General features: G+C 36.8%; 1 long non-coding RNA gene across 2 annotated transcripts; it reads right to left on the bottom strand.

The window, feature by feature from the left end:
- Nucleotides 1-88,165: 88,165 nt before the first annotated feature.
- On the bottom strand, nucleotides 88,166-129,617 carry LOC108500798. Of its 2 annotated transcripts, XR_001876002.1 has the most exons (4): nucleotides 112,532-112,544; nucleotides 96,535-96,537; nucleotides 91,999-92,046; nucleotides 88,166-88,361 (listed from the first exon to the last, which is right to left on the bottom strand). It is a non-coding gene; the product is annotated as an uncharacterized LOC108500798 (long non-coding RNA). The 2 variants fall into 2 exon arrangements; XR_001876001.1 differs by lacking the exons at nucleotides 96,535-96,537; nucleotides 112,532-112,544 and adding an exon at nucleotides 129,543-129,617.
- Between the last annotated feature and the right edge of the window lie 14,562 nt (nucleotides 129,618-144,179).

The raw sequence follows: 144,179 nt of genomic DNA, 5'->3' as shown, positions 1-144,179 counted from the left end.
TAAGAAGCAACCTTATAGTAAAATAGTACACATTCAAACAGAAAAAGATGTGCTGTTGATAAAAAATGAAGCATTGACAATGCTTCCAGTGAAACACTTGAGCTACAAGACAAGGCATTGGTACTATGGAGACATGCCTACACATAGGTCATATACTGGGGTCAGAATGTCAGTATTCTTTGCTGGAAAACATGTGGGCTTGTTTGCATGCACAGTGACACAAATTATCCTTTATTTGAGTAGAGACAATTTTCCCTGAATATTTTTCCCCTGTGGATGAAAAAAACCCCAAAAAATGCTTTAAAATACATTCAGTAGTTGAATCAGGCAGAGCCTGACAATTCATATCAGGCAGAGCCCATTAACAGGTGAAATCAAGACAGACAAGAAAGGAGAACACATTTCTTTTAACATACATGTTTCCTCTAAACACACAGAATTTTGGATATCATCACATCATATTATTTTATTCTTATTTGAGCACTTTCACTGCTTAAATAGGCAAAATAAATTAAGAGGAGTTAATTTGACTGTATTTTTTAAATGTTACTGAAATAAATCAGGAAAGAGAAAAACTTCTGTCTCATGACTTGTTTAAATTTCCAAAAGGGACAGTTGTTTTATCCTATACGCTATGAAAAATAACCCATGTTCCTACACATTTTAGTTACCTAAAAGTTACTTTCTGTGAAGATGTGGAATTTTATTCCAACCTTATATTCTTCATTGGGTGTTTAGCTGAGATGTCCTCTAAATATTACCATATAAATTTATTTCAAGTCATTTATCTATGTCTGTGCTGGGAAATAGGAAAAGATTAACTTTTAGTCATCTTGTAAAAAAAATAGTGGGCAGATATGTGTCATATTTCATTTATTTTTAAACTTTGAAGCATTATATCATATTTGAAAAACATTGCATCAAAAAAATATTTTAAAATATGTGCTTGGTTACTTGACTCAGCTCATAAATAAATGAGAAGTTTGACATTTCCACAGAAATAATAAGAGGTATAAACGGATGTGATGTTGAGAGTTTATTCATCTCATTCAGTTTGTACAAAGCCAAAGTCAGGTATACTTGTGCATCCAGCAAAGATGTTTTTCCAACCTATTCTTAACAAGTTCTGAAGAGAGAACTTCAAAATAACTCCTTATTACACTGTTGTAGAATTTGGATATCCTTATTATTTGAAAATATTCTGATGTCTTTTTAATCTGCATATTTCCTGTTTTTCTTCCTGAAAATTGAAATGCATGTTTCAGCTGGTGGTCATTCCCACGAAAAGAACTCCTGTAATGGAGCTGTCCTTCTGCTTAAATGTGGACAAGGTATTTTTTCAAGTTTCAAGAAACATTTCACTACCTCTTATAAAAGCATCATGTCAGTTACACTTCTGTGTCATTACAGCAGTGCAAGGTCCTGACTTCCTGTCCTTTAATCATCCATATACCAGAATGCCTTTGTCTTATTTAGAGGCTATGCAAGGGAAATCTTTCAAAACCAGAGTTTAAAATATTCCTAGTGTGATGGTTTAACAGGATAGAGACATTTAATAAAATATCCAAATGGTATATAAAGAATATTCTTGCACTGTTTTATGTTAAAATGCTGAAACTAAAACTAAAACTGACCAATAGATACTTCTGCGAAACAAGGTAATGGCTTTTTGGATGGAAAAAAATTTGTTACTATATGGCATTTTATTAAAAGAAATGGAAATGAAGGCCTCTTTGTGACTATATCCCACTGCAGATTTAAAAACAGATATTTTTGGGTATTCGTAAAAGAGACGTTATGAAGATCTGATCTTGTGTAACATACCACAATAAAAAGCATTGTCTAGTGTTAAAACATAATTGGAACTGGCAGTAATGTGTTTACTTTCTATTGAAGGGCTTACTCCTGCAGAATTTTGCATGAATCTCTTCGTAACCACTAAATCTCAAATGGAATCAGTCAGCCTCTCTGCTGTCCCTGAGACAAGTCTTATCAAATGTATCAAAAGCTGGAGTTGCATAAACGATTGAATAAATGAATGAAATTTGCATTCACACAGCAATTTTCATCTGCGCAGAACAAAAAGTTAGAAAGATAAAAAGAAATTCTTTTCAAATAAAAAATAGTATTTTTCCTAAGCAGTGAGTGGTGACTAATATTGTTCCATGAGGGGAAGATTAGAACTCAGGTGAAAGAATCTGACTCAGAGAACATCCGATCAAAGAGTGGGGTTTATTATTTGTCATTCTGGAATGGAAAACAGCCTCTTAGCTCTGAAGTAGTTGTCTGTACTGCCAGCTAGCTTATATAGCCAATACAAATGAAACATTTCCTCAGGTCACCTTTTGACTTGCTGTGGTTATTAGTCATCTCATTTTAAAATTAATTTATTTTTCTTAAATTATGAAAAGTGAGTCTCAGAAGGCTTAGGAGGAAAAATTACTTCAACCCCCCATAGAAAGTTTTGCAGATTTGGGGTTCAAGTCATCTATCTTATCAGTATGCTAGAGTGCTTTTGATGAGTTAGTCAAGGCTTGTTTGAATATGGCTCCAGAAAGAGCACACATTTGGGAGCAGATTTGAGGCTATTCTCTGGTCTGGGCTCTGTCTAACCTGGGCACATTGCAGAGCTCCTTGAATGAAGAAGAAGGGAAGCTCCAGAGAGGCTGCCAGATCTTCCAAACATGGCTTATTTCTTTGTTAAAGCTTGTTCAAAAACATCCTTGTCCAAATTTTCTCCAAGTATATGAGGGTTTCTCTCTCAGCATCAGAAAATAGTGGATATAGACCACTTTCAAGGGGTATCTTTTCTCAGCAGGGCTCAGATGTCCAGAAACTTAATCCATCCACATGTTCAATGAGATAGAGAAATTGTTTAATAGAAGAATCATATTACAGGTTATTCAGATTAATTTCATTGACTATCATAGATAAGAACTGCTGCTCACTAGTGCATAGTTGTTTGTAACAACTCTTATGCCCTTTCTTTGAATAAAAGCCTCCTGATTCAATTAGAGGCCAAAAAAATGATAAATATAGAAAAAATATTAGTCATGTGTACAACAAAGCAAGAGAAAATTCTTAAGAGGTATCACTGGAAAAATGTACATCCTGAAATAATTTTTTTCTTATATATACCAGGAACACCTGAAATCTTAACCCTTTCACTGAGGTACTAGAAAACATAGACTTCTAAAGAATATATATTTATTTTCTCTGTTGAAAACTCTGTCCTCTCCTGGAAAGCAGAAGGGTTATATACTTATCTGTAAATATGATATTTGGATACTTTTCATCATTAATTATATACCAGCATATCACTAACTGCATGTTATATAAACCAGCAATTATTAAATATTTCTAAATGTACAGTGTCAAAGACATTGTGCATAACAGTACTGTAAGAATTGGAAAAGTTTTCTCTATCATAAGTCTTGATTTTGAAACATATCTATAAATCACAGAGACATGAGAGCTCTGAAAAAAAAAACAGTATCATGCAAATATTGAGAGAAAAATATGCAAATAAGGTACTGTCAGACTATTTGTTCGTATACTGATCCTGTGAAAGATCTGGAAAGGATTTGTATTCAGTAAGACGAGAATTCAAAAATAAGGACAATTAGTGTTATATAATTAGGAGCAAACAGCCTTTATGATTTTGTGAAGTATTTAAAAGTTTGTTGAACAATTCCTGTATTGTCTGGGATCATGAATTTAGCTGATAAAAATGACTGTAGACACAGGGTTCTGAAGCTCACTAATCTTAATAACCTCGAGGTATAGTCAGATAGCTTAAGTTTTTTTAAAATGCTTTGTTCCAGTCTGAAATAAAGCTAAATTTGGAAATTCCTTTTGTGGAATGGAATTGTACATTTCTGCAGAGTTTTAGAATTTCAAACCTTACTGGCAATTAATAAGAAAAAAAGGAAAGTTCTTATTGTGAAAAAATGAACAGAATACTTTATTTCAAAATCTTCAGTTGATACGATTTTTCTGTCACTAGTACTGAAAACTTGCATGAGTACCTTCACCTAAGATTTGTTTAGGGGGAGTTTTGAGTGCATTTTAATTTCTGGATGAATTAGGATTTCTCCAAAGATTAGACTGTATTTCTATATTTGTGCAGTTTCTTGTTTTATGAAATGAAAAATCACACTGAAATGTATAGCTCTATTTCTATAATGAGTTTCTACACAATCAGGGAGGGAAGAATCAAGCCTCGAATGTTGCAGATGAATGGTAATTCCCTATATCTAAAAGTTTAAAAAGTTTGACATTCTCCACTTACTTAGATCATCTAGATATATTGGATTTCGTTATTGTACTATATCAGATTCATTCCCATTGAAGAGGTCCATATTTGCAAGACTGACAGAAAGAAGTCTAGAAAGGAAAAAAAAAATACATTATTTGGATGGTACTCTTCTGCACGGAAAATACCAGGGCATGAAATGAGAAAGTATCACAACCTGCATTTCCTGTAGATCAAAATATAATGATCTAACTGATTGTATTAAAAAGTCTCTATGAGCATTTGTGTTGAATTTCAACTCCTTTGAGTCAGTGAAGTGTAACACTGGATTCCCCCAGCTGAAGTGCAGACAGCTTTAGCCAAAAAATCTCAGCAGAAGCTCTATTGCTTCTGTATCTTACTGCAAAGTGTCAGTGCTATGGATCAGAGACATTTGACTGCAGTAAAGCTTTGTCTCTATTTGAAGGTCATCTGATTTTTCTTCATGGGACAATCTGACATATCCACATACTTTTAAGCACATGATTTCTTTTGTTCTCGCTTTTCTCAGTGCCAGGATGACACTGTCTTTTGAAGAAATGATCAGCTTTGTCACTGTAAAAATCAGTATCTGGGCACTTAAAGCATATTATCCACTGGAAAAAAAATGTTTATTTCCATGTAGATCACAGCATGACACCAAGATGAAATTACTAGTGTACTCTACCAAGTCCTCAGTTCAAGGGTAAGACATCACTAAAAATAGAGTCAAAACCTTACTGTTTCAGGATGAGATGGCTTTGCACAGGTGGTCACTTTTGTACTGCAGAGTTACTGAAGAATAGAGTTGTGGTCCAGCTGTACTATCATGTTCTGGAGTTAATTCCCAGTTAGCAGTCACTGTGGTTCTTCCTTCCTGTCTTTCCCAGGCTTTTTATCTTAATCCTGGCTTATTACATTGGTTTTGTAAACAGAACACTCACTTTTCCCTCGTGCCTTAATAATCTTTTATTTGCTCATGTGGTTGGTTATAGCTCAGTGTGTTGTTAAAGTTATTTCAGGGCTTGATGATGGCTACTTAGCTGTTTCTTTTGTCCTTATGGGAGCTTTTATTGGTTTATTCATTTTTAATTACTTCATGTGACTTGTTAGCAGCAGTGAAACTTGTGTAAGTTAGGAATAGAATGAAGACAGAAAGCAGAGGACAGATAACATGGAAGCACATAATATTTAAAAAGCTTAGCACTTAAACGCAAGTCAAAGGACCCATAAGAAAGCCTTTTTGCTCTGATAATAAGGGCAAGATGTGTATATACGTGATGTCTGAATCTGCAAATTAAAAGAACAGCTGTTGATGCTAAAACAATTGTAGATAAAAATAAATTAAATTAATTCTAGCCTCCAAGTACATGTTTATTGAAGTTACAGTTGGTAATACCCCTATTTGTTTAGTCTTTTACATTTGGTGGTCGTGCTTACCTATATGCATTAGAAAAATCTTAAAAATATCCCCATTTGAAATATTATAATCAGAAATTATTTGGAATCATCTGAAAACCATTATTTCTACTTTTAAAGTAGGCCTTGAATAATGCTACTGCAATTAATACAGTAAGTTTTTCATTTCCATGGGTGTAAACTCCCAGGATGCTAACTGGATTTCCTGTGGCAGCAGGAATTTTTCAATAAAGAGTTAGCTAAACTTCAGAACAGCTACTAAGCCAAACTACAGTTCATTAAAGTTTCTGTAGAAACAATATTGCCGAAAGTATAAAAGAGCTCTCAGAAAAAGTAGAAGAGTAGAAGAGGCTGATGACTTGCACTAATTTTCCCCAGTAGCCATTGCAGCAGTTGAGGCACTCATCCAGATAATTTTAAAGAATATTCACTACAATCTGTATTAAAAAAAAAAAAAAGTTAATGGAGAACATCATACTCAGTGGTGCAATGACAGGTTTGAAGATTTAGGGTTTATGTCTGCTCGAACAACCAAGCCTCCTCTTGAAGTTCAAAAGATGCTGTAAAGATGCTTGCATTCACAACTGTCCCTGGAACTTAGGATTTCTGTCCCAGAATTTGGATTTTTGCCTTTTTGCAAAATCAGGGCAGTGCTTAAAACCTGAGACTCGACGCTCAATATGTGCAGCATAAAAAGACAGAAAAGAATATCCAAGCAGAAGCTTCTGCTCTAGGTCTTGTGTCCATGTGAAAGTAGGTGCTGGAGAGGCCTCTTTTCTTTTGCATGTCAGTGTCTCTATCACATCCGCATTCATCTGTCTTCCCTACATGCAGAAGGATTTCTCTCCTCCAGCCATGGAAGATCTTCACAACTCTGCTGATTCTGTTCAATTGACTCATCCTTAGGGTAGCAACTATGACAATTATTTTCCCTTACTGTACCTACTGTAACTGAAAAAATGTCAGGTTCCAAAATCTCTCTGTTTGTGGACACTTGACATCTTATTTTACCAGCATGCAAAGCTAATGCAGGCCTCCAGGAGAATGTTAGGCTTGCTGCTATCACAAACTACTGGGCATTAGTATACACTTCTTCCTTGTCTTGGACTTCCCTGAGCTTTCAAATCCATTTATACTTTTCACACCCAAACCAGCCTGGGAAAATTAACTCTGCTGTGGGATTATGCACATCATAAAAAATACCTTTTCCCGATCGTTTTTAAATCTCTGACCTTATATTACTGTCTGATTCCCTCAGTTCTTTGAGGTCAATAGTGATTTCTTATTTCCCTTCTTCATCTGAATTACAGTTTTCCATGCTGTTATCTTATGCCCCCTCAACTATTTAATTTCTTAGATGAAGAACCTGTTCAATCTTGTCATGCAGAGAAGTCATTTTACACCTCTGATTATCCTTACTGAGCTTTTCTGTACTTTTCTCTTTCCACTGGTACTTTTTGAAACTGAGATGACCAGAACTTTTGACAATATTCAGCTACAGATTTAATCCTATTTCATGTATTTCACAACAATTATTGTCTCATTTAGCTTGTGTGAACACTTTAAATTGAAAAGTTGGCATTTGATGACTAACTGTTCCATTAGCAATTTACTTGTATCAGCTCTCAGCATGCAGAGGCATTAATATTAACAAGGTAATGCCATGGATAGATGTATTACTAATGGAAATCAAGTGAATTGTGATCTGCTGAAGGATCTGTATTGGTGTTTAGGTTTTATTTCCTTAGAGAACAAATGCATCAAATTCACAGCACTTAGGAGAGCATGTGTGCACAGCCAGCAGCCTGTGGCTTTTGGATGGAACTGATCAAATTCCAAAAATCAATAATTTTTGTGCTAATAGATTTTCAATTGTTTCTCTTAGCTAACCGATAAGCTTCACACAAAGCTATGTTATTGTTGTCCAGGAGGATAACAGTGACTTGTAAGAAGAAATGAAGAATAAAGTAAAAAACCTAAGTCAACAACACAGCAAAAGAGTATACAGGAAAATCAATGCCTAATCTCTTTTCAAATATATTCACGGTGCTTTGGTGCATCAAATATTTAATTTTACTGCAAGTAGCATCTCTCACTGGACCTCTTTGAGAGACAAAATGAGACTTTTTCCTAATGGCTAAGAGGAAGCATAAGTGACATAGAAAACAATATATGTAAGCATAGTGTATAATAACACTGAAATATTTCTGGCTTAAATGTATAGCAGGATTTAAGTAGTTTAGAGAAACGAGTAGATTGTAAGAATATGAGAGTTTAGGTCACTGATGTTGGCCTGTTTTTTCACAGGAACTTGTTTCAGATAAACAGTTATTTGCAGACATAGTTGATCAAAAAAACCTGGAACATAATTTAAGAAGCAAATACTCAAATTTTGAAAAGATGAAAGTATAAATGAAAAAGATGACAAGATCATGGATAAAAAAACTAAAGGTGAGACACTGTGGAAATGGAAAGAGATGGCATCAAGTGAAAACCCCACCTGCTATATATACTCTTACTTCATAATATACATTTTCATGATATCAATGCTCAACAGAAATGCAATGCTGCCTTTTTAATGCTCTTGCCAAATATAAGTCTACAAATCTCTGATGAAATACAGATGTTCACTGCATTTATCTGCCTATTTTTTACTTCATTTTATAATGTGAATTGGATGTTTAGCACTCTTTAAATATAAATTAATTATCTTGACCGAGTAAATGTCGTGTTACAGCATGCAACAGACAACTACTGTACAAGGGAAAATATTTTACAGTATGTTGTGACTATAACTACTCTGTGATAAAGATATTCATATCTCTAATTGAAGGAGGAGAACTTGTGCTTCATTAAAAAAAAAAAACGTTAATGGGAAAAATAACAAAACTGCTCAAACTCACAGGTATAAAACCTAAATGTAAGACTGAATAGACACAAAATAAATATGCAAGGCAATGTTATTGTTTGCTTGCAATGAACAAAAGAGTATATTTCTGAGGGGGGAAAAAAAGCATGTATTACTGCATGACATTCAATTCAGAATGTATATAAATGGGTATTACACTGTCAGAAACAGAGCTGTTCGTAAGTTGCTCAACATTTTCAAAGAGTACTGGAATTCAGAATGTGGCTTATATCTATGCTGGTGTAAGCAGTTTGGTTTGTTTTCTTCTATTTCTGGAGAATGTGTTTACTTCTATGTCAAACTTTAAAAATTATCAACATGAATGAAAACCCACAAAGAGCTTCATATTGATGAATCTCCTTTTTTTTTTTTTTTTACTGACAAGATTGACAAAGAAAAAAAATCCTAACTCCACATATAATTTAGTTTCCTTATAATTTCATTTTTTTTTTCATGCCAGCTCTAAGCTGATGTTTTGGGGAAACTAGGAGCAAAGCACTGTTTTTCAGAATAGAAGTTCTAGAGGTAGAAAAGAAGGAATAAACTGCTTTTATTTATTTTTAATTTTTGCAGCTATTTTACTGTGACACCCTGAGGGCTAAAACTTTGCTGTCAATTTGGTAGATGTTGTTGGTTTCTACTAAACTTTGCTTAATTTACCTTCTGCTAGGGTGATGTACAGTCCCTGACATGATTTCTCCTAACTGTCTAACTCTTCACACTGTCCTAACTCTTCACACTATGAAGGTGAATGTAGGTACTGAACTGGGAGATTTACGTCTCCTGCTATTGTTCTTTCTTTCTACTTTCCAGTTTCTTCTCTGTTGGCCAGACAGAGCACAAAGATCTCAAATTGCAGAGGGACAGTCGGGAAGAAACCAGGAAATCCCTATGATATAATCTCTCGTAGCAACTGATCTCTGGTTTTGAGCCTCAGTATTACTTTGTCATCAGTAAACAGGAGGTAACCTATAGGCAAAAGTTTACTGTATCTTCTGGAAGTGGAGTTTCATAGAAATGTCAGTCTCCTGTTTGCTAGCAGTTATTTTGTTAACTGAGGCCTGATCACAAAATTTTTGATAAATTCTTTGAAAGAAGTAGTTTTTTGTCTTTTGTCTCTTTTGTGAATTTCTACTAAAGTTCAATTTATGTTTATCTGCTCTTTCCTATGTTTTTAGCAGTAGCACATGCAAAGTCAAACTTTCAAGCCTTAGAGAAAGCTAGCATGCCAATTCCCAAGGATGCATGAAGTGAGTGCTTAGACAACTGACCAGTGCTTTAAAGCCAAAAGCAGTTATCTAGTGAACCTCTGCCTCGACAGATGCAGAAAACAAAGAAGTGGTTATCAAGCAGATAGAGGGTTTCAGATTTATCTTAATTTTGACAGCTAAATACTATGCTTCAAACTGTAATCTGTTGGTGATATTGAACAAATAATGTAAATGACACTACTGAATGGTAGTCTTGACAGGTTACTAGTATATTTCTAATTTGCAGAATATGTGAAAGCCTGTAGATACAGTTGATGAGATCTGCAATTACAGCATATAAAATAAAATGCTTCCTGAAAAGCCAGTGCTGCAAGCATCTCAGATTGGTAATTTTAAATTAATGTGTACTTGTGATATTAGTGTCATTTTCTATAGCCCTCTCTTTGGAGAACATGTCATACAAAAATCACATCCCAGAAAGGTTAAATTCATTTTTGAAGAGGAAATGCTGCATGGATGAGCTGCAAAGAAAAGCGAATGAATACATTCATAATTCAGTATTCACAGCAGTATTTAAGTAGCATGCAGCAAACAAGCAGTAGGGAAAACAATGAAAAAGTATTCAAACTACACTGAATGAGCCAGGGTACCTGTACAAAGCAAATATGGCCTCAAAACAATGGTGTTTTGTACAAAGTGGGCAAGTTATGACTGCACAGATAAATGTAGGAAATACAAGCTTGAAGTTGGAGTACATAACCTTTTAGCGTCATAATATTTTTAATTAAATTTTATTACATGTAATTAAATATCTTTTAACAGCAAGATCTAGAAATTGTGGCAGATTGAGGTGGCAGAAGCTGCACTTCCATTGGTAGAGGACGGTAATAAATTATGAAGTCAGAAATTTACCACAAATATCATGTTTAAAATAGTTTAGGGGTCATTTAATAATCAGCACATTCATTTTTAGATCTTTCTGCACTGACTCATGCACAAAGATCCAATACAGTGTAATGTGATATATTAACTTACAACAATATGTAGTTAGTTACACTATGATAAGGAATTTAAAGATTGTGTACAACTTTGGAATGGCCTGGCCTTAGTCGTTCATTAGGAAAAACATTAGGCCAAAGAAGAAAACTCAAGCATAAATTTCAGTTTTTAAGAGGTTTTCTCTTCAGTCTAACAGCTCGAAGTTTTATGTGACTGTGTAAAATTTTGCACCTGAGATTCATTCAGAAATCCTGGTCTTTTTCAGCAACTCTAGGGGAACCTAATTTTTTCGAAGAAACAAGCAAACCAAGGAAACTTCAGTATATCTGTTTAGAACTTAGTCCTTGGCTTGTATATTCAGGTTTCACCACCTGTCTTACAACTTTAAGAACATTAAAATAAAATTGGGAACTTTAGAGTCATAAAAAAATGACATCATAGAAAGCATTGTTCACTGCAATTGTAATTACTGCTCATTTTAATCCTTCAACAATTCCTTTGTCTTGCATTCCTTTCCCCTTTGGAACTTTTGCTGAGTTTGCAAGCAAATAATTTAAATAAATCTTTCTAATAATGTCTGTTGAACTGATATTGCAAGTTTCATTACTCTTGATGAGAAATAGATCCTTTTGTTAAACACATTCCCACTCAGGCTACCAGTGCGCAGGCTCTATATTTCTCTTGTGACAGGTACAAAAGAGTTAGTGATGAACAATTCTTGTTTGATTAGCTGACACAATCAGGTAGGAAGTGAGATTGTCCTTTTTTATAAACACAAACTCTTCTTTTTGCTTTTTCAGATTTGGAAATGAGAAAATATAGAATATGGAAAAGTAGTATAGAATATGAAGTGGAATAAAATAAATCAAATTTTTAAAATATTTTTAGTTTAAAATATATAAAAGAGACTCCTTTCATTGAGCACTCAAAACAATAGGTGGAGGTAATAATTAGTAGGAGATTTGTTGACTATTAGTGACATTACTAGCCAGAAAATATGATTTTCACATAAGTTTATTAAATTTTTCATCCATCTTTCTCAACCTTTCAATTACTTGTTGCACAACCCCAGAAAATTAACCTAATTCTGCTCAGAGAACAGTTACAAGGATATTTCTCATGCACATTGCAACAGTTAAGAAAGGATGGTCCCGCCTGCACTCACAATTTCGTGCATAATCCTGTATGCAGAGATATCATTGGTGCATTTTACTGACTTCCATGGACTTTTGTTACTTTCCTCAAGGTGGTAGGAAAAGAAGTAAAACCAGATAATCTATTGACACCTTGAATGGGATTTAGACTGTTAAAATTAGGTCTTTATGGCTGCTCCTGCTTACTGTAAATGTCCTGAGTTCCTGTGATCGCATCTGCCACTGTGGAATTCTTTCTAGAAGAATAGTATCTTCACAAGGCAGTTGAAAACTTTCTGCTGGAAATATTTGAAGACTGGCACTTCTGATGAGCCTGATAAGAGAGACACAGAGAAGACAATTTTTAATGTTTCTGTTTTACTTAGTATTCTTTCTGTCTGAACTTCTCAGCAAATAAGAAAAACATGCTCACATCTCCCAGCAATGAAACATTAGGGTAGTAAAATTCTTCTAGACCAAGGTAATAGCTACCTGCTCTTAAAAGAATTATTAGTCTGTTAGACTTTATTTGGAATTCACTGGCTTATTTTAAAATAGCGTTCAAGTATTACAGATGAAAAGTTGCTCCAGAAATTTAAACTAAAGAATATGTAAGTCATTCTTTACAGAAGCTATTCTGAAGCAACTCAGCAAAGATTACAGGCAAAGGGTTTTCACATTTGAATCTCTTTGGAAGATCTGTTTTGACAAATTATGTTTTAATGCAAATTGTCAAATTATGCCTCTTCCACACAGAGTATAGATCAATATTTATCTGTATTGGTCAGACATCCAAAAGATTTAGAACTTGTTTAGAGCTAAAGAACTACAACACATAATCTGTCTTTATTCAAAAGGCACATAAAGCTCCACATTTCACCTTTCAGGAGTGTTTACATTGAATATACAATAGCACAATGTAATTTTGGTGCTATAGTCAAAGATGCTAGATTACTTTAATGCATGTATTCTTGATTTGTAACTTTTAATAATCCATCTGAGTTTAAATTCTGCGCTTGATCATTGCAATTCTAATAAGAGTCAAACACTGAGGCTTTAAGAAAATTTTCTTGAAAAAGATGTATTGAAGAAAGATTCATTTTTACATTAAGTTCCTCGCTACTGCAGCTGCCACACAGATGGTGAAATAACCAAGGGACCATATGGAAAAGAGATTGTGTTTTTTAAAATTTTCCTTATTATCAAGAAGGAACAAATTAAATAGCCGAGATGGGAGTCTGCATAGCAAATGTATTCTCTGACAACTGGTAGAGGGAGAATTCCTTTTCTTCTTTTATATCTTGTAGCCATCTAAGAGATGCCTATAGAAATGTCTGCTTTAAAACTAACCAAGATCCTTCTAGCCAATTATAATAATTTCATTCTGTATGGGGAAAAAAAAATTGTCCTAAGAAGTATATTTTCCACATGTGTGCTTGGCTTGCATTAGGAGGCTATATGACCAGTGATTCAGATTTGGAGTCATGTTGCAAAGGCTCCTGAGATAAAAGCTCCAAAAAGGGCAGCCCTCTTTGTTAGTGATAGGCACTATCAGTGATTTGTTGCAGTCATCTGGAGCATAAGACCTCCTACTGCTGAATCCTGGTTTTCTCTGGTTAGATATATTGAGAGCAAGTGGTAGTTTGCATTAAAGAAGGCAGATATTTTATGATGTTGGCCCTTATCCTGCCATGATGTATGTGCACAGAAAAATTGCCATTGAATACATCCAGACTTGTTGCTGGTTAATATTGCCCTCAAGTGGGCCCTGAAGGGGCTTGATATATGTCCAAGAATACTGAATGCTTAGTATCAAAAGAGCAGCAATTTTAGAGCATATTTCAAGATAAAGGATATCCAGAAGCATTGATCATGATTAGGAGTAGTTTTTGCCCCTTCTCATTGTCCGAATTAATGGAGCTTTTCCATGGCTTCACAATGGCTACAAGTGTTGTCAGAATCATTAGTTTCAAAAAAGGACTCTAAAAATAAAGAAATAACTGTACATTAATGTCTTTTGTATAGTTGATGTTGAGACATTTTCCTTGTTAAGTTTCAGGGACCTATTTTTAATTAAAAATCAGAGCAAGTATTACTGTAGTGCATGATCCACTGGGGATGTTTGCCTGCCTTGGACAGACTCTAGTTATTTGCTCTTCTGTTAGAAAGTTTGAAGGACTGCTTTTTTTTTCACTGTCTGAAGATGTGTGAAGGACAAATTATTCCTTCTACAAATGAAGGATATTCTATCCATTAATTTCTTTAGACTTGTTAATTGTAAAGCACAGTCAGAATTTTCTCCAGGGACAATTACTAGAGAATCCTTTGGCTGGGTCATTTCTATTCCCTTCTTTCTTGTCTGCCTCTAGCAAAATTAAGAATAAAAGGAAAATGTAAGCTTTCAGATAAGGAATTTGTTTCTGGAAGCTTTTTTTTTTTCCCCCTCAAATGGTAGAAGTCATAACTCCTTTCAAATGCAGAAGCACTTCTTGTCACCTAAGGAGAGATGGAAACTTCATCAAGATGAGGGAGATAGAAGCCTTCCCTGGAAAGTTTCATCTGCAATCGGTATTCAGTGGATAAAAGGTAAGGTGAAAATGTCATGCCTAGAGGAAACTGAATGCTGTTGTGAAAAATGTATAATTAAGGAATAAGCGAAAATATTTCATCTGGAGCTATGTAGTAGTATATGACCTAAATATGCCTGAGATAGATGGGCCAAATCCAATGGTATGAGGTTCAACCTGACCAATTGCCGGGTCCTGCACTTTGGCCACAGCAACCCATGCAGCACTACAGGTTGGGGACAGAGTGGCTGGACAGAGGCCAGACAGAAGGGGACCTGGGGGTACTGATTGACCGCTGGCTGAACATAAACAGCAGTGCCCAGGTGGCCAAGAAAGCCAATGGCATCCTGGCCTGTATCAGGAACAGTGTGGCCAGCAGGACCAGGCAAGTGATTCTTTCCCTGTACTTGGCACTGGCTTGGTCACACCTTGAGTACTGTGTCCAGTTTTGGGCCCCTCAGTTTAGGAAGGACATTGAGGTGCTGGAGCATGACTGGAGAAGGGCAATGAGACTGATGAAGGGTCTGGAGCTCAAGTTCTATGAGGAGCAGCTGAGGGAGCTGGGGTTAATTAGCCTGGAGAGGAGGAGGCTCTCTATAACTACTTGAAAGGAGATTGTAATCAGATGGGTATCAGTCTCTTCTCCCAGGCAACCGACAATAGGATGAGAGGACAGAGTCTTAAGCTGTGTGTGGGAGGTTTAAGTTGGACATGAGGAAGAAGTTTTTCACAGAAAACTGGGCATTGGAATGGGCTGCCCAGGGAGGTGGTGGAGTCACCATCCCTGGAGGTGTTTAAGAGAAGGCTGGATGTGGCACTTAGTGCCATGGTCTAGTTGACAAGGTGGTGTTGGGTCATAGGTTGGACTCAATAATCTCAGAGGTCTTTTCCAACATAACTGATTCTGTGATTCTGTGAAGTAATGAAGCACTAATGCAGAAAAGGTGTCATTCTAGAACGCAGAAAACACCAAGAGAATATCTAAGGCGTAAACTGTAGTTATTGTCCTCTGTCAGTAATTGTGTGGCCAACAATAAAATTGTCATATATCTTATTTAAGTAAAAGCAAGAACTGCTTTATGTAATTAGAAAGGATAGGCTGACGTGGATTTAATTATCCATGCTGATAGACACTTGTTGGGCAGATCCTCAGAAGGCAGGATGAAATGCAATTAACTTAAAGCAACAGAGATTTAGTTTACATATTAGGGAAAATATTTTAACTATAAAGAAGATTAAGCAGTGACAAAAAACCGTCCAGAAAAGTCTGTGATTCTGGTCACTAGCAGTCTTTATGGGTAAGCTTTGTCACTGCCTGGGGAGGAACTAAGTGTGCTTCATCTCACAAAAAAAAAGGATTCACTAAATTCTTTTCTAGTTATCTTTTCCTTAGCCATTCTTCTATTTCCTTGTATTTATATAAATAATGTATAATAAAATCTCTATTAATTTCTAAATTTATTGGGGGAGCATAGTCCTTCAGGTTATATTCATTATTCTAACCCATATTTTAGAGTTTAATTTTCAAAGGAAGCTGCACCTTCCAGGCCTGTGTAGGTCAAAAGCATATATTTTTATTTCAGCTGTTCTTTGTGTGGATTCACATTACTTCCAGTAGAACATTCTAGCAATATTATGAGTATGAGAGAAGGATTTGGGGAGTCATAAGACAACTCTCTCTTCTGTGACACAGCTTGCTAGGGAAATATAAACTGCACATTTTAAGTGCAAAAAATTCCCTATTTTGTGTTGAATTGACAGATATATTCAACTCAGGCCTCCCTATCCAGTACAGGAGTTTGCTGTTCTCAGAAGAAACCAAATAGCTTCTGTAATTCACATTTTCCTAGAAGTCATGCTTCTAGAAGTCCAATATTACAAGATGAATATGAATTAGGAGAGTGTATCAAAGCCCAGTGTAAATACAGGTCAGTGAAATTATGAAGTAGAGAACAAATAGACACCTTGTTCTTTGGTGAAGATTGTCTCTAGGTGTGACAGCTTCCATGGGAGCTGCTTTCTAGCCAGCAGCACTACACAAAGAGCCTGGTGACTGGCTGTTCCCCTGTCTGGTTGTCCCTTGGAGGACTCAGAACTGAGAATTTGTATCCTGGCTGACTCGCAGCAATCCTACCTTCCCAGGATTCCTAGTCCTTCATGTTTCATATTGTACTGGAGACAATGGATTGCAGACTCTTGCTATGAGTGGCCAATTCTTGAGAGCACAGATACAATAGTACCGTAGGTTTCCTGCATTGCTTCTTTCCTCTGCTGTTGAGAGGTTTGACTTCCCTACCCTTTGTCCCTCATTCCGCCAGTTCATTATCTTATTAAGTGATTTATTTCCAATATCTTATGTGTGTAGTGATACAAGACTAAAGAGATGTACTTAGCTAAAATCATTCTGCTTGATTTATTCTCTAGAAAAGGAAGACTAAGTGTAATGCACGTAGTAAAGCAGGAAAAAGATTCCTCAGCAGGGTGTGAGGATATCAGTGCCAGCTCCTGGTGCCCCTTGTCTCAGTTAAATGTTTTAAGAGCTAAACATCTAATGTCTGGTTACAAAATGTATAGAACTGCAGAGGGAAATTTTACTGTGTCTGTCTGCTCTTGCTGTAGATTGTTAGGCATTAAAATAACTCTTCAAATATTTGTTGCCATATTCTTACCACCTTTGGTAGGTAACAAGATGTTCACCTGAACTACAAAAACTATATTCACATTGGTAGTGATGTTAAATCAAAAACCAAACAAACAAAAAACAAGAACAACTTCCCCCCCACAGCAACATACAACTCTCATAAGAAACTGTCTATCTATTTGAACTGCTCAAAAATATATTTTTAAAATTCAATTTCTATGTGGAAAGCAGCATGTCTTTAATTTGACACTAGGTGTAAAGCAAGTCCTTAGCCTTTTTAGCAGTCCTGAAAGCTGTTGTATCCCATCATCTTTTCTGTCATTTCTAGAGCATCCTGCATCATTTTTCAACATATGCCACATTCGAAAATGAGAACTGTAAGAAGCCAAAGTTGAGACGATGAGTACAAGTATAAAAAGACAAATCCCCCCCTCTCCCAGTTTTATATCACATTACATCATTGCCCATTAGTGCTATTTCCAGTATGGTACCTCTTACATATATCTCAAAGTTTTAGAGTGCCATAATGTCAATCTAATTATTAAAGTCAAATCAAAAACATACATATTCTTAAAACCAAGCACAGACCCTCATCTTTGCATCCTGTCACGTCTTTGTTAACCAGTTTCTGCGCCCCTCACCATATGACACACTCTCCACCATTAACTCTAAAACTAATACATACGGAATTCTGAGTTTTAACCCAAGTTCATAGATGCATAGCCAGCCCTATACAGAAAACAGACTGGTAGTCTCTCTCACCTCTTTTACCCAGTTTCTTCCAACTTTTGATAGCTTGACATTTCTAGCTTAATCAAATGTCACTTTTCTGAAGCCTCTGACCTGAACCCACTGCTGGATGTCTCTCTTCAGAGTCCCATTGGTTTTAATGAGATGGAAACCCAATTCTTACACATAACAAACATGGACAACTCCATCTCAGTGCCAAACTACTCATTATAGTCTCACAGTAGCTTCCATTTGTTACAGACCAAAGAAGAATGCTGTTTTATCTGAGAAACTGAGATCAGAATTAGAATTGATACCGTGAAAAATCTTAGATATATTACAGAGTAACTACATCCAACTCTTATTTTTATGCCATCTGTTTTGAGTCTTAGGGTAAATGTAAAATTTAAGCTGACAGTCACACAGATGAGAGAACACTGCCCCTCACCCTGACCTGGAACCCTCAGAGTGGCTGGTGGGTCAGAGACCCTGCCTGGAGGGGTTGGCCAGAGGGACCAGAGCAGATAAAACCAAGGGCATGTCGCGGCACTGCCACTTGGGCTTGTGAGAGCTGGTCTTCTACAAGGCCTCAGTGGTAGCTATATGATCTGTCTCTCCCTCTTTCTCCTTCTCTCTCCTTGATCCCTCTGCTTCTCTTTCTTTCTTTGCTCCTTTCTTGGTGCTTGGGGTGATTTGGAGCTGGAGGGACTGGATCTTGATTTAAGTGTTGTGGAATTGTTTGGATTTTTCCTTAAGTGTTGTGGATTAATAGTATATGCTGAGTCAGTATTGTGGTGGAACATTTTTATTTAGCTTGGGTGGTGTCCTTTTGAGCTTCGGCCAAGTCCCCTTACTTCCTCCCTAAATTATTAAAGAAATTCCTTGGGAACAAGCCCACGGCTTATTTTCTTGATGCTATCCCGAGGTATTAAAAACCCCCATATCTATATATTAAAGTAAAACTCATAGCCAGTCCCGTGAGCCAGCAGCTTCTGGGGTCAGAGTTTTACACTTATGCAAGACCTGAACTAAAGCTGGTTAAGCCTGGAATTCTGATCAGTAGAAAATGTTAATATTTCACAATGTACTTGTCTATTACATTTAAAATACTCCATCAAACGGGTTTTATGTGAGGTCACAAAAGAGGGAAGTATCAATATGGAGACCTAGCAAGTTTTCATGCCTGAAAGCCGTAGTAACTCTTGAAATCAGAAAGAAATGCAGCAAAACTGCAGCCATAAAAATTCTGGGGTCTCCAGCATTTAGCAAGGACTTTGCCAGTGACATGGATGGTGAGACTGAGTGCACCCTCAGCAAGTTTGCCAATGACACCAAGCTCTGTGGTGCAGTCAACATGCTGGAGGGAAGGGATGGCATCCAGGGGCACCTGGACAGGCTTGAGAAAGGGGCTTGTGTGAACCTCATCAAGTTCAACAAGATGAAGTGCAAGGTCCAGCAGCTGGGGCAGGGCAATATGAATCACAAATACTGTCTGGGTGGGAATGGATTGAGGGCAGCCCTGGAGAGAAGGACCTGGGGGGTGTTTGTTGATTAGAAGCTCAATATGACTCAGCAATGTACACCTGCAGCTCACAGAGCCAGCTGTACCTTGGGCTGCATCAAAAGAAGCAGGTTAGGGAGGTGATTCTGCCCCTTCACTCTGCTCTCATGAGACCCCACCTGGAGTTGGATGGGGCTTTAAGCAGCTTGGTCTAGTGGAAGGTGTTCTATCCCGTGGCAGGTGGGTTGGAACTAGATGATCTTTTAAGGTCCCTTCCAACCCCAATCATTCTATGATTCTATAAAATCAGACTCCTGAGGGTTCCTTGAGACACCTGCCCTTGTTTCAGTGATGTTTAGCTGGACCATATAAAACTCTTAAATGATATTTTCTGATGAAACTCAAGTAAGAGCAAGTGAAGAATGTGCCTTTCATGTATAATATTGAGGCACTCAGAGCAGTGGTGCAAGGTGCTTCTTGGACAGTAGGATCTGGTTTCCAAAATAAATGGTGAAAATCAGGAAGTATTCATCTATTTTACCATTTGAAAAACAACCTCAGTGTTTAGCTGAAAAACATTCTATCCAGTATAAGTTCTACTCCAGATGATAGCACTCAAATGGAGTTAAAACAACTGCTGTAGGAAAGGAGACATATAACCATAGTTGGACGCGGAAAACTGAACAACAGCTAGAGAAAAGAGGAAACTAAATTTCATACTCCAGAAGAATAGGAAGACAAATCGATGATCTGTCAGATTTGTGAAGAAAACAAAACTATTTATTTTATAAAAGTATGTCATATGACCCTAACTAGTATCTGAGGAAAAGCAATAGTAATGCCAAGTCAATAAATCAACTAGACTGGACAGACTTAGCAAAAGGGAACTGAGAGGGTGGGTGTCTGAAACTACTGGTACAGTTGGCTGCCAAAAATGTACTTGGGAAGGAATTCAAGAACACAGAATGACCAGCTGATTGACTTACAGAGAACAAGTGTAAGTTATTAAAGCATCACAAAACAATTACCAAAGGAATGTCTGTGGCAAACAGAAGTTAGGGCTAAATAAAGCTATTTCTAAGGAAACTATACATGCTCCTTGGTACTACAGAAAAAGGCTATGGTGATTCAGAAGTATGAAGCAAGTCCTTTATGAAACAAACCTGTTAAGAATAATCAAACTCCAATAACTGACAAATCCAAAATGCTCAGGAACACTCGATGACAAAATGGTTCCAGTTTTCCACATAGCACTTGTGAAATAATTCTCACAAGTTTGGATAATGCTGTCCAAACCAAAGCAGGGCTCAGGAGGTTTGCTCTGTATTTCAAGGTTTTCAGCAGATTTCTGGTATGATATGACTGAGAAATTTAGTTTGTCTTAGTGTCGTTTAACCTGCTATTCCCATTTCTCTCCTGACTAAATGCTCTTCTGAAGTGCTTAATTTCATGCTGGAAGATAATATTGAGAATTTAACTGCCAGAGATACTTCTAGCCACTTCGTTTGAAAGAGAATCTCAATTATACTACATTTCTACATGTTATAAACTGATGTCTGGTAAGTTACATACATCTTTCTTTACCAAAACTAGAGTTTTCAGGAAAAATGCTGATGTTTCAATTTTTGTAGAAGTCCTTTTGTTCAGGAGAGTGCATGGACTATCTGATGTAATTTATTTAATTAAGATTATTCCAATAATGCTGTGAAATTTTACTTGTTCAAAAATCAGTTAATATGAAATTAATGGTGATGAAACAAAAAACTGAGAAAAATCATAATGTGTCAGTTTTTGGTATTTTATGACATTTACCGTTACCAAACTTTGCAGAGTAAGGACAACAACTCCTTGCTGCAAAATAGTAAATTCAAAACAATGCAGTAAACATGCTAAATTGCATTAGTTCCAGCAGAAGAAAAAAAAAAAGGTCATTTATCTATTTCAGCAAACAATTAAAGTTTACTCAATTGAGACATGAATGGAATATTTAAAAAAATCTCTAACTGAATAGCCATTTTATAGAAAAAGAGGTGGAAACAGCTGAGAGGAAACATTCTCTCTATAATTAAACTTTAAAAATTTTGCATTGATAACAACAGAATAATTTAAGGCAGTAAAGGTATTGTCCCATTTATTTCTTTCAGAATAATCTTTTTTAAAAACAGCAAAATAATATATCGATAGGGTGCTTTTTTCAAAGAGTTCTTTTCTGTGCTCCAGTTTATAAGTTGACAATACTGAACACTTAGAATGGATCATTTTCACAGTACACATTTCTCATTCATTTTGAAGCTTATGTGTTTGCATGTTTGTGTATCCATGACATTCAGATTATAGTATTTTAAATCACAGTTTCATTATTTCATTCAGTTCAGGGGACATCCTTAAAGATGACAAAAAGTACAATACTCTTGTTAGAAAAATGTAACATGAAAAGCCATATTTAATGATTTTAAGTTATGATGCAGGAGTTTCTGGCTGAAAGAAAATTCAGAATTTCAAATAGGGGGGGAAGAATTAGCTGAGATAATTATAGTTTGGATAATTGGTTGAGTAATAGAAGGTTTATTTACCTATTAAGAATCATTTGTGCAAAACTGACATCTTACAAGAAATTGAGTGAGGACTACACACTGTGATAAAGTCACAGCAGAGATTACTAATTAAATTTCGCAAGAACAGCGAAATCACTTCTTCAAAACAGTGTTAAAGGCTTCTAAGGCCCAAAGTGAGATGCACACATGTAGACACTTGCACACACACACACACAAAAGGAAAAGTCCTTCAATGAGGGACACGAATCTTTCACAGAAAAAATATAGAAGCACTGAGTTTTAACTCAGTAATTGGAAATTCCCTCGTAATCTTTTTTTATCATACTTTGTTGAAAACTATGATTCAGAAATACTAAAATAATCAGCAAACAAATCTGTCACTCAAATACATTATGGTTTTTGCGACTGGCTAAGACCTTGGATGTGGGAAGACGTTCCCTAGTCACTCACTTTGTAAACATTAAGCTGTCAGAGTTCCTTGTCCCAGAATAACTACTTTTTGACATTTTCCATTTCAGTGGTAGGCATGGTAGTATTCAGAAAGAGATTTTAAACTTGATGATACTAATTTAAGACACTCAGGAAGTTAATGAGAAATAATCTAGTCAATTTAGCCAGAATACTTAATGCCTAATGATGGCTTATATAAAGAAAAGAGTCCCTTTCTTTATGACAGCAAGTTACAGAAAAGTGCTGCAAGCACTGGAAGAAGATGTGGAAGGCACATGTTTGAAACACGATTGACTGGGACAGTGACTTGGACTCTGTTACAAAGAAATATTCCATTTGGTGTAGAATTTTTGCTTTTAGTACTATGAGTAAAATATGCAACAGAGCTCCAGGTGGACCTTTCATCAGACTGGTAGCTGTGACAGATTGATGAAAGACACATATATATGAAGTGCAGTAGGCACAGGCTTTTCTATTTTCTTGAAGGGCTACTCAAATTTTAAAATGTATAGAACTGAGTAGCTTTAGGTAATTGTCCTTATCACATGACACTTCTCTAAATCCTACCTCTCTCAAGCCCTGGGAATCAAAGACAGATTCCTCTTTCATTTACATCTGCATAAATCTGAGAGACGTGAAATGCAGATGAGTAGACTGCTGTCTTCACTACTCTCTATCATTGTGTTTTATTGTATAGCACTGCAAAACACCTAGCAACAATTTTTTCACTATGTCTACAAACAGAGATAATGCTGCTGTATACAGTGACATGCCGTTTATTAAAATTTAATAGGTTTCGTCTAAGAACTTTTGTTTTCAGACTGCTTACATGCTTTGGATTGTTGAAAACAAAATTATTTCAAAATCTAAGTTACCTAACTAGGTATGATAAAGAATAGAATTTGCTAAAGAAACATTCACACAGATGCTAGGCAAAGGTGGAGGGTTCATGACTGAATTGTGGGTCCCTTTGTCTTCTTTTTTATTTTTATTTTTTGAAACTGTCCTGCATAAAATATTTCAGCTTACACTTTTTATGCTAATATGTCTGACAGGCATAAAGTTTATCATAATGCATCTCAAACAGAGTAGGAATCTTTCACAACTCATTTTTTTCTCAAGCACATGTGATACAGGTATGTTTTTTCGCAATTCTTCAGCATGATTTTTTTAATACTGCGACCACAATTATGTACAATACTTGGGTTTCCACTGAGTTTCCACAGCTCTTGACCCATTGAAGCAACTGGCAAGTCAGCAGCTTCCTTTATCCCTTCTTAATATTTCACATATCTTTTTTCACTTTTGCTCACTAACAACTCCTTTGTATCTGCTTTTCCTCAACAAAATATTGTAGCTTCATAACTCTGTATTTTCCTAATCAAATCCCTTTTCCCTAACAGAACTTCAAATTCTCCTTTCTGTGATGCTTATGCAGGGTGTTAACTCAGTGAGTGCCGGCCTCTACCTCCATTTGGAGCTAGCCAGAAAAAAGACAGCACTTCTCAACCAGCAAATCAAACACTTTATTGTCATTTAAGCACCTAAAAATTAGGGAGTTATTTTTATTCATTTTACTTTAGAGTTTTAGAGTATCCATTACTCAAAGGTTTCTTTGCTTCTATCCTTCATGAAACAAATCTTACAGGGATGCCATAGTTTAATGTAATAAAGTGTTTATTCAGCTCCCAGAAGAGCACTGACTGAGGATGAGACATATTCTGTCCTAGTGAAAAGAATAAGGTAAATTAAACTTCTATGTTTTACAAGCACCAAAGCTGATCGGTGGCAAATTCAGCTTCCTGGTACAAGGATCATGACATTATGGGATAGAAAGTTTCTCTCCTGGACAAACCAGAGAGCAGCAAAGTTTTGTAAAACATAAGATGTGGCACAGGGCTATTTTAGAACATGTGGGAGAGTGAACTGTATCCCTGAGCCATATTTCACGTTTGTGATTGTGGCATCTCAAACCCACCAGTTGGCACTTGTCCTGTTGTGGAGCGGGACCCAACGAAGAATAAAAGTATTACTGGAGAAGGACAAGGGTATATTTTTTTACTGTAATTTTTAAGAAATTACATCCATTTCAGAGAATCAATTTAGATTATAGTCTCATTTAGACTCTTTCCAGAGGGGAAAGATTGGGGGTTTGGATGGGATTTTTTTTTTATTTGTTGTTTGTTTGGTTTGTTTTTTTTTATTGCAGTTGCCTATTACATAGCTTTATCCCAAGTATGGCAACACCTGCATTACTTCTCTTGGAAGGTTGTTTCTGGGAATAATCTACCTTTGTAAAATCATGGTGCAAACAGGAATCTTCTCTTAGTTGCATTGACATGAATAAAGGAGACCTCATTACACTAGCACAGTTAGACTGAGAGAGATTATAATATCAGAGTCATGGCAGGCTGATGAGGATTTGCTTCTCCTATAGACCCTATGGGCCAGGTGCTTGATTAGCATTCATTTGCTTCTGAAATGCCACATTGTTTAATGCAGAAAATACAATATATGCTCAACCTCTCTCTTTTTTTAAAATTTCTTCTCTTTGGAGTATTTTACTCAAAATTTGTCTCAATTATTTGATGCCACGACCTGAGCTAGTGCCTAGTTTCAGATCATTGGTTCACTTACAATTGTACAAGGCTTTCTGTCCTTTTTAAAAATAACTGTGAATAAAAAAAGAAAACCCTGCATTATTTTGATATTCATTATCTTTTAAAAAAAGGATGACTGAGCTTATTCTCTCAAGACTGAAACACAGCCTACTTTTCTGGTAGATGTGAAATACATATGCTTAATCATTTTGTTTATAAAAGAACTTTCTTAGATTATTTTAATCTTTATTCGCAGTTGCTTAATGCTAGGCTGGAGAGTTGCCAACACTGCTGAAAATAATTCAATCATTTGTTTTTTTTTATCCTTAAGAAACATTTTAAAAAGTAGCAAAAATTAAAAAAAAAAAAAAACAACACCCTGCATTAGAAAAAAAAGGGCCCACCTGGAGTGCTGCATCCAGCTCTGGGGTCCTCAGCACAGGAAGGACATCAACCTGTTGGAGAGAATCCGGAGGAGGGCCACCAAGATGGATGGAAGGATGAAGCCTCTCTCCTATGAGGAAAGGCTGAGAGAATTGGGATTGTTCAGCCTGGAGAAGTAAAGGCTTCAAGTTGGTCTAATTGTGGTCTTCCAGTACCTGAAGAGACCCTACAAGAAAGCTGGAGAGGGACTTTTTACAAGAGCAAGTAGTGACAGGACAGGGAGTAATGGCTTCAAACTGAAAGAGATTAGGTTTAGATCAGATATTAGGAAGAAATGATTTACTGTGAGGGTGGTGAGGCACAGGAACAGGTTGTCGAAAGAAGTGGTGGATGCCCCATCCCTGGAAGTGTACTAGGACAGGTTGGGTGGAGGTCTGAGCAACTCCGTCTAGATATTCTGTCATCTAATGGAAGGTGTTCCTGCCTGTGGTAGGAGGGATTGAACAAGATGATCTTTAAGGTCCTTTCCAGCCCAGGCCATTTTGTGATTCTATGATATCATGAAAATAGTTGTATTCATATGAATGACAGAGAAGAGATTAACGTTGTTTGGTCCATTAAAACATTAATAATCTAAGGGGGAAGTCTTAAGAGAAAATATATGGACATTCTATGGAGTTTTAGTGCTCTCTGCACGAAGTTAAAAAATATATGAAAATGAACTGTATGAACTTTTGGTGCATAATGTAATTAAACTTAGATTAAGATCCAGGTTTGTTATTTCAGATTAAGGTCTTTGTATTCTCAGAAACATAAAAGCAGTTTCTGTTGTCATCAGGGATGACTTTTGAAACATTTTCCAGAAATGGACTCCAAATTAAGATCTCAAGAAACTAATAGATAATGATTATTGCTGGGTCCCAGGAAGTTCTCAATGTGCAGCTGGCACACACTACTGGCACCCATGCACAGAAGGCCACACCTGCTCAGGAGACATCGGAAGTCAGTTTTCTCTGACCACACTAACCTTTTTCCTGCGCATAATACTGACAAAGATGAGATTTCTGTACCTTTTAAGAGTACAAAGCTAACCTCTTTCTTTTGATGTGTACCTCTCATAGAGAAAATTGTTACAGGGATTATTTTTGGTTGTTTTTTTCCCCATATTGGTAATTTTCAAGCTTTTTTTTAAATGGTTTTTCTTTTGCTAGGCTATGTTTTATCATGAGACTCAGACCACATATCTTGTTTTGAACATCATGGAAAAAGTTAATTTACTGTATAAAGCGAAGGCTATCTTCTTCTGCTCCTACACAAATATCTGTCCAAAGCCTTACATGAAAGAAGTTAATAAAGTATGCAAATTTTTTTGCTTAAATAATCTAATGTCTTTAAAAGAGCACTGATGATTCCAGCTTCAGAAATATATTCTTTTCAGTCTCTCAGCATATAGCCAGCACTGTGGGAAAGTTAGAATGTGAGCAGGAAGGCTTTCCAGGAACAGGGCAGATGCAGGTCCCCAGAGAGAAGGTCTGTTACTTGCTCTTATAACTCAGACTTCTGCTCTAAAATGTGGATGTTTGAAGCAAGATCCAGGAACTTATGATGAAAACAACCTCAAGTGCTGGATATAGGATAAGCAGGTATTGGAGATTTGTAATTCAAGACTCAGAAATAAAAGTTCCAGTTATGTACCATGACTTTAAAAACATAACCCTTGCAAAGCTGGTCTCTGGTGTTCAAGTCTAATAGACGAGTCAGTTGGCTTACTGCTCAAATGGGTTCTGAGGTTGTTTAGAATGTCAGTGTCAAGGTTTCCAGAAGATAGTTCTATCAAAGGTGATCAGTGTTGCTGTCTTCAACAACACACTTTAGTTGAAAGATGTTTCATACAGATACACAGGTCTGCTTACATGTAATTTATGGAAAAATATTTATTGAATATTTCAAACCATCATGTCCATAAATGGTTAACCAGTATTTTAAAAAGTGCTGTGATTGTTGTGATTGCAGCTAAAACCAATGGTAGCTGAGGAGCTTGAGAAAGTTTTATTCTGTGAGGCGTTTCAAAACAGAGTGGAAAGCTGATATTTCCTGTGGAATAGCTTTTCTGAAAAATCTTCATATTGATCTTTCTGAGTGTGTCACTTTATATGTAAATGCGACATATTTATGTGAACATGTAAAACAAGGAAATTAAAAATAGAAAGTTTTATATTTTTCCTATTAAGTGCCTTGAAAGCATCAATCTCTGTTGTAAGTTTTGATCTTACTATAAAACCTGTCAGCAAAGATTTAGTTTGTCCTATCAGCTGTTTAAGCTTTAGTCATTGTCATGGCAATAAATTAAGAATTAGTTAAAATATTTAAATAGTTCTTTTTTTGTGTATAGGATTTATCACAGCTAACAGGAAAAAAAAAGGCATATGGACAAATATTAATGATTTCCCAGAGGTTTATTTTCCTGTGATTTATGAGTGCTCTCATCCTATGTTTTGTATATCGAGCCTTCTGGTTTTCTGCAGCTGAAGTTGGAATGCACTTTATATGTGAATAATCTTGGCTGTTGTATGAGGTTGGTATTTGGCACTGAGATGAGTGTAATCAACTTAGTATAAATGTTTTATTAATCTGTCACAAAGAATCACTTTTAATTCTAGACAAGAATACACAATACTCCAGAGCATGAACTTTGTTTAAGGGGTCACTTTGGGCTTTGTTTAAAGGGTCAGTGAACTGAGCTCAGTACAGGCTAAATCTCATGTCTTCTGGAAAGCTGGCAGGGACATGGCTGGAAAGGGCCCTGTGTTTTCAGGTAGGGGCAGGAAGGGACTCTGTGCTGAATTGCTCCAAAGCAACTGGAAGTGAATAAACATAGCTGCCAGGTTCATCATTGGGGAAGATCACGTTGTCCCCATCATTTTTTCTAGCATTGGAAACTGCAGTAGCTCCTGTTCACTTCTCAGCAGATCTACCAAGATGTTTGAGCAATTGGAGCAGCTGCTTCTCCAACTAGGAGGGATTCAAGGGAGCTTAAAACTATTTCTTTGGAACTTCAGCTCTGATTGCCTGAGGTGTTTGTGGATGACTAAACCACTGATAATTACTATGGACATTACTACTTGTCTCGGTTTTAGCTGCAGTTGAAAGAGAGCAATTATTTTTCCAGAATGTTTACCCTGGAGGGCCCAAATACATCTAGTTGTTGCATTTTTTTTTCCATCTGACTCAGAGAAACTGAGTTTGTAATAAAGTTATTTCCATATTTCTTAATTACCTTATCATTATTGCATAAACCCACTCCACATTTTATGTAAAAAGACTGAGTGTGCAGATCAGACATCTAATAGTTTTTTCATTATTTCAAATCAAGTAACCCAAGAAACAAAGGATGCTATTTACCTTTATAATCAGGAGGTTAATGAACATTAGAATGATTAATGGACAGTAGAATCTACCTTCCAGTTAACTTCCATAGATCTCCTGAGAGATAAAGACAGACTGCAATTTGGTTGTTCAGGACAAGAAGACAATCCCAGACCTGAGTATACCTTCCCAACACCTTCAGACATAGGATATTCTTCTATATAATGAATTTTGATTGAAGATGATATTCCCAACAGATACATGTTTTTTATCCCTTATTGGTCCCCTGATGTTGGGGAAAAGAGTCCTTTTGACAGCTGGAGAAACAAATTAAAATATCTGCCCCTTAAGAGTGAAAAAACAGAATTTTAAGAGGGGAATGTGCTCAGGAAGTAAGGAGACTGCTTAACATTGGTGCATAACACATATAGGGGAACTAAACCTTTGAAGTAGTAGTGATTAGGCCTTTACTTGAGTGACATAACTGAGGGAACTGCCCACCCACAGGGACTGTGCTGGTGTCCTATGTAAACCCAAGCAGGTGCAGAGTTACAATGTCTTTACACAAAGACATTAATGTGCTCCTAAACATATTTCAGTGAGACATCCCGGGATTGCATTTCTTTCTGATGGCTGTTCAAGACATCCAGATTTTTCTACTTATTTAACTCCAGCAAGCGAGACCAGAACTCGCAATGTTATTAGAACTTATAGCCATGATTTTATACATTGTACGGTTACATTTTGTATCACTTTTTCCCTCTAACTCCAAAGTCAACTAACTCTTAAAATATCAGACTGAAGTCCTGTATGTTGATTATGCCTCATGTTCCCTTCTCTAATCTAAGCTACTCCTATAGGTAGTAGCCTCACTTTGGGGTTGCTGTCATTTATCAAGATGCTCCAGAGTTATGTCATCAGTCTATTTATTTGTTGATAGATTTGAAGATGACTTTTTGCTTTGGACAAGGTCCAGGGGCTTTCCTTCAGCCCTTTGATCATCATTTTCTGGGCTGCAAGTTTACCCCTTCTTCAGTACTTTTATATTCCTCATGGTCACTAATTGCCCACTAGACATTATGGTGGTAAACTCCATAACCTGCTTAGAGGAGATGTTTGTAGATGAAGCCAAATACAGAAGTTTTAAAATGTGTGACCTTAGAAGAAAAGTCAAAAGACGTGGTTAGTCCAGGAAAGGGAGTATAATATTTTTTCAATATCTAAAAGTTTGCTGTAGAGAAAACAGAGGGTAGCTATTTATGTATAACAATGTGAGGACTCTAAAAGGCTTTCCATAAATAAGAGGTTTAGATCTGAGATTAGGAGTGTTTCTAAGTCACTAACTATAATCAATGTTTCAAGGTTACCTCTGGGTGATTATGGTCACCTAGTCCCATGCCCTGTTGGATAGGTGCTATTAAAAATTTCTGATTAATACTCTGAGGTAGAGGTTATATAGTTAACCTAATTTCTAGAGCTCCGTTCTGCTTGTATCTCACATGGAATTACATTAATTTCTTGTTACTCAACTCAACAAGCTAGTCTTCTTTTCTCTATTGCAATTTCTTTATGGAAAACTCAGGAAAAATAAACATTCTTTTAATTAGGATTATAACTCTATGTTCTGTACAGAGGCTTTTGTCCTTCAGAAATTGGTGTGTGGAAAGATAGCTCTACTATGGGCTTAGAGATACTTATGAGGTTATAGTTGGAGAAAGCTGTTCCTAAATCCCAAATAACTCATAAATTTCCATTGCTCACTATTTATGGGATATTAATGGCATTAAAACCATTTTTTGTTGAGCATACAGTCTGGCATCTTCATTTAGCAGTAATGATCCTCAGTGGCAAAATGTGTTACTCTTTCGATGAAGTTTGGAAAGGTAATGTAGCTAAATATCTCAAAGGCAGGTGTCAAGAGATGGTGCCAGTCTCTTTTCAGTGGTGACCAGTGACAGAACAAGGAGCAGTGGCCATAAACTAAAACACAAGAAGTTCAACCTCAACATGAGGAAAAACTTCTTTACACTGAGAGTGGCAGAGCACTGGAACAGGCTGCCCAGGGAGGTCGTGGAGTCTCCCTCTCTGGAGATATTCAAAACCCACCTGGACATGTTCCTGTGTAATCTGTTCTGGGTGACCCTGCCTTGACAGGAGAGTGTGACTAGATGCTCTCCCTGAGGTCCCTTCCAACCTTAAAAACTCTGTGATTCTCTGAAAGATTTATTATTCAACAAGGCTCCTGCTTTGTCTTTGGAGTTAGAATCAGGTTTGATTCTCATTTTGTTCTTGCCTTTCTCACTTAAGCCAGAATTTGATAAAGATTTCAGCTACACTGCCAGTCTTTCCAGGCCTGCTACCTTCTTCCTATTTTCTGTAATTGATTTTCATCCACTTCTGGGGGAAGAAAAAATTAAAAAAGAGGAGATCATGGTTTCTGAAGATAATTTTTATTTCTTGAAATGCCTTTTAATATGTACATTGTCTGTCAATGAATAAGTCATTCATTCTTGCCTGTGGTCTGTCCCTAATTGCTAGTTTGTAGCTTGAAAATATGGTGGAATTGTAAGTAGATTGAGATTTTTAATTTTCTGCCTTTTACAAATGTCAAATTGTAGAAAACTGAAATAAACTGTTTTAAAGTGAAAAAATCCTGTTACTTTCCAGGTTTTTTTCTGTTTAAATAAACTTTTGTGTTTTACTCTAGAGAAATATGTATATGTAAAATGTGTCTCTGTGAATGTATGTATATGACAGAGTGGGTACAGGCAATCTGTTGGAAAATTAAAGTCGTGTTTTGATATACAGAGTCTTTTGACATACAGACAATTACTGTAGCCGATAACAAGGTTCTGGTAACCACATAGTTTTCAAAGCTCAGTTTTCCCCATGGTGTTTCATCTAGCGCTCTTGCTTTTAATCGAGCCCACTTTTTAGACTATAATTACTGCCATACATCTACTGCCTCATTGCTTCAAACAAGTAGGAGGAGCAGTGTCCAAACCAGCCATGCTGAGGACTGGAGATGGTTGCTGTGGATGTTCAGATAGTTGTGACCGAGAGGATGATAAGTATCTTGGTACTAACTTTGAGGGTACTTTATTAGTTGCTTCTGTTTTAGTAATCTCAAAGAATTCATAGTGGATGGTATACATGCTGAGTTCTGTCTCCCTCCCATCTGTGCCATAATCTCAGTCGTTGTATCTATAACACAACTTATTTTATATGCATATCTATTTTATAATCAGAGTCCAACAGCAAGAGAGATCATTTTGCTTAGCAACTTACCTGTAGATACTGTGACCTATTTATTAAGGTAATAAACTTAATAAATATTGTAAATTTAAATGTTCATTAAAATATAAAATAACTGAAGGTAGCATCTGAAGATATGTCGAATGCAACATCCAGTTAAATGCAGGTAAACAAGCTGTGTAAGTGATAACATATTTTCCTATCCACAGCTTGATGTTCCTGGCATTTAATAGAAGTGGAAAACAAAAATAAGCATGCATCCTTTTGAATCTCAATTCAAATTTCTTCAGCAGATTTATCTTTTTAGCAGCAACTACATAATAAGGCTGTAAGTCAACTGAGAGCTTGTTTGAGATGATAAAAGGAACTTGGCATGTTTTCATAGATGAGATGTTGTGAAGTGTAGTTCAGATAACAGATCAAAATATATACTTCATTTACATGAAGAGAAGGACATATTAGCATTAAGGTTAAGTAAACAGGATTAAATGCTGCTATCTTAATGAAGTTAGAGCAACCGAGAGGCTACAGCAGCTTGAGGTTACTGTAAGTGATGCATTTGATATGCTGTATACATGTAGTTAGCAATGAATATGCATATTAGTGAGATGACTTTTCACAGCCATTCCCAAAAATGACATTGTATCAATTCCAGTATTCCTCTTTTTCCCAACTTATTAAAATATGATTTTCTGAGTGCTAACTTTGAGTAATAAATAAATTTAGTGAGTTTGGGACTTGTTTGGTTTATTTCAATATATTTTCCTGTAATAACTATAACTCATTTTTTGTCCTGTTCAGGGAACACTCTTAACTAAAGAAATTACTTAAGCTTAATTAAATTGTTGAATATCGAGTTCTCATAATATGAAGAATAAATCGCAGGCAATAGTCTTCCAAATCTGACAGCAGTCATGCTATCCAATACTAGAAGAGCATCCCACAGGGCAGTTTTCTAAGAAGGATAATGCTCAAAAGAAGACAAATTTCATACATGCCTGTAGACCCTTGTTTTTTTAATGCTTAAAATAGCATGGGAAATTACAGAAGAGACGTCAATTCTGAGGAGGAATATCCACACTAGAACTTTAGAAAAAGCCTGTAAATGTAAACAAGCAAATGAAAGATATACTGAAGTTAAACCTTCAACAACCACAAAAATATACATGACTTTGTTCCTATATGATTTCTTTCTGAAGCTTCTTATAATTAGGAAGAATGTGAGAAAAAAATATGTCTGTCTCAAGGTCTCTAGAAAAGTTCTTGCAGGTACTTAGAGACATGAATTGTCTAAGAAGGAAATGAAATTTCATAAACCAAACCATAATAAACAAGTAGTAACACATATTATAAGCCTGTTGAATCCAAATCTGATTTATGTATCCAAATTTCTCATCAGAATGTACAATTTAAAAAGAACTTCACCAGATTTTTTAGTGTTCCAAGTCTTTCTTCCAACAGATATTTCAAGGTATGTCACTTATGCAACTTCAATGGACAAAAATTTAGGAAAATAAACAGAGACAAAAGAAATAACGCAGCATAGATAAAAATTTGACAGTTTTAAATGCTAAATTATCTTCTTAACATGTTAGGGTTGTTTCATAGGTCTTATTTACATGCACAATACTTCCAAAGTCTGAAAAAACTCCCTCAAAGGGCTATTCTACAAAGACAGTGATAGCATTTAAACGGTGTCTATTAAGTGTAGAAGTCTAATACGTCTAACTAGTAATGTAAGTGTTAGCTCACTGGGGTAAGTAGATACAGTAGTTTTAAAGATTTTTAAACAAGGAATTTACTGGGTAAGTAACTGAACAAGATCATGAAAAATGTCAGAAGCAAGAAGGTGTTTTAAGAGAATCAGATCCATGGCTGTTAGGGCTAGACAATGGACAGACCTTTAAAAGTAAAAGAAGAGGTAAAGTAAAGGAAAATAAACACAGATAAGTACCTAAATAGATATTAATAATATGTGTTGGCTGGCACATACCAAGTTCTATGATTAGATCAGGTTAGTATTTCAGCATTGTGAGGAACCAAAAAGGGACCCTTTTCAATGCTTTGATAAAATATTTGGGTAGATCAGAGATCTTAGATGCTGTCACAGGAGTTAATATGATTTTTATTTCTAATCTTGTCTTTTATTTTAATTTAAGTCATACTAGAAAGAAATAAGACACATAAAATTCATCATGAAAATAAGAAGCAGTATACAGCATAATGATGCTGAACAAGACACCATATATTGAGAAATATATATCATATTTTTTTTCTCTCCTGGAAGTATGTGTTCAAAAATTTAATCTGAATTAAACAGGTCAAAATGGAATGACAGAAGCTTGACTAGATGTTTGAATAGATAATTTTCTGACACTATGAAATATGTTGAATTTGCCATGAGTTCTCAAAAGCAGGCTGTGTCAAAATGTCTCTCTCCAGATCAAAAGAAGCACTTAGGGTAAAGAGCACACCGTGTACTTTCTTTCAATTAGAGCCCTGTGCTGAAAAGCCAGCTTTCGGTCCTTGCTCTCTCTGCTCCAAAGTCCAGGTTGTCACTTCAACCTTTTCTGAGCCAAGGATGGGCAGGAGACTAAAACCATTTTTCACGTGCAGAAGTAGGAGGAACATACTAAGTGAGCAGCTGAGAAAACGTGTTTCACCATACCTAGTGCAGAGAAGCGCTGACACAATGCTTTTTGGGAGAACAGCCCCCACCACTGCCAGCATCACTTTTGCGCTGGCACATTTGGTGTAAGCTGTTAGCTTCTTTTTGGAAGAACATCTCTCCACTGAAGCTCTCCAGTGAGGCTTTAAGGCAAATACAGATTTCCATTATCCTTTCTCCTATGAAGAAAGAAAATAAGTCCTCTGATTCTTTTGCACATCAGGCCACCAGAATTGGTTCATTTTGTATCCACATAAATATCATATAAACAAAAATGCCTGAACTGGTTTTCACCACAGAAGTGTCACTACCTTAAGCCCACAGAGCATCAATGGAGAAAATTGCTGGCCCAGATTGACTGAAAACATTATGATTATATAGGAATATTTTAAATGACTGAAAATGACAATGAGTGGCATCACCTACTCCAGTGGTGTATAGAGATCATGACACTTTCCAGTATCTGGATCCACCAGAGGATCTTGGGGTCAGGTTTATTCTAGTGCTTATTCATGTTGTTTTATTTGGATTATTTGTTACCTGCAAGGGAGAGAGGACTCTAAATAGGTTCTTTTCAAATTACCTTCCCTCCAATACTAGACAGAAAAAACTTTCCATAAAATTATATTCTAGTTTTTAGACTATAAGTATTAATACAGAGTCAGGAAAACTGGAGATACAAACCTAAACTATGCTGAGCACCACCTTTCCTTCTTAATAGTTTTATTAATTATTCCATAGAATCCCCTTTTCTTTCTAAAATTTAGATCAAGCATGCACAGAGTCCTGCTTTCCATATCCACAATGAAAGGTACTTCTCTTAAGTCCAAGCCACCAAGAGGCATCAGCCTGGCATCTTCCTTTCCTTTATTGCAAGCAGTAGTTTCGAGGCCTAGAAATTCAAACAATCTACATCCTGTAATATTTGCTATTATGACTTTTGTCTCTGATCTCAGCTTCCATCAAGAGGTGTTTCACTCTGCAGTCCTCCCCTCTTCTTCCTATTTGTACTTCTCTTATAGCATAAATCATTTTAAGCCTACTTTCCTCTCTTTGCAATTTGCACACTTAAAATCTACCCAGTGGCATTCTTTCTTCCCACCACATAATGCAGAAAATGAGTCCAACTGAACCTGATAGAGCCTGCCATTTTTGGATGTCATCGTTTGCTCTTATCCTCCTTTGCTCTGTTTTCAGTGGGTTAAGCCCTCCTCTGAGGGCAAAACTTATCCATTTTGTCAAGGTAGGTTGTGAAGTAACAAGTTCATCACATGATCTGGCAGATTTTTTTGGTTTTGGTGAAGATTTCTAATATAAACATTCGTTCCATGGAAGTGATGTATGCAGTTTGAAAAATATCAAGATGAGGTGTAGATAAACTGTCTGTGAAGATTAATACACTGGAACCTTCTGAAAGGATTCAGAATCCAGGTGCTGATGATTAGTATTAAGACAGTTTTCTGCTAGGAAAAAAAAAGATCCTTTAAAATCAATTGCATATAATTAAATATTTCTGGCTTCATCAAAGTGTCTGTTTCTAGGTGTAATAGGTATAAGGCAAAACATTTTTCTCAAGGCTAAACTAAAGTAACTCCACCCACATCAGCTTTGCTTAATATATTCCAAATAATATGATTTATGATTTTAAAATCTGTACAAAAATGTTAGTCTAAAATGTGTGTACAGTCGCGCTTTAAGCGCAGAATGGTTATTCTCATGGGCTTGAGATCTACAAATGCAACTGTATGGGTATACCTTTAAAGGATCAGACTTCAACTTTTTAAATGCCCTATACATTCTACAAATGCATGCAAGAGACATGCAAGGCACCAAATACAGCAGTTGAATCTCAGGGTATCATATGGAGCAGTTTTCAAACCCCTAAGTAGCAGATGTATTTCAGATCTTCACTGAGTGTATTATTTACACTGTATAGAAGTAAAATCATTGTGTTCCTGGCAGGACTAATGAGAACTGAACTTTTTTTTTTAATTCTGATAAAAAATGAAATACAGCCTGTAATTCTGGAGCTTGGCTCATTACAGCTCTTTAACTCCTGTTCTTCACAGAGTGAAGTGAAATAGCAGGAAGTGCTGTTGCAAAATGCAAGTCTGCTATGTCATTCAATTATTGTCTTGTAAAGCAATAGTCTAGGGCAACCAATGTCTTTTGTATTCTGCTATCTGGAAAACATCAGATATTTTTCTTGCCAAAGAAGTTTTGCAGTCACAAGGAATGAGATTGACTTTTTACTGTAGTCTTTGCCATATAACCAGCTGGCATCATTAAATCCTGGCCCTTATAATAGCAATCTTCTTACAGTTGAAGACTGTTATGTTGAACAATGAAAATGTCTACATAACCTGTAATATTGTCATGCTATACTCTAAAAATCCTTAGGTTTTTAATGTTTACACTGTTACTGTAATCAAATCAAGAAAGCATTTTAAGAAATTCTTGACTTCTTAGTGCAATGTAATACAGATAATAATTGATTTCTTTACATTATTGACACATTATGAAATAATAATTTTCATTTATGAAATATTGATTATTAGACATGATTAATTTCCCCAGTTCCATTGAAATTACAAGCAGCTTATTAAAGCTTTTGGTGCTACATGTTGACAAGTAAAATTTTTGCAGCTGAAATGATGCTGTGTTAATGAAGACAATTAACAGAACTTTTTATACTCGAAGGGAGCCTTCCAGTAAAAATTATGCTGAAAATAATTAAGATGGTGGAATTTATTTGATGAAAAATTCATCACTTCATCCAGCATACACTGGAAAGCAACTTGAAATAAATTAATTGGGATTTTCAATTTATTCTTATCCTATTTTTGATGAGGAAAGTTAACCAGTGTTAAAACCTGTTGCATTAAACTTTCTCAACAATATCTAATAAAGTATATAATAATTAGTCCTACAGAGCACTCCTTCAGCTCATTTTCCTCCAAGAGAGCCACTATCAGAATCAAGATGCCCCATAGTTCATAATGAACTGTACTTTAGGTGGTTTGCAGGGGTGCTGGTGCAGAAGTGTTATGTGGTTGGGGGGGCTGGTAAATCCCTCCTCCTGCTGAAGCCTGTGCAGCACTGAGTTTCCGTGCTGAGCCCCAGGAGTTAAGTGATGAATTTCGTGACACCAAGGAAAAAAAAGAAATCAAGTAGTGTAAAACCAGCAAAGTTCAGATGTGGGGCTTATTGACCCAGTAAGAAAATCTTGATTTCAAACTCAACACTAAACGGAGTCTTTTACTTGAGTGGACATTAGGTTTCTTCAAGAACAAATTTTGGCTTAGCAGTTATAATTCTGTCTTTGATCTTTCCCTGAATAACCCCCACCTAGAAAAGGCAAGGAACGTGAACTCCTTGAGTCAGTCAGGACCTTTGAAGTATATGAGTTTTCGCTGTTCTCTCCTAAAAGTCCAAAATCCATAAGGCATGCTCTAAACTGGAGAATGAAACTGTTCTTGGCAAAGAGGCTGAATGCAGGGGAAGTTCTGAAGCCTGCCAACATCCATAGTGAACAGATAAACCCCTAAAATCAAAATGGGGATTATCTTTTATCTTGTCATTCCAGTTTGCAGAAGGGAAAGTGTCTTTGTCAGGGGGGTGACTAGTTGTAAAGCACGATACACGCAATACATGGCACTAAAAGATTTCCACACTATTCTATCAGTAAACAACTAATGACGAAGAAATATTGGTAGAAATGGTTAGATGTCAAAAGCCATGACCTTCCCTTTGTCTGAGTGAGAGAACCTCCTCAAAATTAGTATGACAGGAGAGTAAATTTAAAGCTGCTTGAACATGATGGCTTGCCCTGCTAAACTACTTCACTTTGTCCAATTAAAAAAGAACAAACAGATGGCAAAGTGAGGTTGTGGTTCACAGATTGATGGGCTTCATTCAGGCCAGAAAAGCAAACCATGTCAAGAAAAGTCTTCCAGTGCAGGAACTCCATTTCTTGCACAGAAGAATTGCTGAAATAGTCCATGCTATCACTTCAACTTATTTCAACTGGCATTTTTCTGTGGAAATTGAAACTGCATGAGGCCAATCCATAAAGAAGACTGCCTGAAGTTAAGCTGTTTTGAAGGGCTTCTTGGATTAAGTCATAGGGACTCAGTACATACTTCAACCTCAGTGACCAAGAGTGACATTGCTGGGCATGCTCATTAGTATAGATACCTCTAACAGACAATTCCCTGATTATTGCTGCCAAAAGTTTACTTTAGAAATCAGAGAGAGTATTTGAGGCTGCAATTTTAGATATTTGTGAACTCTTTTCTTTCTTTAAAAAGAACAGTAACATTCTTCAGTGTTTGAAACATGAACAGAGAGAACAACATTTTGGAATAACAATTGTAAAATTTCTGCTAGGTAGCCGTCTATTAAAAAATGCAATAGGAATTATATATAAATAGTAGAGTGTGATGATGATCCTTCAGTAATGATACAATGATGCTTTTGGGACCTGCAAAATTAGTTTTTTAGTCTTAGTCACTTTGTTAGTTTTCACATTGAAATTTTGTAGGCTTTTCTAGTGTAATCAGATGACTAAAAGTTTTTCTTCCTCTCATCAGTAACAGTTATCCTGCAGTCCTTTGCCCAGGAACATGTCTTTAGGTAAGGAACATTCTTGTAAATTTGAACCAGAGGCTTTTTTCTGTCATCAGGAATTTAACAGTAAGACTTTCTCATTAAATTCCTGGTTAATTTGCTTTTTTGTATAGTGTGGATGTCTTTCAATTTCAAAGAATATTCTCATTCCTAAAAAATTCATAATTCATTAGTGGTTGAGTGATGACAGATGTTTTTACTGATTATCATATTTCTTTACTTTCAGAAGATCAACTCTTCATAAATACTGAACTGTGCTGTTATTCATAAGAGCTTGTTTTCTTCAAAGAGTTTATTAATTCAGTAGTCACTTTATGATCAAGAAAAATGTCTATAATTACTGAAATAAAAAAAATAATTGCAAGAGGTTACAACTTGCTAACTGCTGTTTTTTAAAAGGTACCTAAGGCAATTTATTCAGGCTGAATCTCCAACTGAGTGCAAAATTTTGGTCATTTAGAGATATTATTGACTATTTTGTTGCAAGCTCCTTCTTCTCTTCATCCCTGGCCACTACTTCAACCATCCTCTGTAAGACCATTGCTGCTGTTGTCTTCAGTGTTGTTTTTACTAGGTTTACATAACAGAAGAGCAGGATAAGGAGTTTGTGGTTTGTGTAAGGATGAAGGGGCGCTGATGAAGAAATCAGGGAAAGCACCAGTCACCACTCAGGCATATGTAGATTATGCACAGAGGCTGCCTTGTACCTAAAAGCCTCAGGCAAATATCAGAGAGACTTGCCTGAGTATTTACCCTGAGATTGGTGAGGTGCACATCTGCCAGCAGTGTACAGAGACTGAAAACCTTCTGCTAGGGGTCCTGCTGTGTAGCAAGACAAATAGGCCTGAGGCAGGTGAAGCACTGAGTGTTGTGCCTGCTGGCTCTGAATTGGAGGAAAACCACTTTGAAAATCTGAATGGGGTGAAAGCCAACACACTCTTGGTGACGTGCTGAAGGCTACTGGAATAGGTGCTACTCATTAATTACTGTATACAAGAAAGAAATGAGGAAGATTAAGGGCAGAAGTATAACCGCATGTGTTTTTGTGTTGCATGGTGATTTTGAGGAAGCTAAGGCTGTGCTTCTTTTTAGAGAGCAAGGTGATGCGAAACCCCCATTTCACTTGCACTCTTTCCTCCCATGCAATGCATATGATGGATATGGGATTTTAAAGAAGAACTTAGATGTATTATATCCCGTAAGCTCATACATAGGCTATCAAAAATGTTCCAGTAATTTACATGGTTGATTTAAGAAAAGACAGCCTGTACAAACTTTATCCGGACTAGCACTTTATTGTGTTCTTTGCAGATCCACTGGACTTGGTTTTATTTTTCCTTAATTTACCACTCCTATTTCTCAGGCTTTCTAAAACAAGAAGGATCTTACACTTTTCCAGGGATGAGAAGCAATTTACGTGATGTAGCTTTTTTTTCTACTGTGTATGAACCACTTATTTTTTTCTTGATAATGTTAAAGAATGTACTAAGAATGAAACTATTCCTGGCATTTTTTTCTGGATTCAAAATTGCATGGCCTTTCTTTAAGGTGAAATATCTTTACTGAGTTTAACAGGCAAATTACTGAGGGGTTTTTATTGGGCTTAAGGAGAAAATAGGCCAAACACAGGACTTCCAAATACTTGAAGGGTTTGTTTCTAATTTATTACATTTGACTTTATAGCATGAGTTATTCTATTGTGTTGCTATGGCAATGTTAACTGGATTGCCTATAAAGTTGTATTCTCTGATAGAGCAGTGGGATGAACTTATCAGAATGGATATACTGAGAAATTTCTATATTCATGCCTATTCTAATAATTTTTGCTCTTAATTTGAATAGCATTTGATTTGCAGTGCTAGAAATTTACATCAAAAGAAAGATATACTCTGTTTATACTACTGGTTTCTGTAATCTTTATGCAGGCACATTTTCCTGTAAAATAATTTTCCTTAGGATAGAATTGAACATAGCATATGTCTACACAGGATTCATCTGAGAGAAAGTTTTGAATGAGGAAAATTAAACATGTTTGGATTCTGCCCTACATTTAATCACTATGCCTTGCAAGGAATATATTCAAGTAATGATATTTTTTTGTTTTAAATCAAGAGCCAGGATAAGAGAATACAGGGAGTGTTGGTGTATAAAAGCCAAATAAGCATACTTTTTGATGTTTCATAAAGGGTTTGATCAAAAGGTCACTACTTTGAAAACATGAACATCTTTGTCCTTATGACAGCTGTGTATATAAATCACATAGGATTTGCCAATTGTTATAATATTAACTGTACAGTAAAGCTAATTTGCTGGGAATGTACAGTGTTTCTAGCAAAACATTTCATCCAAGTATTTTTCCACTGACATGAATCTTAAAATAAATTTCTATTAAGGATTTTCTATTACGAAAACTTTGTGTTCTAAATATTTGTATAACTATTTTAAGTTTCTGTTCTTAAACAAGCAAATATTTAAAATCTCACACTTCACTGTTAGGTGGAAAAAAAAATAAGCCAGAAAATACTGGCAAGTACTGTAAATTATATCTGTTTTCCAGCCAGGGCATCTGGTCTTTTGGCAGACATCCTTGGCAGATCTTTTATATCAGAGGCTTTGAGTTCCTTTCCCTGAGAATTTTGTTTGGTTTATTTTGCAAAGTGGGAAATGGACACTGATGTTCCTACTATGTATGATATTTGGAAATCCAATTTTGCCTGAGACCTTGAAGGGAAGGTTCTGTAAGTATGGCCAATTAAAAGATTACATCATATTGTTTCTTGGGAAATTAGTTTGACTGGAGCATTGCCTGTAGAAAGTATATGCCTTCTAAAGATTTTCCAAATTATACTTAAACAAAATACAAAGCAGAACAAGCCTCACACAGAATTTCTGTTTCGGAGGGATAATTTTTAAAAGAAAAAGCTAAAAAATATCTAGAAGGAAGGCCAACACTATATACTGATTAACCTTATTATAAAAGCTGTTCTATAACTGAATACTGTTGGTTGGGTACATTGCAACCTGGCTGGGAGCAAATAATGTATTTGACCTGTAGATTGCTCAGGTTGTTCTAATCATAGTCTGTTCATCTACTCAAAAAACATGACCACACCGATACTGTGATTTGTATTAGTCATGTCTTACCCCTCAAACTGCCCTTAGGAGGACTTATCATAAAGTCAAATGCAGAACTGTTGACTACAATCCCTCTGACAATTATTTGTTCATAAATTTCCCAGTGAATAGCTTTCACAAATTAATTTAATAGAAATTTATAGAACAAGTTCATGAGTATTTGATATTCAGGATGCATTATTTAGTATTTATAGTGTGTAGTCAGTTCATTAGGTGTGTATTTTGGTGAAGTTATGAGCAGTTCCTGCAAGATAGGCTTTGTTTTAGTCCAAGAAGTGTGAAGTTTTTAGAAGTACATCATAAAACATGGTAATGTTATCTCTTTTTCCCTATCTTACAATAAAACTTAGAAGCATAACTTTTCAGAAGCTGCTGAGTTGAGTACCCAGACTCAAAGGCAAATCTCAGAATTAGGTTCAGCTTCTTCTGGAAACTGAACCCCTTTACAGGCACTGCAAGAGAAGAATCAAAAAGCACAGGAACACGAAAGTCAATAGACCACATGAAGATCCCAACTATTATTTTTCTGTACTTAATATTTACCTAGAATATTACAGCTAAGTATAGCTACATTTCCCTCAGCTAATGGTAATAGAAGAATAGATGGTTGTTTACTCTTGTATTAATTTTTATTAAATAACTGTAATATGTCAACTTCATTTCTGAATATTTTGGGTGGCTTTCTAATTCCTTTCAGTATTTTATAGGGTTTTGAATACAACTGCCTCTATGTTACTTCACAACCCTTTTTCGAAAAGCAAGCACTCATCAGAAGGTTCACAGAACTGTAAATGGAGATGCTAAGGAATTGACAGTCTTGTTCTCTAAGCAACTTCACAGATGAGATTTTCATGATTCACCCAATTCTAGCAATATTTGCCATCAACTATGCTGCTCTCCAGCTGTCAAAGTGGGAAATGCTGAAGGATAGAGAAGTTGTTACCCTGACAGTCTGTCTTTGAGTACGAAGATTATTTTGTCTACAGAAAGGGCTCTAAAAATAACCTGCCCCACAGAAGACTAAATCTTCTTGTCCCATTTTGTGAGTTCATTGTAGAACTAGATATAAATGTCTGCACTGTCTCTGACCACAGGTCTGTCTTGCATGATTTCCTGTCTGGTACTAGCTTGTTTCTAGGAAATGCTGAAGGTTTGAATATATGCAAGGTATGCATGCGCTATTATTTTATCTGTTATCCTTTCCTAGCTTCTGACAATCCATCAACTGGAAGCCAGAATTTGCAGTATTAATAACTCTTTTTCTTTCATTAATTTACAAGCTTCTTTTTAATCCCATCTATTATTTTGACATCCACAATTCCTAATGACCTCTGTTAATGCGTTATACAAAGAAATACTCATCTTGTTTACACTTTTCAAATGCTTTCCCTTAATAGACATTACTGACTTTCAGGACTTCATACAGCAGTACCATATCCCACAATTGTTGCTTTTCCAGAAAGCTCTAGAGACCTCTTCTTTTGTAGAAAACAAGTTATGTTTTGCTCATTTTTTGATGCCTTCTCTGCTTTTACAAAATCTTCTTATAAGAAGAAAGGAAGGAGAGAAAAGCCTGATCAGAAATATATTTCTTTCAGTTGCTTCAGATAGTTTCTCTTATTCTTTGTAAACCTTGTTTTCTTTAAAGTTTTTGGTAAATGATTTTGGTAGTTGAAGTGTCTTGTGTTGGATGAATCATGCTTTCCTACATATCTGTAAGTTCTGCAAAATATTAAAATAGATTTGTGAAAAAAAAAATAAAAATGAGAAAACCCTCTTCCCCTGCTATACTGTCATGCTTTCATTCATTAATTATCTTCTTTCCTATAGTTCAATGTCTACTGGTCTGTAAATCACACTTATTGAAGTGTAGTTTCTTATGGCACCCTTTACTGAAAATGACATTATATTTTCTGGCTATTACTACTCACATGCTGATACACATATATATATATATGACAAAGAGGTTACATAGCACAAATCATAAGACTACTAGTAATTTTGTATGAATTTCTTTGGAACTTTTAGGCAAATATGATTTTTTCTTGGCAGTTTGCTGCTATTCTCTTTGCCAGTGTGTTCTAAAGCCTTCCCTAATGACACTTACATTTGAGATGGTGCCTCTGACTCATCCTGATTAAGAAATGGCTTGGGTCTGGAAAGATCCTTTTGTTCCTCAATAGGGAATACTAATTCAAATAGTTCATTTTGTTTTTCTGCTTTCTGTTTATCACAACTGAATTTGACTCTTTATGTCACAATTAAAATTTTTTCTGTCTCACTTAAGGACAGGCTTCCAGCAACATAGGTATTTAAAAATATGTTATTAGTACTTCTTATGAGTTTAGAAAATTGATAATTGTAATCTCCTTCTGCCTGTTTTACTATAATTATGGAAATAACATGAAAATATTCTTAATCCTCCTCTATTTCCCTTACATGGACACGGTCTGTACTTTCTGAAAAATATCTTTTGTTGTTTTAGTAACTGCCTTTGGCCCATTGTATAGACCTTTTCATATATTGTACATGTTCACTTTGAGTGTCTAGACATTGCCTTTGCTACCTGTAAGCATTTTACTCTTATGCTGCTCATTATTAATTCATTAATCAATTTTTAAAAATATTTCTCATTTTTAAAAATTTAATACTACTTACAGGAATTATGTTACCCATTTCATCTTTTATTCAGTAAAATTATGCTTCTAGTTACGCTCAGTTTATTTTAATATAATTCAAATAAGTAATATGAAAATAACATGCTCGTATTGCTGCCACTGTGAACCAACGGAACAATTTTCATATGGGCATTCAACCACTATGATTTGCATCTTTTCAGTCATCTCAGGTAAGAAAGGTTACCCATAGCTTTTCAAGTACTTTTCAAGCAGGATTTTCAGGGTGACAGAACTCTGCAAAACCTAATGGTTAGTCTCAGCCTCTCTCAAAAACCTGCTTCCATTGAGGTGTAGGACAACTACCTGCTGAGTTTCAACATCATATGTGTGGGTTAGATGAGCTGACAGTGAGGTGGATTGAGAACTGTTTGAATGGCAGAGCTCACAGTGGTGATCAGCACTGCAGAATCCAGTTGGAGGCCTATCATCATTCCACAGGGATCAGTACTGGATTATTCATAAGTGAGCTGGATGAATGTACAGAGTGTACCATAAGTTTGCTGATGATACGAGACTGGGAGGAGTGGCTAATACAACAGAAGGCTCTAGAGCGCTGCCATTTGGTGAGACCTGGACAGGCTGGAGAGGAACCTAATGAAGTTCACCAAAGGCAAGGGTAGGGTCCCACAGCTAGGTGGAATAACCCCTGACACCAGTACAGTTTAGAGGTTTACCTACTGGAAATCAGTCCTGTGGAGAAGGACCTGGTGGTCCTAGTGGACAACAAGCTGTCCATGAATCAGCAGTGTAGCCAAGAAGGCCAATGGGGTGCATTAGGAAGAGCATTGCCAGCAGGTAGAGGGAGATGATTCTCCCCTTTCACTCAGCCCTAGTGAGGCTGCATCTGGAGTGCTGTGGCCGATTCTGGGCTCCTCAGTACAAGAGAGACATGGAGCTCCTGGACTGGGTACAGCAGAGGGGAATGAAGACGATTAGGGATCTGGAGCATCTCTCTTCTTGGGAATGGCTAAGGAAGCTGGGTCTGTTTAGTCTGGAGAAGGGACGACTGAGAATGATCTTAGCAATTCATACAAATATCTTAAGGGCAGGTGTCAAGAGGATAGAATCAGACATTTTGAGTGGTGCCCAGTCACAGGACAAGGGGCAACAGACACAAACAGAAACACAAAAGTTCTGTCTGAATATGAGGCAAAGCTTTTCTACTTTGAGGGTGACAGAGCACTGGAACAGGCTGCCCAGAGACATTGTGGACTCTCCTCTGGAGATATTCAAAACCCATCTTAACCTGTGCAACCTCCTATAGGAGGTTGGGCAGGGAGGTTGGACTAGATGAACTCCAGAGGTGCCTTCCAAACCCAACCATTCTGTGATTCTTCTGCAAGAAAATTACTTTTCTATTGGAAATTACTAAAAACTTAGGCTCACTTAATGGCTAATTGTCTGAAAAAGGTATGCATTGTCTATTTTGGCACAGATGGGGATCATCTCTTCCACTGTGAATAGCCTCTCTGCATGCATCTGTTAACTAGGCAGGAAAGGCACCTGAGATACAGGTAGCTGTGTTTGTGTGGTGTATTTGCTACACCCAGGGGCAGTAACATGAAATTCAGTAGCAGCTAGTGGTCCTGCAGTGAAGACAAGTAGCAGGAAAAATCCTCTGAACTCTACTACCTTTCTCCTCTTTCACCACAGCTTTACTTGTTTAATAGGTGTAATTGTGGGAGGCAAAAATCACTCCTTGCAAGGGAAGCTGCAATTGTGGTTAGGTGCTTGAATTGAGTGGGGTAAGGTGAATAAGGGTCCCAGGGCTGTGGAGGATCTTCTATCAGGAAAGCAACAGAGGTAGGACAGATCCAAAGAAGAGTTGAGCATCAGGAGTAGGGGTTCAAACTATTTCCACCCCTAACCTGTTTGAAGACACCCAGCTTCATCCCACAGCCAGAACCTTATTCCAAAACATGTCTAATTCTTTACAGGCCTTTTAAACTCCAGAAATGATCACTAACCTTCTTCTCCCCTTCCCACAGATCTGCAATTGCTTCTGCTGCAGTTTCAATTTTGTTTTCCTAGTCATCTTGGGTGTAGTAACACTCACCTTTACTCATGCAGGCAGACAGCAATGTGTTGTGGGATCATGCAGTTTAGGAACACATCCCTCTTCTATTATCTTGGTGAGCAGTTCCACAAATGGTGAATTACAACCACTCATGAGTACTTACTGTACATTCAACTGAATGCAGACCTAGCAAATGTTGAACTCACTAAATCATAAATTTAAGGAAAAAAATCCAGGCAGTTAAACAGACTACTTGAATAATTACTCACATTCAATATTCTTAGTTAACATTCTTCACTGTCAGATAAACCCTCTCCTAGTTTTTGATGCTGGTTGCTCAGATTGGAAGAGGTTGTGCCATATAGCAACTGCCAGTAAAACAGGTTTAAGAGGTGCATTTCTATATGTCATTTACATAGTTTCCTCCTTTTGATTTTCCTGTTATCGTCTGCCTTTATAGGAGGGGCATTATTTACCACAGGAACAATTTCAAATTGAATTTGCCTCATTTAAACAGCTTTTTGGTCTGTATTTTCATACTGAGTTTTAGGGATGAAGTAGTCTTCTCCAAAAAAGAAAATGGAGTTATTTGGCCTTACACTGAATCACAATGTGCCAGACAGTTTATATGAGAAACGTAGTGTGGCCATGTCCAGAGACTGAGGAAAAATAGGGTTCAGAAAAACACCCTTGTTTTTAGAACATTTGCAACATGGAAATAACTACAGTAGCAGGATGCATGATCAAACTCTTCTTAAAAGAAAATAAAAAAGATACTTAATCTAGGATAAGCCTGTATGGACAATAGTTTTCTTATGCCTTTGCTAAAATGAGAAATGCCTGGAATTGGAAAGGGATGTCCACTGCAGAGTAGTGTACATGTATTTAACAGCAGCCAATTCAGGTACCAACAATATAGAGGTGCAATAGGGCTTAGAGAATCCTGCAGTCTTCTCTGGGACTGCAGAATTTTCTGAGCAGTGGAATGACTATGGTGGAAAATTTGTTCAGTCTGGTCCATACTACAGTACCAACATGTGACTGGCCCCAATATAGGCGAGCAGTTTCAGATCCATAGGAGTAGCACTGCAGTTAAAGCAGTACTGGGATTTTTCTGTATTTAGGTCAACAGTTTCTTGATTGTTCTTGGTGCTTGGGAAACAATCTCCTTGGTAGGTTGGCAGCATGAATTCTGTTGAGAAAAGCATGACATTGGCATGATAGAAGCTCTATGTAAACTTCCTAGGTAGAAATGGCCTATGAAATCAAAGGGAGCTGATAAGTCAAAGTGTAAGATTATTGCATTGATCCAGGAGTTTACTCCTATTGCCCAGCTGGATCAGCTAATCGGCTGCTGGTTTACAGACAATCTGTTTGTGAAAGAGAAGCTCTTACTTGTCTTGAACTTTGTCAGATATTAATCCCTGTTTAGGATAACTTTATACCCTTTGCAACTCCTTTTCAGGAATTTATGTGATGCATTAGAGCTTGTGTAGCCCATTTCTCTCTCTGTCAATACAAAATCTTGGATTAATTTACTTATCCCCACTAAATATAATTAAAATGATAATATCTTCCCAGAGAATATAACAACTTAATTTACTAGCTATTCACTTGGAAGTAGAGAAATTATTGATCTTATCCAACGACATGCTGGAACTTCCTAAGCAGGTAGCCCTGAGAATTTTTAGAGGAGCTGGAAGATAATAGTGTCTTTACTTCCTCTAAAGGAAGCAAAAGGCTTGCACATCAGGAAAGCACCTGCTGCATTCAACACCATGTGGTCTATGTCCCAGCTGAAGTAACCAATTTGTCAGATAAAACTGAGTTGCATAAAGTGAATTGAAATAGACTGGAGATATGCAGTAGAGAATTGTCTTGCTATTTGGAAACTAGTCTATGGTTTGCAGAGCTGAGATACTAACCATTAATTTGTCAGTGCTGGACACTGTCAGAGGCAAGATCATGAGAGAAGTTCAGAGAAGTCTCTGCTATACCTGAGCTATCACCAGTAGCAGCATTCAGGGTAAAGCCTCACAGACCTAATCTTTGTAATATCAGAGAATCAGAATCAGATTAAATGTCTTAATTTCCTAATTTATGAGAGGTATTTTGTAGCACTTGTCTGGCACGAACACAGCTTGCACACGTTTGTGCTATAGCTGAATTAAGTTTATTACAAAGAACATCAGGTTAAATACAATGTTCAAACTGTAACACGTGATGTTTCAACCAATGACATTAGAGCACGTCAACGCGCATGTGTGAGGGTCCTAGAGAACTACAAGTCCCAGAATGCCTTTCGGGGGAATCTTCCTGTAATAAGAACTGCTACAGTATTTAACGTCTTGAAAATTGAGGTGGTTTAATCCACACTCGTCTTTAAAACATCTGTTTTAACATTTTGGGCAAATGAAGACTAAATATTTCTTTTTCAATGCATTTAATAGAGTTCTAGGCTTTTTATTTGATCCACTTGCTTGGAGGAGTCACTGATTATTCTTGTGATTATTCTGCTTTATTCCTGTTTGAGAAGGACTAAGAATTAAAAAAAGAAAAATAGGAGGAAAACCCTCTGAAATATCTCTTTTCAGAGTTATGACTCCTTACATGTAGCTGCTGATAACAGATCCAGCTATCTCAGCTTAGAGGTAGCTTTTGATATGACAGCTCTAAGAAAATAAAGTGTTTTGCTTAATCATAAATCATATGTTCTTTTGATTCCAAGTATTTTCAAAGGAACAAAGCAAAATGAAATCTGTAAGCAAATTTCAAAATGACAACTCAATTAGCTTTTATTGAAAAACACTCAAAAGCAAATAAATGTTTCTTGTTGTTGTTGTTTTTTTTTTTCTGGCACCCAATCATGCATATTTTTAAGAAAACAAAATGAATTTAGAAAATTCTTGGTTTCTCTCATTCTATATCAGTTCTGTTCTTCCTGTTCAAGTCATGCCCTGAACAGTGAGATACTGAAATTTCACAAAAAAACTGTTACAAAGTTTTCATTTACACTCTGTGATGCAGATAAAATTCTGGGTCTTCTCAGCTTTTCCACCTGATCATATATTAGATATGAGATTTTATTTTAATGTAGAACAAACAGTCTCTTATAAATCTTTCTGTGAAGTTTCAGCCCAGATCCCAAATTAAAAACTATGTCTATGTTCTTTTACTCTGCTTATCACTATGTAACATCAAACTTCAACAGTGTTGGGTGCCTTGAAAAGCATTTCTGAGGTCAATGTACCAAGATGTTCCTTTTTGCTGTTTTTCTATATGTAGAGATTACTAAGTACAGATCTCCACATTGTCGGTAGCTTGCCTTGAAACCCGATCTTAAACATCAGCATTATTACAAATGAGCCAGTTGCTTTGGGCACCACAGTCACAGGACTATGCTCTTAGTATTTTTAAGGTTGCTACATTTTGGAATTTTAGGACATTCTTAAATGAGTCTTTATATCATTTAATGATCCCACAGTTGCTGTTTAATGAGACAAGAATAACTGTATGAAAGAATTTGTGCTTAATTAAGTCTACATACCCTCAAAATAAATCCCTTCCAGATGACTTCAGACACTTGGTAACTTTACGGTAAACCTGTAGCCCTGTTTCAAAATAAGGAGAAAGCATGCTCTTCATGAGCTGCTGATAATGAGATACCAAAACCATTACATTCACTCAGGAACATGTTCGAGAAACAGGATCCTGGTTAAAATGGTAACCACTGCCTATTTCAATTAGCGTTTTCTTCTTAGTGTGGTTATGCTGATCACTGCATTACAAAAGAGGGATCACCAAACCATGCTGGAATTTATCAGAGTACACAATTTACTAATTGTGTACTAATAATTTACTAATAGAATTCAAGCTCTGGAAGGAAGAGTGCACAGCTCTGAAATGAAATTAAATTAGCTTGGATTTGCTATTGTAGCCAGATTGCTTCTGCTGCTCAGGTTTATTTGCCTCTCACTAGTTTAGACATGCCTGTGTTGTGTTTTTGACAGCAGAAATAAAAAACATAAACATGTCTCAGTACTAAAGTAAATTTCATGATTAAACGGGAAGGCTAAGCAGCTACTTGTATTTGGGTAGAAGCCTGAAAGTACATTTTCTTGTCCTCATCTGTATCTCAGAAACAAAAGAATGTGGCTTTAAGATTATTAGTTCACTGTACTCTGTGATGCAATAAGGCTTTATCAGCACTTAACTTCTACAATTTACTCTGGAAAAAATCTGAGTTGTTAAAATTGCTTTCACTGTAGTTAAGTCTCACTGTCTCAGATGAACTGCAATTAGACTCAGATTGTTCAGAAAGCAATACCTTTACTCTGAAACATACCTGAAAAATTAAGTTAAAATTCAGTCCTAAGCAAACCATTTTATTACATTTACTTTTTCCTCTGTTTTTCAACTCTCCACAAAATATCATTCTAGAGGCCAAAGCAGTTTTTCAGATATTTTGAAACCTTGTCACTTGTTTTTTTTCATAACTCCTAAACCTGTGGAATGACCCCGAGATTAGTTCAGTTGTTTGGAGCATGGTGCTAATAACACCGAGGTTGTGGGTTTGATCCCCATGTAGGCCATTCACTTAAGGACTCAATGATCCTTGTGGGTCTTTTCCAACTCAGAATATTCTGTGATTCTGTGAACTGAAGTGGACTAGAACCTTACTGGTAACAAAAAGTCCAAAATTTTCTGTCTTTTAAGAAAATGTGTGACTCAGTCCATCAGCATTCAGTTAATCTTGCACTAGTTCAAAAAATCAGGATGTGATCATTTCACTGAATTTCATGAAATTAATGTAACTAGAAAACTTACTGCACTAATAAAGAAGTACATTTTTACATTTTCCATTTCCCAGAGAAGTATTTTAATTACCTGACAAATCGTGTATTTTTTAAGTAACTTTTCACTTGAATCAAACAAAAAATTATCAAAAGCACAGGATGACAAGAAAAGGGGAGAAACAGCCAAATAAAATTTCAGAACATAAGTTTTTATTAATTTTCTTATTATATATATTGGATATCAAAGCCTAACATTATTATCTGAAATGAAAAAAAAATTCTCATAACATCAGACATTTTTTGTGGATCTGAGATAATTTGTATCTTTTTTTTGCCTTGCTTATATTTTGCCTAATTTCTTTTTGATAGATAAGTGAACTCTAGGTAATTGCATTTTTTATATTCCTACCACAAATGCTATGTCCACCATTTTCTAAACCAGTTGTTTCATGTTCAAAGAGAAAAAAAAAAAAAGAGCACAAACCAAAACAGGGAAAATTTTGATTCAAATGAAAGTGTACTTTATGCCACATTAGAATGATCACAAGTCTAATTTTCTAAATGTGGACCAAAAGAGAGCAGTGAAGATTAAGACTTCCAGAAAAGTGAATCTTATCGGAGGATGCAGTCCTCAGACCTAGACATTTAATACTTATCATAATGTGGAATGAGAGTACCATCTAACTGCTTGGCTATACTAGTTAGTTTGTAATAGGATTAGATTATAGATTTTTAGTGAGATACCAAACCTCTGTGATTCCCCAGTTAAAATTCTGTACTGCTCATGAACCTCACCCAAAGAGTTCTACAAAAATCTATAGGGTTGTTGTTTTTTTGGTTTACATTTTGTTTTGGAATGTTTTTGAGGGGGTTTAGAGGATACATTTTCCTATCTAATGCGTACAAGCTATATTTTGTTTCATTCTTTGCATTCATGCTTTGCATTTTGTTGTTTCACATTAAATTTATATGATTATTAATATTTATCACATATTTATGGACATTTTAGCTGTCTTAGATGTTCCATTGAACCACATAATTTGCAATCTTACTTATCTCTTCTTTCATTTTATTTTACAGCTGTTTTTAGAGAATTTAGATTATAAATCTATGTGAAATCCTGTCAGACATTCAGCAACAGATTACTGCTTCTCCATGTATAATAAACACATTTAATATTTACATCCATTTTACATACTACTCCTATTAGAGTATGAGTTAGTTCTAAGTCAGAGTCTAACAAATGTCTATCAGGTTTATATATTATGTGTATTTTTGCCAGCCCAGTTTATACTATTAACTTTTAAAAGGATTTATTGATCTAAAATGATCTCGGTTGGCAATATGTACTGCTTGCCTCCCACATAATCTTTTTTATTATATGGCATCAGTGTCAGTGTAATAGGATTCTACACATGTGGAATGTGGAAAAGGGATGATCCCACATTTTCACAGCTGAAAGAAAAATAGCTTGGAATTACCTTTAATTTTCTTTATTCTAAACTAGTTTGTCATCAGTGACACTGACAACAATTGAAGTTAAAATAAGCACGGATTTAATAATTCATTAAACATACACAAAACTATGCTTTCTTTGAAAAAGAAGGGGCTACTATTGTAACTTAATACTGAACAACTAAAATACATATCAGCAGTTGAAACCAGTGACTGAGATTTGCAATAGAGTGTATATATGCATTACCAAGGCACTGAATCTCTATTTAGTGATAAAGAGTGACATAGACTCATTCACGCACATTGATTAAATGCTCCTGTGTTTAATTTTCCTCATTATTTAGGAATTTGTTTCTTGATTTCCATGGTAGTTGATATACAAACCCAGGGCGTCTGTGTATTTGCTTGTACACTGTCCTCTGACTTCTTCCTCATATCTTTCCTGCCAGGGATACTAGTCTGTGTTAGGCAATTCAGTGTTGAGATGAGTCAGCCTCAAATAATTTACACAGGTGGATGTTGAAGATGAAAATTTATGGGTCTGCACCTTATTACTGGTAAGTATACCAGTATTGAGGAGCCAGGTTATGTTAAATCCCAGTCAGAGCTCTTTCTAACCAATTTTCCCCAGTACAATCCTGTATAGTGATTACTGAAAAGTATGTGATATTTTTCTTCATGATTCCTAAGGCTTAAGTAATTTCTTACTTCTCACCAACTTTTAGAGTGTTTGCATGGGGAGAAAAGTGCATACAGCTTATTATTATCTATGGCATGAATATCTAGAATAATTCCTAGGCAGAAAAGCAGAGACTGAAGTAAACCCATAGAGCTGTATCAGTGCACAAAAGTGTAAAAAGCCAGAATGATGGCAGCTTCTCTTCATGTTTATAAATTTTAGCAATTCCATCATTTACTAATCTTTCTGAAAGTCTTTTCTTATTTAATAAATGCTTTGATATTTTGTCTCCTAGCAGTCAAATGGATGATATGGAGGATGCAAAGGATTTGTGCAGTTACTTATAATGAGAAAGGCAACATTTCTAAATGGGAATGGTTTCAGCAAAACATTTTTTTTTTCAAGTAGAAATAACATTTTCCAGGAGATAGAATAGTGGAATGTGCCACTGGCAAATCAGGGCATACTAGCACATTTTAAAAAGTGTGAAACCCCTGGTAATTTTGTGTAATGTCAGACTGTGTTTATTCTTTGCCTCTCAAAAACTTGGAAAAGTATTTTGCTTTGTTTCCCATAAGAGCAAAGATTTTATAAAGAAATGAGAAGTGCACAGATTTGGTCCTGTCCTTTCCCAATGGACAGTGAGATAACTGAGAAAAAGAGGGAGGAAAAGGCAGGGAAGACAGAACTCTATAATCTTCTGAATCCTTTGCCTTGGGAGACAGCAAAAGAAAGAGCTTTCTCCACCAGCTTTATGGATGACATGTCTCTTGATGCACAGAGGGCAGTGGTAAGATAGGCCTTTCAGATGTGCTCTCTTCCATATATCTCCAGAGACATACACCAAGAAGAACCCTGCATTAAGCTTTCTGTTAGGTCTCAGAAGATTTCTAGAATATGGGGAGTCATGTTTGGGGACCTAGAAATATTCCTCCACACATTTGAGTTTGCTAGGAGCCTGAGTGTTTGAGAAATGCTGCTGAGGTTGTAAACACAGCTCTGTTCTAACTAGTCCTAAGCAGATTTGATGTGGCATTAAACAATTAGAAGGAATCATATTTAATAAGGAAATGGCTAACCAGTGCATGGAAACATTACCCCAAGTATTTTTTTTTTAAATAAATACTAGAAGGTTTGGGGGTTGTCTGAAATTGTTTTATCTGTTTCTTTGGCAATTCAGAGGGTGACTCTTTTAGGCATGTGGGGGTATATTTCAGGTGTGATGGCAAAAAGGGACCTCACTATCATTTTAGATTAGTCCGAAAATCAAATTTGCATTTTGTAACTTTACCTCCCTGACTTTCAGTTAGACAACTTCTTTTAAGAAAGAAATTTATATAATGAGGGTGGAGAGATGCTGGAGTAAGTTGCCCAGAGAAGCTGGATGCCTGACTCCTGGAAGAGTTCAAGGTCCAGCTATAGGGGCTTTGAGCAGCCTGGTCTAATGAGAGATATCCTTGTCCATGACAAGCGATATGGAACTAGAAGATCATTTAAAGTTGTCTTCTATCACATATGATTCTGTGATGCTATGATAACCTCTATATGTGGGAACAAGCTGAGCCAGCCTGCACTTGCGGATTCAGTTAATTAGAATCAAAAAGGAGTGTTTTGGCCTTGACCATGTTTTGAAAAAGGGAGTGCTGCGTTCTCAGAGTGGAAAACCATTTAATGGTCTGTATGATAGCGTGCATAGTTTATATTGTGATTGAAAACAATCACAGAATGATAGTATGTAAATGTGTGAAATCAAAACATCAGGTCACCGAAGTCTTGGGAATTCTAGTTAACTGAATGGCAACACCAGATGCTGTTTACCTGAAGAGGTTAATAAAAGGGGAATGCAGAGAGAGATCTGTGGAGAATCCCGAAAATGGAACTGTGTGTGTGTGCAGTCCCATTCCTTATTCGCTGATATCTATACTGCAGAGCACCCACCTTGGTAACATCTAAGCATTGATTTATTCACTGTTACCATTACGTGAATCAGAGAGACTGAGGCATGAGTTGGCAAATAAGACAATCCCAACCCAGATATTTGTTTAGGAGTCCCATAATCTCAGTGATGGGCCAGGTTTTTAGCAAATGAATGCAGAAGTTCAGCAAGTCTGCTGGCACTGCAGCCCTTTACTGAGGTACAGTTTATTGCTTCTTGACTTTTAACAGACTGAGAGAAAACTAATAGTCTGAACAATTTAGAGCTGCAGTTTGTTCGCTCTTCAAGGCTGCAGGAGCTCATTGAGAGACAGACAATCTCTGCAAAGCGTGGGCACTTGACAGGGAAAAACAACACTGTGATGACTGCCTGAATAAGTGGAAGGGACTTCTGGAGGTCTTTCATCTCATTACTGTACAATTAATAGCTAGACACAATCTAGACATTAATGAGGGATGCAAATGGAACTTCAAAGAAGTAACATAATTAGTCCCTGAATTTAATAATTTACAAAATTACATGGAAATGCTGTAGTCTCTTATTTTAAATAAGTCTAATTAGTTGATTTTTTCCTAACTCAGCTTTTTTAATAGACTCTAAGTTTTACCATGTGGAAGGTGTACCTTAGAAAATTCCATCCCTGCCTCTCACATGTTCATAGAATCATTAGAATCAAAGAATATCCTGACTTGGAAGTGACCTGCTTGGATCATCAAAGTCCAACTCCTGGCCCTGCACAGAACCATCCCCAGGAGTCACACCATGTTCCTGAGAGTGCTTCCAAACTCTCCTTGACCTCTGTCAGGCTTGGTGCTGGGACCACTGCCCTGGAGAGCCCGTTCCAGTGCCCAACTACCCTCTGGGTGATGAACCTTTTTCTAATACCTGACCTAAACTTCCCCTGACAAAGCTTCAAGCCATTCCCTTGGGTCCTATCACTGGTCAGCAGAGAGAAGAGATCAGTACCTTCCCCTCCTCTTCTCCTCACAAGGAAGTTGTAGACTGCAATGAGGTCTTCCCTCAGTCTCCTCTTCTCCAGGATGAACAGACCAAGTGACCTCAGCCACTCCTGAGGTCTTCCAGGTGTCCATTAGATTTAACAGTCACTCTGTACTGTAATATGATTTCTTAAAACCTGTTGCTTCCTTTCATTATAGATTTCTCTGGACTTTAAGTTCTATATGATGAAATTGCTGAAGATGGATGGTACCTTTAAAAAACATGGCACCTCAGATTGTGTACCAAAATTTCATCTGTTAACATTTTGTTAATACCAATTAGTTAGTTGGTTTATAAATGTCTACTTATAACTGTGTGATTAAAAATTTTGTCTGAAAATATTTCAGTAACTTTTATCCTCACAAAATGGTATTATTTTACCTCTATAATGCACAGTTTACCACGCTATCAAAATAAAATAATGAGGCTCTTTCTATTCAGAGTAAGCACGCAAAGACTAATGACTACAAAATCTTTATCATCTGAAACGGGCAAACAAAAGTCGATGATCCATTCTACTCCTCATGTATTGTATTTCCCATTTTCTTGTGCAGCAGTAATTATTTTTATGTGTGCAAATAAATTGTATTTAGTGTAATTCACTTGTTTGGGTGTCTCAAAATTCCAATTTCATAATTATTTCAATTATGAAATAATTGTCATAATAATTAAATGTTCTTTTCACTAGAAGCATCAGCTTATGACAGAGATCCCTATTAAAGAAACCAGTACAATTGTGGTATATGAGATGGGCAATATCTCTTTAAGCCAGTCCCTTTCAGAGAGGCAGACTGATGGGCTTATAACAACCTCAATGCAGCAAACCTTTAGACTTGAGGACATGAATGGATGGCAACCAACCTTACTTTCTAACCAACAAATCTAAAATAACCTGAAGGAAAAATAAGTCTGAAAACTTAAAAATAACTAAATGTCTGAAAATGTTTACAAGATAGTGTGATTTAACAAGAAGATATGTCTTTATCTTAAATAGAACACCTTCAGCTCAAACAGGCTCTTACTTTGTTAATTCTGTTATGCATGCAGTTACTCATCCTGAAAATAAAAAAGTTGTTGATAGTGTCTCTAATTTTCTTACAAAGATTTAATGGATTTTCAGGTATAAAAGCTAAAGCAATGAAGCAAAGCTGAAGCCTTCTAACCTGGAAATATTTGTTTCTTGAAAAGCAATTTTTTTCCTTAATGTGCTTCTCATGTACATTCTCTGTTAAAATAGTTGATTAAAAATGAATTTTGAAAATGAATCATTCTGTAATATCTGATAGTTGTTTTAATAGCAGAATATCATATATCATTAAAATAATACTAATTATGTCAAGACTTTGAAGACAGAAATAATACCAGATTGTAATTTTTAAGCTTGTACTAGAGCATTTATTCCTGTCTGAAAGAAAATGGCTTATTTTTACCATACTAAACAAGTAGAAAAATAAAACTGAAGTGTTGAAAATAAAAGCTGAGAAGGAACTTTTCAAACTCATTGTTTTCATTTTGAAAAACTTCTCTGCAGTTTTTAATTTATCTTAATTTTAAAAGAACTTTAGCATTATGCTAAACAAGTAATTAAAATGGAGATTTTAACAAAAGTATTCAGAAACTAGTAGAAAGATTTTAAAACTTGTCTGAATGAAATATTTTGATTTACCTTATCTAAATGTTTATCATTATGATGGGGAGGGGGATATTAATTAATTTAAACAAAAAAGAAGCACTTTTTGCAAATTTCATAACAAGTCTCAACCTCTATTCTAAGAAGGTTATTTGGAATTATATGGAATTTTATTGTTATTGCTGCAAGGCTATTAAAATTTGAACTAGTCAATTACACTTTTTGGACTTCATGGTGAATCCTGGTCCCAGAGGGATGCAAGGGAACTAAAGCCTTTATTGATTTCCTTCATTTCAAAAGTAAGAGGAATGAAGCCTGCTACCACAATTCTTCCAAATCATTAGAGTCCAGAGTGCACAAAGGGAGACTTAAAGGAAGATTTAAACAGATATGACATCTCTCATATTTTAAGCACATGCTCCCAGTAGTTGATCAAGCTTAGTATGTGCAGGTTGCAGGTATAGACCAGGACGTACAATGAGACAGGAAGCCACTGTTCTGCCAGATGGATTCCAGTTAATTCATCTCAGCAATGTGTTTGCTCAGAGACAATAAAATTCAAATCAGTTTGAATTTACTTACCACACTGGCAACTTTGCTACCAGCTCCCAGTATATTAAGAAGCCAGATGGCCTGAAATTAGCCTAATAATACATGGAGTTAATGGTGAAATGGATTCCTGGTGATTTGTGATTTAGGAGTGATAATCAGCACAGTGTGGGTTGATAGGCGCTCAGTCTGAGGATAGGATAGATAGGAAAAAAACATAGCATTAACAGGGACAGGCAGGCACTGCTTCTGTCCCTAGGCTGCTGAAACCAAGCTCAGCAGCAGCAGAAGGTGGCACGTTGGCAGAGGTCCCACTAACACCACCTTGGACACAGCTGGCTGGAGTGTGAGTTTGGAAGGAAGAGTGTGGAGTGGTAGCCACAGGTTTTCTGATGCTCTGACCTACTGCTTTCCCTTCAGGAGTGTCCAGCAGCATGACTGAGTCCAGAGTGGTGGCTGGACAGAGCTGAGAAGTGGTTCAGGTGGTTTCACAGGAAAATGGTCTATGAAATAAGAGGCTTGTAAAGGACACCTCTGCCCCAGCTGCTTTTGTGTTACATTTTGGAAGGTTCACAAGAGCTGGGCTGAGAATTTGCCTGTGTGGAGATTGAATGGTTTGATCCCACCAATGAAGATGTCAAAAATTAGCAGATAAGAGAATGCAAGTCCTGTGTTTCTGAATACTGTGGAAGTACAGCTCTTTACCTGTGAGTTATTATAAATTAATGCCACTGTTTTGTTTCTTTACAAAGCTGTGATTTTACAGAACAGAAGTATGGACAATCCTGCACTGGGGAATAAAATGCACAGAATAGTTCATCTAAAAATCCGCAGAATAACGGATGAGCTTTCTTCTATAAAAAATACTGCTTTAAATACTACATATAGTAGAAAGGAAGATCCTATTTGCCATGAAAGGATTTTCGAGACTGCATGACAGTCCTAAAAGTTGGTGAAATGGGTACCTTGACTGGAGCATATATTTTTACTATTGCTTTTAAAAATTACTTGAATATTTGAAGAAAAAAACCTGCATTCTTTAATGCACAAACTGATAGGCACAAAAATTCTGTGAGCAGTGCTGGAGAGAAATTCTCCTTTTATTAACTATACAGTTGGGGACAGGGGATAGAAAAAATACCACACGAATTTTGTCACTGTAGTTAAGGAAAACACTTAAGATACTTTTAGCACATTGAGTTACAACCCTTCCTTTTACAGTCATAGCAGTACAACAATAGAATTACTCTATCCTGCAGCATGGATTGGCTAATATTTCACAGTATTTCAGAGTTTCTTGCTGCTAATAATTTGCTTTCTTCAGGCTGTACACATAAATACTGATGATGTTTATACAGATATATCACTGGATGACTGAGATCAATACCTTGGAATTATCAACCGTTGTGAATTTTTGTTCGGCCTTCGTGTTTATTAAATCTTAAACCCACTCAGAGAGCCCAAAATATGCTTCTGTGAATAATCCGTTTTTCATCCCTTTCTAACTCACGCATAAATCTCTGTCAGGTGTCCAGAATTCAGGTGGAGAATTTTCTGGATGCATCTTCCTGCTGAATGCAACTTCATTGGTAGTTTATTCTTTGCCTTTGATGATTCTAGGGTTTAGAGGGGGCAAGTAGGGTGGAAATGGAAGATATTTTCCCACAGTTAATTTATTGCCCATGAGAAAAAACTGACAGTAGCTATTGGACTGTCTGATTTTCACATGAATAAAGACAATCAAGAGATACTACTAGTTATGTCTTGAACACTACCTGTATTTTACTTTCACATGACTCTTAGGGGGCTCTGGTGTTAGGTTCTGACCTACAATTTCCTGAGCAGAACTCGTAACTTAGGTTATGCGACTTTTACCTCTGAACAAAAGGTGATTTGAGGCACCTATTTAGAGTTCCAGAATTGGCTGAACTGTTTGGTAGAAAGAGCTACATCTTTCTATTTATTTTTAGTCTGAGTCAGCTCTGTGTACTATACAAATTATCCATTCATATTCTGGTAATATTTTCCAAGAAGTTATTTGGTAGTTCCATTTTTAGGAACTTCTATTCCATTTTTCAGAAACAAATCAATTGTTACCTATCCTAGGAAATATTCACCCTCCCACATACCAACTTCCTAAAATAAAAGTTTCTCATTCTAACCATGTGCTTTAGGCAAACCTCTTTTACTTTTTTGTGTTTTGAAAACTTTTCAATGACATTACTTAGAGCTTATTTGTTTTCAAAAAAAGATACAGCTCTTCAAGTATATATGATGAAGGATAAAAACATTATTTTCTTTATTATAGCACCGGGAATACCTTCCAGAATATAAAATACTTCTTTTTAACAGAAGAAAATACTGGAATAAATTTGGTACTCTTATAGGTTGAATAGAATACTTTGGACGTCTGGGGGCAATTTGATCACACGGAGGACTAATTGCAAGGTTAAGGTAATTTTCAAGGTGTGAAAGAATGTCTACTTGAGTTTCCGTTGTTGAAAGTTTTGTCCAGTGCCTCTCGTACTTTTGCTGGTCATGTCCAAAAGGTTTTTCTGAAACTTGTCTGTAGCCCAACAAGTAATATAAAATAGTAAGAAGATCCTCTCTTAGACTTCTCTTAAAATTGAAAATACACCTTGCTATTTTGTCCCCCGTTTCAAAGCTGCTCTGACTTACAGAACAAGTTTTCTCTGCTTGCTTGCTGCAAGAACTCCAATTGGCTTCTCTTCTGCAGAAAAAGAAAAATAGAGGACCACATCTTTAAAGAGACATAGAAGGCAAGGAACAGAAATTCTGGAAAACAGCAGATGAACCCAGGCAACCTTGTAACTTATAATAAATTAACAAGATGTGCCTACGTCTGTAGACTGAGCAATTAAGACTTAGAGATTTTTGCTACATACCAGGTCTCATGCTGAAAGTTTGAATTTTTCTTCTCTTTTTTCTTTTTTCTTTTTTTTTTTTTTTTTGCATTCTACATGCTTTAGAATTGGATGTTATTTTATTAAGTGCTCTGATTGCTGGAATATAGGACTTGATGCAAAGATTACATCTTAGGAACATTGATATTGCTTTTTTTTGGTCTGATCTCCCTGAAACCTGAAGTCTTGCTGTCAATGCTGTAGTTGTAGGAGAGACAGGGGTTTGTTGCTACTCCCCAGTAATTGTTTGCTTCCTGTAACCAGAAAGAATATAATAGAGGAAATATTCCCTTTACTGCTTCAGTTATTTGCATTCAGGAACACAGGCAGGTCAGAGGAAATCATATCTGAATCTATGACTCCATGATTAGAACTACTGTGTCTGAATCACTCTTATCAGGAGAGTAGAACAGTTAAAAATCAGAGTTCAACAGGTCCAACAGTGTGAAAAGACAGCATCTGTTAATATTTTATATTCTTCTTACAGCATTCTGAAGAGGCATTGCTAAACCTTACTCTGAGAGGCATCTCAGGATGCTTGCTGACATCTGATACCATCATTCAGGACCCCAGTTTTCATGGCCGATGGGAAAATGTATGCCTTAGATTTGGAGGAATACATAGTTCATGTGTTTGCTAAGGAAGCACACTGAGCAAATGTCACTCCCCCAAGCATGAATTCATCTGAGTTTGTCAAGTAATTCAGAGGCATTATCACTAGGCAAGATTTTAAAATAAGAGAAGACATCTATTTTATTCCATATATGTATTGGAAGCCAATCCACCAAAACATTGCCAAAAGATGTGGTTCCTTTGTGCCAAAATGTGACGCTCGAGTCTAAAGGTGGGTGTTTCCCTGTCAAATAGCAGAACTGAAGGGAGCCATGTCTTCTGCTTTCTCAGTTTGGTCTTTCATAAAATACAAATAGAATATAAAGGGGAAAGTTTCAGCCCACTTCCTATGCCATTCTACAGTTATTTTGTTATATCTGTAAACTAGTAGATTCTTTTTTTGGTTCAAATACTTGATTCAGTTGCTGATCTAAAAGTTATATTTCTTCAGAACCAGGGTCTGTTTTCAATTTTAAAATCTATCAGCACTGAACACAAAGTAGTGAGATGTCTGGAAAAAAAGGAATTGTCTCACAGTAAGCCGAAGACTTAAAAAGAATAAAAAGAGAAAGGCAAAGGAAGAATTTTTCAAGGAAATTGGCTCCCCAATTGCTTCAGTACCTTTTTACCTTTTACTCCATTACATGTGGTTCATTTTGCGTGGTGAGCCAGCAGAAAAGGTACATGTGTCTGGAAATAGTGTAGCAGTTGCAGTTGTGTGAGTGTAATCAGAACTATCACGCTAACAATGAGCCATGCCAAATGCCTCTGCAATAAGATTTAACAGCTGTGTATCTAGATGGCTGACCACACTGATGACTAGAACAAATGTATCATTGGGTTGTTTTATGAAGCGGAGGGATATATTCTTTCAGTGAACTCCTGAACAATCAAGTACTTTTTACTACTCTCTCATCCCCAAGTCTTTCCTTTAGTTGCTTCAACAGTACTGTCCTACTTTTAATCTCCCTTTTGGTAATAACTACAGTTGTAAGAAGCTCAGTTAAAATCGAATGCAGGAACTTCAATCCAAACCCCCACCGTATTTACCAGGATGAGCACTGTCTTGATCTTGTTTTCATTAAACATTGTTCTTTCTCTGGTCTTTCAGCAACTGTTTTTTCCTGTGATTCACAATTCCCCACTGTAGAGGAGTTAAGAGTGGAAATAAGGACATGAGAAAAAAATGAAGATTAACCTAGAAGACATAAAGAGTGCCATGAAAGTGTTGTGTTCTTGGATTATAAAGAATAATTATACTAGCAGGATAAAGAGAAGAATTTATAAGAAATTCCTGCAGAAATGTCACTATTGACAATGTGACATGAAATTACCAGAACACGAATAGTGATTATGATGAGTCAGTTACACAGATCATTTTACATAAAAATGTGCCCACTTGAAAGCTGTAACTGCTTTAGTTCCACAAAATGGAAAGTTATGCATTTAGGAACAAGAAATATAAATCATAACGATGAAAGAAAAGAAAAGAAAGAAAAGAAAAACCGGAAAACAGTGATTTTGATAAGGACTCTGGGTTCACAGAAGACAAGCCACTTAAGCTTCAGATGAAAAAGAAAAATGTGATTTTTCTCTGTACAAAAAGGAAAGTTTTGATCAAAAGCATGCATGGCTTGCGTTTATTGTGTTGATGAGATTAATTCTGCAATGGTGCATTCAGCATGGGTGTCCACATTCTTAAAAAGAAATTGAAAAGAAGAAGAAAAGAAATAAATTAAAAAATTGTTACATAAAATATTAATGAGTTTTGTATAATTTAGATTATCAAAGAGAAGACTAATGAGACACAATTATGGCTTACTCCTTTCTTCACAGGGAGAAATTATAAAGTCCTCAAAGTCAGTTAATTCTGGCAGGGACCAATAGTTGGAATTTGAAGCCAAATGAATTTGAATAGAAATAAAAGTTTATGTTTCAAAAGATGGATTCTCCATCTTCATGGATAGCTGTCTGTGAAGCAAAACATTTCTGTAATATGCCCTTTCTATTTTATTATCCATTTCAACCTCTTTTTACAGAGCAATAGATAGTACTCCTAGCACAGCATCAACATACTTTTTTCTTTTAATGTATTTGTGTATTTTTAAAGGAGGAATTCTTAGCCTTAAGATTTATGATGTCCAGAATGCAGCAATTGGATGGTTACTGAATGGAAATATGTACACTGTACTTTAAATATTTCGGGAAACACTGGAGGGTGAAAGGTTGTATGAGTTTACTGGGTGAACAATTGTGTGAGTATATTGATCCTTTTCATTTCTATTTTCTAAAGGAGCCTGGAACAGGGTTTTAAATCATGTTTGGAAGATGGCTTTAGATTGGACCTCGACTGTGCCTTTTCCCATGATGAACTTTCCCATTCCAAATTGATTAGTCACTGACTGTCAGGAATGGAGTTGAAAGGACTTACAGGGCAATAAACAGGTTCTTGCACAAACTTTTCCAGTTTGACCCAATAGGAGTTAAACAAAGGTAACTAACCCATGACAAATAGTCTTGTTCATTTTATTCAACATCTGAAAGACTTTCTTACACTGCTGGCTCCCTCATTGTTGAGACGAAGTGGTCCCACCAATCTGACATCATGTCACTGAACAGGATCTCTAGCTGACCAAGGCTGAAAGTCACATAACAAGGACTTGAAGACAATCCTTGACTATACTAACTTTCTCAGACAGAAGTATATCCAGAAGGGCTGTATTCAGTTCACCAGAGACATGTCATCCTACAGTTGTTGATGTAGAGATAGAATGAAGTCCACAATTTCTTTATGCCCTTGTTAGTCAAGAGGATTTCCAGGCAGCCGGCTACATGGCTCCCATAGAAATAAGCAAGATTGGAAACAGTGTGTATATGTGAAGCCCTAAATGAAGGTTGTGTCTATGTCAGTGACACACCCTAGTCATGTGTGAAAGCAAAGAGCTTCTCTGAAATGTTCATATATTTGCACATGGATATACATAGTATGTATGAACTGTGGCACAGAACCCTAATTTTTTAGAATTAGAGATAAATGATAAATCAAATTTTCTTTGTGTTCCTGAGTGATAGTGCCAGATTCCAGTGGCACACTAGTAAGTGGTTTTCTACTTAGAGAGAACACAACGCTCTCTTTGGCAAAACATTGGTCAAGGCCGACACTCCTTTTTGGTCCTTATTAACTAAACCGCAGGTGTGGCTGGCTCAGCTTGTTCCCACATCAGCTTCCCTGATAACGGTGTAAGACTAAGCCACCCTCATTGCTAGGCCTTCCATGTCAGGAAAATCATAGAATCATTTGGGTTGGAAGAGATTTTAATTATCATCTGGTTCCAACCCCCTTGCCATAGCCAGGGAACCTTCCACCATGCCAGGTTGCTCAAAGCCCCATCCAGCCTCACCTTGCAAATCACCAGGGATGGGGCATCTACATCTTCTCAGAGTAACCTGTTTCAGTGCTTCAGCATCCCTACCATAAATAATTCCTTCTGCACATCTAATTAAAATCTACCTTTTTTCAGTGTAAAGCCATTTCTCTTTGTCATATCACTACATACCCTTGTAAAAAGATCTGTAAAAAGTTCCTCTCCAGCTTTTTTGGAGGCCCCTTTAGGTACTGGAAGGTTACTATAAGATCTCACCGGAGCCTTCTCTTTTCTAGAGTGAACAAGCCGAACCCTCTCAGCTTGTCTTCATAGAAGATATGCTCCAGCCCTCTGATCGTGTTTGTGGCCTCCTCTGGGCTCACTCCATCAGGCACAAATGTACAAGCTCATAAGTTTAGTGCTGCCACAGTGATCCTGCATTTGGTAACTGAGGCATCCTTGTCATATTGCAATGGCATAAGGTTTACTGGAAAAAGTAATATCTTCCGTTTGGTGAAGTAAAATAAATTGAAAAAAAAGATAAGCTTTTGGGAACCTAAGACTGTATCTCTTCAGGATTTGTCTGCTTTTGATTTTATTTAGTCAATAAACTGTAGCAGACTGATATCCTTGACTCATTGGTAGTGCAATGCTCTGCACTGTAAATTGTCTGGAAACACAGGCCTGAGGTAACTGAATCCAGTTCTTCTATTGTTCTCTAAGTAGAATTAAAATGGGAAACCACATTCCCCAAACATTTACTTCTAATTTCTGCTGTGAAACTGAAATGAAATATAAAGAGCACTTGGGTGAATTTGTGCTATGACTTGATTTTTTTCTTAGTCTAGTGGGTGGATAAGTAATTTTCTTCATTATTAATTTTTAATTCTAAAATGCTGTGGCTGAACATGCTATCTTCAAAAGGAAAACATGTTTTAATGCTTATTTTGAAACTAATAATTTGTTTTATAGAAGACTATCATTCTGTAGATACCATCTTGTAATACCAAACTTGGGGCTATCATCTGTGGCTGTACTAGCTTAAGGACTGTATCTTAAAATGATTGGAAATATTGAAATATTATTTCTACTTTAATGTTTAGACCTGTATCAGAATGGATTTGAATTCTACCTGTTTCTGAGAACCCTTATGTTGCTGTGAGCATTTAGTAACAGTGCTAAAACTGCTTTTAGGTAGTAGGAAGCATGATCAGTTCTAGAGGTTGCTAAAATGGACAGCTTCCAAGGGAATCTCATTACTGTATTACAGCAAATAGCTACCAACCTCTGTGTACTTCACCTATAGCAGAACCAGCAAGTCTCTTTGGCTACCACACTGGGAAGAGGAGCTGTTCGTGAGAAGTGCAGTGGTTGTTCAGGGAGGGTTATCTCTGTCTGGCATCTCAAGTCTGCCTGTGGTGGTAGAGAAAACCCACCACTCCATACATCTGAGCTCCACTGCTTTCCATGCTCTACTGTCACTCTGGGATCAACCCTGTGGCCATGACCCAACCCTGCCCATGCAGCCTTAGGGCAGGGGTTTGCCTGCACAGTTAAGAAACTCTGAGCTAGACTTACTGGGAGAGTAGCCACTTTGGGTGCCAACTGGGATATCAGAGCTCATAAATTATAAAAGTAGTTACTGAAGTTAAAGGAAGAGAGAAAGCTAAATATAGATATTACCTGATAAAAGTAATAGCTGAAGAATACAACTGCAGAAGAGAATATGCAAGAACATCTGATTTCCTGGGTACAAAACCAAAAGGTGTAAATGTTCTTTAGAAACAGCCGGGAGGGAAACACAACACTAGACATATAATGTTTGTGTCTAGAAACACTATTCTGACAAACACGAACTTTTAAGAGGAAAATATTTTTTTCCTGCACTTCCTTTTGCAAAATGCATAAGGCGGCATTAATGTCAAATTACTCAATTATATTCATAATAGCAACTATATTTACTATTTTTTCTATAAAGTTATAGCTGAAGACAACAAAAACCTTGAGGATTTTTTGTCTTTGATTTCAGTTTAATTTTTTCTCCTCTTGCTAGCATGTCCACTGATCACTGTACCTGGAAGAATACTGGGCAACTGCAAAGACATTCAGGTACAATCCTTTTTTCCCCTGTAGCTACACATCTTTTCTGTGTTGATGCTATTTTGAGGATTCAGAATGATTAATTCTACCTGTTCTGCATAGAAATGAAACATTCCCAGAAAACTATAGTTTCAAATTGCATGTCTTTTTTTAATGGAAATATATTTTATGCTCATCCAAAAAAATAAAACCAACTATACCACCTGATATACAACTTTCACTGAAATCAAACTTTTTTTGAAGTTCAAACATGTGCAGTAAACTCCTGACATGTCTGTAGAAATAGGACTATGGACTAAACTTGACTCAATAGTAAATGAAGAGATTTGAATTAACATTTTCTGAGCACTCAGCTGAATTCAACATTTTCTGAGGACTAAACTGATTTCTATGTCTATGGATAGGTTTGGCTCTCAAACATTTAATACTTCTCTTTAAAATGTATTAAAATTCAGATGTAATCAGTGAAATAACTTTCATCTGTGCCTCACAGCAAGAGAATGTATACTCCACTTTCCTTGAATGGCTTCTTAGAAAAATAACTGCCATCATTAATTGAACTTTCAACATTTTTTCAGCAGTGTCCTAGTTTTTAAGAGGCATTTTATATTCCTTCCTCTCTTTTGATCCTGCCTTTGACAGATATGGTCCAAATATTCATAGTAAAATGCTGTTTTACATGAAATAAAAGCTTACTAGTAGTTTCTGTGCTGTCAGAGAAAGTGAAAATTAAAATAACAGGTTTTTGAATATTTAAGTGAATAAGGAGAGGATTGATTAAGCAAGAGCAGATTCAGATAAAAAAGATACAGATATAGCTTATTGATTTATGTTCATTTAAAAATTTTTGCTCTTTCCAGCATGTATGATATTATGGGAACTACAGTTATAAGAAACTATACAAAAATAGAAAATTATGAAGAAATCAAAACGCCAACTATTTCTCATTCCTTACCTTGAAAGAGTTCTTCCACCTGCATAAATGTATGTCAATTACACCTAATAACTTCCTGGAAAATGCTGACTCCCAGGGAGAGAATCTTGTAAAGGTAGCCTGATTTTCCAGAAGTTGCATGGATCCTCAAACTGAATTGTGAATAGTTCTGCTTTCCTGAATGGGCTGTTCTGTTCACTCCAAAGAAAGGGCATATATGCCTCTTTCTTAGTTCTTCAGTCTTTGTTTCATACAATCCAGTTGTAATCACTTAAATAAAGCATTAAAGAGAGACAAATAGCTCATGAAAGGTGTGGGTTGCCCTTCCTGGTGACCCTGCTCTCAAATGTTTCTCTACTGTCTTATAGAACTCATGTTAGTGCCTTAAGCTGGTAGGCAAGCATCCAGATTTTACCCCTTTTTATTCCCTAGTTGTTTTGGTTTTTCCCTCAGTAAATCATTTTCAATGCTAAGTATATATGTAAGATTAGGAGTGTAAAATGTAACCTTTTATGTAGTTAAAACTTTGAAGAGTAGTAGTATTGGCCTGTAAAGTGTTATTTTATATAAATTCTAAACTGATTGTGTTTTCAATAATATATTATATTTGAATGGCAACTATGAAAGTAGTGTATTGATCTTGTATATTGTCAAGGAAATATGATTTTTCCCCCCAAGGTTTTTCTTTAAATTAAAGTTTAAACCAGTTTATTATTCTTGAAAGGTAGTTTGGAGAATAAACTCCCATTTTAATTAGAACACTAATGAAAAACAAAACTGTCTGTCTTTTAGGAGAAAAAATCAATAATACTGTAGTTTAAACAGAAAGTGATAGTTTGAGGCCTCCTGAACTTTAAAAAAATATTTACATCCTTTTGACAATATGTCCAAATGCTATTTTAAACTACTGCATCTTGAAATTTAACCAGGATTCAATCATTACCATTTATGATAAAGAAATTCATCTACTGAAAACAATTTAGAATGATCATGTACTGAGCAAAATATATTTCCTTCTGATGGTAAGAGAACTGAATCTTAATATTTCAAGGAATCATTAAGTAATATTATATTCCATTCCATTTTACTACACTTATCCATAATAAATTTTATTAGCTACATTAACGTAATGGGTAATACATTATATCAACTACAGCAAAACTGATAATGTACCTGTCCAATGTAATTTTTTAAACACTAAAGTATCTCACCTGTTTCTCAGATGGCTCTAGACATCTGCTTGGGTGGCTGATTTGTTATTCAAATATCATCTTTCCTAGATGGACATGTTTTAATGAGACTTGGAAATGTCAATGAACTGTCAATGAAATGTCAATGAAATGTCAAAGTACTGATACTCAGATCCTCACACACACTGTTTTCAAATGTCCTTAAACACAGTAATTGTCTGAATCTCAACCTAGGATTTGAAGACAGGCATTTTAGTTTAGAAACATGTACACCCAACCTCATAATTCCATTATTTCAAGCCAAAATAATGCGATGATTCTTCATTTCCTGACATAGACACACCTTTCATAATGATGATCACTGCAGTGACTTGATATGGTTCTAAAAAAATCCCAAGTCCTACTCTTTGAAGATCCTGCACATGCAGCAATGCTATACACTAAACAAGGTGAGGAATGGAACTTCACTAGTCAAATACCCCTATAATATTTCTTCCTTGTGTTAGGATACTGTAAGGGTGTCCTTGCTCTTGCTCATGCAACTAAAGAAAGGTAAGAAAGAGAGTCAAGAAAAAAGTGTGGTATAAGCTTTATGAAAACCAGAGTGATACTCTCCTTCCTCTACAGAAATAGAAGAAATTAGAACTTAAGAGCATGCCTGAAATAGTTTTGAGCTATAAAAGAATAGCTTCAAAATGCTCATTTTTTTAAGATCTAAAAGAAGAAAAGAAACCTTCTTGCAGGCAACCAGTTTTCTTATTCAATCACTATTTCTCAAGGCAATTAGGATACAATTGTTACAAAATCACAAGAATTCCTGCTGTTTTCTTGGGTTTTTTTCTTGGTTCCTTATGTTTTCCTAATATAAATAAAATTGTGAATGGATTTCCTCTTAAAATCATTTCATGTTCTCTGAACATCTCCTGTGAACAGGTTTTTAGCACTGCTGTCCTTCTTTGTGAAGGAGAAAAATTCATGTCTGTTAGGTCTGCCAGAATGAACTGTCAGGGCACTGTCAAGGCCAGTGGCTCCCCAGGGGGAGTCCCGAGGGGAAGGGCAGGGACAATCAAGGCTGTTGGTGCCCCTATGGTCTTAACACCTGTCCTTGTCATAGTGGTCATTCAAATGCCTTTTAAGAAGAACATTGATTTTCAAAGACTTATACTTTTAGACATTAAAAAAAGAAAAAAAGAAAACCAAAAAAAACCAACCTGCAGGAGCATCTTTTGTCAATAAAGCTGTCTTTGCTTTCTTCATTTTCTGCCATACACAATAACAGCCTACCTTGACAGGTGAAAAAGTCTGTTATTTGCAATTCTGTTCACGAGAAAATTAATTCAGTCTGAATAAGTAATAAAGTCTGACAGGTTATTTCAATTTATTCTGGGACTGAATATGCTTGTCTAAGGACCTGTAAGACTTAATGTGCTGAAAAAGATTTAGGGATGCCTGTACATAAAATATTAGGCTAGTCAGAGTTAACATTACTTTTATGTTTGAACTACAAAGGACAAATAAGTTACTATCAGCTTAATTCTTTGTAGTTTCTCTTCAGAGGAATTGAATCTCGCACTGAAGGCTCTTGCTATGCAGACGGCTTACCTGAGCTGTAAATTCTATACATCAATTTTGAAGAAGAGCACTGGTTCCTTTTAAATCAATCTGTGTTGGTCTTGCATCGCCCTCTTAGCTGTAGCATCCTATTGCCTTTCTGTGTCACATTAAATGAAGTAATCAGCACCTTTAACATCACATATACTTCACTGCAATGGAAGAGATTTTTCTTCTCCATATTCACATAGAAAGTTCCTGACTCTTCCCAGTTCCCAGCAATCTTGGACTGAATATGTTTAACTTATGACAAGGAGAGTCCTAAGTAATATTTATGGATATTATATTAAATTGTTGTTGGAATATTGTAATCCCAAGGGCCTAAACACTTGTAGGCAAATTTTTGTTCTGTTAACCAAAACCTTTGGATGCTTTTGCAGCTTGATGTTGTTTATAAAATGTTGCCTAAATCAGTCCAACCACCTAGTTGCACTGCTTTCTTGCCATATTTCCATTTTTTCCCTAAAAATTTTCCATGTTCTTTCTTTCACTGTAGTGGTTTAAGCCCAGCTGCCAGGCTAAGCACCATGCAGCTGCTCATTCACCTCCCCAGCCCCAGATGGAATGGGGAGGAGAATAAAAAGTCAAACTTGTCAATTGAGGTAAGAACAGTTTAATAACTGAAACAAATTAAAATACCATAATCATAGTAAACAATAAAAGTTATAATAATATTAAAGAACCCCAAGGAAAATAACAATCGATGCACAATACAATTGCTCACCGCCCACTATCTGATGGCAGACCCTGTCCCCAGGCCCTAATTGGCCCCTCTTGTGGGTAACTCCCCCATTTTATATGTTGGACATGACGTTCTTTGGTGTGGAATATTCCTCTGGCCAGTTCAGATCATCTGTCTTGGCTATGCCCCCTCCCATCTTTTTCGTGCACCTCCTCACTGGCAGAGCATAAGGCGAAAAGGTCCTTGATTGAAGATAAACACTGTTTAGCAACAACCAAAACATCAGTGTGTTATCAACATTATTTTTGTAGTGAATCTAAAACACAACAATGTACCACCTACTCAGAAGAAATTATCTCAGCTGAAACCAGGACGCACATTTATTGCATTTTTGCCTTGATATCTTTTCTTGCCAAATCTTGAGCATATGGAAATTCAGCTTCACTCAGATTGTTCATCCTAGCATGTGTATACAGGATCCTTTCCACTGTCAACGCAGGCACTTTTGACGTAGAGTCTTCTTTCCCTGGATTAAAATAAAGAAATGTCCACTTATAGAGAAATTTATTGGTTGTACACTGATTGAGTGTTAAATCTATGCACTATTTATCAACACAACTTTTCTGCTGAGTGATAAAAATGGATGCGAAAATAAGTGGAGCTACACTGCATAAAGCAGGCAACACTGTCATGAAAAGGGCATACTTTCTTTTGCAAGTTGTTGTGCAGTTTGCAAGTGTGTTTGCAAATGTGTGTCTGCAGTCATCAATCCACACAGCCACAGAAAAAAGGAAAAGCAAAAATATGTCTGTAGTAATCAGAAAGAGGTGCTTCAGACTACTTCCACAGCAGTGTTGATTACGTTTCACTTTCCTAAATGTGCCTATCAAAGGGTTTGAAGTACTTTCAGCTGATTGCTTAGGCTGGATTCTATAGAGTAAGACTCAAAATAATTTTATAACACCCACCCCATTTCCATTGCAGTGTAATTCTGATTATGGAAGAAAAGAAAAAGTTTTGTCACCATTTCAGATATAAGATATACTGCTTCTCAATCTCTTCTTACAATGATTAGCATGCATATTAACATGTATCATTCACATTATATTGGTCTAAACATATGTTCCAGGTAAGGCAGTTATCATCTATAAATTTCAATAAATTTTTTAGAGAACTTCTTTTTAAGAGTTTAGGTAATAATTTCCTGCAATTGACATGATGTTGTTGACTGTTTCATTGTTATTCTTTAATTCCTTAGTAACTGGCTAAATATTCCATAGCACTGAAAATAAATATTATGCTGCTGCTTTTAGCAGTAGCAGTAGCATAAAATATAAAAACATTATGGTATTTATCCAGTATTGACAAACTAAACCGCATGTATAATATTGCTGAGAAATGCCCTCACAGCTTTTCTTTTATCAGAAGAAGCAAATCAGCAAGCAGATTTGTTTTTATAAAACAGATGTTTCCTTAAGGAACATAAAAAATTATGCAACAGATACATAAATGTTTTGCTTACATCCTAACAGGTTTTCAATTAGTACAGAGAACTCAGTCAAAGTGACTAAGGCCTTTACAAACAGATAAACGGTGATATTTTCAGATATATTTATTTGAGGAGGGTAGAATAGCAGCCCTGAGTTTACCATTGGACAGGTATCCTCAGTTGAGACGGGGAAGAAGAGGAAATGGAATACCAATGACACCACTTTCCCTAAATACAAAATGAATTGTAACCCTTCCCTCAGATCTGAACACATTTACGTGTGAGTTTCTCATGTATCTGCTATTCATACCCCGCCTTTTTGCAGTACATTCTGTGAGACTACATTGCAGAGGAATCCTCTGAATGCTTTTTGTTGTACATGGACTGTTCCTATAACATAGATAAAGTAAACATGTCTTCAGATCTCCACTGAAGAGCTTTCCCGAGATATTTCAAAAAATCACCTCTCCTGCTCTCTCAGGTTTTTTTACATTAGTTTCTGATCTCAGCTAGGCTGATGGCTGTTCCATGCTAGACCACTTATCATTCTGTTAGTCACCTCTGCCTCTGATATGTCAGTGTACTTCAGATACCATAATGACAAACAGCGTAGAAAAAGCTGATCTGCAAGAACATGTGGAAATTAATTACTTTCACCTTTCTCTTTGCTGTCACTGTAGTTCACAGTTAATTCACAAGTATTCACACACACAGCTCTGAAAATCATCTTGTTCATAATCCTGCAAGATTTCTCATTATGCAAAATAGCTTTTTACCTGGCCTTCTCAAACCGCCTTTCAGTGCGCTGTTAATGCCAAAATCTGTCACTTGAAATAATGAACCCATCAGGGAAAAACATATGATAACATATGATAATGTCAAAGAACTTAAATAGATTGAGCCTATTTCTTACCACAAATCACAAATGTGAAGTGATGACATGTTGCTTCGGAAATACTTTTTTCCATCAGCTAGTTGCAGCTATAATCAAACTTTTATAAATCATGTCAACAAGGTACAAATCCAGTATTCAGATTTACATATGGGCATGTAGATAAATCTCTGTTTTAGCATGAAACAACATAGGTCTATCTGTAAGTATTACAAAGCAAGTGAAGAAACCACTCTTGCTAGCCACAGTTCCACCCACATATCATTCTAATTCTGATTCACTCTTTCATCCATAATGGCAGCAGACAATTTCTTCAGAAATATTCTAATACTACACACAGTATCTTGTTTTATACAAGTAAATGCTGCTTAGTTGTTCAGTGTTCCCCTCTGCTTCAAATTCTCTGTATCTCAAGCTATATGCCTATATGAGCTATGTCTCAAAATCTGACTCCAAGATTTATCACAAAATATGAGACTGCTTCAAGTTGGAAGGAATCTCTGGGAATCACAAAATCCAATCCCCAAGTCAAGGCAGGGCCAGCTTAAAAATTAGAATTAATTCCAAAAGTTTGATCAGATTGCTCAGGTTCACATGAAGTTGAGTTGACCGTCTCCAATGTAGGTGACTCCACAATCTCTCTGAGAAAAAAGTTTCAATGTGTGAAACTAATGCCTAACCTGAACTTGTCATGCTGCAATTTGTGTTCATAGCCTCTTGGCTTTTGATCATTCATTCAATTCCAAGAAAAGTCTTCTCTCCATTATTTCAAGTGACAATCCATTATTGGGCAGCTTTATACGGCAATAGCATCTCTCCTCAGTCTTTTGTGCTTTGGGCTGACAAGGACCAGAGAGCAACCTTCCAATAACATTGACGAGCTTTAGCTTAGATGCATTAGGTTCCATGCCCATTACTGCAGTGTTCTCTAATTGATCCTCCTTCATTATGGGTAGTTAGTATTCACTGTGGGTAGTTCAGCATGTAAAGTTCTCCATACACACTCTTCTTTGTCCAGACCTGAGTGTTCACATGCTTCAGCAGAGATATCTTTGTGTCAGATATCAAAGCTCTGCTTCAAGACAGAAAAAATGCATAAAAATTTTCCTTTTCTCACCGTATACACAATTTTCTAACACTCTTCCAAAATCATTTGCCCTACATGATGAAATTCATAGAATCTTATATTAGTTGTGGGATGATGAATAGAGTTAAACCTAGACAGGACTCAGAATTTTAGGGTAAAAAGCAGCTGCAACTCCCTGGATGGACTGAGGTCGACATGCTCCCCAATACAATGATAAACATCTGCTCAGAGAAGCAGAATGGAGTGTGGAATGAAGTAGAGACTATGTGTCCCCCTCTCCATTCTAATCCCAGCAGAATGGGAGAACGTTGTGGTACTGAGACCGTACATTACCCATCTGACAAGGGAGAATCAAGATGTTCTGCTGCTGAAGCCAACAAGCCTGTTGAATCCCCTCCTCAGGTGCCAAGCTATGACCACCACCACCCTCCCATTAGGTACACCAATCAGAATTGAAAGGTATTTATGACTAGAGCCACTCAAACTCCACCCAAACATAAAGAAAAGAGAATAAAAGTAAGTTGGGGACAGAGGGAAACTGGGAGAAGATCTCCACTGAAACTGCTGGAATCAGTCAACAGGCTGTGCATATCTTCTCCCTTCCCCCAGAAGGATGTCTTGGGTGAGAAATATGCTCTACACGCGTTAAATGTGGTTTTAGAACTAGAGCTTTTGATTGTGCTTACCCTATAGCATATTAGTAGATTGCTTCATATGAGAGCTTGTGCTTGCTTAATATATGTATCAGTAGATTGCTTTAATCATATTTTTGCTGTAGACACTATCACCCACAACCTTTGAACCTTATTAATCTCTCACAATTTGTATTAATAAAAAGTGTTATTCCGTAAACTGTTAAAGTGAGTCCTTGCAGTTGCTGGCAGCAGATAACACCTTGGCAGGATCTGTTGAGTCCCCCCTAACAAGGGTGGTTGAGGTACCCTCTGACCTTGTGAATCTGTTGGTGAAGGGTCTCATTACGAGACACTGGCAGACTGTTGGACACCAGGGTTTCAACTTTTCTGGAGGTACCGTCAAGCAGAACCCTAAACTCCCACATTTCACATGACAGTAGTTATGGCCAGTATACTATTTTGAAAACAGAAGAACCAAGACCAGATTTGTAATTGATAACATTTTCTAATTTGGAGTTAAATGTAAAGTTGCTAAATGAGTTGAAGACAATTTGCACTGTTTTGCACAATTTGTAGTGATTATCAGAGACGCTCTCTCTAAGTTAATACCTTACAGATTTAAGAATCTGACATTTAAATGATGCATATTTGAAAACTTTGATCACAAGCTAATTCCCAACTGAAGATGTTCACAGCACTGGGTTGAACTCAGTAGCCACTTTTATTGGTATACAAGAGGTAGCTTACAGCAACAAACAATAGCTTGTTGCTACTGATATTCCAGGTGGGGTTTTTTGTGCTTCCATGTCTTTAATCAGAATTAATTTCATTTATCATATGTAGAGCTATAATGTTCATTATGTGTAGGATTATATTAGAATCTGTAAGATGATTCTGTTAATTTGTGATGTGTGCTTTAACTTTATCCTCAAATAGAATAAATTCTTTTTTATCTGTGGAATAAAGATTTGAGGTGGAAATATTAAAAATACATTTCCCTAGAGCAAAACCAAACTTATGATTTCCTTCTTGAAATGGATTTAATTGCACAATAGAAAGAGGTGCTTCATGATTATTTTGAATTTGTTTTATAGTACAGAAAAGTTCTATGAAAGTTTTCTCTTTCTTCCTCAATTCCTTAAAGGGCAGAAAGAGTTCAGAGAAGCTATAAAGAAATAAGTTCTGAACATTTGCGCTTTTGTCCATTGCTATTTTATTGAGACCTCAAAGGCAACATCAAGGGAGTAGACAAAATGCTTTAGTTTTTAGTTGTATATAGATTTCCTATTTAATCATAATGTGCAATTAGTGTAATTTTATATTTCGAGTTATTTCTACTGTAACAGCAAAACATAAACTTTATAAATATCACACGTTTTCTTACATATTCTACAGTTTAGATGGGCTGTTTCTTATTTTTTGTGCAAGAGAGTGAAATAGATACCTAAGTTCATACTGAAAGTCTGCAGTTTTACTGAAAAGATAAAGCATAAGTAATTGTCTACACAGAGAAATAAGCTGTAGAAGTAATTTTGTCCCTATGGCACAGCAAAATTCCTGAATAAGTGACTTCAGAAACAGAGTAACTAAGTTGAAACAAAGAATCGACACAGAAAATTATGATTTTATAGTTGCATCATTTATTTTTAGAACCTACAAGCCAGTTTCTCTGTGCAATGAATGCCTTTATTTTTGAACCCCCTATTAAAAATGTGTTTCAAAGAAAAATGTGACTGCATAGAACACAACATCTATCCTGAGATCTGTTGCACTGAACAAAATAGTATGCACTGCAATTTCCTGCTGTGTTTGGAGAATAAAGGGATCAGAGAATCTATATTTTAAACGTAATTCAAAAGTCAGGTTTGCAAGTGTACGTTTTTCAATCCTCACTTTTTCCATGTAATTACACTTAATTACTGTTTGCAAGAGTAAGCAAAAGAATACAAGTGAGAGGCTTATCGAATTCTGGCTCCTAAATGCACAGCTTGTCAGTAATGGGTTGAATCAAAGTCTTAGCCTGCAAAATTCAAATCTAGAGTTTAAAGATGAGTTTCACCGATGTAGCTTCACCATGTAGATTTGTGAGTTTCCATCAAAATATTTCTTTCTCTTTTTACCAGGAGTAAAGAAAGACACAACACACAGGAAAAAAAGTCATATACAATGTATGGATATATGATGTGGATAATCATACAGATAGCTGTTATGACCTAAGACTATGGGTGTGCAGAGAGTGCCACACTGGGCTCATAGGATTTCTTAATACACAAAGACATGGAAGCTTTTATCCTCTTAATTTCTCTACTTTATTGCAGATTATCACAAATCCACAGAAATCACCACTAGAAAGTATACCTTAGATCAATAAAGCAAATATATATAAATATATCAAGCTATTACAAATTACTATCAGCAATCAATGATTAATCAATGTCAATCAATAACATGACAGTGATCAACTACAGCAACAAGCAATCCTATGGCAACAACGAATAATATATAATATAATAACAGCAACCAAGTAGGTACATTACAGGTTATAATTAACTTATTAGTGAAGAAACTTATCAACAATATTAAAGCACATATGCTTATGATAGGTTACTTTTATGGATATATATAGAAGGGGTATCAAGTGAAGTATATTTCAGAAAGGGTGAAACCATCCCAAGGGGAGGATAAATCAGTCCCAAAGTTGGATCCAACCATCCCAAAGGTGTGAGGACAAACGAAACTGACCCCAAGGTGGGACCAAAGTGGACACAATGAGAGACAGAGTCACTTCAAAGAGGGTCCATGTTGCAGAGTCTGGAGTCATCTGGGCACTCTTAGTGAGCGTCCAAAATCTTGTAGAAAAAGTTCATGTGAAATTCAACCTTTTCAGGAAAGGAAAATTAATTATAGAATGAGAAGTTCTCAGAGAAAGAAACTCCATTTTAGATAAAAATGAAGCTCTTTTTGTAGCCTAAAGATATAAGAGGGAGTAGGGCTACACCACTTCAAGCAGTCAATAATGTTGTTAATTTTGATTTTTCCTCTGTAACAGCCAATAATTAAATAATTAAATTATGCTTTCAGTTCTTCAAGACTAATTTTATTTTCCCTGGGTATTTCTACTTTTTCAGATGATAAATTGTCATTAGAGCTTCTTGGTTTTGTTCTTACTGATGGTATCTCAGGATGTCTAGAGATTCTTGATACCCCAGCTGTCCTCCAAAGTTACCAAATGCATTTTTTAAGGACATTTCTGGTTCACAGGCCTAGTTCTGAGACTTCCAGCTCCCGCTTTGTCAGGCAATTTCTCTCTCAATATTTTCCAGGAACCATTTTCTTCTGTTCAGTAATTTTCTCTTTTTAACCAGGTGTGGTGGGTTGACCTTGGCTGGACACCAGATGCCCACCCAGCTGCTCTATCACTCCCCTTCCCAGCCAGACAGGAGAGAGAGCAAGGTGGAAAAACAACTTGTGGGTTAGGATAAGGCAGTTTATTTAAAGCGAAAGCAAAGTGGAAGCTTGCATGCGCAAAAGCGAAGCAAAGTGAAAGATTGCATGGTTTATTCCCATCAGCAGTGATGGTCGGCCACTCCCGAGAAGCAGGGCTTCAGCACGTGTAATGGTTTCTCAGCAGGCAGCCATTGGAGACAATGAATGCCCACCTTCCTGCTCCTTGCCTTAGCTTTTATATCTGAGCTGACACGATATGGTCTGAAATATTCCCTTGGTCAGTTTGGGTCAGCTGGCCTACTTGGGTCCCCTCCCAAGATCTTGCCCTCAATTGAGGAAGGAATGTTACAGTGCTGATGCTGTGCTCAGCAGTAGCCAAAACACCAGTGTGTTATCAATACCCTTCTAGCTACCAAGGCAAAGCACAGCACTGTGAGGGCTACTATGGAGAAAGGAACTCCAGCTCAGCCAGACCCAACACACCAGACCACCTTTATGACTGCTCACATTAATACTGTAGTGAAAAACACTTACCATCATGTAAGTTGTTGGGCAAATATTATCAAAAATACAATACAAGTTTGCTGGTGCCTAGTTTCTGAAAAGTTATACTGGTGGAAATGAGGCAGAACAGTTACATTAGACACAGTCTAAGTTGGATGCAGGGGACAAAGTGCTCCCTGCCTTCAGAAGAATGCTGTTAAGTCAGCAGAGAACATTTCTGTCAACAACTTGTGATGGGCACGGAAATAATGTGTGTGTGTTAAACACCCCAGAAAATCTGAGGATAAGCACTTGAAGTGTTATTATGCTGCATTAGTAATGCTTGATATTATCAGCTCTGCCCTTGTGCCCCTCCGTCTGATTTAGAAAAAGGTTGGTTCAGAATAGTTAATATTACAGTGTTTGTTGGTAAGCTGATTCAGCATCTACCAAGGTAATTGCAATTTATTTGTTGTTCAAATACCCATGATTAAACTGGGAGATTTTCACCTGAATTGTTTTGTTTGCCTTAAGAACTTTCTGAACCATAATTTAAATGGGTGTAGGCTGAAGGTACTGATTAAAAGTTGTTTCTTGTTTGGTTTTATTTTAAGTAGAAAGAAAATTTTCTGATAGTATAACAATCCCAGCATAATTTTGAAGAAGAATGTCTCTCTGTCATGTATAGAACAGATGCAGGATTGTTCTTCTTTTCCATCTCTTGCTCCCCTGTTCCTCCTACTACTTAAATAAAGTTTTAACTAAAGTACTTTCTGTTCTCTTCTTCCATATTGTGTTCGGCTTAAGATCACCTCTCTCCCCGGTTTCAGTCCCAAGTCCTGTCAAGCTGCAACTGCAAATACATTCAAGCCCTGTAAAATGAGCCCAAGTAAATACTGGTATAGGTGAGAACAGTCTCACACTGCTCCTTTGTACTTAACCTTTCTCTATTTCTACACTAAATCCTACTGTACCATGCAGAGTTTGAGGAATCTATATAGTCTTTTATTGAGAATTAGACCAGATAAGCCAAAGTTAAAAAACTCACCCAGATTGCTTTCTTGAGCCACCTACATAGATAAATAAATGACACAGCATCTATTTCTTTTCAAGAATGCAGAAAGGAAGCAGCACCTGCCTGTTCCATGCAGACAGTGTAATTTTTTTTCTGTCTGTGAAGGTAGTATCCAGCTAATTTTTGTTCACTAATTTTTGTTCACTTGTATCTTTGGGCTGATGGCAAAATTTGATTAGATAAAGCAGAGTAAAGAATGTGACTACAGGAGATCAGGGTAAATTTCTAATACAAGACTGGTTTTTCACTAACATCATGTTCTGACCTTAGCAGGTTAAAAATTATGAGCTTTCTCTGTATCTTCTTCTTCTGCATTTCCTGAAATTTTGACAGCTTCTTTGGCACACTTTTTTCTGGTTATATACCATTGGTTATATGGTATGGAGAGGTGAACCTCGATCTGGTCAGCAAATCTCAAAAACATTTTGTATTATAGTGTACTGAGCTTGAATAGCCCAAGCTTACTGCTCCTGAAAGTAGCACATCCTCTTATTTAGGGGCATCCTTCAACTCTGGACAACCCCATGACCTCTTATCTCTGCCTTCCTAATATAACTTAGCCGGAATTCAGGTGAGCTTTGTACTATGCAAAGCCTGACAAAGAGAGATAAATAGAAAAACAAGAACTTAGGAAACAAAGGTTGTTTTCTTTTCCACTTAAGCAATTTATTTTGTTGCCTCTTTTCTATTTCTGCAGACTTGTCTGTGGATTTCTTTCATTAAGCCTGTCTAAATGACAAAAACATTGTTTTCCAGGAAAATGAGAAAATAGAAGAGCTAATGGGAAAAAAGAGATGCAGTTTGAAGCAGTAAAAAAAGATCAAGAGTTAATCTAAATCTTACTTATTGGGTTTTTTACATCCCTTTTATTCTAACTTTTCTCCCTTTTGATAGGTGGTTTATACTTGAACAAAGCTAGCTGCTTTTAAGCAATGATTCTCTTCAACTTGGTCAACACCAAGACTGGCCAGAGGGATGCCCATAAGGCAATGTTTTATCCTCTGGTGCCTGGAATCAGAGCATTTCCACAGAATTTGCAGTTCAGAAAATCACAGAGTAGCTGAGATGAGAAGGCCTTTCAGGAGATCCCCTAATCTAACCCCTCTGCATAAAGTAGAGTCACCTACATAAGTTTGCACAAAATCTGCATCCAGTCAGATTTTTAGTATCTCCAAGGTCTGAGACTCCACAACCTCTCTTGGTAACCCGTGATTGTGTTTCACTACCCATATAGTAGGAAAGTGATTTCTTACATTTAACTGAAAGCATTTAATGAAATACATGCTCAGAGGAAATTTGCTTTGTCAAGGCAGGTTGAAGTTCACTAGACTAATAAACTAAAAATTGTATTCTTACATGAAGTTAGTTACCTGACATGGAAGAACTTACATCAAGTTAGTTACCTTGACATTTTTTTATACCAATGTTCATTTTAGCTCAGAAAACCTAACAAGTACAACTTCTTATGCCTCAGGAAACTTTGACTCATCTTTTTCTCCTGGAATTTCTCAGTAAAACAGAACACCNCATATTAGATTGATGAAAAGAGATAGCTGAAAAACCAAAGCGGTGGGTTTTTTCAGTTTCTTTACAGGCTTTTAAAGAAACCAAAGTTCATCCTGAGAGGGACAATTAAAATTAATAAAGGGGCTCTCAAGTGGACTTAGCATAAACACAGCACACAGTAAACCAGTAATATTTATGCTGACTATATAATCTTGTACTCAAGACAAGAAAACAGTTTCCCCAGAAGAGAAAACACATATGAAATTAATGAATGTGAAAAGGGCAAAAACGCAACAGGGTGCAAGAAGAAAATAGTGTCTGTTGAATTGTTAGGCTCTGTGGTCAGGGAAACAGCAGACAGAGAATAGTGGTTACCATAGTATTTCAGTGCTAATTTAGTGCATATAAATTTTTGGTAGCATAGTTGGTATATCGGTCACAGACTGAAATGACATTAGTAAATGAAAGGCAACTATGGCACATGGTGTAATTTGCTTTGTAAAGATCCAGTGTTTAAAGATTCAGATGTGGATACTTCTGTTATTATAGGGGCATGCTAAAGTTTTTTCTCTGGTAAATATACCAGGATTAGTCTAGCAGCTGAAGAGAGAGGGATGTGAATTAGAAGAGCAGCCACACTGATCTGTCCATTATCGGACACAAAAGGTTGATGTCGTGTCCCTGGACCTTCAAGCTTTCAAGGTATCTGTTAACTGTTTCCCCAGTTAATGAGTTTCCACTTTGAAATACATTTTTTCTCTCTTCATCAGTTCAAGTATTTGGTTGAAGTGAAAGAATAGATTAGAATGGTTCAATTTTAGTGTATCCTATAGGGCCAAGGAGAGCTGGTGAGTCTATAATAATTCTCAGTAGGGCATTTACAATGACAAGACCAACAAGAGATACAGGATCTTTTACTTTATTCAGCTTCATTCCACTACTTTTTTCCTTTTTTTTTTTTTTTTAATAAAAGCAAACCTCGTTCAAACAATACTGGTTATTGATTATATGAGCTTTTGGACAAAGTTCAAGTTCAGAATGATAATATAAAACTGAAGAGAATGTCATTATTTAGATCTTGAACAGGTTAGTCTACAGGACTTAGGACAAGAGAGTCATATATGAAGAAAGAACACACTGAAAGGACTGAATATGAAAGCAGGAAACAAGACTGAAAAGGTAGCATCATCTTTCATCTTCTTGATTGCAGTGGGTTGATTTTCTAAATTATCATACCAATATGTTCCACAACCATAAAATGGCACCTCAACAGTCACAAAACAATTGTGAACGTGTGATGGTGGCCTAAATGATGCTCTCAGACTGCAAGTTGGCAGGCAAAAGATTTTATTATAAACAAACTTGTTCTTTTTATCTGCTTTTCCTCTGTCCATGCGCTAATATAATATATGTCATTGGTTAAGTAGTGTTGTTCACGCGTCTGTATCTCATGGCTAATTGGTCTCTACCTTCTGTGCACGTGCCCCATCCTGTCTCCTGACAGGTCATCGGGATGTCTTCTCATGTCCAAACACATTCCTCTATCTGCAGTTGTTTTTCTTCTCTTTCTCACACTTTCTTCCTTAATGATGTTTCACTTGTTCCTTTGCCAGGCCACAGCTGTAGCTCAAGGTCAAAGCTGCCTTACTACAAACATGTGACTGCACTGGTGTATATTAAAGCACACAAATCAAAATTTACAATGGTTTTATATGTCAGTAGAAAGACATATGAAACCTGATCTGATGCAGATTCCTTGCTGTGGACAGATGTTACCCAACATTTTAAAAAGCCTGATCTTATGAACTGATCTGCTGGCGCTTGAGTGACTGAACCAGCACCAGCTGTTGTGATTGTAACATATTTGATACGACAGAAAGAGTCCCACGGACTGCTTTGTTGCACTGCCAAACTGTGTCATTTTTACTGAATGTCAAATGAGCAAATATTCTATAGTTTTATCAGTTAGAACTGCTTGAAACCATGTCTTAACACCACTTCAGCACAATATATAACCTGCACTCATTTTTGCACATTGGTTCTGAATCATTCTATGAACATTTTAGTTTAGACATAGTTTTATTTTGGCTGGTTAACCATTCCTCCTCATGCAGACAGATTTACTATGAATTCAATTATATTGCATTTGGAACAGAGAAGGGGGACCAAACAAAAGCGCTTAAAAGTTAGTGATATGAGTCTGTGCAATTTGGTGTTCTAATAATGAAAGACTATAGGTTCTCTGGTTTTTTTGATTGAACTCTTTTTCGATGCATCAGTATTAAAATACTGCAAAGAGGTCAATCTTCTTCATGCTATATACTATCTCCTATAATTTGAAGATTTAAAAAATTCCTTAGACAATAGTCAGAACCATATATTAAACACAAAGGGAAAGATATTAAGATAGCTGAAGGATAGCTGAATTGCTATCCTTCTGAGATCTCCATTCAAGTCCAACTTAGAAACTCTAAAGTCATAGAAATCTTAAATGACAGCAAGATAATGGTCTTTGATATTTGTTACTTATTAATCTTAAATTCAATGATAGCAAAATAATGCTATTTGAGATTTATATGCTTAATTATATAAGCAGTTCTTCAAAGTCCTAAACCCATATTTTTCATTCTTTGAGTTTAGTGGTGGTGTGTAATATATAAGAACTCCATCATTTTCCTAAAATACTTTTGGATTATCTTACCAGTCTTTTATTTTCCCCTAAAAAGCATTTTCATTATACATATGGACAGCTGCCATTGTAGCTTCCACTTTCCAAGTAAGGCTAATTCTACTTTTGGCAGTGGCTGTTCACAGTAAATAGTCTGGAAGGTAATAAAGGAGAGAAAGTGTATTTCCAGACACAGGTCTTTCCTAGACAATACAGTATAACATAGGAATAGAAAGGCATGGAGTCTGTAAACTTTTTCAGTTCTGATCTTCTTGAGTATCATACTTGCTTAATTTTTCTTCTGAGTATTCACCTGAATCAATAACATAAAAGTTATTGATTATGAGGTAAATCCATTTAATAAATATTTTGAAAATCTAACATAACTTTGATCTCAAGGGCTTTAATTAAAATTTTTTAGGAGTTGTCTTCCCCAGCCTGACTTACCTCTGATCTGCATTTTCTAATCACTTGCCTTTATTATTCCATTGGTGCATTTTGTAGCTTCTACCTTCCTTTGGCATTTTCTATAAGAAGGAATGTAGGCTTCTTGTCATCAGTTCTGCAGTATGCCAACCAGAAAATGTCCTCTAACCTACTCCAAATCCTTTGGCAGATACTTAATTCTGGGACTGAGAACCCAAAGACCAAGGAAATTATATCTTCTGTTTCATTTCTGATTTACTACAGCCTGCTCTATCTAATGGTTGTAGCTCCTACAGCATTAAAACAGGATGAACAGTCAATGTTTAAATAACATATCACTCACCTCTTAATCACAGGACATGCTCAGACCATCACAAGGCCCTAACTTACCATACAGTCATCCCTGCCTTGGATCATGATGACTGAAGAATTACTGCACATCCTTAGTATGCTACAAAATCCAGATATTATGTACTCATATGAAATGACTACAGAAAACCCTTTAGTTCAGCAGATGTCCTCTGAACGTCCAGATAGGATTAGTTGTTGTCTAATCAAAGTCTTATAATCATGAAGATGATGTGATGATGTTTATTCTGTGTGAATAATATAACAGTAAATTGTTCTGAGACATTTTCAGATTTTGTTTTAGGAAAGGAAAATTTACTTAGTTGAACTTGCCAGTGAATGATTTCTTTACCACTAAAATGAGACTAATTGAATTCCAAGTAAATGAAAGATAAGGATGGGAGTAGACAACAAAGATGGACAGTGCATAAGTTAATTACTGATAAGGTAATAGCAATTGTTTTGACATTCAGAGGGTGACAGTGCAGTATGTACAGCAAAAACTATTTGGGCTAAATTTATTTTTTAGTCTTTTCTGGAGCTTATCTGTACAGCACAGCTTACAGCATAGTCACAGAAAATATTAGCCCATGTCTGTTAGATTAATTTTATCTGTTTTAAATAGGGAATAAACCCCAAGCAATTCAGCTGCATTACCAAAAGTAAACCATCCTAACGTTTGTGATGTTTCAGGCTATTTGAAGGTGTTTGACGGATCCCCAGTGAGATTCTTTGGTTTTTCAGCACTAATTCAGCAGAAAACCTTTATGAAGGTCTGTAATAGATTTTCTCTTTAAAAAAATTCAGTGTCACCTTGAAAGTAAATAGCAACAAAGAAAGCAAACACAGGAAGGTTTTAAGAAATGTTTGTTAAATTAAACCAAGAAAGCAGTAACACTACTTTTAAATTAAAGAGGAAATCCAGTCAAAGAGTACTAACTTTGACCAAAATTATTAAAATTAGTCATTCTTGGAGGTTATGAGATGTTGAGTAAACTGCTGTGCTTCTTCAAATTCATTGCAGTAACAAAGGATACAAAAACTAACCAACATATCTCTATTTGCACATGATATAAGCATGCCACCTATTAACTGATCTTTTAGGAGACAGGAACACTTGACCGTTTACTTATATAATACAGAATTTTAGAATTAGTAAAGTTGTAGTAGTATTAATAGAATAATTCAACAGTTTTTCACACCAGTTAAATGAGAAAACATATAAAAAAATGATCCTTTATCATGTTGGTACAATCATCACTAATATTATTATCACTACTCCCATTAATATTATTATGTAGTTTTCCTTCACTATTCCTTTTTTAATTTTGATTGTTTCTTGACTGATTTTCTGAAAAATCAAATTCAATTGATGCCTAAAATATTGCTAAGAAAAAACTCCAAAGCTTTTAATTGAGGGTGAGATAAGGAAAGGGTTTAATTTGTGCCTAGGCATAGATGTTACAGGATGCACGCGTAGGCTGTGCTTGAGATGTTACATTTTATAATACTGCCCAACCAATCCAAGTTTTGTCCATCCCGTAGCTTTTGCCCTGGTCCACCCCCAGCCCACCCCCTGGGAATTGGGTCTGGGGGCTTTTGGAACCACCTCTTCATCATCTTCATCATCTTCAGAGTACAGAGGGTACACGGTCACCCAGTTCTTGACTGTGTTCTGTTGTTCAGGCCAGGATATGAGTGTTCTCTAAACAGCCTAGGCCTTGCCTTGACAAAAGACTAAACATTTTCTACTGAATTCAGGGGTAGAATTGGTATGGGGAGCATGGAATGGGGTAAGAGGGTTGAGGAATGTGTAAATTAAAGGGTGCTAAAGGGTGAGGAATAAGGACTGCTGCTTCTAAAATCTACTTCTACTTCTTATAAAACTTAGAAAATTGGGAAAATAAGAAAAAACCAGGTGGACCTTATGGCATCAAATGATAGAGCAGACTAATTATCCACCTACTGTAATACCAAAATAATTTTAAATTGAAGTAGTAAACCCCGGAATTATATTTGCTGTTGATACAAAATATAATTCTGAATCTTTCTGTATTCTCTAGTCTCAAGGTCTTTTTCACTGTTTAAGTAGAATAATTAATTCTGAGATTCATGTCTCTAATGAATAGATGAAAATGCTGTTATTAGAACATGTTATGTACTGTATGCTGAAAAGACTCTAATTTGTCTTGGTATGAATTATGCCTTTCATAATTTATGTCTTAAAGATCAGATATTGCTTTGAACTGACCTACATAGCATTAAGTAAATGTCAGTGCTGGGCAAAAGCCTTCCAGTGTTGGTGACCTGAACAGAGATGTTGTGCCAACAGTACATCAGGTTTAACAAAGAGATATTCAGTGATTGCATGCAGATAATTTTGTATTAGCATTATTTTTCATCAACATTAATTGCTCTCAGTTTGCTTTATAATATCCTGCAAAAACTATGTGGAATATCCTATGGAAAACACCATGTGCTCGATATACAGCACCTGCTTTAAACAAAAGAAATTCTTCTCATGATAAATTCTGTTTTTAATGACACCTATGAAGGGTGATTGAATTGTTATTCCTCTCTGTTGAAGATATGGTTGCAGGAACACAGAAGTAATTTTCATCAGGAGGAGAAAGTTCCTTAAATATAGGATGTAAATCCATATGTATGGCATGGTTTATAAGAAGACAAAATAAAGAGTTTTAGTCAATAATAAGAAAAAGTATTTATTACATTAATAGGAGATTCACAGTAAGCCAGTGAAAGATGATATGCTATATTGAGGAAGAGCATGCCACGTGGTAAAAACCAGGAGAAAGCTGTTGCCAGTGTAACCAATGGCCATAAATCCATTCTGACTGTAGGTGCCTGGGGTTCCCTATGTAGGTCAGCACAATTTAGACCTTCAGCACTTTATTTTTCTTTCTTAACAGACTCTGGTATAATAATTGAGTAACTCATTAAATACCACAGACTAAGCAAGATCAAGTTGCACTTATGCTCACAGAGAAGTCCTTAATGAAAAATTCTTAATGATATTATATGTTGTTGTAATAATTCAGCAACAGAGGCAATTTCCTGTGCTGTAGTTTTTAGAATTTGAATCATTATCTACTGCACACTTGCACTGTATCTACTCTTTCATTATTAGCCTTGATTTTTTCTTCTTCCAAACTCTTGCACACCTCTGGATGCTGAGGAGCAGTTTGGCGTGTCGGCCCCCGAGTACCTCCACAACCACCCTGTAAGGCAGGGCATAGGAGCACATCTGGGGAGCCTGTTCTCCCTGCCCAGCCTCCGGCACAGTGAGGCTGCAGTGGGGCTGCTGAGACAGGAACCAGGCCTAAAAGAGTTAACTGAGATATCTTGACCTGCTAAGAAACCCCAATACCTGTTTTGCTAGAAGAACATTTTAGGAGCACTGGTTAATATCATGTTCTGTTCTGCTCAGTGGACCAAAGGCCTTATTATAGAAAGGAGTAGTACAGACACAGTAATAAATTTGGTAAACTAGACGTTTGAATAAGACCTAGAAGGCCCAGAGCCAGGATTTTGCAAGCTTGAAGAATTCAGGTCACCTAATTGAAGAGGTCAAATTGAGGAAGACCTCCATGGCAACCACCAAAGGGATGAAGGCTTGAGGAGAAGACCTCCACAATAGAAGATTGCGCATGTCTGGAAAGACTCCGCCCAGAGACTAGCCTGCTTATTAATATGTATGTTAAATGATGTAACCATGTATCTAAAGTGTATCAAATAGCTTGCTTTTGCACTTTCAAGTCGAGCAAGTTTGTCCAGCATGAGCTGGCTTGCTCCCAACGTTAAATAAACCTTGCTGTTCAAAGATCCAAAAGTCTATGAGCAGTTCTTTATACCGGATTTTTTTTGGATTCACTACTAAAGGAACAGTTGCTTCTCTCTCTGACGTGTCTCTCTGAAAAACTTTTAGTGACTGGATTTTGACCATAATGACCGCTTTATCCTCAGGAAATTTCTTTAAAGGAAAATAGCAATCTTTGGCTCTGGACATGTGCCACCTTACATTTGTGAAGTGATGTCCATGTGGAGAGTTTGTATGATGCTCTACAAAGACCAATGTAGGTACATTTTTTACCAGTTACAAAAGATTGTTTAAGTCATGACTTTTTAGACTCCTTAAGAAAAATATGAACATACTTTTCTGTAGAGTCAATTCTTTCAAATACTTCAAAGGACAAACCCTCCTGAAGGTGACCAATAGAAAGGAGAAAGAAACATACAGCCTCTATTTCAGTACTTGTTAAATTGTATACAGCACTTCCATATTTGCAATATTTCTGCCAAAGCGTGAGCATCCTGGCATAGAATTGTTTCTTTCTCTTTCAATATGACCTTTTAATAGCCTGAAACTATGAATGACAAGTAGAACCATGTTTTCCTGTCACCTATTTTGTTTGTGTATACCAAAATGCAACTCCCTGTTTCACAAAAAGTGGCACAAGGTGTTCATTTTCCAGTGGTCAGAAGTAGAAAAAGAATTACTTCATTTCTTTTACTTTTCCAAGTTCTTTCTTCTGTACTTTTTTTTTTTTAAATATTATTCTTAAAATACAGTCCGTCAATTTCTGTCTGGTTCCAGAGATGGTAAATTTTGTCTCTTTGCACTCATTTCTGAAAGTACTTGTTTCCTATAGGTGCTGTTTTTTCACTTTGTTTCATTCTCATATTGGAGTTAATTACATTTAAACAAAGAGTAGTGCTCAGGTTGCCATTGGTAATCTTAAAAAAAATTAGCAATTACAATAGTATACTATATAATGATTGCTCATTGTTATTAAGATTACCAATGATTAAGGATTTTCCTATGGGGAAATTGGGTTGGCTTTGGTGTGACAGTAAGCCTACCTTCTGTGAAAACAGCATTGATTAAGTGGCTCTTGTGATTCCTCATATTCTACCAAGAGGACATTCTGTGTACTTCACAGTTACATTATGTTACTTCACGTCTTTCCTGAAAAGCTAATACTTTTAAATGTAATATTACAGGGGAAATAATCCTTGGTATCATACTTTTAAACTGAGAAGAAAGTCTGGATATTTGCTGTGCAGAACCTGTAGGAAGTCCGGGACAAAATCAATACTTCGATCACTACTTCACTTCTTGATCTGGGTCATTTTTACACCTATAGCTAATGACCTTTTGAAAAAAACTGTACAGTACCTAGTCTAGGTATAAATAAGAAACTTTATTCTCCAGAGTTGTTAGTCTGATACTTCTTAATAACACATAAGTTCACTATGCATTAACTATGTAGGATGTTTGACATTTGTAATTCTAGACTAGAAGACAGGCACTGGAGAGCTGAAGCACCAGCTCTGTCCTTACCTTACCCTGTGGCCTTAGGAAGCCTCTTCAACTTTTCAGTTTCTCCATCTGAAAAATAGAGATAACATTTTCCTATCTAGGTAGCAGGAGTCCTTTGAACTAATTCATGTCTTATCAATTTTATGCAAAAGCAATAGGAGTCAGTCAGTTCTACAAAAATGATTTAGTAAAATGGGTTTTAGTCTGTTGAGAGACCATTTAAAGACCATTGGGAATTAGTATTTTCAAGTCATGATCAGTTTAACACACTTTGGAGGAATCTTCACCAGTCATGGAAGAATAAGCACCTTAGGTCTTTTGGTTTACAAAGGAAAACCTTGAAGAGATATATGATAACAGATTTACAGACCCATGAAAGTATTGTATAAGATGACAGTGGTACTGTTACTCACCATTTCTCACAGTTCTGGAACTTGGGGACAACTGGTAAAACTGATAGATAGTAATTCCAAAAGACATATAAGTATGGTTTTATACGGCAGGTCATGAATATCTGAAGCTTCCTGCCACAGGAGTTTATGGAAAGAGGAAGTATTTTGAGGTTCAAAAAAGAGCTGAGCAGATTTATGGAATTTAAGCAAAGAATCTAGTAGTTTAATAACTTGCTCTTCTGATCTTCTTTTCTTTTTGTTTTAATGAAGATGTGAACTGATATTTATGGAGAACTGTTGGACTTTTTGCTAAGAAAAATGAAAGGAAAATGTTTGAGAAGGTCTTGAGTTGAAAGCTTTAAAAACACTTGCCATGAAGAAATCTTGCTATCTTAATCATTACAGACGTATACAAGTTTCTTCATGCTTCCCATTTTTTTGGGAAATAAACTGGTAAAAATGTTTAAAAAGTTATATTATAGGCTTTTGACAGATTTTTTGTCTAACAGTTTTATAAATTCTGACTTAATACATTTATTTGAATAAAATAACCCTACCAAACTGAATCAAGCAGCTTTTAACTTATTCTCTGTATTAACCATATTTAATTCAAAGGTTTTAAACTTCAGCAACTGTCAGTGCTTAGAGTTAAAATCTCTGCCTGCAAAGTTCAAAAAAAAGAAAGATATTTCCCCTCTCTCTGAAAGAAGAATTCTTCAATGAAGCAGAAAGGACTGTGAATCTCTGAAAAAATAAAAATTCCCTTTTTTTGTAAGATGAACCTGAACTAAATTGTAGAGAATAAAATGTTAAAACATCTTTATATCTACAATCAAAATATGAAGTTGTTGAGCTTATATTTATACAAAGAATGTTTATGCAGTGCAAAACCCATGAAATTATCATTAGACAGTTAAAATACTTATTTCTGTTCTGTAATTTTTGAATGACTAAGGGGGATGGAGGTTTTATGAAGTGTTGATTTACTATTTGAGAAATGTCACTTTTTGTAACAAAAGAAAGGCTGATTTTCTATTCATACCAACTATTTACATTTACTCAAGTAAAAGTACTTGAGGATTCATGACAGGTTTTTTTTTCCTTTTCTATACAAAGATTTTTTCAAAATAAAATGAAAGGCAATTTATACTTCCTCATCTCTATCAGTTCCTTCTTTCCAAAATAAATGTCATCTGTTAGTGCATTACTTTTAAAATATTTTTCTCCAAATCTCTTTATCAATTTGTGCTCCTCCTAGTTTTCAGACCACAGAAGTTCTTATGACCTTTTAGTGATATTTAATATTTTTCTCTAGCTAATCACGAAGGAGTTTCAATGTTGTCAAAAAAACCCAAAAAACAAACAAACCAAAACCCTATTTGCTTTTAATCTTTTTATTTTTCAGAGAAGATAAATGTCAAGCTTTGTTCTTTGAATACAGCTACTCCCTTATTACAGCTTAGAGTAGTGCAGATACATAACTGTCTGTCTCCAGACACCTTCACAAAAAGAGTTGTTAATCACAGAGCATTCTGCCATGCACGGATTTTCTTGAGTTGTGGTGAATATGGTAGTAACCTTCTCACAGGTAGGATATTCTGCATTTTTATTAACTAGGACATTGTCTTGTCAGGAAAACACTTCATCATGTGCTTACTGATAGACTTCTTTCAACTTTATTTTAGCAGCACATTGAAAATATTGATCCTCCTATATCTCTGGCCTATTTAAATCCATTCCATTTGCTGTTCATCTTCTGCTCTCTGTTTTCTTCTATTTTCTACCTTATAATGCTGAATCTGCCTTGCCCATTCTCCCACTCCCCAGTATTTTTTGTTTTTCTATTTATTTTTTTCTTATAAACCCTGCTTGCCACACCTGACAAGGCAGGAATTACCTGGTGGTTCAGGCGCTGACCAGCTTCCCATGCCTCACCATAGATCATATAGATAATTTGCACACTAAATGAGAATGACTGTGCAAATATCCACATAAGAAAATTATTTTCTGTTCAATTTATTCCAAAAACCTAATTGTCAGATCATAGATGGAGAGAGACATTATTCAAGATTATTTTGACTAACAAAGCGAATTTTATTTTTTTGCAATTTTTCTTCTGAGCTTTTTAGTTGTTTATTTAATATCTAGTGCAGAGCAGAATGGCCAATGGTGACTGCAATTTCAGTTGCTCTGAGAACTATTATTGCATATAGCAGTATTTTTTACGTACATAATCCTTAAATCAAGGTAAAGAGTACAGATCATGGGATGCTCGACTGCATGATATTCAGAGGTCCATTCAAAAACTATAATGACCTCTAAAAATTTATAAAGTTTTGAGTGCTCCAACTAAAGAAACATACCTTAAATTGATAAAGTCCATCATTTTAACTGCAGGCTGGAAATCCAGAGTGATTGAAGTGGGAGGAGACCTCTGAAGATCATCTGATACAACATCCTGCACAAACCAGGGTCATCACCTACAGCAGGTTGCTCGCAGCTATGTCCCACTGGATTTTGAATATAACCACATGTGAAGACCCAACAATATCTTTGGATAACCTTTGCTAGTGTTTGATCACCCTCAAAGTAAAAAGTATTTTCTTATACTTAATTGGAAATTTTTTCTATGTTTCAGCTTGTGCCCATTACCTCTTGTCCTGTCACCGGCCATCACTGAGAAGAATCATGTACGTTTAATCAAATGTACATTAAGTAATTTTTCTGACAATACTAAACTGGGAGGAGCTGTGGACTCCCTTGAAGGTAGAGAGACCTTATGGAGATATCTGAATAAACTAGGAAGCTGGGCAGTCACCAAGCGTACGAAATGTGACAAGATCAAATTCTGGATTCTCCCCCTGGAATGGGGCAATTCTGGTTATAGGTACAAATTGGTGGACAAGAGGCTGAAGAGCAGCCCCGAGGAAAGAGAAATGCAGGTCCAGTTCAATGTCACATTGAACATGAGTCAACACTATGCCTTGATATTCAAAAGGGCCAATCATGTCTTGAGGTGCATCAGACACAGCATTACCATCTGGTTGAGGAAGGTGATTGTTTCACCTTGCTCTGCACTGTGCTGGTGCAGCCGTACCTCGAGTGCTGGGTGCAGTTTTGGGCACCTCAATACAAGAGGGATATCAAAATATTAGAACATGTCCAAAAGAGAAGGACTGAGATGGTTAAAGGTCTCAAGGACAAGAATTATGAGGAATGACTGAGGTCACTTGGTTTGTTTAGCTTGGAGAAAAGAAGGCTGAGGTGTAACATCATCGCGGTCTACAACTTTCTCAAGAGGGACAGCAGAGGAAGAGGGTGCTGATCTCCTCTCTCTGATGACCATCAATAGGATACAAGGAAATGGAATAAAGCTACTTCAGGGGAAAAGGAAAAAGTTTTTCACTGAGGGCGCGGTTGGCTGCTGGAACAGGATCTCCAGAGAAGTGGTCATAGTACCAAGCCTGTCAGAGTTCAAGGAGCATCTGGATAATGCTCATAGTCCTATGGTTTAGTTTTAGGTAGTCATTGCAATAAGTGGGTAATTGGACTCAATTATCCTTATAGTCCCTTCCAACTTGAGATGTTCAATGATTCTGTTTCTCTCCTCTTTACTCCCCCCGATCAAATATTTATACACATTAATAAGATCACTCGTCTCCAGGCTGAACAGTTCCAGCTTGTTCAGTCTCTCCTCTTAAGGCATATACTCCAGTTGCTTATTTATCTTTGTAGCTTTTCACTGGACTCACTCCAACACATCCACTGCTGCCTTGAAATGAGGATCTCAGTGAGCTCAGCACTCTTCTGAAAAAATGAAAATTTTTTCAGGAACCCATTTCACTGATGTGTATCAGTGGAGCTGGGTGAAGGGAAGGATTATCTCCCTTGACCTGTTGGCAGCACTTCTCCTGTTGCAGCCCAGTAGGTTGTTGTCATTTTTAGTCATGAGAGCACATTGCTGGCTTTGATTCTGCTTGGTGCCCACCAGCACCACCATAAACTTCTCTGCCGAACTGCTCTACAACCAGTCTCGGCCTGTACTGATAACTGGAGTTATTTGTCCCTAAGGCTAGAACTCAGCATTTCTACTTGCTGAAATTCATGAGACTTCTGTCAGTCCATTTCTTCATCTTTTCAAGGTCGTTCCCAATAGCTGCACAACAGTCTGGTTTAACAACTACTCCTCCTACTTTTGCAACATCACTTGTATGATTCAGGTCAAACAGCGAACAATGTTAATAATTGTTATATATTTCTTATCTTATAAAAGACAAAAAACCCCAAAAATTGTTCTTGCATTTATCAGCAAGTGTTCATATATATAGATCAATTAGTTCTTGTATATGCCCAGGTTAACAAATGTAGCTAATCTAAGAAACAAAATGCCCATTAACATTTAGTATGCAGACAAAATATAAATTCAATGCCTGAAGATTGCATATTTTTGAATGCTACAATAAATTGTAATAAACAGAATAAGATTATATGTATTTTTATTTTTGCCTGAAAATGCACTCTCTAAATCATACTTTTTGTAATGTAAAATTGTATTTGTAAATGTGTAATACAACATGATTTATCTTCAGGCAAGACAGCTTACTTTGGAAGTCTTGATGTTTTCACTGGCAAAAGACGTTTTAGAGAATGCAGGTGTTTTATATTAAAAGTACAGCAGCTGAAACCGGTATTTATTGATTAATAGCAATCAAATTTTGATATGCAGGCAAGCTATCAAAATATAATTATCAGAGTTTTAGTACCAGTTTGACAATACTAATATAGTACATACATATGCAAAGTATTTGTTTCATCCCTGAACTTGGCAGAGAAATGCAGTGAGGAAGGTTTTGTTTTCACACCCCCTGTGATGGTGTGTATCCCCCCTGCCCCTTTTCTGCTTAGGCAGTAGACACCAGTGATGGTCCTGATTGCTCCATCTGGCTTCAACTGGTCTCTGGGAAGACAGATAACACACAATGGCTAAGGGTGATAAATCTTGCTGAGTTCTAGTTGAGCATGCGCCAACCAAAATACGGCTGGTATGCAAATGTGACTAGAAGTCAATCACATTAGTCCATAAATTATGGACACCCTAGGGTCCATTGAGTTATCCTTCACAGCAGCATGCTGCATGCCAGAATCTCTCAATTGTATTAAATATTGTATGAACAATATTTACAATATGAAGAACAGCTATGTTATCTTTAGGAGTTTAAGGAAATTAAAAAGCTCTAGATTTCTAGAAATTATTTAATGCTGGTTTTGACTGTCTATAAAAATTCTTCCAAGTGTTTGTCACGTTTAACTATATAGAATTGCTTAATTAACTGAATAGAAAATAATGAAAGTTAGACTTTCCCATTTACCACTGTTTTATTTGCAGAATGAATCATACAAATATTTACACAACTGGAAAATCTTCTTGCAGTGATTTGGATTTAGCTTATTACCAAAGTACTAAAAAGCAATTAAAAGTTTTGGAGAGTAATTTGTCAGCGTCTCTTTTCAAATACAGATTGTCACAATAATTGCTTATGTCATATGTCACTTTCAGTAGAGATGCCAGGAGTGGCTGAAAAAAACTTTTTTGTATGCTTCATGGAAGTGAATTTAATTTGATGCCAAAACTGAGCATGAAACTCCCCTTTCCCAATAACATGGGTCTTTTAAGCTAGTCGTGTGTAGACTGTTTAGTCTTCATTTCAGTAACTGCACATAGTGGTTTCTTTCCACACCAGAGCTTTTTTTCCTCACAATCAGACAAAATATCTTTTAAACTGAAATTATGTGCTGCCATTGGGGCTAATGAACAAAACTGAACTCCTTGCACTGAAATCTTGACAGTTCAAGGAGGTCTGAATGTTTGCAATTTAGGTACCATGTCCTCAGCTGATCAACTTTTCAGTAAGTATACCTCTTTCATAACTGTGAAATCACCAATGTTCTCCATTAATGTGAGACTTGCCAAAAGCTTAGCTAAATACACTGACTAAATCTCATTTTGTGTATGTGAAAATAGTTTTCTTCAATCAGTTACTTTGTTTTCACATTAAAGCTTGAAGACTTTGTTTCAGCTAACCTAATGATCCTTTCTCAACCTGTCATAATGGGATTTCTACATTGCTTCAACTTGCTATTCTTATTTTTATACAGCAATATTAAGTATTTCTTTTTTATGGAAATTGAACTGGCCAGAGTTACTCGTGTGAGGCCAGAGTTATTCATGTGATCTAAGTCTTTTAATCCCAGATGTTTTGTACATCCTCTACATGTTCAGGACCATTGCATCACACATCAGACTAATTAGTTCTGCATCTGCCTGTGTTTACAAGATTTTTCAAAAGTAATTTCCTAAAATTCGCCGAAAGGTATTTTAACGGATGTGTGGGATGGAAAGAAAATTCACTCTTCCTCAATTCTTTGGTTTTTTTGTTTTTTGTTTTTGTGTTTTTAAATTAAAAATAAACACAAAATAATTCCCCTTAAGGTTTCACAATCAAATTTAATTTAATTATTCTATGCTGATATAATGATTTAATCATCTAAACGTAGTAATTTAATTAAAAATATGAGATTAACATGAACTTTCCACTGATCATTTTTTTTTGGTTCTTAATATGATGCAGTACATTTTCTCAGTGTATTTGTTTTTCTTCTTGTCTCATTACTTTCTTAAATTGACTAAGATGGTTGACAGGCTTATTCTGTCAGATTAAAAAATTTGACATTAACTGAAATAAAAAAGAAAAAAACGACAGCATAAGCTAAGAAGTTTTCAAGCCACTAGTGGTTCTTTTTGTTTAATAGGCAAACTCTGCATGTATTTCATTAGTTGAGGATTGGGTAAAAATAAATTAATAGGAAAATATATAGAGAGAAACTGCTATACTGAATCTTCAACATTTTAGTAGAGTTTTACTGAGCTTGTATATCTGGGAAATATACATGTATTAACCTCTATGGGCTGTGCTGTACTGCAGAACAGAATAATTGCAGATTTAAGTTTCTATATTAAAGAATCTGGGACCAGATCTGACACCAAAGCTGTATATACATTTTTAGAATCTCCATACTGTTCTACTGGCTTCCCTTTTCTCCTTTCGTATAGATACTAAACTCTATCTTTGACTTTAATTTGTTGTGAACACTTCTGTCTTGCATTTGTCTTCTCTTTTATCTAGTAGTGATTTATTTGCAAGAATCTATTTTGTAAGTGGTAAACACCATATGATGATATATATTCTAAAGACAGTGCATACCCTCATGTGGCTCAGATGAGCTAATATCAATTGTTTTCTTCATATATTTTCCTGGATGGGCAGCAGATGCACGTGCTTCTGAGTATCTTGTGGATTAAGAGCCTACACTTCTAATGGGTGCCTTTCTGTTTTGTTTTGGAATTACAAGAAACCCGTTTAAAGATAGATTATTAAGGATTGAATGTAATTTTGAAATTGACTTTGCATATGTGTGTATGTAATAACAGAAAGTATGATTAATTGCTTATCTATGCATTTGATATTTGAGCATAACTTGGCTAGAAGAAACTGAAAACATTTCATTGGATGTAACAGTTACTCTGAAGTGAAAAAGATATTTCTATGAGAAACTAAACCCATTGGCAAGACAGTGCAATAGTTTTCAAGGCAGGACAGAAGCATTTTATGGAATTTAACGGGTCTCTGTAGTTCAAGGATTAGGGTCTACAGCTCAATGCGAAATTGCTCCAAAGTAGAATTTGTGTGATGCTTATAAGTGAAGTCATCTAAATGATAGTAGGAAAATTATAGAAGAGTATAACTTTGCTTCATCACTGTCTCAACATATTATACTGTTGAAGGTGCTCTAAATTAAATAACTCATTTGACTGGATGGTGATAAATAGTACGCTGGTTGCTGTCACAGCTACATTTTGCTAAATGATCCTTTTCCTACTCCCAGGTGCTCTGTTGTCGCTAAAACATCAATTGTTTGTCACAGGAGAACATCTGCCATCTATATTAACATTTAAAAAAACCAGAAAACCAAAAACCACAGAAGTCAAATGACCAAAAACAACAAAAAAAGAAACACGCAAAAATCCCTGGACTTTATAGGGCTCTTCACATTCCAAGAAAGCCAGATCTGTGGGCTTCACATTTGAGATTGATGCAAAAGACATTAAATGAGGAGTAAACACTGCACGTGCACCAACATGTAAAACCTACGGTAGTACAACCAGAAGTAACTGCACTAGTTTCCAAGCATAATGGAAAAATATTACTATCTCTAGGTAATGAATAATATGCCTCTGCTATATTAATTTCGTAATCTTAATATCAGCAGTGGTAACTTTCGATGTCTGCTACAAAACAACTATACTGTCAGCTTCAAGTTTTGCAATAATATACTTTCTGAGATGAAAAATATTTGCTAAGGGATCACCTCTGAAATGTCCATAAGGTGATGCTGATGACTATTATATTACTGGCAGCAATTTAGTGCTGACAATTAAAAAGGAACCGTTATCATGTGGTTAGACTAAACTTAATTCCATATTTTAGATCTGAATAGAAGACAGAGTTTTTTAATTATACATCTTCCCAAGTGCCACAAGAGCTGTCTGTCTTTACTGCAGGTGTTCAGGACACTTCTTTACAGAGGAATTACACTGAAATAATCTGATCTAGCCTAGTCTAGACTGGTCTTCTAGACAGTGTTTGTGACAGCCCCATCATCTAATTATACATCTCCCTGATGGACTCTGCATATAGTTTTTATTATATTTAATGGAATAAGGATTATCTCCTCTTCTAGCTCTTTTCTTCAAAGGAGTTTCTAAAAACAGTTTTTTCCTCATCTTTCTCTCAAATTCAGAATCCAAGAACTGTTTTGTATCACAGTAAGACACTTCAATGATGTGCTGAATGTGCCCTGACACATGAAAAAAAAACAGAAAAAGTAATAGGAAATAGGTACTTAAGTGAATGATTGTTTGTTTATTTTTCTTGTCTGCTTTAAAAGTAGCTGGAAGAATAGTGCATTTCTGTGACTTCAAAGATATTAGGAAGCAAGTCTGAAATGGTTTCACGCCTTTTCGAGTTTAGTTGATTATATCTTAGAAAACTAACATTTTTCACTTTCTCATAATATTGACTCTAATGCAGCAACAACAGAAATGACAATATTTAATAAACTATGAATTATCAGAATTATGAATTAGTCTTCACTTTGCTCCAGTTTGCATATTAGGGACTTCAGACTGTGAGTGATTAAATGGCTTTACACTGTTCTGCTTTATACTTGGTCATTAGCTTATGTTCCTATGCCTTATTTACTACAGCAATTTCAAACTCTCTTCTTGTTCATATTTTCTTTCTCTTTCCATCTATATTTTTGCAATATATAAAACCACTCCACTGCAAACATCTAAGTATGAAATATCAAATTCTTAGAGAATCACAGACATGGATTTAAGATGAATTGCTAAAAACTATTCTGGTCCCAAAATCTGCAATTGTGCAATGGTTATACAGCTATACAAGCTATATAATCTAGGGCAGTACTGAATTATTTCATCCCGAGATCACTCTTCATCTTCCTAAAAAAATTCTTTCCTTTGCTAAATAATTCTCCGCTATCACTATCATTGTAGGTGAGGATGTCACAGCAACAGCTTTCCCGCAGATAAGGCAGCTCATCTGCAGGTGTGCTCTGCCACATGCCTGTGGGAAGTCAGCTTATCAACCTGTTGGTACTGAACTGCTTATCTGAGATGTGTACAAAGGCTTAAACTACACATTTTACAGGCATCACTTGTCATTTGACATCTTACATTTCACAATCTTAATTCTCTTTCAAACAGCTACTTGTTTGAAATTTAGTGTAATATTTTAATGTGATACAACATATTTGATACAACAACATTTGGTTATTCAGTATAAAGGTCAGCTTAATGACATTATACTCCTTTCTGCAAAGTCAGTTAACCAAAGCACCATTATTTTTATTAAGTCCCCAACTATAATTAATGCTCAAATTTGACAAGAAATATATATAGGTGGGTTGTTGTTTTTTTCTTTTTTTTTTTTTTTTTTTTTTACAACTCAGGTACTGGTGAAATCGCCTGAATCTATTTTATTACCGGATGTACTATGATCTTATTCCTCTAAGTAGAAACAATCTCTGTTAGATCAATGTTACACCACAGCAAATCTCTGCATTTAAAGATTTGAAATGTATATAAGGAAATAATTCATATTCCTTGTATTTTACAGTTCTGAAAGCAAACCTTTCTCCAGAAGAGTGCTGCACTTATAGTGGTCCTATCCCTTGTACATCATTTGGATTGAGTCTTTTTATGCTCCAGACAACCTTCAGTTTTCAAAACGCAAGACAAAGGAAAAGGTCTTTCTCAAGTTTCCAGTCGAGAATCTTATTTGGTAGTACAAATAAGTACTTTTGGCCTAGTAAATTGGAAAGCTTATCTATGAGGCTTCATTCAGCATTTGTTAGAAAGAATTTCTTGACTGAAGTGTCATGATAAAGTGCTAGGGCCTGAGATAGGCCAGAATTGACTTACAGGTGAATCCTGTACTGTCCCTGCTTGATATAGGAAAATGGGCAAACCTCATATATAACTTAGTTAGATTGCTTGTACTAATTATGAACCTTATACATAGATTAGCTGAACTGCTTAGCATTATTATGTCAAATCATATATTTGAGACATCTTTTTCTAAATCTTGTCTGTTACACTGGATGCTTAAGAAATTTTGGTATACTCGCGTGACTGTCTGCAAGATATTTTAGGGACCTTAGGAATCTCACCCAGGAACCTCCCCCAACCTAGACCTGGGCTCTGGCCAAGCCCTGGTCTCAGGTGGTCGAGAAGACTGTCACCAGATGTTTTGGCATGACAAAATATGCAAGTCGTTCTGACTTACCAATTTGGCCCTATAAAAGCTGGACCCCCTCACAGGAAAGATGGAGACCTCACCTGTGAGTGGACGCACTGCGTGGGATTTCCCAGTTACCGAGATTGGTTCTCCAACCCTTCTCTGTGACCTGGGCTCCCCAGCGAATGAAGCAGTCTGGGTGATGATAATGTATTAGCAGGGTAACTGGGGATGTATCTTTCTTAATCACTATTTTTGCTTGTATAGTAATGATTAGATACACTACCTTGCTTAGTTTGTTTGTTGCCAAAACAGTGCATGTGCTAAGCTTATTGCCATATTCAATGCATTCTTTTGGTTTTGTGTTGCCTTAATCTTGCTAGTAAAGTGAGACCATTCCCTCTATTGGTGTCTGTGTCCTCTCTGTCACCCGTCAATTGGGTGAGCACACTGCAGTTGCTACTAACCTTCATGGTCTTGTGTTTTAAACAAATATTTCTAAAAATTAGTGTAGCAGATCAACTGCACTTCCTCAACAAGCACACCAAGTATAGGCAAAGACCATGATATAGTGAGTATGCATAAAGATTTTAAAAGCTTAAGATAGTAAACCTGTTTTCTGAAAGCAAAGAAACTGACAAAGGATTTACAAAAATTTTCAGTTTTAGAAGCAGATGATGATACAGTGGGCAGCAAAACCCACTCTGCACCTTCCCTACCCAGCAGCATAGTCAGGCCAAAGCTATAGTCAGAGCCATATCTGCAACACCATGGGGAAGATTTCAAAAAGAAAGTTTAGTGAAAACGAAGACACAACTTTTTATGTGCCCCTCTTTATTAGGTTGCCTTGGCACTGAGAGTGGGAACAAAACTGAGAAGCATCTTCTGTCTTACAGTGATTCACCTGTTCTTATGACAACTCCAGCTATAATTGGCATTTTCTAGGGCTTTTGTAGAAGACCACAGATACATTGCCTGACATCCCTGAGCACAGTGGTAAAAAGAAGCTTTGCGAATAGGGTTATTTATCCAAATTGAGTTATTGATTGCTCCTGCTTAAATGATGACTTTCTGTGGGTTAAGCTTTGCTGCAGGACATCTAGAGCTTCAGCAAAAGTATCTTTTTAACTTCAAATCAATGGCCTCCTTACCTGAAGGAAAAGGCAAACTGTTAAAACCTGCTAGTAATTTATGTAGCATAACTTAGATGGATCATTCTCTTCAATTTGGCTTCAAAAATAAACATAGAAAATAGGACTACTCTGGATAGATTGATAGAACCTAAATGATCAAATAAATACATTGATTTTTCTCAGAACATCTAGTGTAAAATGGGTGTCTCAGTTTCAAAAATACACTGTAATTGTTGTATAGACAGACTCTACTTGGGCTTCACAGTGGAATTATTTTACTATTTTCAAGAAGTAATAAGTAAAAGGAAAGCTTTTTTTAACTAAGCAAAATCCTTAGAGCAACATTTTGAATGTAGTAGTAGTTTTTGTATGGAGGTAAGTCTAGACTATATTGGAATGACTTTACTCAGCACTGGTGAGGCCACACTTGGACTGCCGTGTCCAGTTCTTGTGTCCACAGCTGTACTGGGTTTGTGTGGAGAGAAGCTACATGAGTGACTTCTGTGAGAAGCTGCCAGAAGCTTCCCCTATGTCTGATGGAGTCAATGTCAGATGGCTCCAAGATGGACCCACCACTGGGTCTGAACTCATCAGCGATGGTGGTAGTGTCTCTGGGATATTATATTTAAGCAAGGAGAAACTTACCGTGCAGGAGCAATTGCAGAAGAAGAAGAGAGGAGTGAGAATATGTGAGAGAACCAACTCTGCAGACACCCAGGACAGTGAAGGAGGGGGAGGAAGTGCCACAGGTGCCAGAGCAGAGATTCTCCTGCAGCCCATGGTGAAGACTATGGTGAGACAGTGCAAAGGCTATTAGGTTCCCAATGGTTCCTCTTAATTTCTAATAGTTTTGATATAAACTTAGCACTGTAGGTGGCTGATTGATTACTGGTATGTCTCACTGTGTTTAACAGTGCACTTTTCAGGATAAATAATTTCAAAAATGGCTTTCAATTGGCACTAAAATCCACCTGGCACATTTTGAACAACAGACTGGCAAAAGGCTGACAAAAGAAATGAATGTCGTCAGTGAGATGAATAGTAGGAAGAACATACATCTCCGGTTGGGGTTTTCAAAAATTATGTAATCTTCCATTATTATAGATATTGGCACAAATATTGCTCAAAGGAGAGGGGTAAAAATAGAACACCATTTTCTGAAAAACATATTTAAGAGAAAAAAAGGTAAAACACTGCATTTTTTTTATATCTGGCCTCCATCAAGTTCTTCTGAACACTCATTAGTTCCGATGGCAATAGCCTTGAAACACACAAAGCATGCCTTCTGCCTGGGTGCCTAAAAAACTTTTGACAACAGATAAACAGTGTTCTCTGCACACCAAACTGCGTGAGCAATAATTTAACTGCCTCAGTTATTCATCTGCTGTTGTATGTCTCGTGACTGGACTACAAACTTTCTGGAGCGGGGCTAATTTATATGTTGTACCTCAATTTAATGCTAACAATTTCTGTTGCTGGCCTAGACCTAATGTCTCTAGTTTACTGCACTAATATAAATAATGACTGTCTAATTAATAATTACCTAGAGGAAAATCTTCCTTTTTCTTTTGCCAGTAGGAGAAATGCATCTCAATAAAAGTTAAAAACAGAATAAGTCAGGAGCAGAGTCACAGAGAAGTAGCAACTCAAACATGCAGTGTTAAAAAAGCAATAAAACCCAAAATTGAAAGGACAAGCCTGTTTTTAAATACCAAGTATTTCAAACTCAAGTACATAATGAAGTTACTGAATATACCTCTTCCTTTCCCTCCCTCAGTCACTCTGTGCCCATTCCCGATAAAAGGGAAAAAGCAAAGGAAGTAATCATGTAATTAACATTAAATCCGTATCTTTAATTTCTATCTTTAATTAACATTAAATCCCTAAATTTCCATCTCCAGAAAAATGTGCATTTTAAAGTCAGAACTTTAAATAAACAAGCTCACGTTTTGTTCAGAATTATTCTTTAACCTCACTTTGGGGAGGTATTCTGCCTGCATCCAAAAACACGAGAACTGAGTCATCCTGTTTCCTTTTTTCATCTGTTAAGTCCAAATAGAGCAGGGTAGATTTCATTGCCCTCAGCATGCCCTCACAACACTTTGGCTTTGCATCAAGACTGTGATTATAATCAGATCTCATTCTTCAGGGCTTCAGCTGATCAGCTGTAAGAGTCTGGGCCATAATTTGACTTGTAAATTCTCCTCTTCCTTTACACATGCATCTTTTCTTCTGAAGGGCTTGCAATTGACTGCAGGTGGCTGCTGAGTGAGGGGTACCCATACTTAGGGTGGTACAGTGTCTGAAGGTGCTTAACTTATGTGTCTGATTAGGCACTCAAAGTCATTCTGATAACACATTTTAGGATCAGGAAGGAACTATTAAAAAAAAATCAAAGCCAACACAAAATGTTCATGGGGTTATTTATTTGAATAGATCTTTTTTGGCAGATTAAACTTTTACTAGATGCATGCTTACACAACTGATACAATGCCATAGCATTTGTGGAAAACATTGATTTGGAGTTTTCTGGTTTATCTTTGCTCTTCTCATGAAATGTTTGGTTTTTTATGTTAAGTAACATTGAAATAGGCAGCATCTGAACTGTATACTTTGGTACCCAGGTTTCCCTCACACTGTGTGATTAGATTACCTATTGTGGTTCATGAAATGTGCTCATACTTCAGACTGATGAGGTACTCTGCTATGCTTCTCTGTTGGTGTTCTGAAATGCTGAAACTATTCTGGGGCTGGTGTTAAGGTGTCTCTTTTTAACAATAGATATATTTCTGAGTCAGGGACACAATGATCACATAAATGAAGTATTTTTTAGTAATCTAATATATGATGCTGAGTGAGCAGTAATGGATATTTAGCATGGTTTGTCACACGTTTTCAATGCTGTGATTTCAGAAACAAGTATGCAGCAACTCTTCCAAGTTTTCTGAGAATGAAGCTGATAATAACGGCTCCTCCACCCTAGTTGCTCTATTTAGCTGCACTATTATCTTTGGTGAAGAAATCTTTTTCATTTCTATGTCCAACTAGAATTCCCAAGGAGGTGTTCCTGTTCTGAAAGCACCAAACATCATTCCTTCCTATTTGCTTCCATTAACACTCTACCAAAGTGCACCAGAAAACCTACACAACTGGTTGCTTCTTTCAGTGAAAGAAAGAAAAAAAATGGGGGAAAAATAAGAATTTACTATATTTGTTAGGTTTCCACTAGTGTAGATATCTAGAAAAGAAATGTTAAAAAGATATTCCAAAACCACAAACTTTTGCTGTGAGTTTTTGCCTGTTTATTTACTTAGATTACTAGTCCAAATCTTTATCTGTGTGATTGAAAACTAAGAGGAAGAGAAGGCAGTTTTCCTTAATGGAGGAACTGGATTTGAAAAAGAAAAAAGCTTCTGGGCTTGCTAAAGGTAAATTGAGAACTTACCGGAAGGGCAGTGAGTGTTTTGGACCCTGTTGGTAATTAGAAAGTCACAAATAGATGCTCAAACTGGAGCAGCATTTGAAGCTAAAATGAAGTCAGGTCATAGGAAAGGACAGGTTCTACTGAAATTCCTGGAGACAGCATATAAAGAGGTACCATGGATCTCCACAAATAGCTGAAATGAAGATAGGACTGGAATGGAGATAGGACTGGTCAATGAACTGCTATTCTGTCTAGAATGATCCCGTATATTTTAATCTTGGTAAGGTGTCTAGATCTCTTTGAAGACATGGTTGTCTGTCAGCCTTATCTCATAGATGACATACAAAAGGAAAAGGTATTCTCAACTAAATTAGAGCAAAACAAAATAAAAATCCTTCATCAAATATGACACTTGAGAGAGCATGCTTTTCTTGCCACCAAATAAAAACTCTATTGGAATCCACTAAGGCAAATACCTAAAGGATTTCCCAGATAAGAAAACATAGAAACATAGAAAATTACTCCAAATAATTAGGTTAAAAGAGCATTGTTGTTGATTCATGAGAATATCAGTAGAAATCAAACTAAATAAGTCTTTTCACCTTAAGAAAGCCCCTCTACTGAGTAGAATATTCAGGTAAGTTTATAATAATATTGGCAGTTAATTAAATATAAAAACACTGGGAATTTTAAATGGGATAAATAAAACTTAACATGATTTCTAACAAAAGGGGCTTATTAGGGCTCTTAACCAATTTATGGGGGGGGATTTATGTTATTTTTATTTACTGATGCAAACAGTGTTCTCAGAGCAGTTTTATTATAACAACTATATCTGATGTAAATTTCATAATTTTAAAATAGCTTTTCTATTCTATTCTTCTATTACAATGTGTCTTCTAATCTATAGTTATGCTCTTTTATAGAAACAATTGCACCTGTTTAGCTACCTAAAAGCTGTCACATTGATTTTTTAATTTTTTTTTCTTACCTTTAATATCTGATTCCTAAATTTTCAGTTTAGGTGAACCCCAAGTCTCAAAACTGCTCACACACATGGCAGGAAATTCCCTTGAGACTCTCCACTGAGAACTCTGCAGTGCCTGCACCCATCAGCTGAGATCTCAAGACCCACTGCCTATGTCCCGTTGTACTGATTTAATAAGATTGCAGAATGATTCCAAAGCTTTGCAAGCTTGTCCTTCATATTGGTTACCTATGTGGGGTATATGTTACATTTGCTTTTATAAATTCCTGTCAGATTCTGATTCTTCTGCTGTAATGTGTAAACTGGGGACAACGTCTTAAAATTTTCTGCGGTAAAGGTTAAATTAACAAAATATCCCATGTTTGGCACTGGCTTTCCCAAGTGAAGTCTGTGAAGAGTGGTATTTAGGAAAGCTTCTTTGAATTCACTGCATGGTGCACTATTTTCACAAATAGATAACCTGCAGTGAAGAATGTGTATGAGTTTTGAGGTATGAACCAGACCTTTATGTCCACACTCCAGAGAACTGCAGACTGTTCACCTGTTGTTTTTTCCAAGCTTCTTTTTATCTTAAAACAGCAGACTTGTTCCTTGTCATCACAGAATCCATTACAGTTTATAAAGTGAGATGACTTTCCTTATGGGTTCTCTTACTAATTTGGCAAAGAATATATTCAGGTGAATTAATGAAATTCTGGGTTTTCAGTTTTTCCTCTTGTATACTCCCTATCAGTGCTCAGTGGGTGAGTGCATCTGTCTGCTGGAGCTATGAATGTTTCCATCTCTATGATTCTACTCTCGCTACAGCTTTTACCTTTCTACTGCTCTTTTGCAACCCAGGTTATGTGTCAGACCTGGGCATCAGATCCATCCTTGGAGAGGAGGGGAGAAATTTATAACAGGAGTTTATAACAGGAGTTAAAGACAAAGAGTGTTAAAGGTTGGAGAGCAGCTGAGATACGCCAGGGCACTCACAGGGTACAAGATACATTGCAGGGGCAATTGATTGAAATGAAGAGTGTTCCTCTATAAAGCTAAAATACTTTCAGAATATCTGGGAAAAATGAAGCAAGTCTTCAGCTGTTCTCCTCAAGCATAAAATCCTTCTCTTTCTTTCTCCATTAAAAAAAAAAACAAAACCAACAACCAAAAAACCCTCTCACCAAATACATGTATTTCTAATAAATTTCTATGTAATTTGTAGCAGATGTTAACTTTTTTTTCTGACACTACACATCTTAGATGAACTAGTCAGTTTTTTTCCAAGGTTATTAACTAAATTCCCATGATTCACTAAATTTCCTGTTTATCTCTTTTTTCCTAATTCAAAAAGTAGTAGAAAAATAGAATCAACCAGGTTGAAAAAGACCTCTGAGATCATAAAGTCCAACTCTTGATCCAACACTACCGTGTTTACTAGACCATGGCACTAAGTGCCACATCCACTCTCATCTTAAAAACCTCCAGGAACAGTAAATCCACCACCTCCCTGGGCAGCCCATTCCAAGGTCAGATTACTCTCTCTGTAAAAAATTTCTTCCTAATACCCAACCTAAACCTCCCTTGGCACAGCTCAAGACCATGCCCTCTTGTCTTACTGCTGGTTGCCTGGAAGGAGAGACAGGAACCCACTTGACTACAACCTCCATTCAGGTAGTTGTAGAGAGTGATGAGTTCTCCCCTGAGCCTCCTGTTCTCCAGGCTGAACAACCCCAGCCCCCTCATTCTCTCCTCATAGGACTTGTGCTCAAGTCCCTTCACCAGCCTTATTGCCCTTCTCTGGACCTGCTCCAGCACCTCAATATCCTTCCTGAACAGAGGGGCCCAGAACTGGACCCAGTACTCCAGGTGTGGCCTCACCAGCACTGAGTACAGGGGAAGAATCACTTCCCTGGACCAGTTGGCCACACTGTTCCTGATCCAGACCAGGATGACATTGGCCTTCTTGGCCACCTGGGCACACTGCTGGCTCATGTTCAGCTTCCTTTCAATCCAAACTCCCAGGTCCCTTTCTTCCTGGCTGCTCTCCAGCCACTCTCTCCCCAAACTGCAGGGGGTTGTTGTGGCCAAAGTGCAGGGCCCGGCACTTGGCCTTTTTGAACCTCATCCCGTTGGAATCAGACCATCTCTTCAGCTTGTCCAGGTCCCTCTGCAGAGCCCTCCTGCCTTCCAGCAGATCAAGGCTCACCCCCAACTTGGTGTCATCTGCAAATTTACTAATAGTACACTCAATCCCTTCCCCCAGATCATCAATAAAGATATTAAACAGGACTGGGCCCAACACTGATCCCTGGGGGACACAACCAGTGACCGGCCGCCAGCTGGATGCAGCACCGTTCATCACCACTCTCTGGGCCCGGCCATCAGCCAGTTCCTAACCCAGCAGAGAGTGCCCCTGTCCAAGCCGTGGGCTGCCAGCTTTTTCAGGAGAATGCTATGGGAGATGGTGTCAAAAGCTTTGCTGAATCCAGGTAGATCGCATCAACAGCCTTCCCCTCATCCACCAGGTGGGTCACCTGATCATAAAAGGAGATCAGGTTGGTCAGACAGGACCTGCCCTTCCTAAACCCACGCTGATTGAATCTGATCTCCTGTCCATCCTGTAGGTGCTGTGTGATTCCACTTAGGATGATCTGCTCCATAACCTTGCCAGGCACTGAGGTCAGTCTGACAGGCCTGCAGTTTCCCAGGTCCTCCTTGCAGCCCTTTTTGTGGATGGGCGTGACATTCGCCAACTTCCAATCATCTGGGACCTCCGCAGTGAGCCAGGACTGTTGGTAGGTGATGGAGAGTGGCTTGGTGAGCTCTTCTGCCAACTCCCTCTAGTTTAATATCTAGTTGCTGAGGGGACCAAAGAGATCTTGTCATTGCATTTCACAAGTCCTGTCAAAACTGATTATCAGAATGATGAGTGGTGTTTATACCACAAGCTACTAACAGAATTTGCAAGCTATCTCAAAGAATTTTTATTCCTGAAGTCAGTTTTATTTATGTTTATTTTTCTGAAGAAGTGTGAATAATAGCTATTGTGTTTAGCATGCATATCCATGAAATGCCATTTCCTTTGGACTAATACCTGAGTAACCAATTGCAGGCACAAATAGTCTCAATCTCATAATGCACTCAGGAGCACATTGCCCTGAAGGTACTGGAAATCCCTACATCTCCTCTGCGTGGAAAGAATGTAAGTGGTACTACTGTCTTTATTGGTGCTTACAAAATACTATTATAGGTAGCCAGAAAAAATGTATCTGATAACACACACATAATTATTATATTTTGTTACTACAAGGTTGATGTCCTTATTACCATTAAAATCCAGCTAGTTTAAGTGACCTTTATATCATGTTCTGTATAAAATGCTTAGCGGTAATGATAAGCCAAATATAAGCCTTTTGAATAAATATAACCCATATGGTATTGCTCAGGAAGTCGATAGCAGTTGAATATTTCCATTTGTTCAGCAGATGTGCTACTGCATCGCCTAATGGTCACAAACAAGAGTAAACAACAGTGAGAAGTGCAAATTTTGCTATACATCTTACTCATCTTCAGCTGGTAAATGGCCAAATGGAAACTTCCATATATTTTCCCATTGGCTAAACATCTGGTTATGCTAATTCTGACCTCAATACTTCAGATACAGCCTAGGAACTATTAGTTTTAAATATTATTTTTATAATCCCATGGACTCTGTAAAAATATCCTTAAAATTAGTGTAAGCTTATCTGAATGACTCCAGCTGCAGTGGTTTCCCAAGAATTGCCTGAGACACTGGATTACCTGATCAATCCCAGGATCCCACATTGCCTACATGCTCTTCTCATCTTGGCTTTTCTGAAATGCCACAGTTGCCTTGGCCACCAATGACATTTAAATACGGGACATGGCCTGCATCGAATTCAAACTCTCTTCTTATAAGCAGCATAGATGCCATGGCACTGGACCAGCTCAGGATGACTTGAACCCAATCCTCAAAAATGTTTCAGGAGCTGTGAGAGCCCCTAAGCCCACTCCCTTGCTCTTTCCTGCATTCCCATCTCCAGCAGTGAGCAGCCTCAGTCACTGCCTGTGCCAGCTTTGACATCAGCAAAAAAAAAGCCTCCTGCATCAGTGGGATCTCAGCAGGCACTATGCCTGCTCAGAAGGGGCTCCACAAGATATCTTTTTCTCATCTAAACTCTTTGAACAATCCTTTTTTTTGTGAGAAGCTCCTTTGGACATCTCTAAGATGCACAGCACCCCTCACACTGGCGACTTGGGCCAGGGGAGACTTCTCTAGCCAGACTCAAGAAGGAAGGGGTCTTCCTGACCAAAAAAGAAAAAAACCTTTTACAATCTGCTGAACCCTTTCCCTCTCATCCATTGGACTACCACAGCTTCATGGATTTTTCCTATTGCCCAGGAGCAGGCTTGTTACTAATACTGGACAGCATATAGAAACAGGACAACACATCTTGGAAGATGGCCCTTCCTCACAGCTCACAAGCATGTAGCAAGTCCTGCCTGACCTCAGCCTGTGAGGTATATACCTGTACTGTTTTTATGGCAATCTGACTCCCGACAGTCAAGAAATTTGCTGTACAGAAAAAGCAGCTGAGCCCTAATTTTGCATTCACTACTGAAAAGTGTTGGGACATGTGCTTCTTCATAACATTTTGGGGCAAAAATCATGCACAGATGTTTCATAGATAGCAAGATATCGATTTGCATGAAAAGTCATAACAATAGCTAGCTTCCCAAATGTATGTCATATGAATTCCTCTTTAAATTATGCTGAAATCCTTACATTATGCAATATTTCTGATAACTACACCAAACTGAGATTAGACAGGCTTGTCCCCACCATCTGCCACTAGGTCTTCATCTCCTTTGTGCTCTGAAGTAAGTTATGATATTTTAACCAGCATGAATGCTGATCTTGTGGAAGTAAGCATTATTTCAGCCACAATTGTGTAGAACTGCCATTGAAGAAAAAAACATGAGGAATCTTGGACTCAGTCAATTGCTGCTTCACAGAAAAACCAAGACAGCACCACTGGGACATGGTTGTATAAAATGACAGAGACAAAGAAACCAATAAGTATGCCCAGGGAGGGGTGCAGGAAGTTAATAATTTGCATTTCCCTGTAAAACACTGAATAATTCAAATTAGCAAATAACTTCCACTCCTCTGGTCCTGAGCTGGGGAGAAACTGATCACATTTAGCTATAGGAACTGAGGAGTGCAAGAGAAGTCTTTTATAAAACCTCAGGGTTTTATAATTAGCAGGTCTTCTAAGTTCTTTAAATTCTTTACCACTGCTCTTAGGATGATAAAAAGCTGTTTTCCTAATTTTTTTAAATCATTTTTCTGCTCTAGATTGGACTCAGAGTTAGCAAAACAGGCCTGGTAGCATAACAGACTAGGGAAATCAATTGTCCACTATTACCCCTCATGCCATTTGCCTTCTGATAGCAACTCAGTATGTGGAAATAAGTACTAAAAAAAATGCTGTCAAAGTGTTCATGTTTTGGAAGTAAGTTTTTTTTTTCTCAATTTCTTAATCTTTACATTTCAAATCTTACTTTTTATAGTAAAAATAACAAATCATACATTTTTTTACAAAGATCATGGTATAATTACAACTGCTCCTACAAAGGATCTGTTGGAAGGAAGGTGTTATCTGTCATGCCAAAAGTCCAATAGTAGGCAGTAAACCTGAACACATATGGAATTACTTCAAATTAAAGCAGTAGAGCAATTTCTGTCCTTGATCTTTCTTCCTAACTCCAACATTTTCCTCAAAAGAGTACCTACAGTAAAGCTATTTCAACCCACATTCTTTCTTAACCCCTTTTTGTTGGAGGAAGCCACTTCAACATGGTCTGAGAAACATTACAACATAACATTGCAATACAGCAACAGAATATCAAGATTATGTAATTTACCTCAGTAAAGGGAATCCATTTTTCTAGACTTCTTTAAGTTGTAATAGTCTTGATCATATTATTGGCAGAGCTGCTAGCACTGCCTAGTCTCATTACTCACTCATTACTTGAAAAAGATCCTGTTTTCAATGGAATGGGTCTTTTTTAAAATTGAACCATTTGTGCTGAAATATTCTATGCCAGAAGACTGCCTCAGCATGAATTGGCAATTATCATAAAGTAGTGCTGATGACAGTAATTTCAACCAATATTCTTTAGAAGATGGAAAGAGTGTATCTCCTTTTTAAAACCTCTACTGATTTCTTTGTTTCTTTCTTTGTTTCCTTCCTTTCTTTCTTTCCTTTCTTTCTTTCTTTTCTTTTCTTTCTTTCTTTTCTTTCTTTCTTTATTTCCTTCCTTTTTTTCTTTCTTTCCTTTCTTTCTTTTTTTTCTTTCTTTTTCTTGCTTTCTTTTTTTTCCTTTCTTTCTTTTTTTTTCTTTCTTTCTTTTTCATTCTTTTTTCTTTCTTTCTTTTTTTCTTTCTTTCTTTCTCTCTTTCTTTCTTTCTTTCTTTCTATTGAAAAACCCTATCTTTGAAGCAGAAACTTAAATTAGAGAGAAAGACTCTGCAATTATATGACTTGTGCAGACTTAATAGAAATTAACCTATATTTGGGCAAACCTAAGCCCCCTAATGAACTGCAGTTTTTATTGGTAGCAATGAACTTTCTGTGTTGCTATACTGAATGAAAAAGCAAAAGCTTTCCAAATTAGGACTTCTGGCTATGTATAAATGAAGAACTCAGGAGTGCAGGAGTGCTTCTGGCACTGGATACACTAGCTGTACTCCAGGGCAAGAACTCTGCTCACATTGGTACACCAGGCATCTCTTCCAGGTGTGCAGTGGAAAAACGCAACACTGAAGATCATGATGTCCTCATGAAAAGCCATCAAAGTCATATAAATACCCTTTGAAAACAGAGCCACACATTCATTAGAGAAAAAAAATACCTATTGGATCAGTGATCTCATGGTGTGGCCTGCAGGAGGTATGGCTATCTGTTTACCAAGCTTAAATTTATCTTTCTTTGTTATGTGGTGACATTTAGAAGTTATGTTGTAGGGTTTTTTTATTTTGGTTGGGTTTTGCATTGTGTTTTTTATTTTTGTTAGTTGTTGCTTGGTTTTGATTTTAGTTTGATTTTTAGGGGTTTTTGAGGTTTTTTTGGGGGGGTTATTTGGTTGATGGGTTGGTTTGTTTGGGGTTTTGTTTTGTTTTTGTTTTGTTTTTAATAAAAATAACCTCAGTCCTCCACCTGCTTATTTCTCATAGCAATATTTAGGTATCTGTCTGCTACCAGCTGTGGAAATATATCTGCTCTATCTGTTCTGTTGCTCTTTTTCTCTATCGGTTTGCTCAACATTGACTTATGTCAAAAAATTTTGCAATTTTCCTGAAGACTTTAAAACTCATTTATGGACGTTCAGTGTTTGAAATTCATAAAGGTTTTTTCGTAATTTCAAAACAAACTTTGCAAAGAAAGATAATTAGTTTAACCAGAAAATACTGTCTTGTGTGTGTTTTCTACTTAAACGTAAAAGTGCAAAAAAACCCTCCCAATTGGCCAAGCCTGTAAGTGAATATTTCAAAAGTTATTTTGATTTATTTTGCCTCTTTTTTACAAATGTAAGCCATGAAGTACACATAAAAGAACTGTGCTATGATATAATTGCTCTCAAAAAAACTAACACTGCTATAGATAGATATAAGAAGCACATCTCATGTCTTTCACGCAATGGAGTTTAAAAAAACCTAGTGTGCTTTTAAAAGGAAAGAACATGTGGGAGGAAATTCAAACTGGAGAAAAATACATCTACCTATGCACTTCTTTTTGATTTGAAACATCAGTTGAGAGCTTTCATAGGATTTGAGGAACTATTATCCCAAAAATTACTGTCACAAATTTATACTTAAATTCATTTATCATTTGCCATCTGTGGAACTCAGTCTTTTTAAGACAGTAGTGAAGCACACCTTCCATGCAAAACTTTATTTGTAATAATTGTTACATCTATGTTTCAGATGATGAAATGGAGGATAGATATACCCAAAGTGATATGTATATTGCATTGGACATTTGAGGCTCTTTCCTTCTAGCAAATCCTTTCACGGTCAAAGTCAAACAAAATAGACTGAAGAGGAGACATCATGGAGCAGTGGAAGGGAGCATTTGCCTTGTGTGCTTGTTTGGGAGATGACCACAATAACTACTTAGAATCATAAATCATAGAATGGTTTGACTTTAAGGACTGGGACAACCTTAAAGATCCTCTAGTTCCAACCTCACTGCATTGGGCAGGGACTCCTTCCACTAGGCCAGGTTTATCAGAGCCTCATCCATCCTTGTTTGGAGCACTTCCAGGAATGGGGCACCCTCTGCTTCTCTGGACAATCTGTTCCAGTACCTCACCACCCTCACAGTAAAGGATTTCTTCCTAGTATCTATTTTAAACCTGCATTCTTTCAGCAAAAGACCATCCCCCCTTGTCCTATCACTACATGCCCTTGTAAAAAGTCCATCTCCATCTTTCCTGTAGGCCCTTCTCCTAGTTAAAACAGCTGGGACCGATTCATCACTGGATGGGTGTAGCCCAAAACTCTGTATTCTATGGCCCTCCATGCCATTTCCCAGAAACTGTTGTCGGGAGAGGCCTGCGAGGTGGGGGGGGATGTTTCTGAGCACCCTCATACCCTTTTATGGAATTCCCTGCTCTGAGCATCCTCATACCCTTTTATGGAATTCCCCACTCTGAGGGGAGGACTGAACATTCCTGCCTGAACTGGAGAATATATAAACCTGGAGTTTCGGAACCTTTCCACCACTCGTGGGATCCAGAGGAAGACTGCAGCTCACCGCTCTCAACCAGCCTGCAGCTCACCACTCTCAACCAGACTGAGACCACCACCCTCAACTGGACTGCAATCACCATTTTGAACGGACTGCAACAGCTCTCCCACCAGCAGGTTTTTTCCGCTCTCCCTTTACTTTGGACTCAGGGGGGCCCGGGGAACACCACTTGTTCATATCCCAGGGTGCTGGGTTGTACATTTGAGTTTTTGTGGTTTGAAGCCAGTTGTTTGTCCATATAATCATACTTGTTGTGTTGTTTTAATAAATTGTTATTCTGACTTGTGGTCTCTCTTTTGAGTTGAGTTCATTTCCCCTGCTGGTTTACCCTTAAACCAGCACAGCCCTCTTCAGGTATTGGAAGGGCTGCTATAAGGTCTTCCTATAACCTTCTCTTTTCCAGGCTGAACAACCCTAAGTCTCTCAGCTTGTCACCACGGGAGAGGTGCTTCAGCCTTCTGATCAACTTAGTGGCCTTACTCTCCCCTCACTCCAACAGGTTCATGTCTTTCTTGTGTTGGGACCCCAGAGCTGGATGCAGTACTCCACGTGGGGTCTCACAGGAGCAGATTATAGGGGCAGAATCACCTCCCTTCACCTGCTGGCCATGCTGCTTTTAATGCAGACCAGAATACAGTTGGCCTTCTGGTCTGCAAGTGCACATTGCTGAATCATATTAAGCTTTTTGTTCACAAACAGCCCCAAATCTTTGTCCCAGGGCTAGTCTTGATCCATTCTCTGACCAGCCTGTACTTGTGCTTGGGATTGCCCCAACTCAGGTGCAATCAGGTGCATTTGGCCTTGTTGAACTTCATGAGGTTTGCACGGCCCCACCTCTCAAGTCTGTCAAAGACCCTCTGGATGATATTACTTCCCTCCAGTGTGTTGACTGCACTGCACAGCTGGGTGTCCTTGGTAAACTGAGAGTGCACTTGATGCAACCATCCATGTTGCCAACAAAGGTGTTAAAAGGTGCTGGTCCCAATAATGATCCCTGAGGAATGCCGCTTGTCACTGGTCTTTACTTGGACATCAAGCTGTTGACCACAACACTTCGAGTGCAAACATTCATCCAATTCTTCATCCATTCAGTAGCCCATTCATGAAATCGAATGCAAAAACATTTCCATGGAAAACTTTTCTCAGGTCTGAAAATATCCATTAGGCAATTCTACACATTGTTGACTGCTGGAACTGCAGGGTAAAAATGTTGAAAACAGATGTCAAGATCATTTGCAATGGAATATTTTATGTCTGTGGCTGTCCCAAAATAAACAGACAATACATCTACCCTTCAGAAGGTCTAATCAATGAACAGTGGAGCTTTTTCCTGTTATTATGTTTCAACTGATATTTTTATCGTACTTTGGTAGAGAAAAAAAGCTTGACCTGAAAAATTAGCTCAAGTTTTAATTTTCAATTCAGAACCTCAAGTCAAACTTTTCCCGTTTTTTTCTCATTATATGTGCATTTTAACAATGACAGACTCTACTAGGCTTCATACTAGTTGGCCTGTTTTATCTTAAGACATACTGTGCTTTAGCTCACTTTGGTTCTACCACTGCCTGACAGTGTCACCTGATGAGTCAAGGGGAATGTCATGCCACTTCAGACAGACATACACAGCTTGCAGTATTTCAATGTCATGACAGCTAGACTGTTGTGTGTGTTTCAATGCCTCTCTTCTTCAGCTCCCTTGAGGGGTATGGGTAAGAGCATTTCAGTACTCTCTCAAACTGTTTTATTTCTGCAAGGTGACTGAAAACTAAGTTAGAGAATGGAAGGCTGAGCTGTCCCCAGAGTATCAGAGAAACTGGAAGATGCTGTCACTTTATTTCTGATCTACATCTTTTCCTATCAGTAGGATTTATGCTAAACCAACAGTTCATGTCCAAAGAAGCACTTGAGGGTGAGGAAGTCAAAACGAAAGGTTTAATTTTCCCCCAGAAATTAGTTTAAGCACTATGTCATCAACAAGACATATGTAAAAACTTTTAAGCTGACAGGAAATATCATTGCCTTCTAAACTCAGAGCATGCTGTGATATTGTGGGTATATTTTGACTTACCCCCTGAAGGGGCTTCAGTTTCCCATGTCATGCCTTCTTGGTGTTTCGCTATTAGAAATAGGAAGGCAACATCTTCTAAGATCTTCTGATGGCTGTGTAGCTAATTGTGACAGCACTTATCACACTCTGAAGTGTCTCTGTGTCATGGGTGAACACTTTTCACTGCTGCATTGCTGCTGCCTTGTGCTACACATTCTGCTGTATAAAAAAGAGATGATACACTTGTACCTGCCTAGTTCTGATACACTAGCATGCTCTGAAAAGATATACCAGTGAATATTAGATTTTGTCAAACAAACCTCACAAATGATAGTCCTTCACTGGGCTTGATTTCTTCTTTTCCTTCAACAGTTAGATGAACTCTACTGCAGAATATTCTGGCTGAATAACAGATCATTCAGAGCTCAGGTATGTTCCTGACTCAGGAGAGTTCCAGGAAAGTAAACCACCAGGTTTTTCTGTTGTATTCAAATGCACAGACACATAGATCACTTTATAGATTTTTGCATTTTGAGTTATAGCTTTATCTGTGGCCTCCATATGGTTTTCATTTTTTTCTTTGTAAGTTTGCATTTCTATGAAAAAAACAACATATAGCCTTGTCCTAAAGGTTCTATCAATTTACACAAATTGAGGGCACAGATGTGGAAATTATGGCAACATTGTAGAAAAGTGTCACAGGGACCCACTCCCCACATCCTTCAGTCACATAATCCCACTGACTTCAGCAAATATTGGCTTAAGTTAAGCAACAATGCCTCGATTATGTTCTTCCACTCAGAGCAAGAAAATGACTCACAGCAATTAGCTTGACAAACAAAACCATGTTTTCCAGTCACGAATGATTAATGATTAAGCTTTGATGACACATTTGTTTATCATCTGTGATTGAAGGTATGGTTTGTGCCTGCAGATCTTAGCTTGGGATTTGTTCCTGTGGTACCTCTCACATATATCACTTTGTAAATGTGTACATAGTAATTTGCTATTTATGCTACATGCTACTTAATTTATGTTGTGTTATTTCTGCTCTCTGTTGTAATACTCATTTTATTTGGAAAGGATTAAGTCTAGAAACACAAATACCAATGCAAACTGAGGGTGGGTGAAATATTTCTAACATTTTCTCTTACAATAGATAGTCTTCTGATCAAAAATCATGATTTATATTGTGTGAATAAATTTAGTCATAAAGAACACTAGAAAAAAGCTTGTTTTGCTTGAACAGATGTTCACAAGCGGTGTCTTCCTATTCTCTCTCAACTGATTCGTAGCTAAAAAACTACTCTGTGAAAGTGAAAACATTTGATTTTTTACAGAGCATGTGACTTGTGCTTCAAGACAATTTCAAGCGCTAAATGTAAATGTTCTTCTTTTTAATAATTTTCTTCATAGAGTCCAATCTCTTCCACTTCTTACTCATCACTATTTTCGGGATATGCAATTGAAATTTGAATATTTATGTATTGTCACTTGAAATTAGCTCTTCTCAGCTATTACTTCGCAGTCATAATGAGGTGATAATGTGTCTTTGTATAACTCAAGAGCCAGCTGGATGATTCTTGTCCTTCCTGCAGTAGCCCGATGTTAATTCAGCCAAAGTGTTTGAGGAGAGCTGTATTTGATGTTTGCTAATTTATTCTATGTGACTTGTCTATTATGCCATAGTGAGTTTGGATGACTGCTACTTCAAAATGAATGTAGTGCACTCTCATATCACTTGCTCCATCTAAATTAAGTCTTACTGAATCCGGTTTAAGTGATCATAGTGATTTCTCTTCCATTAGACATATATATTTGTATATATTAACTGTGTGTTTTCTCTCAAACTATTAAAGACAGAACCTGAGAAGGTATTCAAACAAGGTTTTTAAAAACTGTAGCTGTGATTAAAGGAAATAATGAAGTGTACCATTGATAGAAGATTTAAAATACAATGGGAAAGGAGAAAAATAATGCTTCCTGACATCAGGGTAATTAAGCATATAGTAGCCTAAAGAGATGAAGACTGGAGGTAGTAACATACCGTGGCTGTTCCTTCAGCTTTATGTTTTTTCTAACAGCCTCATTTTACTTTCTTGCCTCATAGTCAGTGAAGTTTTAATATGCTGATAATTCAATGTATTACTGATGATGTCTCTGAAATGAAGTTTTCAAAAAGACAAAAGGTCTTCTCTTATTCTTGTCTGATTTATGTGCTTGATTTGGGTTTAGAGATGGGATTTCTGAAATCTTTGCTCTGTTACTGAGTAGGCTTTTCTTTCAGCCTGTGGTCTGAATGATGCTGTGAATTGGTCAAAAGAAGGAAATAAAAGGACATGTCTCATAGAATCATAGAATCATAGAATAGATTGGGTTGGAAAAGATCTTCAAGATCATCAAGTCCAACCCCTGATCCAACTCCAATTACTATATCATGGAACTAAGGGCCACGTCCAATCTCTTTTTAAAAACCTCCAGGGATGGTGAATCCATCACCTCTCTGGGTAGGCCGTTCCAATGCCTGAATGTCTCCCATGGGTTCTACATGTCATCCATCTAGGTCCCATTTACTGTCAGCTTTTTGAGGACATTTTTGTCAATTCAGAGTTTCTGAGGTGACATGAGTAGCTTGTAATGGTTTCTAACATAAACCTGGAAGCATATTTTTCATGCCTTGGTTTTTGGCATGTAGATGATTCTGGGTATAAGTGGGCATAAATTGTGATGTTGGATGAGTGTGGAAAGAGTGACTTGGGGTTATGTCTTGGTAGTAGTGGATGCCTATATAGAGTATTTGCTCTGGCTCAAGCCCAGGCACCAAGATATAGATAATTACATGGTCCAAAACTGTGTAGAGAGTTTGGATAATCAGCAGGCAGTGCTTGAGGGTGCTTGAGTCTGCTGTCTGTCCCTTTTTATTCAGCAGCAGTTTGCATAGCCTGTAAGATGGTCTAAGATCTTCCTCCCAAGATCTATGTGAAGGTACTGGGGTAAAAGTTTGACATGACTCGTAGCACAAAACATGGTGCTAAATGCCTTACTGATCTACAGGACAGCCCCGGGAGGATGTTTTTCACTTAAAAATCCACTTTCACATCTTCTGGGCCTGCTCAGCTTTCATCACTACATATGGCTGTACCTAAAACTACAGATGGCTTGGAGGGAATGCTATGTATCAGACACTGAGCTCTCAGGTACCGTGTTTCATTTGCAGGGACTGTTCACTGGGCACTGGCTATACATGGAATTTGAAGCTTTGCTCATTTGATACTGAACACTTTCTGAATTACTTTAAGTAAAGAGCTGTGGACTCATTAATGGAAAATAAACATTTTTTTTCTTGTAGTTTAAATTAGTTTTAATATCTTTTGATAATTTCCTTTCAAATTTAAAACAACTAAAAATTTTTTTATTTGCTTTACATTCTTTTGGTGTTTATTACAAGCATATTTCAGCTCTACCCAATGTGTTTTTTACCTAGCAGATTATGTTTTTCCCCAAATTACCACCAGCATGTGCCTCGGAGATCCATTTTTTTCATTAAAAGGGTTTTATTCCCTTAGCATAGCAATTACATTGATTATTTCTAAGTGTAGACAGATACAGTCATGCTAATAGAGGTAATTACTTCTGTTGCATTACAGTGGTTTGGAGGGATTTGCCTAGGCACTAGCCATGCCATTTGTGCAGCTGTCTGTGGATTGGGAAGTGCTGGACAGTCTGATTAGGATGACAATTAATGTCTAGAGGAACTCTGTCAGGTACACAAAATCCTTTGTATCTTGAGATATTTAGAGAGAATTACATGTTCTGACGTACTTGTCTTTTAGAAAGCAATTGTCTCTGCTATATCTTGAAAATCCAGGTGCACACTCAGCAGGGGATCTCCCAGTCTGTTTGTGAGAAGCTTAGAGTGGCCAAGCATATAAAGAAACTGCAGAATGTGCTAGACTAAATAATTCTTTGACCCACTTATTTACCCATTTAGGTAAATAAGACATCTAGAGAAAAATTGAGAAGTTCTATAAAAACAATAGAGATAAACACAAAGATTATTTTGGGGACTGATGATCTTGATGGCAGCAAGACTGATATGGTAACATAAAACTGAATGATAATGGAGGCTGAGAATCTGTTGGAAAGAGGTTATTGGAAATTCTACTACTTGTGGCTTTTGTTGTTTGAGTTCCTGATAATGTTTGGTTGGAATTTATAGCTGTTCTTTTCTGAGGTAAATCTTTCCAGGAGGAGGCAGTTCCAAATCCAGAGTAACCCATTGTAAAACCCTAGAGGGAACCTGCTCTAAACTATCCTTGGGAAAAAAATGTTGAGAAAGCTGATAGAAACCATCTCAAATGGTTGAAGACACCAAAAAATTAAAACTGGCTTAAAATAGTTCAGAAAAAAACCCTTCTTTTTTAAGTTAACACCACCATTATTCAAATAAGAATTCAGGCAGATAATATGAAAGAGAATATTTGGGACAAATAATTGATTTAGTGGAGAAAAAAACTGGGAGAAAAAAAGGCATCTTTGAAGGTGGCTTATTTATATTTGTGAAGTTTGCAATTTTCAAGAGAGAGTTCACACACAAGGGTACACATAGTATACCGAAAAGGACATTATTTGAAAACTTGTCTCGGGTGGCTCACGAAATATCAAAATATCAGTCTTATGTCTTCCTTGCAACATTTAAATATATTAGAGTTGACTAATTCCATTTCTGAGCACTGACATCAAAACCAAAAAACCAAAAAAACCAGAAAATCCAGTTATTATGGATGTCAGGTAGAACCACAATGGTCTAGGAGAATGCCACAAATAAGCTGACAATCTAGGAACAGAACAAGAGGTACAGCATAAGAATGACAAACTACAGCAGTCACTAGACTAGAAATGCGTCCCGTAGTGAGATGCTATGGCTTTCTTCTTCATGTCCTCTGTTTATCAGAGAAGGAAGTTTAACGTTTCTACTCGAGATGATTAACTGCCAAAAGAAGCACATCAGCACCAGCGACATGCACCTGAACTTATTGAAAGCTGCCACCAGACCATAGAAATTCTTATTCGCTCCAGCAACAGCACTATTGTTTAAATCACTGTCATATAGGAATATGAAGGAATATAACATGAGTAGTTTTAAAGCCAAGAGAATAGATGAAAAGGACTTTTCAGGCTGAAGAAAGGCCTTTAAAGCCATTCAAGATTCTCCAACAAAATGAGGCAGAGATAAAAAGGGACTTTTACCACATGCGCATTGGGCTACATTTCCAAAGAGAAGTTGCAGAGATAAGAACTTTAATGTGTTGGCCTCTACCTTCTCTATACTACCCAGAGAACTGGAAGGAAAATGCATGTGGTTTATCAGAAGACAAGTTGTTCAGCACAAAAAAATCAAAACTCCCTTTATCCATTTCCATTTGGAACAAACTAATTGCCGTTATCTTAACTGTTTTCCCTTTAAGCACTTTATAATTTCAATTGCTGTAAATAAAATTATAGCAGCCTAATGTAACGTTGTCTTCTGATTTCTATTAGGATATTTCTTAAATTATGTATTACAATTATTTCCTTTGGCTTTTTGGCAATTCCTTAAATTACTCTTAGGAAAAAATCTTGTAACTCACCAAAAAAATAAAATTTCAGGGAAAAAAAAAAATCCTTATTTAAACATGAATAACCATGGCACTATCTATCCCTGCAGTCTAGATCCAGTCACACAAAACAAACAAGCAAAAAAACCCAAACCAAAACAATAATAACAAAAAGGATCTTTTACAATAATTTTCACCAAAAGGTATCCTCTATTTTATGTAAAATTTTCAAAATTAGAAATATTTTGAATATCTATTTCTAAATTCTCCAAAGTACTTTAATTTTATAGTGTAGGATAAAAATCAAACAATGCTACTGCTCATTCTGTGCATCTGTTAGCATCAAACTATTCACCAACAGCAGGGAATCTTACTTAGGGCATCTGATTATGACCACGTGATGTTTTGTAAAGTGAAATATTTTTCATCATAAAAGCAAATAGAGGTGATAGCTGGACTCATGAAGTGAATATTGGCACATGCTGACAATATTATGAAGCTTTATTTCTTTATCGCTTCATAATTTTTCTGTCAAATTTTCAATTATCTTATTTTTTCTGTCAAGACTTTCAGCTATAGTTCACATTGGTTTTTATTTTTCAGTCTTTGAATCATAGAAACTACTTGAAACATGGTGATCATGAAGAGACCATTCCGTTTACCTCTGAAGAGAAATTAACGTGCTCTTAAGAAAATTCTTTGCTTTAAGAGTAGGCTCAAAATTTTGTGACTAATAGCAAGTTAATACCATCACATGAAATTTGTAAAGGCCTGGCCACTCTGTTTTTGTTACTTGCTAGATATTTTGCTGAGAAATAAGAAAAAGTTCTGTGTCTGCTTTAGCAACAATTAATGTTTGAGAAAGTTGCATATTACCCTAGCAATTTGATGGCCTCAATATACAAGAAGAACAAGGCTTGTATGAGAAGCAACATGATTTATTAAACCAGATTATTTATCTAGTCAAAACAGACAAGTTTTCAGGAAGTTTTCTTTCTCAGAGGTTATTATTTGTATATTATCCTTAATTTTATCCTATAAGCAACAGGTAAATTTTTATGTGATCCTGAAAAATATAACTTTGAAAAATATACAGTCTTTGCAAGAGAATGGTTCTTGTGAAATTCTTTCTAGTGAATAGTATATAATGCATAGTATGTAAAAATCTGGTGATAAATAAGACATTGCTAACATACCCAGTATTAAAATTTACTTAGAGAAAGCTATATTTTATTTTTAGAGAGTGGAACACATATGAAAATTCCTATAAAAACTTTATTTCCATGAAACTTAACATACTACTAATTATAAATGCCTCCTAATATGAGAGAGATCAAAAGCTTTCCTTTCTCTTTCAATGAATTGTAGTGGAATTTTTGCAGAATTACTGCAGTCCTAGAAAAAACTGTGAATTTTTTTTCAGTGCTGTTACTAGAAGCAATTAAGCTGCCTATAATTAGACCTCATAGATTTTTTTCCAGGTTTATGAACATACGTTTCCATTGGTTTGAATGAGAGTCCTGCGCAACAGAAGTCTTTGAGATTGTTGATTTATCTCTAATATTATTTTAAATTTAGCAGACTTTTTGAATTGAATTGAATGACATGATATGATATTACATGATGTCACAGACAGCAAAACAATAAAAGTAAAGAGATGGTAAATCACTGAAAATCAGATTCATTGTGTATTCACTCTCTATGAGTAATGACACTTCTGTACTGGGGCAAAGCCTCTTCTCTATTCCATCGCTGAGAATAAAAGAAGCCTTTAAAAACAGCTTAGCTTAGATATCCATTAGTTAGCTAACACTAGAGTAGATTAATTCCACTGCAGCCTTTCTGTGCCTACACTTCCCTAAGAGAAGAGAAAATATCATTTTTTACTGCTTCAATATTTGTACAGATGAGAAGTGGACAGGTCTTATCTAAATATGGCACATTGCTCTTCTGGAAGCAAGGATGCATTTCAGGGAGCTTCAGGGAGCTAAGGTTTCTCACTCCATTCCCTCGAGGTGGTAATTAGTATCTGCTGGAATCCTGCATCTTTTCTTACTTCTCTGAGCTTCTACTCAAGGAGAAAAGACACAGATTCACCTTTCGTATATTTCTTTCTACAAACTCTTCTGCTCTCAAAACCCAACACTTCAGATCCTGAAACATAATCTGCTGCTTTATCGAAACTAAATACAATGTTGCTTAAAAGAATTTCCACAGAATTTTTTCCCCATTATCTTTATCTTTCTGGTTTTGTGGGGTTTGGTGTTCTATAACCATTTCCTTCTCTAAAAACTTGGTAAGATACACCTTCTTTATAGCAGGGAGGGTAGTCAGCTCTGTAGTTATTTCGTTTGCCTCCACGCTCACAATTTCTGTCCAGCATGTCTGCATTAGTTCTGCCTTAAATACTCTTCACAAAGATGTAGGTGATGACACAGTGTGCCCAGCAGAGGAAATTAGTACTGGGAATATTAAGCAGTGTAAGCAGGACTGGAGAGTGAGAACAGAGTCAGAAAGAGAAGCAAGGAAAAGGATATCCTGTTTTTCTGCTCTAACTATCAGAAGTATCTCTATCCTTTTATTTTGAATTGGTGCAACTGAAGCGTACTACTAGACAGAGTCAGACTGAAGTGCGATGATTTCAGTATAATGCAGACAGTCTTGTTGGCTATTTAAATTATTTTTTAATAATGAAAGGCAATAAAACCTGAAGTCTTCATATATTTTCTTTGTTGAAGACCAGTATAAATTATATGCCTTGGTCTGGATTATACTAACTTAAACAGAACCTTATGAGTTGTATTGTCAGAAGCCTGTACATGACACCTTTAATAACAGCATTCAGTGAGTGTAGCAAGCTTGGAATGTGGCTTTAATTCAGTACATTTGATAATTGACAAAGACACTGATATTGTACAGATTATATTGGCATGTGAAATTACCAGGAAAGGTAAACACATTCATAACTGAAAGCAAGCTATATAGAGTGATCTTTTTAAGAGAAAGAATAATCAATATTAAAAGTAATACTGCTCTGTCTCAATTGACAGATTTGAGTTATCAAAATTAATTACATAATACTGATTTCCTTCATTAGTCATAAAGTTGACAAGAAAATCAGAGCAACACTACACAGCTCTAACTTCACTAGCACAAATTTCAAAATAAATTTGCTCTGAAACTAAAGTTGGAAATTTCATAAATGTATGATAGTTCTTATGGTTTCACTGGTATCCTTTTTGCTTTTCAAAAGATTTAGTGAATGTTTCCTTCTCCTATTGATGAGGGAAAAATGGTTCCAACAACATTTCTTATCCCATTATCTTTCTCTTTTTAGGACTACTTAATATCAATATTTCAATATTCTAAAATACCATTAATAAACTACAATTGACTGCTTTTCTTTTACATGATTAATGATTTTTAATGTCAAAAGAGTAATATATTATTTCCTCATATTGTTCACCCCAAGTATGTTGGAGTTGTATGCAATTTAAAGTAAAATTTTTTAGAGGACTTGAGAAAAGTCCTTGGTTCTGGTCACAGTAATTCAGAATGATTCAGAAGATACAGTTGTTCACAATTTTGACTACTTTCTAGTCTACTATTTTAGTCTTAGGAATCAGAGTGGTAAGAGTCGATCTGACAATATGCAGTTGCTAAATTTTATTTCACTTGGTAAGTATATTTTTAGTCAATACTCTGCAGGAAAAACTCTGAGTGATACTTCTACAGATACAGTAGAATAAAAACTGTGTCTTTCTTGATTACAAAGCTCAATGAAATGTCAGACATTATGCTTGATCCTCCACAACCTTGTATATTTTTTGGTTTTCTGCATTATTCTGATTCACTAACATTTTTCAGTTTAAATAACCCTACTGGGCTGTTCAAAATCAGGATCTTTTTATGCATGGAGTGCTGAAAAGCCATTTGTGAGGAATCTCTGCAGTGAGCTCAAAATCAGTTCAACTTTCTAATTTCAGAGGAATGACAGTAAATGTTGTTAAATTTAAGTAGGCATGGAAATATAGGCAGAAAAATTCTCATTATGGAACAATGCACACACAGATATGTGCATTTTAGGAAACCAGTAGCAAACAAACAAAAATACTAAAGAGAGCAAAATTGCATAGAAGTAGCCTTGCACATATGTCTATTATACATTGTTTTCTGAGTATGCTACTCACGTCTTAATAAAGTTATTTTACTTTTGTGATCAACGTTACTTTAAGTCACTGTTGTTTGCCTCTAGGGGATATTACCAGGAGGAGACAGAACTCACAGTTCTAGCAGCAGTGCTGATATTTGATAAGCATTCTCAGGAGACGACATACAGTGCCAACTCTTCTGCATTCAATCCCTGTGACACAGGCACAATTACACCAACTTCAAGATGAGCAACACCTCACACATTATGTTAGCTAATATATTAATTTCTTTATTCTTAGACTGGATTAAGTCTTGTAGCTGCTGTAACTTTCAAATTGTACATTAAAAAATGTACCTTGGTTTCAGGTATCCTGTTTCAGTTATAAACCATGAGTCAACCAGAAAAGTCTTTAATCTTTAGGCCTTTTTGTTCCTATTTATGTATTCTCATTTTATGGGTATTAAACATATTAAATGTATAACTACATTTATAAAGTAACTGGTATGGTCATGTCCCCTGAAAAAATTAGATTAATTCTAGATTGTTTTCACTTCCTTTCTATTTTTATTCTGCCTCCTGCTTCTTGGCTTTTCCTCTGCATCTTGTTCCAGAGAGTTTGAAATTATTTGTCGTATTCACAGTACAGAAGACCTCTTCTGTGTTGCAATATTGTTTTCTCCTTTCTCCATTTAAAAGTATCAAAGATTACCACACAGAGTTGAAGGATGTCCCACTGAGACATTCACAACAGAAGAAATTCCCTAGAATCCAATAAATGAAAGATATTTTAAGTGTAGGTCAGTGAGACGTGACCACTGATGGTTATAGAAGTAGACATGAGTGGTAAGAGTTTTACCAAGCCAGACTCAGTGGGTGTATGGATAACTGGGCACATGTAAGTCTCTGAGTACTGTATGATTCAGCCTGCTCTTCCTGTCACCTACTTCATCTCACTATTTTGTTCTCCCCCCAGTGCTTAGTGTTTCTATTCAAAAAGGCTTCTTTCACCTTAGTGCTCCAGCAATGCCTTTTTAGTGCTCCAGCAATGCCTGTTTTCAGAATGGAGCACAAAAGCATTGACGGCTAAATTGCTTGCAGCTTTCAGAGCAGAGCTGAAGAGCTTCCTTAAGTCACAGTGCCTCCTTTCTTAACACCATCTCTCAGTATTTATTAGCATTTGGGGCACCTGAGCCATGTGCCCCTCTCCTAGCAGCAGCCCCTCTATTGCTAGTCCCTCTGCAGACATGCTGTCAGCAGCATCAGAGAGCATGCTGCTGATCAGATGGTCCTGTTGGTGTATAGATCCCACATTTGGTGTAGGGATTTCTCTCACCAGCTTTTACCTTTTTGAAAGTTTATTCTGACTTCTCTCCAAATCACAGGATCCTCTTTATTAAGTCTTTAAAACTTTTACTTTTTTTTTCTCAGTTTTTTTTTCTTTCAAAATTATAAAAAATAACTCCTGTAAAATGTGTCCTCACATGCAACCCAGTCCCTCCGTCTGAATTCACATGACTTCTCTGTCACTATTTGCAGACCTCTACAAACATCTCCTTATGTTTTTCAGCTGGTTTAAGGTTTCAAAATTTGATATAAAGTGAGGAAAATATATCCACTGTTTAAAAATCTTCAGTTTCAGTACAATGAAGATCTGTAAAATCTATTCTTTCATGTCACTAGTTAAGTTTGTCTTCCTCTCTTTACTGTAGCAGTTTCAATTCTTTTGTAGAAACATAAATCTCTCACATTTAAAAAATTGTTGTCTCTATTTATGCTTTCTCTATTTTTTCTTTCCTTTGGTCCCTTTCTGACTTTTTACTTCCCTTCTTTTTCCCATTTCAGTTCTCTCCCACTTTCTGGTTTATATCCTTTTAAAGGTTAAATTCTACCACAGAAGGATTCTTTCCTATTCTCCGCACCACAATGTGCAAAGTCTGTTCCTTTTTTATTGTTTGGTTGGAAACCTAGACTAAATGCAAGAAAATATACTGTTCTTCATTCCAGCACTAGAGAACCATTAACCTGAAAGGAGTGTACAGGCAAAAGAAACGAGACCACTTTGAAATAGCCAGTTCTGTCAGCATTTCATCTTGTTTTCTTCTTATACCTACATAATTCCTCCTTTTTAAAATACAGTTTATACCCATGCTTTGCTACACAGCACAATTATCACAGCACAATTTCCCATTTTCAAATTTTTGTTAAAAGAAGCTTTCATTTTGTATTATTCCTTTTTAATGAAAATTCATTTATGCTTATTGAATATCAGAGCAGATTCAGTAAAAAGAAAAAGGAAAAAGAAATTAATACAAAATGCATTAACATATGCTCAAAAGTCATGTTAAGACTCTGTCATCTATACTGAAGCCTTTATTATAGGCTTTTATCTCTTTTTACTTATTCAGAAATCCACAGCCTTGAAAAAGAGTTATTTAACTTTCTCAGTGGGTAGCTGATTTGAGAAGTGGGATATGTCAGCATTTTCTTTTGTTGTTTTCTCTCACCTAACAGAATATTTACTGGAAGTAGATGTTTGGTTTATGATAATCACATGGGATATAACTGCAGGTTGGCCAGGAGACCTCCTTGAAAAGTTATATCACAAAGGAATTTCATTTGCGCTTCTAACATACCTTGACCAAACATTATTGAAAATGTCATTTTTTTCTAGCCTTGCTAAAGCAAGAGACAGATGACATCATCATGTCATGTAGTCTGACCTTCTTTATACCACAGGTCAATAAGGTTCACACAAATATTTTGTAATATCTAAAGATTTATTTAAGCCAGATGTCTCATTCTCAGATTGCTGTAGGTAGAGATAACAACAGACCTAAGCACAACCAGTGGCTTTAGGCTTCTTCATGGCTGGAAAACTGTTGTGGTGAGATGATCCCAGCAGGCAAATCATATCGGATGCAACAATTATTCCTCCTTTGGTTCTTCATAAAATGCCTACCAAGCCTGTGAGAAAATGTTTATTTATACAAAATCGGCAGCCAGTGTTGGTCTGGGTAAGTGAACTCTGCATTGCGGAGATTCTCTGTGTTGCTGAGTTGACGTACAGTACTCATTATTTGCCTTGATTTTATATATAAACAAGAATTCCAGCAATTGCTTATTTGGTTTTTGTGCACTACTTTGACAGGTCAATTTAAAAAGTACTGACTGGACTGGAAGCACTGAGATTGGAGACAGAGATTGTCCTGGAGGCTGCTCAGGAGAGGAGGGAGCTGAAAGGTGTGATGGGCAGATCCATCAGCACCTGTATGGTAATAATAATAATAATGGCCAGTCTTCGCGAGCGAAGATTTGGGAAAGGTCATTAACCCTTCGAGCCTGCGCAATGGATTTTTTAGGTGAGACACAGCGTGCGTTGAACTGAGCCCACCCTTTAATCCTGAGGTTCATCTGCTGGGGCCAAGCAAGCTTGGACAGTGGCAGTGAGGTCCCCAGGACCTTAGCTACCTGTATGGTAGCTAAGGCTAAGACGCTCTGCAGAGACATTACGATCTCTGGAGAGACTAAGCCTATGTTGATGTTTGCCATACCATTCTCTAGTATCTCTCACACTGCATTCAACTGGCATGGAATAGCCCCTGTCTGCATTATGAGACTCTCTGACCCTCTGAAACAGGGTGACTGAGTCCTGTGCATCTTTCGGGAATGATCTTCATCCATGTTGGCTCTGGAAGCACACCCAGGGTTTTTCAGGGACGGCCTTGCTCAACACCTAGCACAGTCAGTGTCTGATCTAGAAGTTTGTCTGTGTAAATCACTGACTCACAGCGTTCAGGAGTGTTCCCTAGAGCTGTTTGATGTGTCTATGTAGGCTCAATCCCAGGGACCGGAAAGGGTGACAGAGTGAAAGAAATTCCCTAGATAGCAGTTTGCTGCCATGTGGGAGCTGCTGTGTGACTACCTAGAAGCAAGGACATGCACTGTGGTCTGGGATGGAGATGTTCAATAACATCTTCCAAGACATGAAGTTTAATAACTTTAATTTCCATTTTACCTTCCTTATTTTGAGCTTTTGTTATATAAAAAAGGTTCTGTTGCTCAGGTAAAAGAATTTAGCTTTTTATATTTAAAGGCCTTTAGACTTTCTCTAGAAACCACTGTAGGAGAGACACATCAAAGCCCAACTAGTCCCACAATCTCTATCACTTGAGAAAGACATGGAGAAAAAAATCAAGAGAAGTGCACAGGCCACATGTACATAGAAGGAAATAAGTTTCTTCCCAGTTCCAGAGAGAACCTAGTTGCATCCCAAAGGGGAAGATTTAAAAGTGTTTGCCTAACAATGCAGTTTCTTTTTCTTTTCCAGCAAAATAGATTAATTTTAGAAACAAAGTGCTGTAGGAAGATTTTTCCACTTGTGCGGGTAATCTGAGATTTCATTTCTACACCCTTCCTTGTTTGGAAAAAAGTTAGGAGAAATTTAGGGAGGATTTACCATCAAACAGAATGATTTGTGGCATATAGAGCAATCCCAATCCCATGTTCCATTCCTTGCACTAAAAGTAGTGCTTTACAAATGGCCGAATCATTTCCATTTGAGGGGCAGCACTTTGAAGCTTCTTTTTGAAAGGTTTGAAAAATAATGGGTTGTGCACTTCTGAATTGCTGTGCCCCACAGCTTCAAGTGACTCTGAAAAGAGAAACCCATATTATGATTTAAAAATTGTTTTGTATATCGTTGGTTGGAGTCCTAAAGCCTAGCTGTGAAATGTAGGGAATCAATAAGACTCCTTTTCCTGACAGGACAGACTTTAATTAGGCTGTTTTATAGCCAATTTGAAAGGTACAGGAAAATAAGTCTTAAAATGCCTTAAAACACTTTTCCTTGCATTTCAGGTAGGCTTTTCCCCCCTAATGTAAGCATCTAGGAAGAGAAAAGTTTTCTGAAGATAGAGTAAAATTTAAAGACCAGACCTTAAGAGGCCTGTCAAACTCACAGATCTGAACAAAAGTGTACCACATGATCTCATTTCATCTTTACTAAACAGACAATGTAGGCTGGCGTACGAGGTGTCTCAATAATCCTTCTTCTCTCAAAGCAAATGGTCAAATTCCCACAACAAAGAGCAAAAACATCACATTACATTTACTCTCCTTAGATTTTGAGTACTAGAAAGGCAGTGCTTTCCTTAGTTTATGAGAAATGCTGAGAGGGTTTTTGTTTCATACCATTGCTCACAGAACAGCTACTTTTCATTCTCTCTTTCAAAAATTAATATCAGCATTCTTCCACAAAACAAAGTACGGTCTCGCTTCTGGCCAAAGTTATTTGTTTTTCTGACAGAAGTAGGCACTGTGTACTCTAAGCCCAAACTGTGCTGTTGTGTAACAGTTCAGAGACTGCCTGTCTGCTGTGCTGAGCCCTTCTGTGTCCTCAGTCTTCCAGGGCTTTCTATTTCCATCATCCTAGCCACTTGGTCCCATCTGTCAGTGCAGAGAGAACTTCAAGAGAAAAAAAAAAAGGAAATGCTCAGGTTGTTGTCTAAAATTACCTCAACCCTTTTCTTGATGAGGTTCAAAATACTTTTCTGACAAAACCACAGCAACCAGGGAGCCTAGTACGATCCTAGGGTATTGCTGTAATTCTAAGATTTTAAGCAATGTCTGAGAGATGCAGTGCAACCACGTACCCCAGTGTCATGGTTTAGGAATAGTATCTCCAGTATAGTGTTCTTATTGATACTATGTGCTGCTCAATCGCTTCCCCCTTGCCCTACCCCTGTGACAGGCTGGAGAGGAGAACTGGAGGCACAAAAGGTAAAGATCACGGGTTTAGGTAAGAACAATTTACTGGAAATAGGAATAAGAAAATTAATAGTAACAGCTACAATATCAATAACAAAGTGTACAAGACAGGCAAACAATTCACTGCTGATTGCTCAAAACTGGCAACTGGAGTTACCCTGCTATTCCCTCCACCACATTTACCTGCTCCATCTTGGGCCTCCCATGGGGTCACATCTTCCTTTGGATATCTGTCTACTCTAGCATGAGCTTCCCCTGGGCTGCAGGTGGGTCTCTGCACCCCGATGGTCCTCCATGGGCTGCAGGGGCACAGCTGCTTCACCATGGTCTGTACCACGGGCTGCAGGGGCCTCAGCTCTGGCACCTGGAGAACCTCCTCCCCTCCTTCTGCTCTGATCTTGGTGCATACATTGTTGTTCCCATGTTCTCACTCCACTCTTCCCTGGCTGGAATTTTCATCTGCACAACAACCTTCTGTTCTTAAATATGTTATCATGGAGGTGTTACTATCATTCCTAATTGGCTCTACCCATCCTGGAGCTAGCTGGCATTGGCTCCACCAGACAGGGGAAGCTTCTAGCAGCTTCTAACAGAAGCCATCCCCTGCACCCCGCTGCCAAAATCTAGCCACAGAAACCCACTACAGTCTGTTGCATCCTACAGAGATATTACAGTTCCCAAAGAGCCTGACAGACTTCAAGAAACATTTGGATGATACATGATTGTGACTCTTGGGGATGGTCCTGTCAAGGGCTAAGGGTTGGACTCGATGGTTCCTGTGGGTCCTTTCCAACTCACATGTTCTATGATTCTGTGATTTAATTTGTATGTAAAACCTCTTTTCTGTGCAGTTGTTTCCATAACTAATTAAACCATGAAATAAACACCATAACAAATTCCAGTGCCCACTAAAGTTGCACATAAATAAATCTCACTCTGTTTAGACCCCATTTTTTGTGAAGTGGGTTGTATCTCAGCCTTATGAAACCATGCAGCTCTATAAGATATTGCCATTACTTGTAACAGGCCACAAGCTTTGTAGTGAATTTTTAAGGTCTCAGGACTGAGGCTTGAGAGGTATGCTTAATCCAAACTTTTCTTGACCCGTTGCAGCTTTGTCATACTTGTTTTAGGTGTGACAATAATTTCTATAACTGGCTTGATGTTTATGTCTAATTTATTTTATTTTTATCATCTTTTTGTGGCACAATCATAGTTTTAGATATGTAGGAGCAAGTAGCAATTCTTGTGAGTAGACTGAGATATTTGTGACTCTGACACGATGTAGTGTAAAGAACTACAGGTCTGGTTCAACAGCAGCTTTGTTGAGTAGTGAAGTCACAGGATGTGGCACAGACTTGGGCAGTCATGGGGTAACAAAAAATGGGGCATGTGCTTGGTACTGCAGATCCCATAGCTATAAATATATCACCAAATAGTCTGTTAAAAAAATGTCACAAAGAGAACAAAGAAATAGTATCTAGCATGTATAAAAGACATCATATATAGATCATTCAGGCATAACGTAGAGATATAGATCAAACGAGAAAGAAAAAAGTGTGGTAATAAGCACATAAAAATTAATCTGGGAATATCCTATACCGAGGAAAAAACCTATCACAATTAACACTACATTCCTCTCAGAAAAGGACTCCAGGCGCTGGCAACTTACCATGAGTGTGCATAAAAATTCTAATTGTACTGTTATTTTTTCTCTAATATTCAGATCTGGACTAATAATTACTAGACTCTAAAGATTTCCACCATAGTAGTGTTACTATAGTAACAGTAAATTATGGTCACATATGTGTATTTCTGCTTTGCCCATAAACAAGACTTTGACTGCAATACATGCTCACATGAGCAACAAAAGCACTGATTTCAGTGGGGTTCAGGACTTCATACAGTAGACCAATTTTATTCTACCTCAGCCTCCAAATCCTATTAAGTTATGCATCAATGCACTTCATCCCAAGCTTTCTCAGTGTTGTCTAAAACCTGGAAGGCCTTCTCTCCTGTGGCAGCACTTCTGTGGCAGCTTTTAGCTGCTTCTGCCCCTAAGGCCAGTCCCTATTCTCTTGGGAACCAATGGCATTTGCTTGCTAACATGGAACACCTCAAAGCATGTGTGCAGCACACTGAGCTCAAACCTTGGCAACTTGGCAGAAGTCCTGTGTGTTTCTGGAATGGCACAGATGCTCCCAGATGCCCAGTAGAAAACTGTGGACTGATGCCTTGTGCACAAATAAAACTGAATCTTTGTTGGTATTTGGCATGGACAGTGAGTTTCATAGGATGTTAAGAACTGCTTCTCAAAATTAGTTTTTTTACATGGTAAATATCAGTTTGTACTTCTGTAGTTTATTTTATTTCAACTTTACCACTTTCTATAATATATTTTTTGTTTATGTTAAGATTTCAGAGAGTGGCTAATTTAACATTGCCGTTAACCTGAACTTTACTGAGAAGACAGAAGAAGCCTAATCTTTGAGCTACATTTCAAATCTGATTGTTTACAAATTTCTGTTTGATTAAAATTGGAGGCTCAGAGAATGACAACACAAAATCTAATATTTCTTTTCTCTCTTATTTCCCTAGTGAAAGGAATATGTTTTTTCCGCTGCAATTAGTTTTCAGTTTCCCTTCTGCAATCAAGATATTTCATGCTGGCCAAAGTATTAGTGACAACTGAATGACATATGAAGAGTTGTATCTAAAATGCCATTTAACAAACTGATTGAGTCCCATACAGAGAAGTCTGACTTTAATGTACAGTTCTACTTCCTTTCTGGTCTTATGGGAAATTCCACTATTTTTTAAACCACTGTTGACAGGATATTTTAAAGTCTATTTTTTTCTGGCTTCTGAACACCTTCCATAGCTGATTGTTCCATTGCCTATTATCATACTTCCTCTAACATACAGTAAGTCAGTAAAAGTTTCAGTTCTCATCAGCCAGCCCTGAGCAGTTTCCTAGTTAGTGAGCCCACATCTCTGGGTCACATTGCAATAGAAATGTTTACTCTATTTTAGGTATAAACTCTCTGGGTCGCTATCGTGACCGTTCTTGCAAGAGTTTGTCCAGAGTACATGACAACTCAATGCTAAGATAAGAACAATACAGGTCAGATAATGGAGCTGCAATCTCAAATAATTTCTTAAATATTAACTTATGTGCTAATTGATGGAGAGTGAGCTTTACATTCCTATTTGTGAGACTTTTTAGCTAGAAAAACTTATTGGTTAAGATGAATCCTATAATAACAGGGAATCACAGAATCATTTAGTTTGGAAAAGACCTCTGAGATCATCAAGTCTAACTATTGACTAAACACCACCATGTCAACTACACCATAGCACTAAGTACCACATCCTGTCATTTCTTGAACACTTCCAGGGATGGTGACTCTACCACCTCCCTGGGCAGTCTGTTCCAATGTTTAACAAAACTTTTCTCGAAGAAATTCCTCCTCGTGTCCAGGCTGAATCTCCCCTGGTGCAGCTTGAGGCCATTTCCTCTTGTCTTGTCACTAGTTCTCTGGTGGAAGAGTCTGACCCCCATCTTGCTACAACCTCCTTTCAGGTAGTTGTAGAGACTGATAAGGTCTCTCCTGAGCCTCCTTTTTTCCAGGTTAAACAACCCCAGCTCCCTCAGCCACTTCCCATAAGACTGACTCTCTAGACCCTTCCCCAGCTCTTCTCTGGACACACTCCAGCACCTCAATGTCCTTCTTGTAGTGAGGGGCCCAGAACTGGATGCAGGAATTGAGGTGCAGCTTCACCAGTGCAGAGTACAGGGGAAGAATCAGTTCCCTGATCCTTCTGACCACAGTGTTTTTGCTGCAGGCCAGGGTGCCATTGGCCTTCTTGGCCACCTAGGCACACTGTTAGCTCATGTTCAGCCACTGTCGACCAGCACCCCCGGGTCCTTTTCTGCTTGGCTTCTTTCCAGTCATTCTGCCCCAGCCTGTAATGCTGCGTGGGGGTGTCGTGGCTGAAGTGTAAGACCTGGCACTTGGTCTTGTTGAACCTCATATTGTTGCTCTTGACCCACCTCTCTAGCCTGTCCAGATCCCTCTATAGACCCTTCCTACCCTCCAAAGGATCAACACTCCCACCTAACTTGATGTCGTCTGGAAATTTACCAAGGGTACACTCGAACCCCTCATGCAGATCGATAAATATATTGAAGAGGACTGGGACACACAGCTCAGCTTTGTTGGACAGAGGAACATAACATTAAGTTATAATGAAATAAAGGCAATCGTTCAACAGAAATATATTCATTCAGTAATTCAGGCCACACATTTTCATGTGGCAGTATGAAGTATTTGCAGTGAAGATAAAGAAAGCTTTTATTGAAATCAGTTTTTGCAGTGTGAAATACTATTTCATATCCTGTTCTTGCTGGCACTACTGGGCAGCTATATCAGTCTGTGATGTGTCCTTTCACACCTAATAAGTGTCTGTGCCCTTGCTAATCTACAGAGCAGCAAAGCAATAGTAAGCTATTATACATTTAAAACATGATTGGAATTTTTGCTGCCTTTTATGATAGTATGCAGAATTAGGAAATTCCCCATAAGAAGTCAGTCATAGACTGTATTTTCTCATTTGCAACAGCAAAGTGGATGCCTGTAGAAAGTATAAGATTGAAGACCAGTAGGAAGAAAAACTTTCTGCTGTGAAAACTGTATCCAGATCACTGCATGGAAATACAGACATCCTCCATGAAATGGCCTAATTATTCTTTGGAAGTCTTTATACATTGGTCTACCAAAACATCCTAAAGTAAAAGGTATGTCAAGAGCTATGTAAGCTATGTGTAACAGTATTTCCTGCCATTCCCTGTAAGCGTCTCACTTCTAGCATTTTGAGACTGTGCAGAAGAATTCCTGTCACCTCTTCAGTGTCCTCTTCTTCCTTTAAGGATTCCTGTCATTTCTAGCTTGAGATGTAGGGTCTTTTACCAGTCTGAAGAGTTCTTAATAAAGGTAGTATCCTCATAAGTTTAGAAGTTATTTGCTTGCTGGCCTACTGTGTGGCTTATCTACTTTGCCACAGCCTCATTTAGAGAAAGAAAATGAAGTATATTCAGTTGAATCACAGACATTCCCAGGTGCACAGTGATCTTTTGACTTTATTTTCTGGTCTCTTTCTAATAGCATATATTACTCTATTTGCTGTTTCCTTAGCATTAACTGAGGGTTCTCTTGACATTCTCACAGAACTATCTGCCATGACCAGTCCTTCCTTGGTAGAACAGTTGTTTTAATGTCATTATTGTTTATGTTTAGTTAGCTTTATCCCGTTTACAGTATTTCCAGTGCACTACACAGTCAGATCACTCAGCATGGTCTTCACTCCTTGAAAGGCAGATTTAGTTGTAATATTCTTAAATAATAACAGTAAGTTGTGTCCTCTCACTATCTAAGTCCTTTTAGATCAGTTACATATACATTTGTGGTGGTTTGAGACCACCACAAAAATCCAAAATCCAATTTCCGGGCTTCTCCCACCCCTTCCCACAATTTTATCTCAACACCACAGAGAAACTTTCAGGCAAGAGGCTTCTATAGGGGAAAAGGGGAAGTATACACATTTATTTTACACAAATAAATATACTGTACAAGCTAAAAGCAACTATACATATAATATTACACACTTCTATCAGTCCCTTTAAGCTTCTCCCTCAATTTAGTCCAGGAAAAGCCCTTCAGGCTGATAGGTAAACAGTCTTTCTCTCATGGGAGTGTTCAGGGAATCTGACTCACTCCCCCCACCAACCTTCAGCTGTTTACTGAAGTCTCTTCTTCCTTACGAAGTCCAAGAAAATAGTTTGAGTCCATGCTGCCTTGGTTCCGTGTCAGTCTCTGCTGTGTGACTCTCTCTCTCTCTCCCCCTCGGTTCCGTAACTGCTGTAGTTCAGTTCAGCTTATTACACGTACGCGTCTTCGAATTTTCATTCCTCCTCCGAGTTTTCGGCTGTCCTCCGTTTAAATCACTGCAAGGACATCCTCCAGGCCTTTCTCTGGCCTGTCTCTAATTTCGCCTGGGGTTATCTCCCTGGCGCCAGGCTGTGTTCAGCCCACCCACTTTGGCTCTGCTCTAGTGCTGAGCCTCCCCTCCACTTTACAGTGAGAGGGAAAAGAAGCCCCCTGCGCAGCCCAGTTGGAAAGGGAGGTGGGGGAAGAGGGCCTGGTTCCTCTCTCTCGCTTACCTTAAGGTGCTGCGAGTCTCTTCCCTCACAACACACGCTCACTCCAATGCTGCCTCCAACCCCGGCTTAGACCAGAGCTGAGGGCCGCAGGCCCCCCCTTCCGTGGAGGGGAAAAAAGGGGGCCCTGCCACCCCTGGGCCTTCTCACACCCACACACCCCCACACAGCAGCAGACACAGCAGCAGCCAGACAGACCGATTGCCAACAGCTTCGGTTGTGTATATATGATTTTTCACAGGAGCGAACAAGACAAGCGGTGATTGGCTCTTCAGAGGAGACTGCCCTGGAACCCTATCACCTCACTTATAGACACCCCGGCTCCCAGGAGGGGCAATTTTCAAACCATGACAGCATTGAAAAGCATAGATCTCTCTGAATCTCTCTTTATTGATAAACCTTTCTTTATTGATAAACTTGATCTTTTGCTCTTCCTTTCCCATCCTTTCAAAAATAATGAATCCACAAAAATTATCTCATTCTCCTATAGCATCTTGATTTGTTCAATAGTCTTTGCTGAGGGAAGCTGCCAGAAACATATTTAGAGCTCTAAATAACATGTATCTGCTGAAACATCTTTACAAGAAAGGTGACGTTATCCGTCCTAAGCTGTTTTTCTTCATCAGGTAAGGATCTCCTTGGCTACATATCAATACTGACAATATTCTTAGTTTAATAATTACTCATCTAGCATTCAGCTGGAAATTACTTCAGGAAAGGCTTTCCATCTGCGTTATAAAGCAGATAAAATGCAAAAATCACAGTGAGTCCTTGTGCAGTGGTAGCTTTTGAATTAAGAGAAGTGATATGTGTGATAAAGAAGGGAGTTACTCTATGTTTATAAGGCAGGTCATTTATACATCCAGAGTGAATCCAAAGTCATCATGAAACTCAATCTTAACAATTCTTACGGATGCAGTGATATTTCCAAGAGTTCGGTCAAAAACTGAGCCTCTCATTTTCTTATTTACTGCATGTGAATGTGAATAATGAACACAGTTGTGTTCATTATTCTAAGTGATGAAGTTGTATAATCCAGACATTTTTCCCTCTTTTATTCTTGAATAATCAGTAAAACATGAAAAATTAATTTACTGTGATAAAACTAGATTTCTGTTCAATATAAAATTTTTGCTTTTTCTATTCTTTATTATGCACTGTAAATGGCAGCGGTGGTTGCTGCATGAAAAATCTAAATTTTTTTGCACAGAGCACTTCCTTTAACCCAATATTTCATAGACAGGAAAGTCGCTCAAGGACACAGTAAATGGGGGACAAAAATTGACTGGGATAAAAGCAGCCAGAGAAAGAATTTTAATTCAGTGGAGGTCAGTTGAGATGACAGGACATGCATTATACTAACAGTGTTATTGTCTTCTATTTTTTTAAAGAATGTTGCTAAGATGCTAAAAGCTTTGCATTTCCCATCTGTACAACAAACAGCAGATTGCATGTGGTCCAGAGCAGGTAAAGACTGGGACCCTAGAATTTTTCAAAGTGCAGTCCCATGGATATCCATACCAGAGAGCAAACCTACTCATGCAACTAATTGCTGGAAGTAATTTCCTTGCAAAATACAGAAGGAATATTCAGATGAGGGAGTGAGATTTAGACTGTGGATTTAGTACAGATACAAATGGAGGATTAAAGACAGGTGAGAATTATCTGAATGTAAACTGGAACGTAGACCAGTAAGCTTTTAACTTAGTTTCATTAGTTACATACCATATAGTTGGAAATTAAGAGAATGCTTCCAAGCCCTATTCTGCAATCTATTTGCTTATATTTTATTTTCTGAAAAGCTGAGGTACACACTCATTATTTTTAGAAGTGTTGTGTGGTGTAGGGTTTTTTTTATTGGCCTTGAGTTGGAGAAAATGTATATTCTCTGTGTACACACATGCACATGCATAGTGGACACACACAAACACACACATCCATGGTATCATAGAAGATCACTTTTTGGTTTTTTGCCCAACTGCAAACTAAAAGGCTTCCTCTCTTAACCTTTCTCAAGTGATTTGTCTGAAGATTTCCTTTGATGAACAAGGTCCTGTAAGAACAGGACAAAACACAATATGGTTGATCTAAGAGTATGCTGGTGAATATCTAACTTTTTTCAATATAAAGAGAAGTTGATTTCTAAGCCATATATCCTAAATACTTAAGTGAGGCCTTCCTTAAAAGCAAATACTGCCTATATTTCTCTTCTGCTGCCTCTTACACTGACAGTAAATAAGAAAGGATCTAACATGATATTAAACCCTTTTGGAAACACTTTGAGTAATTTTAGTAACATCTCATACCCTATTCAGACCTTCCACATCCACCTCACAAAGACACTAGACAGAAGCTTGTTTTATTTTTCATTATGTTTTAAATAGATTTCTTGGGAAAGGAAGAGATTCCTCAGTTCCATAGAATCATTCAGCTGCTCTTTGGTCCTCACTGCCCAGAACCTTGTTTCAGAGGAAAATCAAATCAGAGATGATAAGGAGTAAGTAGATTACTGAGCTGACTTTATGATGTTTGCTGAGGATTATAAAAAGATTATATAAGGCATATTCTGATTTTCTTCAATTTTGTCATGACCCAGTGAATCATTTCATGTGCAGTTGCCTTGGATTCTCACCAAAGAGAAACTACATTTAAACAGATATTTTTATTTCATACTTCACATAGGCATCTTCCTTTGAGAATGAGAAAGGACTCTCATAAGAATACACTTACTTACAAAGAAAAAAGCAGCTAGCATTTCATTCTGATTCCTTACATAATCATCATTT

Source organism: Lepidothrix coronata, unplaced genomic scaffold, assembly GCF_001604755.1.
Source record: "Lepidothrix coronata isolate B3197 unplaced genomic scaffold, Lepidothrix_coronata-1.0 Scaffold94, whole genome shotgun sequence".
In the NCBI taxonomy this organism is placed as follows: domain Eukaryota; kingdom Metazoa; phylum Chordata; class Aves; order Passeriformes; family Pipridae; genus Lepidothrix; species Lepidothrix coronata.
Note: the sequence above shows the minus strand (reverse complement) of the source record. Positions and strands in the feature narration are given on the sequence as shown.